Source organism: Oncorhynchus mykiss, chromosome 20 (assembly GCF_057628025.1).
Source record: "Oncorhynchus mykiss isolate SJ-2025 chromosome 20, ASM5762802v1, whole genome shotgun sequence".
Classification (NCBI taxonomy): Eukaryota; Metazoa; Chordata; class Actinopteri; order Salmoniformes; family Salmonidae; genus Oncorhynchus; species Oncorhynchus mykiss.
This window is the reverse complement of record NC_143041.1, coordinates 30313013-30457191: the sequence shown is the minus strand read 5'-3', so window position 1 is coordinate 30457191 and position 144179 is coordinate 30313013. Positions and strand designations below refer to the sequence as shown.

Here is a 144179-nt window from a genome sequence, read left to right as displayed (position 1 = left end):
CACTACTCAATTTATTTAATGAGTTAGGCAGTTACTTTTTGCAGTGCGGAGCCCCGCAGATAATCATTGGCTTTTGGCTCTCAGCCTCGGCCAATGGGAGGGCTCACTCCCACCTGTTTCCAGAGGCCCTGCCCTGGATGGGCTTCTCTACTCCAGCTTCCAGCTGTCTGACAGTGAGCGAGGCGGATGGGATGGCAGGAGGGAACGTTATCTGGTCATGTGAGAAGCATGTCTTATGAAAAGAAAGATCTGGGGTGTGGGGTCTGTTTTGCTCCTCCTGGAGTTCGTCCCAAATGTCCCAACCCATTGGGCTTTGGTCAAAAGTAGTGCACTATATAGGGAATAGGGTGCCATTTGGGACGCACCCCCTAGATTCTCCGTGTGGGATTCAAGCACCCTCTGGGACGGAAGGATTTCCTTAAGCTTGCGTGGCTGAATGGAGGATTGAGAGAGGGAGAGAGGGGGAGAGAGAGAGAGAGAGCGAGAGAGAGATAGAATCTGAACCCAGGCGTTAGCTGTGTTTGTTTTATTTTGTCACATCATTATTCTGGGGATGGGGGGGGCTTGACTTTAATTTGATGTGCAGTGATGAGTTGCCCCTGTCTGTTCTCACACACACACATTCAGCTGTCTATTCTCTGCCTATGGGGCTCCGGCGGTCGTTTCCCTTCAAAACCAAACAACCGTTTTCCTCTGGATGGACATGTACTCCTCTGGAAGATGGTTTGCCCTCTAAGTTGCCTCTTACCTCCCATCCAGTAGCTGTGTACAATGGCAGTGACAGAACTGGGCAGTTTGCCCCATATCTCCTACACTCTTAGAAAAAAGGGTTCCAAAAGGATTCTTCGGTTGTCCCATAGGAGAACCCTTTTTGGTTCCATGGTTAACCTTTTTTGGATTCCAGGTTGATCCCTTTTGGAAAGGGTTCTACGTGGAACCCAAAAGCTTCTACCTGGAACCAAAAGGGTTTTTCCCAAGACCCAAAAAGGGTTCTCCAAAAGATTATCCTATGGAGACAGCTGAAGAACCCTAAATTGCACCTTTTTTTCTGATAGTGTACTGGCCAGATTGGGCTTGTGTCCCAAATGGCACCATATTCCTTATTCGCCCTATTGCTCTGGTCAAAAGTAATGGACCATGTAGGGAATAGGTTGCAATTTAGGACATAGCCTGAATGTAGCTCACACTTTTTTATGTCCCCACCTCTTGTTAAATGAAGTGATTTTGACCATTAGATTCTGAATGCTTGACAAGAGGTAATGTGTTATTTCACAAGTCTTGTAAGAATAATGCATGGTGATAAATCCAAAGCCTCACTGATCTTACGAGACAGGCTGTAAATTAGTTATGAATTATGTCCACTGTTTTTATCCCTGTGGCACTCCTCATTTGGCCAGACAACCACACCCGCCCAGAGAGAAAGTTCTGGGATGAAGCCACTAAGTTTCTTAAAACTGGACTTGTAGATGAGTCTAAGTAGGATTGTGAAAAGACAGAGTTATCAGAGGTTAATGAAATATGCATGTCAAACACGCATGTCACGCACGTGCACACACAAACACAAACAAACAAACACAAACTAACACACACACACACACACACACACACACACACACACACACACACACACACACACACACACACACACACACACACACACACACACACACACACACACACACACACACACACACACACTCTTGTAGATACACTCCTGCCAAATGAAGCACATGAAGCCAAATCAGAGGAATCAGAGAAAATAAATATTTTCATAATTTGTGAACACGTTCCCCTTTCAGCAGAGGGAAATGGTAGAATAACATAAATTGAGTCTGACTGTGGTTTGGTCAATAGACCCAAAGTCAACAGGATTAGGGACTGAGAAAGCAGAGAGATGAATAATCTAATTGTACAGAATCATTGGCCACTGCATAGGGGGAGCATTCATTTATCTTAATCACACTTCTTCCACTTGGGAAATGCAGGAGGCATGTCAGATAGAGTAGGTAGAGTAGGTATCTTTCTGATCTTACTCTTGTCTCTTTCAACCGTTGTACAAGCCTGGCACACAAGGCTAGGATTACGCAAACAGAAAAAGCATTTTCAAAATTGTTTAGGATACAGTTATTTTTTTCTCTTATCATGAAACAATCTTCTAAACTATGCCAAATACCAGCAGTGGTAGAAATCTCCCTTATACTGTAGGTTATTCCATGTTCACATTCAGTTGCCCCAACAATGGAGGACTGATGATAGGCTACTGTACCAGAGGTGGGGACAACATTTGTTTTGGCTGTCACTGCGGAATCCCTAACGTTGTGCCTGCATGGGATATTTAAGACCAGTGTGTACTGTTTACTTTCATGTCTGGGTGGGACACCGGGCCATCTGTGGTCAACCAGGGGTGGGACCTCTAATTGTACTTACCAGGACTTAGAGGACTGGACAGGCCAAGAACAATAACCAGGGTGGTTTGGCCTCATCAGACACCAGTCACACTTTGATGCTTGGTGTTGGGTTTGAGGTATCGGGGTATAAACGTCTTGGAGGAGGAAAAAGACAATATCATTCCCAGACATACGTACAGACAGACAACCCAAAATAATTTGTCTGTAGTTCCCCCACTTTACATGTTCCTTCACTAATCTCCTATTCTGCAGAAAGAGGAACAAATGTATTTGAACGCTATTCACTCAGAAAGGAATGTTTCTCACAGAGAAATAGAGCAGCACATGTAATTCCTAACAATGTTGGACTTGTTAGCCTAGCTGAGACAAAGGTCAAATGGGCTAAAGAAAAGTTTTGGCAGCAGATAGAGCTGATGATCGACCACAGCGCTGTGCTCGGGGCCAGAGGACGTGATAATGGGTGGCTTGACGTTCTCCTCCATCAAATAAACCATTTAAATAATTCCTCTCCACAGACAGAGTTTCGTACCAACACCAAAGACTTCTTCTGAGTTGTACAAATTGCACTGTCTGCATCACAGAAAAGCCAAAGAATGCTGGTGGAATAACTCTGATTGTAATTTAATTAAATGTACCACAGATTTAAATCTGAAAAGTAAAATTATTTGCCATTATAAAAAACATATGTTGTCTCAAAACATGCTGCTGCTGGGGTTTAGTGTTTCTGTACATTTTCTCCGAGCAAATTGGGGTTCCTGCTCAAAGATAAAATAATGAGAGACTGTGGAACTGGGGGGACTGAACACAAGTCATGTGGTCAGGTTTCACATTTTATTTGTCACATATGCCGAATACAACAGGTGTAGTAGACCTTACAGTGAAATGCTTACTTAACCAACAATGCCGTTTTAAGAAAAATACGTGTTAAGAAAGAAAAAAAATTGAAAAATAACACATCATTCACTGTATTACAATTCCAGTGGGTCAGATGTTTACATACACTAAGTTGACTGTGCCTTTAAAAAGCTTGGAAAATTCCAGAAAAGGATGTCATGACTTTAGAAGCTGCTGATAGGCTAATTGACATCATTTGAGTCAATTGGAGGTGTACCTGTGGATGTATTTCAAGGCCTACCTTCAAACTCAGGTCCTCTTTGCTTGACATCATGGGAAAATCAAAAGAAATCAGCCAAGAACTCAATTCAACTAAAAAAAAAAAAAATTTGTAGACCTCCACAAGTCTGATACATCCTTTGAAGCAATTTACAAACACCTGAAGGTACCACGTTCATCTGTACAAACAATAGTATGCAAGTATAAACACCATGGGACCACGCAGCCGTCATACCGCTCAGGAAGGAGAAGCGTTCTGTCTCCTAGAGATTAACGTATTTTGGTGCGAAAAGTGCAAATCAATCCCAGAACAACAGCAAAGGACCTTGTGAAGATGCTGAAGGAAACAGGTACAAAAGTATCTATATCCACAGTAAAACGAGTCCTATATCGACATAACCTGAAAGGCCGCTCAGCAAGGAAGAAGCCACTGCTCCAAAACCGCCATAAAAAAGCCAGACTACGGTTTGCAACTGCACATGGGGACAAAGATCGTACTTTTTGGAGAAATGTCCTCTGAATTGATGAAACAAAATAGAACTGTTTGGCCATAATGACCATCGTTATGTTTGGAGGAAAAAGGGGGAGGCTTGGCAGCATCATGTTGTGGGGGTGCTTTGCTGCAGGAGGGCCTGGTGCACTTCACAAAATAGATGGCATCATGAGGGAGGAAAATGATGTGCTTATATTTGTATATTTGTTGTTACTAGGATTAAATGTCAGGAATTGAAAAACTGAGTTTAAATGTATTTGGTTAAGGTGTTTGTAAACTTCCGACTTCAACTGTACAGGTAGAGGTAAAGTGACTGTGCATGTATAAAAAACAGAGAGTAGCAGCAGTGTAAAAATGGGGGTGGGGTGTCAATGCAAATAGTCCAGGTAGCCATTTGATTAGCTGGTCAGGAGTCTTATTGCTTGGGGGTAGAAGCTGTTAAGAAGTCTTTTGGACCTAGAATTGGCGCTCTGGTACCGCTTGCTGTACGGTAGCAGAGAGAACTGTCTATGACTAGGGTGGCTGTGGTCTTTGGCTATTTTATGGGCCTTCCTCTGGCACCACCTGGTATAGAGGTCCTGGGTGGCAGGAAGCTTGGCCCCTGTGATGTACTAAGCCATACGCACTACCCTCTGTAGTGCCTTACGGTTGGAGTTCGAGCAGTTGCCATACCAGGCGGTGATGCAACCAGATGCTCTCTATGAGGACAAATGCCAAATATCTTCAGTCTCCTAAGAGGGAATAGGCGTTGTTGTGCCCTCTTCATGACTGTCTCGGTGTGTTTGAACCAAGATATTTTGTTGGAGATGTGGACACCAAGGAACTTGAAATTCAAACCTGCTCCACTACAGCCCCATCGATGAGAATGGGGAGATGCTCGGCCCTCCTTTTCCTGTAGTCTATTATCTTATCCTTTGTCTTGATCACGTTGAGGGAGACGTTGTTATCCTGGCACCACACTGCCAGGTCTCTGACCTCCTCCCTATAGGCTGTCTCCTTTTTGTCGGTGATCACTGTAGTGTCCTCGGAAAACTTAATGATGGTGTTGGAGTCGTGCTCGGCCATACAGTCATGGGTGACAGGGAGTACAGGAAGGGACTGAGCACGCACCCCTGAGGGGTTGAGGATCAGCGTGGTAGATGTGTTGTTACCTACCCTTTCCAGCTGGGGGCGGCCAATCAGGAAGTCTAGCATACAGTTGCAGAGGGAGGAGTTTATTCCCAGGATCCTTAGCTTATTGATGAGCTTTGAGAGCAATTTGGTTTTGAATGCTGAGCTGTAGTCAATGAATAGCATTCTCACATAAACCCAGCAAAAAAATAAACATCATCTCACTGTCAACTGTGTTTCTTTTCAGCAAACTTAACATGTGTAATTTTTTTTATGAACATTACATGATTCAACAACTGAGACATAAACTGAACAAGTTCCACAGACATGTGACTTACAGAAATGGAATAATGTGTCCCTGAACAAAGAGGGGTCAAAATCAAAAGTAACAGTGAGTATCTGGTGTGGCCACCAGCTGCATTAAGTACTGCAGTGCATCTCCTCCTCATGGACTGCACCATATTTGCCAGTTCTTGCTGTGAAATGTTAACCCACTCTTCTACTAAGGCACCTGCGAGTTCCTGGACATTTCTGGGGGGAATGGCCCTAGCCCTCACCCAACAGGTCCCAGATGTGCTCAATGGGATTGAGATCCTGGCTCTTTGCTGGCCATGGCAGAACACTGTTTTGCAGGAAATCACGAACAGAACGAGCAGTATGGCTGGTCATGCTGGAGGATGAGCTTGCAAGAAGGGTAACACATGAGGGAGGAGGATGTCTTCCCTGTAACGCACAGCATTGAGATTGCCTGCAATGACAACAAGATCAGTCCGATGATGCTGTGACAGGCCTCGGTGTAACGCTCATTCCTTCGACGATAAACGTGAATCCGACCATCATCCCTGGTGAGACAAAACCGTGACTCGTCAGTGACGAGCACCTTTTGCCATTCCTGTCTTGTCCAGCGACGGTGGGCTTGTGCCAATAGGCGACGTTGTTGCCAGTGATGTCTGGAGGACCTGCCTACAACCTTCAGTGTATCCTTACAAGCCTTCAGTCCAGCCTCTCTCAGCCTATTGCGGACAGTCTGAGCACTGATGGAGAGATTGTGCCTTCCTGGTGTAACTTGGGCAGTTGTTGTTGCCATCCTTTACCTGTCAGTAGAAATGCCTCTTTAGTGTCCTAGGTTTTCATAACTGTGACCTTAATTGCCTACCTGTTTGTGTCGTAACGACCTTTCCACAGGTGCAAGTTCATTAATTGTTTATAGTTCATTGAACAGACATGGGAAACAGTGTTTAAACCCTTCACAATGAAGATCTGTGCAGTTATTTGGATTTTTATGAATTATGATTGAAAGACAGGGTCCTGAAAAAGGGACATTTCTTTTGTTGCTGAGTTTAGGTGTTACTTTTGTCCAGGTGGGAAAGGGCAGTGTGGAGTGCAATGGAGATTGCTTCATCTGTTGATCTGTTAGGGCGATATGCAAACTGTTGAAGTGAGCCATGACCAGTCTTTCAAAGCACTTCATGGCTACAGACATGAGTGTTACGGTTTGCTTGTCATTTAGGCAGGTTATATTGGTGTTTTTGGGCACAGGGCCTATGGTGGTCTGCTTGAAACATGTTGGTATTACAGACTCGACCAGGGACAGGTTGAAAACCTCAGTGAAGACACTTGCCAGTTGGTCAGTGCATCGTCGGAGTGCACGTCCTGGTAATCAGTCTGGCCCTGCGGCCGTGTGGTTGTACATTTGTGTGTTTGTGTGTGTGTAAACATAGGACGGTGTTTGTGTTTTGGTTCTGTGCGTGTGCCTTTGTGTGTGCGTATGTACTGTATGTATGGAATTCCCTAACAGGGACAATCGTATTAGGGGACCTTGTCATAATAGAACAAAAGCCAGACAATAACAGTAATGGGCATGTAATGGAATGGTAGGAGAAGCTCCATGGTGCCTGGGTCGTCCTGCACCTCTACCCATCCCTCCCCATCCCAGGGGTTCATAACAAGAGACAGAGCTAAACTCCCATCCGTCCTCACAGTTCAGGGGGTAAACTACTAGTGAAATCAGACACTGGGGTGCTGTGAGGCGCTGTGAGTTTCAGTCAGTCAAAACCTTTTGAATGGCTAGTGCTGAGGGTGGTGGGGTTAAATTCTTGCAGATCTTTTCCGTCTGTCAAAGCCGTTGGGGTGGTGGTGTGTTAGGAGGGTAGTGAGGGTTAAATTCTAGACAATCTTCAGTAGGAATGGCCTTTGATTGCCCCTCGTCCCCGACTCTGCCGTCGATGTATAGGGTGCTGTTGAGTTGTAACCCGACCCTGCCGTTGTATTGGAGTGATGCAGCAGGGGCTGATAGCTCATCTCATCGGCTGGGATCCAGTGTAACATGTAGCTCCTGGGTTCAAAAAATACTCCAAATCTTTGAGCGTTTGATCTAACCTTCCTGAAGTGCCAGGTGGGCAGGGCACTATTGCGACTTTTCTTTTGGCCATTAAAGCCTGGCAAGCTCAAACAAGCACATATGATGTATTTTGAAGGATGTTAAATAGTATTTGAACCCTGGTCTCTAAAAGACAGGGGCAGGTGTGTGAAATATCCCGGCGTTAGGGGACGGATGAGACCCCCAGAGATGACAGCCTCTTGGCCTGTCCTAAGGACTGATTACGGGCCTGGCTGGCAGTCCATGCTGCCTGCTGCGTGCTATCCCATACCCCTCCTCCAACCCCTATAACCATCCTCCAACCCCCCTCCAATCCACTTTCTTTCATGTGTGGAACTGGAGACAGGTTCAACCTGCACGTACACTGGCAATTTCATTTCTCAGATTTATCAAGCTTTTTTTTTACAGGGGGATGCAGAAAATAAAACAACTTGACTGGAGAGAGCTATGGGCAACTGGCTGTTAAAAGGCTGAGAGAGGACAGGGTTAGGCTGGGATGAGTGTCAAGTCAGGGGTGGCCAAAGGGGATTGTAGTGGAGGGTTTTGGGGCTTGGGTGGAAGGGATGGTGGGGAATGGAGGTCCTTAAGTCTCAGATTCAGACACAAGTGCCATCATTGTCATCACCTTGTTGTGATTTCATTTCATCTCTCGGCGCCACTATAGCAGGCAGTATCTGGCGATTGGGTTACAGGGGGGCCTGCCTCATTTTTTTTTCTCATGGGAATCCACTGACGACCTAGGGAGGCCCATTCTCAACCACCAGGCAGGGATGAGTAGTCTGGGTATTTATGAGCAGGGGTGAGTGGTTATTCATATGAATCTATATAATATTGTGTTTTCCGGGCTCACATCTGTGAATAGCATCAGAGGCTCTCAAAACAAATTGATAGGGTTGTTAAAATCATGTCTTAATATAATATTATGTTTATGTGTTTGATATAGGTTCTGCATGGGTCACGCTGGCTCCTTCTGGCTGATGAGCTAAGGCTATAATCAAGTAAAGATACAGTAAGCCATATACTGTCAGCCATTTGCACTGTTGCTGCTTTTATATTTAGCATTATCTAACGAGAAAACAACACAACCCTACTGAAGCTTTAGCAAGATTAGTTATTTTCTCTTTTCTCGTAGCCATCCGATGAAGTTATTCTCCGGTCAGCATTTCTAGATGACTGGCAGGCTGCCTGTCTGTGATGTGATAAGTCTGATCAGTTTAATGACAGTTCTCTCAGCATTAACATGTCTAGTCAGGGGTTTATGATGGAGCTCTAAGTAGACCAGAGAGCTATTAGACCTAAGGATGAAATGTTGTCAGGTTAACAGGGTCTACGTCTCCAATGACACTCTATTCCCTATGTGGTGCACTACTTTTGAGTAAAAGTAGTGCACTATCAAGGGAATTGGGTGGAATTTGGGACATGGTGTACAACTGGAAGACGTGGCTAATTTCACAACGGGAGATGAGGGAAGGCTGTCTCGTTAATCACAAGAAAGGTGGAAGAAACCAGAAACCCCCAGCCGCCAAGATTAGATATACCCATCAACCTTTTTATTGTATACCATCAATGTTATGGACAAATGTGCGCTGACATTCTGCTTCAAACAGACTTCAACTCTCTTGGTGTAACACAACACCTCTGGCTGGTAGATTCAGTAAGTCCTCCAGTCGTTTTCCTGTTGACTCTGAGAGCCGAGAAGGAGACATGAGATTGTGTTTGATCCAAGTATTGCTTCATTTTAAAGGTTGAGAGTTATGTGATGTGCCGGCAAGCTCACGATGTGTAATCCTGGGGTTTTGGTTGAAAACCCCCCACATATCCATGTCCATCACACAGAAAGTATGGCTTCCTCCAGATGTTTTTACAGGTATGGGATAGTACATTATCAGTAGGGCTGTAACGATACCAGCATTGCAATATTGTTAATGTTTTAGATGGAATGGACCAGAACTAATGCCACAGAGGGCCCGCTACTATGCCGTTACCACACCGACCCAAGACAGCTGCCAGCGTACCCTAGCCAACAAGTTGCGTCTGACAACGTCGAACCCACTAAGGTCAGGAGCACCGGTGGGAAAGTGACATCACAGCCCATGTCTCCCAGCATGCTTTGCCACTATGGTGCCCTTAACCCTGCGACCTGGCCTGATGGCGGTGGGGGAGATCAAAGGGACCATGTGACACCAGCTACTGTCGTCAGACACGGCTCCTGACATTTTGTGCCCTTTCAGACACAGCCGTCATGGGGAGACTGCAGACACAGGGCAGCTTGGGCAGAGGAAAGTCATAATAACAGCTCTGTATTGAAGTGGTGTTCTCTGGCGGCTGTGGGTCTATAAAGAGTCTGATTCTGGGCCCCAAAGCGTGACACGCATTTGAAATCATTGGTTCATCTCATTAAAGGAAGAGTTATAAACAACATGATTAATATAAAGATTAATATGTTTTGCTGACATATGTGGTAGGACTCCTCAATGAATGAGAATGAAAGACATTGAGAGTGGAACAACTAAGCAAAATGAACAAAGCAATGACATCTGTACACACTGTAGTCCACTATCCTATGTATTAATCTCTCCCCATCTCTAAGTTTGACTGAACTTTTAAAACGGACACATTTTTGGTGGATGAGATGAGATTTGTTTTCCAAGTCCATACAATACAAAGAGCTTTGAGCATCTGACAAAAAGTGCTATATAAACGCTATGTAAAACCAATAAATGATTATCATTAAAAGACCCCTACATGGGGTGTGTATGTGTCTAGCCCTCTATATGTGACTCCACTGTGTGGCTGTCTGTCAGTGAGAGATATATTCATCTACTGACTCCCTCCCTGCAGGCTTCAGAGGGGTGTAAAAGTGTCCCGTCACGCTACAGGTGGAGGATGCAGCGTGAAATGGCACCATTGTCATCTAGCAGAGCCATCTGTTTCACTCGAACACCCGTACACACACACACACACACACACACACACACACACACACACACACACACACACACACACACACACACACACACACACACACACACACACACACACTCCTGTGCCACTTGTTGTTGTATTCTCTGTCGCATGCAAGAACAATAGGCCATCACCTCACTATGAACCCAGAGGGTGTGAAGCACTGATTTAAACTCCCATTATCGTCACAATGCCAACGGAATGGAGGAACTATGTCTAAAGTAAAGTTGTTTTGTTGGCTGTGAGCACAGATGGGTTCCTTTCAGTGTTTTGGTCAATTTAATGTTTCTGACTTGAGGCCCTGTTTCTGCATCTTAATTATGTCTGTTGGATAACTTTGAAGGTGTTAAGTGTGTTCTAGCATGAGCTATCTGAAGTTAAACTGTTTTGTTGGCTGCAAGCACAGATGGGTTCCTTTAGTGTTTGGTTACTTAAAATGATGCTCCAGAGCTTTTGTATAATTTAAGCCAGTAGTTTTGAAAGTTGTGCTCATGAGCCAAAACGGGTTCCCGAAAATTGCATACAATTGTGTACTACGTCATCCATTTCGGAATACATACACTTTTGTTGCAATACGTATGAAGTTACAAATTCCAATTCATACAGTATGTTACGAATTTGTAAGTGCTTAAGATCCCAGACTGCATCTTTATTGTATTGGACTGACTCTGATCCTGTTTTTTTTTATGTCTGTTGGATAAAGTTAACCAGTTTCAAGTTTTAATGTCACATGCACAAGTACAGTGAAATGCCTTTCTTGCAAACTCAAAACCCAACAATGCAGTAACCAATAGCAATGTATTACTAGAAACAAGAATAGGAAATACACAATAAAGTAAGAAAGTAAGTAAGCTTACTATATAGAGGAAATATTTAAAAACTCAAATCCAATCCCATTTTTACATAAGCAGGGATACTGGACTGATGGACATAGATATGTATAGGGGTAAGGGGACTAGGCAACAGGATATAAGATAAACAGAATAGCAGCAGCTTGCATGTGAGTGGGTGTGTGGGTGTGTAGAGTCAGTATAAATGTATGTGCATATTATGTGTGAGTGAGCAAATGATGGTGTGAGTGTTTGTGTGTGTGTGTTGGAGTGACAGTGTGTGTGAGTGTGTAGGTCCCTGTGAGTGTGTAGGGCCCTGTGAGTGTGGAGAGCCCTGTGAGTGTGCATGGAGACAGTGCAAATAGTGAAATAAAAGGTCAATAAAGATACAAGGTAAACTTGGTTCGTGTAGCTATTTTGTTGCCTATTTATCAGTCGAATTTCTTGGGGATAGAAGCTGTTAAAGAGCCTGTTGGTGTCAGATTTGATGCACTGGTACCACTTGCCGTGTGGCAACAGAGAAAATAGTCTATGGCTTGGGTGGTTGGTGTCTCTGATGATTTTCCGGGCCTTCTTTTCACACTGCCTGGTATATAGGTCCTGGATGGCAGGGAGCTCGGCTCCAGTAATGTACTGGGATGTACTGGGCACAACCTTCTGTAGCGCCATGCGATTGAGGGCGGTGCTATTGCCATACCAAGCAGTGATGCAGCCAGTCAATATGCTCTCAATGGTACAGCTGTAGAATCAATCAATCAATCAACCTTTTCAGGATTTGAGGGCCCTGTGTTAAAATGACAGAGACAACATCAGAAAGTGAGATCAGGCTAAATATCTCAATTTGCCTCATAACATGTAAGCTGTGCTTACCCAGGAAGCCCAATTCTGATATTTTTTTTAATCACCAATTGGTCTATTGACCAATCATATCAAATATTGGGCAAAATATTAGAATAGGGTTGCCTGCATAAACACAGTCTTCAAGAGGTTCCTTAGTCAAGTGACATAATGCGACATGTAAGTAACACAGTGCCATGTTTTAAGTGATGCCATGCAATGTTTGATGCCACAGTTTCGAATTGTGACTCACTCACATGTCAATTTAACATAGTTTTAGCAAGGCTGTAATTCTGGATACAACTGTTTAACCAGAATCTGTTTGGTAACCCAAGCTGATAATTATATGATTCTGTTTACATCAAGTGTTCAAGTGAGAGTTCCTGTCTGCAATTTCAGCCACTTACAAGACATCCAGAGGCTAGCGTGATTACTCTTTCCTTCCTGCAAATTGCATTAGGCCTACAATTTGTAAATTGGACATCAACACTCTATAGTCAAATTTTGTTCCCTTTTTGAATGAAAACCTCTTTGTTCTGTCTCACAAGAATGGCCCACCAACACATCAAAACAAATTCTATTGGTCACATACACATGTTTAGCAGATGTTATTGGGGGTGTAGGGAAATGCTTGTGCTTCCAGCTCCGACAGTGCAGTAATATCTAACAAGTAATATCTAACAGTTTCACAATATTTCCCTAAAATACACGTAAATATAAGTAAGAAATGGATTAAGAATATACAGTGCCTTGCGAAAGTATTCGGCCCCCTTGAACTTTGCGACCTTTTGCCACATTTCAGGCTTCAAACATAAAGATATAAAACTGTATTTTTTTGTGAAGAATCAACAAGTGGGACACAATCATGAAGTGGAACGACATTTATTGGATATTTCAAACTTTTTTAACAAATCAAAAACTGAAAAATTGGGCGTGCAAAGTTATTCAGCCCCCTTAAGTTAATACTTTGTAGCGCCACCTTTTGCTGCGATTACAGCTGTAAGTCGCTTGGGGTATGTCTCTATCAGTTTTGCACATCGAGAGACTGACATTTTTTCCCATTCCTCCTTGCAAAACAGCTTGAGCTCAGTGAGGTTGGATGGAGAGCATTTGTGAACAGCAGTTTTCAGTTCTTTCCACAGATTCTCCATTGGATTCAGGTCTGGACTTTGACTTGGCCATTCTAACACCTGGATATGTTTATTTTTGAACCATTCCATTGTAGATTTTGCTTTATGTTTTGGATCATTGTCTTGTTGGAAGACAAATCTCCGTCCCAGTCTCAGGTCTTTTGCAGACTCCATCAGGTTTTCTTCCAGAATGGTCCTGTATTTGGCTCCATCCATCTTCCCATCAATTTTAACTATCTTCCCTGTCCCTGCTGAAGAAAAGCAGGCCCAAACCATGATGCTGCCACCACCATGTTTGACAGTGGGGATGGTGTGTTCAGGGTGATGAGCTGTGTTGCTTTTACGCCAAAGATAACGTTTTGCATTGTTGCCAAGAAGTTCAATTTTGGTTTCATCTGACCAGAGCACCTTCTTCCACATGTTTGGTGTGTCTCCCAGGTGGCGTGTGGCAAACTTTAAACGACACTTTTTATGGATATCTTTAAGAAATGGCTTTCTTCTTGCCACTCTTCCATAAAGGCCAGATTTGTGAAATATACGACTGATTGTTGTCCTATGGACAGAGTCTCCCACCTCAGCTGTAGATCTCTGCAGTTCATCCAGAGTGATCATGGGCCTCTTGGCTGCATCTCTGATCAGTCTTCTCCTTGTATGAGCTGAAAGTTTAGAGGGACGGCCAGGTCTTGGTAGATTTGCAGTGGTCTGATACTCCTTCCATTTCAATATTATCGCTTGCACAGTGCTCCTTGGGATGTTTAAAGCTTGGGAAATCTTTTTGTATCCAAATCTGGCTTTAAACTTCTTCACAACAGTATCTCGGACCTGCCTGGTGTGTTCCTTGTTCTTCATGATGCTCTCTGCGCTTTTAACGGACCTCTGAGACTATCACAGTGCAGGTGCATTTATACGGAAACTTGATTACACACAGGTGGATTGTATTTATCATCATTAGTCATTTAGGTCAACATTGGATCATTCAGAGATCCTCACTGAACTTCTGGAGAGAGTTTGCTGCACTGAAAGTAAAGGGGCTGAATAATTTTGCACGCCCAATTTTTCCGTATTTGTTTTGTTAAAAAAGTTAGAAATATCCAATAAATGTCGTTCCACTTCATGATTGTGTCCCACTTGTTGTTGATTCTTCACAAAAAAATACAGTTTTATATCTTTATGTTTGAAGCCTGAAATGTGGCAAAAGGTCGCAAAGTTCAAGGGGGCCGAATACTTTCGCAAGGCACTGTATATACATATGTCAGAGCAGCATTGGACTAAGATACGGTGGCTTAGTATAGAGTACAGTATGTACATATGAGATGGGTGATGCAATATTTACAAACCATTAAGTGACTAAGATACTGTAGAATAGTATAGAGTACAGTTTACACATATGAGATGAGTAATGCAAGATACAGAGACATTATTAAAGTGGCTAGTGTTTCATTCTCTTAAAGTGGCCAGTGATTTCTAATCTAGACTCAGGACCCTGTCTTTCAAAGAAAATTTGTAAAAATCCAAATAATTTCACAGATTTCATTGTTTAAACAGTTTCCCATGTGTCACGTTCTGACCTTAGTTCTTTTGTCTATGTCATAGTCTATTGTCTATGTTCGTTTTTCTATGTTGTGTTTTGCATTTGGCCTGGTATGGTTCTCAATCAGAGGCAGGTGTCGTTAGTTGTCTCTGATTGAGAATAATACTTATGTAGCCTTTTCCCACCTGTGTTTCGTGGGTGATTGTTTTCTGTTGAGTGTTTGTATCTGCACCAGACAGAACTGTTTCGGTTTCGTTCGTTCACTTTGTTGTTTTTGTTCAGTGTTCATTTACTTTATTAAAAATATGGACACTTACCACGCTGCGCATTGGTCTTCACCTTCTTCCACGACCAACAGCCGTTACAGAATCACCCACCACTCAAGGACCAAGCAGCGTGGTAACCAGGAGCAGCAGCGCTATAAGGACTCATGGACATGGGAGGAGATTCTGGACGGAGAAGGACCCTGGGCACAGGCTGGGGAATATCGCCGCCCCAAGGCAGAACTGGAGCCAGCGAAAGCTGAGCGGCGGTGGTATGAGGAGGCAGCACGGCAGCGCGGGACCTATAGCGCTGGGACGAGAGGCAGCCCCAAAAATGTATTGGGGGGAGGCACACGGGGAGTGTGGCGAAGTCAGGTAGGAGACCTGAGCCAACTCCCCGTGCTTACCGTGGAGAGAGGTGGACCGGGCAGGTACCATGTTATGCCATGAGGCGCACGGTGTCCCCGGTGCGCAGGCATAGCCCGGTGCGTTACATCGCATCACCTCGTATCGGCCTGGCTAGAGTGGGCATTGAGCCAGGTGCCATGAAGCCGGCTCAGCGCATCTGGTCTCCAGTGTGTCTCCTCGGGCCGGTGTACATGGCACCAGCCCTACACATGGTGTCCCTGGTTCGCCAGCACAGCCCAGTGCGGTCTATTCCACCTCGCCGCATTGGCCTGGCTACGGGGTGTATCCAGCGAGGTAGGTTTGGGCAGGCTCGGTGCTCGAGACCTCCAGTGCGCCTCCACGGTCCAGTCTATCCGGTGCCTCCTCCACGCACCAGGCCTCCGGTGGCAGCCCCCCGCACCAGGCTGTCTCTCCGTCTCCTCCCGACAGATGCTCCCGTCTGTCCTGAGCTGCCGGAGTCGCCCGTCTGTCCTGAGCTGCCGGAGTCGCCCGTCTGTCCTGAGCTGCCGGAGTCGCCCGTCTGTCCTGAGCTGCCGGAGTCGCCCGTCTGTCCTGAGCTGCCGGAGTCGCCCGTCTGTCCTGAGCTGCCGGAGTCGCCCGTCTGTCCTGAGCTGCCGGAGTCGCCCGTCTGTCCTGAGCTGCCGGAGTCGCCCGGCTGTCCTGTGCTGCCGGAATCTCCCGTCAATTCGGGACCCGTTACTTGGGTCCCCAGTCCGAGGTCGGCGGCAAGGGTCGCCGCTCGAAAGGCGCCACGGAGGCGGGTTAAGAGGCGGAGAAAGACTATGGTGGAGTGGGGTCCACGTCCACCGCGGACAGACACCCACCCAGTCCCTCCCCTATAGGTTCAGGTTTTGCGACCGGAGTCCGCACCGTTGGGGGGGGGGGGGGGGATACTGTCACGTTCTGACCTTAGTTCTTTTGTTATGTCTTTGTTTTAGGTTGGTCAGGGCGTGAGTTGGGGTGGATTGTCTATGCTAATTTTTCTATGTTGTGTTTTGCATTTGGCCTGGTATGGTTCTCAATCAGAGGCAGGTGTCGTTAGTTGTCTCTGATTGAGAATCATACTTAGGTAGCCTTTTCCCACCTGTGTTTCGTGGGTGATTGTTTTCTGTTGAGTGTTTGTATCTGCACCAGACAGAACTGTTTCGGTTTCGTTCGTTCACTTTTTTGTTTTTGTTCAGTGTTCATTTACTTTATTAAAAAGATGGACACTTACCACGCTGCACATTGGTCTTCACCTTCTTCCACCACCATTGGCCATTACACCATGCTAGTTCAATGAACCATGAACAATTCATGAACATGCACCTGTGGAACGGTCGTTAAGACACTAACAGCTTACAGACGGTAGGCAATTAAGGTCACAGTTATGAAAACCTAGGACACTAAAGAGGCCTTTCTACTGACTCTGAAAAACACCAAAAGAAAGATGACCAGGGTCCCTGCTCATCTGCGTGAATGTGCCTTAGGCATGCTGCAAGGAGACATGAGGACTGCAGATGTGACCAGGGCAATAAATTGCAATGTCCGTACTGTGAGACGCTTAAGACAGCACTCCAGGGAGATAGTACGGCCATCTGATCGTCCACTCAGTGGCAGACCACGTGTAACACCTGCACAGGATTGGTACATCCGGACATCACACCTGCTGGGCAGGTACAGGATGGCAACAACAACTGCCCGAGTTACACCAGGAATGCACAATCCCTCCATCAGTGCTCAGACTGTCCGCAATAGGCTGAGAGAGGCTGGACTGAAGGCTTGTAGGCCTGTTGTAAGGCAGGTCCTCACCAGACATCACCGGCAACAACGTCACCTATGGGCACAAACCCACCGTTGCTGGACCATTCAGGACTGGCAAATAGTGCTCTTCACTGACGAGTCGCGGATTTGTCTCACCAAGGGTGATGATCGGATTCATGTTTGTCGTTGAAGGAATGAACATTACACCGAGGCCTGTACTCTGGAGTGGGATCGATTTGGAGGTGGAGGGTCTGTCATGGTCTTGGGCGGTGTGTCACAGCATCATCGGGCTGAGTTTGTTGTCATTGCAGGCAATCTCAACACTGTGCGTTACAAGGAAGACATCCTCCTCCCTCATGTGGTACCCTTCCTGCAGGCTCATCCTGACATGACCATCCAGCATGACAATGTCACCAGCCATACTGCTTGTTCTGTGTGTGATTTCCTGCAAGACAGGAATGTCAGTGTTCTGCCATGGACAGCGAAGAGCCTGGATCTCAATCCCATTGAGCACGTCTGGGACCTGTTGGATCGGAGGGTGAGGGCTTGGGCCATTCCCCCCAGAAATGTCCGGGAACTTGCAGGTGCCTTGGTGGAAGACTGGGGTAACAGCAAGAATTGGCCAATATGGTGCAGTCCATGAGGAGGAGATGCACTGCAGTACTTAATGCAGCTGATGGCCACGCCATATACTGACTGTTACTTTTGATTTTGACCCCCCTTTGTTCAGGGACACATTATTCCATTTCTGTTAGTCACATGTCTGTGGGACTTGTTCAGTTTATGTCTCAGTTGTTGAATCCTGTAATGTTCATACAAATATTTACACATGTTAAATTTGCTGTTGACAGTGAGAGGACGTTTATTTTTTTGCTGAGTTTATGTCTATAGGCAGCAGCCTCTGATGTGCTGGAGATGGCTGTTTAACAGTCATTGATGTAGTATGGAATACAATACAGTATATACAGTACATATGAAATGGGTGATGCAATATGTTAACGCAATTTAAAGTGACTAAGATACCGTAGAATAGTGTGGAGTGTGGTTTATACATATAAGATGAGTAATGCTAGATACAGAACATTAGTGTCTAGTGATACATTTCTAAAAGTGGCCAGTGATTCCTAATCTATGTGTATAGGCAGCTGCCCCTGATGTGCTAGTGATGACTGTTTAGCAGTCTGATGGCCTTGAGATGGAAGCTGTTTTTCAGTCTCTCATTCCCAGCTTTGATGCACCTGTACTGACCTCGCCTTCTGGATGATAAGCTGGGTGAACAGGCAGTGGTTCGGGTGGTCGATGTCCTTGATTATCTTTTTGGCCTTCCTATGGCATTGGGTGCGGGAGGTGTCCAGGAGGGCGGGAGGTTTGCCCCGAGCCAATGCCCAACAAAGACCGGAGAGCTTTGTGGTTGTGGGCAGTGCAGTTGCCGTACCAGGTGGTGATACAGCCCGACAGGATGCTCTTAATTGAGCATCTGAAAAAGTTTGTTATGGTTTTAGGTGTTAAGCCAAATTTCTTTAGCCTCCTGAGGTTGAAGAGGTTCTGTTGCGCCTTATTCACCACACTGATTGTGTTGGTGGACCATTTCAGTTTGTCAGTTATGTGTACGCCAAGGAACTTGAAGTTTTCCACCTTCTCCACTGCGGTCCCATCGATGTTGATAGGGGGTTGCTCCCTCCTGTTTCCTGAAGTCCACAATCATCTCCTTTGTTTTGTTGACATTGAGTGAGAGGTTATTTTCCTGGCACCACACTCCCAGAGTCTCATCGTTGTTGGTAATCAAGCCTACTATTGTTGTGTTGTCTGCAAACTTGATGATTGAGTTGGAGGCGTGCTTGGCCATGCAGTCATGGGTGAACAGGGAGTGGGACGCCAGTTTTGAGGATCAGCGAAGAGGAGGTGTTGTCTCCTACCTTCACCACCTGGGGCGACCTTTCAGGAAGTCAAGGAACCAGTTGCACAGGGTGGGGTTCAGTGTCCTTTGACAGCTCTTTGGTCTTGGCCATAGTGGAGTTTGGAGTGTGACTGTTTGAGGTTGTGGACAGGTGTCTTTTATACTGATAACAAGTTGAAACAGGTGCCATTAATACAGGTAACGAGTGGAGGACAGAGGAGCCTCTTAAAAAAGAAGTTACAGGTCAGTGAGAGCCAGAAATCTTGCTTGTTTGTAGGTGACCAAATACGTATTTTCCACCATAATTTGCAAATAAATTGATTTGATTTGATTTTCTGGATTTTTTTTCTCATTTTGTCTGTCATAGTTGAAGTGTACCTATGATGAAAATTACAGGCCTCTCTCATCTTTTTAAGTGGGAGAACTTGCACAATTGGTGACTGACTAAATACCTTTTTGCCCCACTGTACGTCTTGTGTCTGAGCCGTTGAACTGGGGCTCAACTTTGTCCCTATACCGACGTTTAGCCACCTTGATTGCTTTGCGGAGTGAATAACTACACTGTTTCTGTTCTTCCATATTCCCTGTCTTCTTGCCCTGGTTAAATGTGTGGTTCGCACTTTCAGTTTTGCGCGAATGCGTATTATTTTCTGAAGCTACTCTGAACATATCCCAGTCTGCGTGAATAGTCCTCACCACGGGTACTTCTTGTTTGAGTGTCTGGCTCTAGAAGGGGAGGAGCAAGATGGATTTATGGTCCGATTTGCCAAATGGAGGGCCTCGTATGTATTCTGGAAGGTAGTATAGCAATGGTCAAGGGTTTTAGCAGCGCGAGTACAACAATCAATATGTTGATAGAATTTCAGGAGCCTTTTCCTCAAATTTGCTTTGTTAAAATCCCCAGCTACAGTAAATGCAGCCTCAGGATATTTGGTTTCCAGTTTGCATAAAGTCCAGTGAAGCTCCTTGAGGGCCGTCGTGGTATCCGCTTGGGGGGAAATATAGACCGCTGTGGCTGTTATTGACGAGAATTCTCTCGGGAGATAGTGTGGTCGGCATTTAACTGTGAGATATTCTAGGTCAGGTGAACAGAAGGATTGAGTTCCTGTATGTTATCACAGTTACACCATAAGTCGTTAATCATAAAACATACACCTCCACCCTTCTGCTTCCCGGAGAGATGTTTGTTGCTGTCGGCCAATGTACTGAGAACCCAACTGGCTTTACAGAGTCAGACAGAGAGAGAGAGAGAGAGACATGTTTCCGTGAAGCAGAGTATGTTTTCCATCTCTGTGTCATGATAATCAATAAAATGTAGTTCTGTAGTTCTTACAATACAGTGTGTCTAAACTTCTCTTTAGTTCTTAGCAACATGACTAAACTGTCCCTCCCACCTCTTACATATTTTAAATACTTTAATCCTAGCCTCTGAAGTAGACTCTAAACATATCCCTTAAGTATGTGACTCTTGGGGTAGAAACATCCACAGAGCCCTTAGAAGCCTGTAGATGAAACAACCTTCGACAAGAGCAGCATATGTTAGTGGTGAGGAGGAAAAGAAAAACGACAAAAATCAAGGGAAGGAGAAGTTGTTCTTCAGGAGGAGAGGAGAGCAGGTGGCTGCTGTGAGTTCAAAGACTGTCAGGATGAGGCTGTTTTTCTCCCGCTCTCTTTTTCTTCCCTCCATCCTGCTAGGCTTCCTCGGTTCTGTTCTGTCTGTCTGTCTGCCTGCTCTGCTTCAGAGTGGCGTTATTATCAGTAAAGTGCTTTTAAATCCTTCTAGTGCTCAACACCAGGATGTCTTCTGCATGCTAATCCCCAGGATACTGATCCGTCACTCCTCCCTCGCTCTCTCATGCCTGGCGTGCCTACGACAGCTGGGAAAGCAGTCTCTGCCCAACGATCCCCGCACCGCACACAATGGGGATCTCTCAGACAGGGTAGGCCATTGAGGCCAGGGACCAGACAGAACAGTGACTGGTCTGTACAGTGGTTTTACAGTAGGGTTGTCTGTGTGCTTGAGAAGAATAACATGAACTCTGAAGAGGGTCTAGGGAGACTCTGGGGGAATCAAGGCAGGACAGGAGGGGTATACAAGGATGTCCAGACCATCATTATTATCAAAAAAGAGAGCCTCAGATATCAAGAAACATATGGGTGATGTCACCTCAGTCGATTTGTCAAAACCATCTTTTCAGGTTATCCCCACCACTTCAGCCCGGTAACACCACTATACCTTCCCCTAGTACTTTTCAGTCAGTGATTTGAATGTCTTCCATTGAGAAGCCTACAGCCATGAAACTTAAGAAGATGACTTTGAAGTGAAAGTTATCATCTACTCAGGACTCCGTAGGACTAAGAGAGAGAGAGAGAGAGAGAGAGAGAGAGAGAGAGAGAGAGAGAGAGAGAGAGAGAGAGAGAGAGAGAGAGAGAGAGAGAGAGAGAGAGAGAGAGAGAGAGAGAGAGAGAGAGAGAGAGAGAGAGAGAGAGAGAGAGAGAGAGAGAGAGAGAGAGAGAGAGAGAGAGAGAGAGAGAGAGAGAGAGAGAGAGAGATATTCAGTGTATTAGCTGATGAATATTCCATTTAAATAATCACAAGCTAAAGCTGTGTGATTTGTAATTAAAAGTTTGACTTCCCTCCCTTCCACGCTTCTGCTCTTTCTCTTCTCTTCTCCTCTCTCTCATTTTTTCAGTATTAGTTTAGCGGTCTGTTGCTTATCAGGGGCTCTCTCTAGTCTGTAAACTCAGTGTTTGAGTTTGTTTTGAAAGCTTTGCTTGTTCATGAAACCTGGCATCCGCTCTTCAACATCAATCATCAACCAAAACAGAGACACAAACAACACTACCAAGAATGTGACCGAGCACAAGGACAAACAGATATGCAGTTCTAACTCTTTAACTTCATAAAGTCAAACCAAACAGCCCTGCGTACACAACACAACATGATCCTGTTTGAGTGAAAAGATAATGCCATAATGAATCTGACAGATAGGGGGCAGTGTCCTCAAAGGCACTATCTTACAGCAGCCAAAACTTGGCTTTGATAGAACAGAACTTCAGATGGCTACAACATTCCTTGAAGCACAAGAAGAGCATTTTATCCCATGCCATTAACACAACAGTGTGGTTAGGTGGCAACTTAAAGAGAGTATCAGCAACTTTAAAACACACATGGTAAAGGTTGGAAATGGAAAAGACTGCTCCACTGCTTTACTAGACACAATGAAATGGATCATGTTTTTCTCATCACATTCAAAGGAATCTTTAGTAAAATGCACATTAAGATTCAGTGTAAATTACTTAATATGGTCCTATGGTCCTAATTAGGGTGAACATCACATGTAGAAATTGGTTTATATGAGTGTAAGGTTTTGGGCTTTTTCTTCCCTGCAGCAGTATGCTGAGAAGAATATCAGTGAAAAGTGCCAGATGAAATTCTGATATATCAAGACTCACAACAAAGCCTTACCTACACAACAGAAATGAGTGGTGGGAGGATTTCCTTATAGAGTACAGTGCTTTGGACACATGGAATATGATATCAATGAGACTGTTGAATATGAAGGTATAGGCAGAGAAATTATCTCCTATACCATTGACATCACATATGCTGTTCATATGCTTGGTTAATTCTACTTCTTTGAAGATAGACTATGACTGGCTTACACTCTTCAGTCCAGCAACAGCTTAACCTCAATTTACAACCTGTGCCTCCTCTCTCTACCCCAGACAAATCAGAGCAGTGCTCCATCCTTCTCATCCGTGTTTGTCCTGTGTCTAAGTAAACAGACTTTGTTGTCTACTGTACGCCTGTCTCGCTTCTCCTACAGTAGTCAGTCTCTGTGCCGAAGGAACAGAAATAGCTCTTAATAATGAAAGATTGATGTGGAGTAAGCTTGTCATTACATGCTGCAGTAGACAATTAGGTGCCTCCTCCGCAACACGATGCTGCACTCACTTCCTGCCTCCTCTCCTTCCCTCACTATCTTTCTTTCTTTCTCTCTTTCTCTTTTCTCTCTATCTCTCTCTCTCTCCTCTTCGTCCCTTTCCTCTGGCTTTCTATCCTCTCTCACCCAATGTCTTTTAGTTTTTTTGCTGTCCTCTGTCTCTCTCTTTCTGTGTGACACGTTACCAGCCTCTCAAGGTCTCAAACACTCCAAGTCACTGAAGTCACTCGTCACTACTTATAGAACACACGCTGGCTTTGAGTTCAGCTTGGACATGTTTACCTTCTTCTAGATTTGACAAGCCCCTCCACTGTTATCTCCAACACTGTGTCTGTCGTCTGTAGCCTACCTCAGGTGTTCCTCTTACCCCCCCAACCACAGCCCTTCATCAGTCCCTCATCCCATCATCCCCACTACCTGCTGCTACTCTGGTGAACACACACACACACACACACACACACACACACACACACACACACACACACACACACACACACACACACACACACACACACACACAGTCTTGTACCCCTAACCTTGTTGGGACACACAATTCAGTCCCATTCAAAATCCTATTTCTCTAGATTACAGCTCACAGATTACTGCACCTGTACATAGCCCACCTATAATTTAGCCCAAACAACTACCTCTTTCCCTACTGTATTTATTTTATTTATTTATTTATTTTGCTCCTTTGCACCCCATTATTTTTATTTCTACTTTGCACATTCTTCCACTGCAAATCTACCATTCCAGTGTTTTACTTGCTATATTGTATTTACTTTGCCACCATGGCCTTTTTTTTTCCTTTACCTCCCTTATCTCACCTCACTTGCTCACATCATATATAGACTTGTTTATACTGTATTATTGACTGTATGTTTGTTTTACTCCATGTGTAACTCTGTGTCATTGTATGTGTCGAACTGCTTTGCTTTATCTTGGCCAGTCGCAATTGTAAATGAGAACTTGTTTTCAACTTGCCTACCTGGTTAAATAAAGGTGAAATAAATAAATAAAAATAATACCTAACCCTATCCCTTACTCTTACCCCAACCCTAACCTTAGCCCTAACCCTAAACCTAACCTTAACCCAAAACCTTAAACCTAACCCTAGCTGCTAACCATAACCCTAAAACTAACCCTAGCTCCTAACACTAATTCTAATTCTAACCTTAACCCTAAACCCCCTAGAAATAGTATTTGATCTTGTGGGGACCAACATAATGTCCCCAGTTGGTCATTTTTTTTAAACTTCTGGTCAACACAAGAATAGTAACACACACACACACACACACACACACACACACACACACACACACACACACACACACACACATACACATACACATACACATACACATACACATACACACACACACACACACACACACACACACACACACACACTGTTTCTATTCCCCCTGCTATCAACTTACATACTATAATCATCTTGGATCTGACTTGCCTGCCTGGATAGCCCATTGCGGCATCTGGTGCCTCTCTGTGTGTGTGTGTGTGTGTGTGTGTGTGTGTGTGTGTGTGTATTCATTCCTCCTCTAATAGACTAACAGGCCAGGGACTCTCTCATAATTCCCATAATAAGCCTGATAATTGTGTGTATGTTGAAGGGGGAGGAGAGTTATGTTAACAGGTATGATATGCAGAAATATAGCTACCATGAGGAATACCAGGATATAACTTAGGGGAACTTGTTTCTATCAGGTGCTCTGAGGCAATGCTCATCTTCAGTTTCATTCCAGTGTAACAATATATTTGATCTACATAATAAAACTGCTTTAGGACATTCAGATAAAGATAAGCGTGGATCATTTGGATCACAATAAAAGGAATAGCTAGTGATGTTAAACTATTTTCCGCATATAATCCAAATATAATTCTCTTGTTTTAGATCCACATCCGTGGTGCAGTATGGTGCTAAAGAACAATACGAGATGATATACATAATATTGTTTTTGATGCCAAGTTAAAGATCCTACTAAGGCTTGGGGCTCTATTCAATCTGCAAAGCTGGAGCATTAAAGATTCCGTGATAGAAATGTAAATGTAATTTCTGTTTGAGCCAACATATGTAGCGTTTACCATGAATGCATGCGGATTGAATAGATCCCTTGATGTTTATAATGTTGAGGGGGAGCTAGGTTACATAAGGAGTTGTTTCCCTAAGCTCACCACAGTGTCATTGTAGTGTGGCACTGCAACACTGAGAGAATTGCCCTGCTGTCACAGGAATTGGTGCTCATTTTCATACATTCAAGTTTGGTTTGCAAATTAAAGGCAATCAGAGACATTAAATTATTTAGCTACTGAGACTAGCTATCCTCACTGAGGAGAATAAACCAAAACTAAATGACGCTGATTGAAGATGTGATTGACAGACTTATGACTCTGTTCAATGTCATACAGACATGCACAAACCTCCCGGACCACAATGCAACACTGGAGAGGAAAACCTCTCCTCCTTTGTCAGGGACTGTATACAAACACCACCCAACTAAAATTAAATATTGCCTGTGGAACAGGAGATTTTACATACGCTGGACCACAGCAAACGATTCCCTCACTCTCCACTTTATGTTTCAGATTTGTTATGGAAATGATGTTGCAGTCAGAGTGAGGGAGGGAGGAAAGGAGGAAGGGAGGGAAGGGAGGATGGAAATGAGAATTAAACAGAGCAGGGTGTGTTAGGGAGGAATGGTGTTACCTAATTAACCAACCAACCACCCCTGTACAGTATTGTTATTATTGAGCAGCCTCTCTCTCTCTCTCTCTCTCTCTCTCTCTCTCTCTAGCTCTCTCTCCCTCCCTCTCGCTCTCTAGCTCTCTCTCCCTCCCTCTCTCTCTCTCTCTCTCTCTCTCTCTCGCTCCCTCGCTCCCTCGCTCCCTCGCTCCCTCGCTCCCTCTAGCTCTCTCTCTCTCTCTCTAGCTCCCTCTCTCTCTCGCTCTCTCTCTCTCTCTCTCTAGCTCTCTCTCTCTCTCTCTAGCTCCCTCTCTCTCTCTCTCTCTCTCTAGCTCTCTCTCTCTCTAGCTCTCTCTCTAGCTCTCTCTCTCAATCCTTCTCTCTCTCTCGCTCTCTCTCTCTCTCTCTCTCTCTCTCTCTCTCTCTCTCTCTCTCTCTCTCTCTCTCTCTCTCTCTCTCTCTCTCTCTCCACACCCAGTCTCATTCATTGTGTGTATGCAAACAAGTTAATCAGAAGCCTGGGCTGTGGCTGCCCGGGACCTGTGCTGGGGCTTCACAGCCATCAATCATCACATTAGGAATCTGGGGAAAAACCAAGAAAACACACGCACAGGATCACACCCAAGTCTGAGTCCCTACATAGTGCAGTACTTCCACAGGGCTCTGGTCAAAGGTAGTGTACTATGTAGGGGATAGTGTGTAATTTGGGACTCATCCTGAGTCTACTGTACTGCACGCTCCCTGCTGAACTCAGCAGCACCACAGAGCTGGTGCTACACTAACATTACAGCAGCCAGCCAGGGCCCAGACTAGACCCGAAAACCATCTGACATATGACAAAGATATCTACATATATTTCAGGAAATGTGTGTATCCCTAGAAATAATCAGAATTCATGTAAAAGCGTAGCAAATATATACCTAACTTTTTCCATGTGGTTTCTTCCTTCACAGATTCTAAGAAGTGATGACCTCTTCAGAATTATTTTGTCAAATGATACATTTTGTGTCTGGTTTCCTAGAAACCAGGGTGGCTCAACTTACCCCACTACCCCCTACTGTATGTGAGAGTGGTTGAGACAGCATCCACAGGCTGCAGTAGTACAGTGTAATGTATTTGGGCACTACTGTAGTATACTGGAGGATTTACTCTATACACCCATATTGTTTTCCTTTCGTATCTACAGGTCTGATGCGTTATCTAGAAAAGTGGTGTGGTTGATTTGTCCTGCTGATCATAGTCTCTTTACTTTGGTCTCCATAACTAATCTGTTTGGTCTTTGCCTTTCTCCATTGCATGTCTCAACTCCTAGTCTGTTGTCTGTTGGTGTGGAATGGCATCCCGAGGTAGGCTTTCTCTATTGGTTCCTGGATAGCTAAGGTTGGCTGTCGTTTCTGTGGAGTGTTTGGGCAGCGCTCTGTGTGCTAGTGGGAAAACACTCTCTCTCCTAGCATCCAGTGGTTCTTGCAGGGAACGTACCTGGAGTACCTCCAGAGCCATCAGGCGTTCATGGCCTTCCTTTTTTAGTGCTCATATATCCATTGTTTTACAGCGCAGTAAAGTGGAACGGCTCCAAGGTATTATAGGGAGTAGGGACTGGAAAAGGTCTGCCATGAGATCTCTTTTATTTATTGTAGAAGAAACAGTGGGGGATCGTTTTCAACTGACCCTGAACCTGTGAAACGATCCTAGTTCTGAATATGACTAAATGAGATTTGGGCTTTACCGTAAATTGTTCAATGTTGGCATCCGACTGATTTACCATGGGCATTTGCCCTATCAGCGAAATGTCAAGCAGTTCTTTGTCCAGACAAAACCCTGTTTGACCTCATGTTTAGTCTTCTAAGGGGGTCATTAAGGGCTTCTCCAGCAACGTAATGAAAACGTTGTGACAACAGTAAAGGATGAAGAGACAGCTGAATGAACCTCTATGATAGACATTCCAGGGCCACCAGGGAGTAAGGGGATTTAGAGAGAGAAAATGATGGTTATCATCCCAACATCCCTGAGACATTGATATTAGCCTTGAGAGCAGAGGGTGGATTTAATGATAACACCTAGCACTCAGCTAGGCTAAACCCAGCTTTAAGGAAACCCTATCATAAAACCCTCAGGGTGTTGGCTGTGCCACTGAAGTCATGCAGATTCATATAATGATAATACAATATGCCATTTAACAGACCTTTATTCAAAGCAACTTACAGTCATGCACACATACTGTATGGTGCCTTCAGAAAGGATTCACACCCCTATACTTTTTCCACATTTTGGTTTTCCACAAAGTGGGGGTCAAATGGATTTGATTGTAACGTTTTTTTGACAATGATCTACACAAAATACTGTAATGTCAAAGTGGAAGAAAAATTCAAATGTTTGTAAAAAAAAATATATACAGTATGCACAAAATAAAACACTAATATATATATTGATTTAATAAGTATTCAACCCCCTGAGTCAATACTTGTTAGAATCACCTTTGGCAGTGATAACAGCTGTGAGTCTTTCTGGGTGAGTCTCTAAGAGCTGTCCACACCTGGATTGTACAATATTTACACATTATTATTTAAAAAAGCTCTGTCAAGTAGATGTTTGATCATTGCTAGATAGTCATTTTCAAGTCTTGCCATAGGTTATCAAGCCAAAACTGTAACTAGGCCACTCAGGAACATTCAATGTCGTCTTGGACAGCAACTCCAGTGTATATGTGTTTTAGGTTATTGTCCTGCTGAAAGGTGATTTTGTCTCCGTGTCTGTTGAAAAGCAGACTCAACCAGGTGTTCCTCTAGGATACTGCTTGTGCTTACCTCTATTCTATTTATTTTTATCCTAAAAACTCCCTAGTCCTTGCTGATGACAAACATACACATGACATGATGCAGCCCCCCCCCCCCCCCCTTTGACTGCATTTATCATCATTCTGTGGCTTGTTGTTTTTCAACCATATGGTCGCTGGCAAGATGAGGAGTAATGAAGAGTAATTTGCTTTGTCTCAGCTCCTCAGTCCTGTGAATAGACTCTTTCCGCAACCAACACACACACGCATGCACATTCACAAACACATGCACATGCACATACACAACCAACCCCCCCCAAGCCCCAAAACACTTCCACATGCTGTAGGAACCTATGGCCTGGGTTAATTCCCCCTCCCAGCCCAGAGCTTGGACTGAGGCCTGCTCTAACCCCTCTGCTTAAGAGCTGCACCACCCTGGATGTTTCAGCACCACCACAGGTATGTTGGCGGGCCAGTCTACCCCTACCCATTATATACTTAGACCAGCTCTACTGAACATGGCAGTGGAGGCTGCTGAGGAGAGGATGGCTCATAATAATGGCCGGAATGGAGCAAACGGAATGGCATAAATACATGGAAACCACGTGATTGATGTGTTTGATACCATTTCACCAATTCAGCTCCAGCCATTACCATGAGCCCGTCCTCCGCAATTAAGGTTTACCAACCTCCTGTGGAACATGGGCTGCGTCTCAACTAGCACACTATTCCCTATATAGTTGTTGCTTTGAACAGAAGGATGTCCTTTGGGTGGTGGACCATTCTTGATACACACGGGAAACTCTTGAGCATAAAAAAACCCAGCATTGCAATTATTGACACACAAACCGGTGTGCCTGGTACCTACTACAATACCCGGTTCAAAGGCATTTATAAATCTTTTGTCTTGCCCATTCACCCTCTGAATGGCAATACCGACACAATCCATGTCTCAATTGTCTCAACACTTAAAAATCCTTCTTTAACCTGTCTCCTCCCCTTCATCTACACAGATTTAATTGGATTTAACAGGTGACATCAATAACGGATCATAGCTTTCACCTGGATTCACCTGGTCAGTATATGTCATGGAAAGAGCAGGTGTTCTTAATGTTTCATGCACTTAGTGTGTATAGTTTTTGCTCAGAAAACTTGGGGGACAAGTAAAATCATTCCCCGGCCGAATTTGGCCCATGGGCCGCTTATTGGGGAACCCTGCTGTATACCATGTGTATACTGTACGTACAACTAATACAACTTGCTGCTGCTCAGGTACCTGCTCCTCTATATGGACACTTTAATCAACTCTACATTGTTACATTATCATTCATTTGTTACATTGTTACTAAAATCTAGTTACATAATGCCTCAGTGTTCCCATTCCCACGCTGAATGTCAGTGCTTCATATTTCTCTTAAGCCAGTATGGAACCTATCATCACTTGAAGCCCAACCACAATACCCGGACAGACCAGAAACTGACAGGATGAGAGGTGGGACGTGAAGTGACAGGAATGAGGCGTAATCGCTGGGCTAGCTCCCATAGCAACCAAACAGAGCTAACTGAGTGAGTACCTATAGTCTACTCTCCACAGGCAGACCAGAGAGGGAAACATTATACACAGCACACAGACTCCTCCATACCACTGCTACCAACCACAAAACAAGGCATTAAATACTGTCTCCCAACTGTGCAACACATGAATCATCACATCATGACATCGCTCAGCGCCCAGAGCGAGATTCTCATTCTACCCTCACTCCCTCCCTCCTGTAGATGAGCCAGTCTGCTTTACCAAAAGCAGCCAGGGAGCCTGGAGGAGAGACAGGACTATTATCTCTCTCACAGCAGAAGCCCGGCAGCAGCAGCATCTACAAGCTACAGCACCAGAGATATGAGTCTTAAACAGGCTGCTTTTGGGACCCTGATTATTATGCACACTGTTGATTTTGTCATTGCCTAGCCATGCAGTCTCCTGTATGTTCACCCATGAATGCAATGATGCAATTATTTCACTGTAGACCATTTGTGATTTTTCTTTTTTTTTGTGTCCCTCTAAGGTTGTCGTAGTAGTCAAGGTCTTTGGGGTGCATATTGTAATGGAATTCTTGAAGAAAGATTCCTTTCTCAATGGGACTTACCTAGATAAATAAAGGATACATAAATAGAGAAAAGTGTAGTGAACAGACAGACCTGGACAATATAGCTGCAGCATTGCTATTCAGTGATCACATCTTCTCAAGGCCCCCTTCCTTCTCTCACTTCTGTTTCTGCTCCCAGGCTGTATCCCATCATGTGATACAGCCTGGACAACAGGAGGAGAAGGAGAGGAGGAGGACACAGCCTGGACAACAGGAGGAGAAGGAGAGGAGGAGGACACAGCCTGGACAACAGGAGGAGAAGGAGAGGAGGAGGACACAGCCTGGACAACAGGAGGAGAAGGAGAGGAGGAGGACACAGCCTGGACAACAGGAGGAGAAGGAGAGGAGGAGGACACAACCTGGACAACAGGAGGAGAAGGAGAGGAGGAGGACACAGCCTGGACAACAGGAGGAGAAGGAGAGGAGGAGGACACAGCCTGGACAACAGGAGGAGAAGGAGAGGAGGAGGACACAGCCTGGACAACAGGAGGAGAATTAGAGGAGGAGGACACAGCCTGGACAACAGGAGGAGAAGGAGAGGAGGAGGACACAGCCTGGACAACAGGAGGAGAAGGAGAGGAGGAGGACACAGCCTGGACAACAGGAGGAGAAGGAGGAGGAGGACACAGCCTGGACAACAGGAGGAGAAGGAGAGGAAGAGGACACAGCCTGGACAACAGGAGGAGAAGGAGAGGAGGACACAGCCTGGACAACAGGAGGAGAAGGAGAGGAGGACACAGCCTGGACAACGGGAGGAGAAGGACGAGGACACAACCTGGACAACGGGAGGAGAAGGAGGAGGACACAACCTGGACAACAGGAGGAGAAGGAGAGGAGGATGACACAGCCTGGACAACAGGAGGAGAAGGAGAGGAGGAGGACACAACCTGGACAACAGGAGGAGGAGGAGAGGAGGATGACACAACCTGGACAACAGGAGGAGAAGGAGAGGAGGAGGACACAACCTGGACAACTGGAGGAGAAGGAGAGGAGGAGGACACAACCTGGACAACAGGAGGAGAAGGATAGGAGGAGGACACAACCTGGACAACAGGAGGAGAAGGAGAGGAGGAGGACACAACCTGGACAACAGGAGGAGAAGGAGAGGAGGAGGACAAGCCTGGACAACAGGAGGAGAAGGAGGAGGAGAAGAGCCATGGGAGGGGAGTAGGAGGAGAAGAACCAGGGAAGTGGAAGGAGGAGAGCCAGGGAAGGGGGGGGGGGGGCAGGGTAGGGGGGGGAGGATAGCCAGGGTAGTGGGAGGAGGAGAGCCAGGGTAGGGGGAGGTGGAGAGCCAGGGTAGGGGGAGGAGGAGAGCCAGGGAAGAGGGAGGAGGAGAGCCAGGGTAGGGGCTGTAAAAGAACCAGGGTAAGGGCTATAAAAGAGCCAGGGTAGGGGCTGTAAAAGAGCCAGGGTATGGGCTGTTAAAGACTTGATAATTTCTCTACGGGAAACACTCAAACAGAACTGGAAATCTCTTTACCGCGCAAGACGCTCCAAAGAATTGTAAAGTAAACGAAACATAAGGATTTGGCCTTTTCTCTTTGCAGAAGAATCAATAGATTTTGCAGTGTTCTTGACAAAGCATACTGGACCGTGCTCAGGTTAATGGTCCAGAAAGCTCCCATCTGTCTGTGAAAGAGATTCCAGCATGTCCTCTCTCTGCTGTGTGTGTGTGTGTGTGTGTGTGTGTGTGTGCGCATGTGCGTGGGTGTGTGTGACACATGAAACTGGGTACACACACACAAAAATGTGATGACTTTTGTTAAGAGTCAGCTGGAAAACAAGTGCAGGTCAAACACACGGCTGTTAAAACCCCCTGGAGTCCATTGACGTACCGGTGCGTATGTAACATTTTTAAAAATCCCCATCAAAATCAGTCAGTTTAAGCCAGAGATATCTGTTTTTCGCATGGGCTGCGTCTCAGGCCTATCACATCTGTGGTGGAAGCTGGCCGAGCTACAGCGGTGTTTGTCAGACCGACCATGAGACATCCCGAAAATAGTTATTCTCACAAAAACGAATACGACCACTCCACAACTGCTCTACAACTCCCACAAGCCCCATGGGATTCGTCTGAAGTCGGATCCACCAATGTGTCGACTTCTGTCTGTAGCGTCCGAACCGTTTTGGCTACAAACTAATATGACCCCACTACAGAAAGGGGGGGGGGGTTCTCCATTTTGTTCTACGGCCCCCACAAGTGTCACAGGACTCGTCTGAAGGTAACCCGGTACCTGTTTAAGACATGAATGGAAGTATGAAAGTAGTTTTGTGCCGCCCAAAAACGGGGTTGAATATGTATAAAACAATAACCAAATCATTCCTGAGCTTCTTATATCTCCTAGATAAAGGACAGACTTCAATACCTTATTCCTTATGATGCATTTTATGATACAAGTGATATCTTTTTTTTGTTGTTGCATTGGATCCATCTCAATCCACCGCATCTGCCGATGTTGCACTTTCACACCTGCGGTGACAGGTGACAGAGCTAGAGCGGTGTTTGTCCGACCATGAGACACCTGCGGTGACAGGTGACAGAGCTAGAGCGGTGTTTGTCTGACCATGAGACATCTGCGGTGACAGGTGACAGAGCTAGAGCGGTGTTTGTCAGACCATGAGACATCTGCGGTGACAGGTGACAGAGCTAGAGCGGTGTTTGTCCGACCATGAGACATCTGCGGTGACAGGTGACAGAGCTAGAGCGGTGTTTGTCTGACCATGAGACACCTGCGGTGACAGGTGACAGAGCTAGAGCGGTGTTTGTCCGACCATGAGACACCTGCGGTGACAGGTGACAGAGCTAGAGCGGTGTTTGTCCGACCATGAGACATCTGCGGTGACAGGTGACAGAGCTAGAGCGGTGTTTGTCCGACCATGAGACATCTGCGGTGACAGGTGACAGAGCTAGAGCGTTGTTTGTTCGACCATGAGACATCTGCAGTGACAGGTGACAGAGATAGAGCAGTGTTTGTCCGACCATGAGACATCTGCGGTGACAGGTGACAGAGCTAGAGCGGTGTTTGTCCGACCATGAGACATCTGCGGTGACAGGTGACAGAGCTAGAGCGTTGTTTGTCCGACCATGAGACACCTGCGGTGACAGGTGACAGAGCTAGAGCGGTGTATGTCAGACCATGAGACACCTGCGGTGACAGGTGACAGAGCTAGAGCGTTGTTTGTCAGACCATGAGACATCTGCGGTGACAGGTGACAGAGCTGGAGCGGTGTTTGTCAGACCATGAGACATCTGCGGTGACAGGTGACAGAGCTGGAGCGGTGTATGTCAGACCATGCGACATCTGCGGTGACAGATGACAGAGCTGGAGCAGTGTATGTCAGACCCTGAGACATCTGCGGTGAAAGGTGACAGAGCTAGAGCGGTGTATGTCAGACCATGAGACATCTGCGGTGACAGGTGACAGAGCTGGAGCGGTGTTTGTCAGACCATGAGACATCTGCGGTGACAGATGACAGAGCTGGAGCGGTGTATGTCAGACCATGAGACATCTGCGGTGACAGATGACAGAGCTGGAGCGGTGTATGTCAGACCATGAGACATCTGCGGTGAAAGGTGACAGAGCTAGAGCGGTGTATGTCAGACCATGAGACATCTGCGGTGAAAGGTGACAGAGCTAGAGCGGTGTTTGTCCGACCATGAGACACCTGCGGTGACAGGTGACAGAGCTAGAGCGGTGTATGTCAGACCATGAGACACCTGCGGTGACAGGTGACAGAGCTAGAGCGGTGTTTGTCCGACCATGAGACATCTGCGGTGACAGGTGACAGAGCTAGAGCGTTGTTTGTCCGACCATGAGACACCTGCGGTGACAGGTGACAGAGCTAGAGCGGTGTTTGTCAGACCATGAGACACCTGCGGTGACAGGTGACAGAGCTAGAGCGTTGTTTGTCAGACCATGAGACATCTGCGGTGACAGGTGACAGAGCTGGAGCGGTGTTTGTCAGACCATGAGACATCTGCGGTGACAGATGACAGAGCTGGAGCGGTGTATGTCAGACCATGAGACATCTGCGGTGACAGATGACAGAGCTGGAGCGGTGTATGTCAGACCATGAGACATCTGCGGTGAAAGGTGACAGAGCTAGAGCGGTGTATGTCAGACCATGAGACATCTGCGGTGACAGGTGACAGAGCTGGAGCGGTGTTTGTCAGACCATGAGACATCTGCGGTGACAGATGACAGAGCTGGAGCGGTGTATGTCAGACCATGAGACATCTGCGGTGACAGATGACAGAGCTGGAGCGGTGTATGTCAGACCATGAGACATCTGCGGTGACAGGTGACAGAGCTAGAGCGTTGTTTGTCAGACCATGAGACATCTGCGGTGACAGGTGACAGAGCTAGAGCGGTGTTTGTCCGACCATGAGACACCTGCGGTGACAGGTGACAGAGCTAGAGCGGTGTTTGTCCGACCATGAGATATCTGCGGTGACAGGTGACAGAGCTAGAGCGTTGTTTGTCCGACCATGAGACATCTGCGGTGACAGGTGACAGAGATAGAGCGGTGTTTGTCCGACCATGAGACATCTGCGGTGACAGGTGACAGAGCTAGAGCGGTGTTTGTCCGACCATGAGACACCTGCGGTGACAGGTGACAGAGCTAGAGCGGTGTATGTCAGACCATGAGACACCTGCGGTGACAGGTGACAGAGCTAGAGCGTTGTTTTACAGACCATGAGACATCTGCGGTGACAGGTGACAGAGCTGGAGCGGTGTTTGTCAGACTATGAGACATCTGCAGTGACAGATGACAGAGCTGGAGCGGTGTATGTCAGACCATGAGACATCTGCGGTGAAAGGTGACAGAGCTAGAGCGGTGTATGTCAGACCATGAGACATCTGCGGTGACAGGTGACAGAGCTGGAGCGGTGTTTGTCAGACCATGAGACATCTGCGGTGACAGATGACAGAGCTGGAGCGGTGTATGTCAGACCATGAGACATCTGCGGTGACAGATGACAGAGCTGGAGCGGTGTATGTCAGACCATGAGACATCTGCGGTGACAGGTGACAGAGCTAGAGCGTTGTTTGTCAGACCATGAGACATCTGCGGTGACAGGTGACAGAGCTAGAGCGTTGTTTGTCCGACCATGAGACACCTGCGGTGACAGGTGACAGAGCTAGAGCGGTGTTTGTCCGACCATGAGACACCTGCGGTGACAGGTGACAGAGCTAGAGCGGTGTATGTCAGACCATGAGACACCTGCGGTGACAGGTGACAGAGCTAGAGCGTTGTTTGTCCGACCATGAGACACCTGCGGTGACAGGTGACAGAGCTAGAGCGGTGTTTGTCCGACCATGAGACACCTGCGGTGACAGGTGACAGAGCTAGAGCGGTGTATGTCAGACCATGAGACACCTGCGGTGACAGGTGACAGAGCTAGAGCGTTGTTTTACAGACCATGAGACATCTGCGGTGACAGGTGACAGAGCTGGAGCGGTGTTTGTCAGACCATGAGACATCTGCGGTGACAGATGACAGAGCTGGAGCGGTGTATGTCAGACCATGAGACATCTGCGGTGAAAGGTGACAGAGCTAGAGCGGTGTATGTCAGACCATCAGACATCTGCGGTGACAGGTGACAGAGCTAGAGCGTTGTTTGTCAGACCATGAGACATCTGCGGTGACAGGTGACAGAGCTAGAGCGGTGTATGTCAGACCATGAGACATCTGCGGTGACAGGTGACAGAGCTAGAGCGTTGTTTGTCAGACCTTGAGACATCTGCGGTGAGAGGTGACAGAGCTAGAGCGGTGTATGTCAGACTATGAGACATCCCGAAAATGTGTCTTCCACATCCTAGTGGTTTGGCCTACAGAAAAATGTTACGTCAATCTGTCCCTGTCCTAACTATCCACGTATCTATTTGTTCCAGCCACAACACATGTGTTTCCTTTGGCACCTGCTCTTCCGATCCCCTTTCACCATTGCTTTATACAACTTAATGAAAACTCAACACTCGCAGGATACAACATCCATAGGGCCCCTTGTAAATATATGGCATTCGTGAATGTATTGACAAGCTATTTTTTGACGCTGTGAGCAGGACCAGGGGATTTGTGTAGTGATTTTGAACGTTATTTAACATTCCCTGGCTGTGTTCCAAATGGCATCCTATATAGTGTGCTACTTTTGACCAGAGCCACGGTCAAAGTACATAGTGCACTATAAAGAGAAAAGGGTGCAATTTGGGATGCAGACCCTGTCCCTCACAGTGTGTGATGTAAGGACTGTGCTACAGCCCAGTCACGGGATAGACAGGCAAGGTCTGTTTACACAAGATGCAAGATGACCAGACCTGTCAATCACAGAGCAGAAAACCCTCAGACCCCAAGATCACACACTCTGTAAACTCCTCTGCCAAAACACCATCCACAGATGACTACCAGCTCTGTAAGGTGCTACAGGTGGTTAAATTTCACATCACAGAACATCCCTCCTACCTCTCCTCACCCTAGTCCTTCTCCCTTCCCTTTATTAGGGGTTCCATTGAAAGATTTCACTCTGGCATGTTTTGAAACACAACTCCAAGTTAAGATGGAATATCCTTCAGTGACCAAGCTAATATAGACTATCCACCTCTCTCCCCCTCCTCCCCCCCCCTCTCCCCCTCTTTCCCTCTCTCCCTTTCTCTCTCCCCATCCTCTGCTGTCCCCACCGAAGCCCCATCCCTGGCTTTTTAATAGATGGCCTCTCCCTGACATGGGGCCGCCGGCAACGCCGGCAGAGACAAACTGTTTTACCAGGATCGCGGCCATTTATCTGAAAGACTTCCATTTATTCATGAGCCAGAGGCTTGGAACAGTCTGCCATCGATGAAAGAGACGAGAGGGAGGGAGAGAGAGAGGGGAAAGTGGGAAAGACATTGTGGTCGCTCACCAACACAAAGAAAACCATGTTCCCATTTACCGCATGTAGGTTTTGATGGGACCTGACTGTTTGAGCTCTAATGTAAATATCAGAGGCAGGGGGAGATAGGAAACAAATGGCTTTCCATGGGATCTTGACTTACAGAAAAGGTTGCAAAATGTTGTTAACTTTCCCAATATTCACAGATGTTCACGATATCTTAGTTGGAAGATTCCTGGAATCAGGAGAGAATAAGCAGGAAATCAAGAATCCTTCAGCCAGGATTTCTGGAAAATCTGAGAAATTTGGAACCCAACTTCCAGAGCATTGTACAGTAGCTGTCTTTCCTCTTAATTACATTTGAAAGGATGGAGGCTAATCAAAGTGTCTGAGCCAAGGCAAAATGCCTAAGGGACAGGATAGCACAGATTGTCTCGGATATTGACATCTCTTTGAATCCAATGAAACCATCAGAGATATGCTTAAGAGGAGATGCTTTTGGATCACCTGCAAGAGGCTGTTGTTCCGCTGTTCCATTCGAGGCCCCAGGCGTCCCATCAGCCCCTTCACTTCCTCCCCGGCCTCTGTGATGTCATCAGCCACTAAGCCTGCCTGGTTTATTTGGACAGACCTTTCCAAACAGGAATGACAACGAATGAATCAGCAAACAGCATAACATGATGCAGATGTGGTGGGTCAATGGTCGACGGTCACAGGCAGGTTTGATGGTCAATTAATTAAGAACCGGTAATAACCTGGTTCCTCTGACCCAGTGGGAGGGGAAGACACTGTCTGCATCCCAAATGGGATCCCTATATAGCGAATAGGGATCCCTATCTAGGGAATAGGTGTGCCATTTGGGACGAAGACACTGTAATGGAATCGACTCCTCTGCTGCTTGCTTGAGTCTCCACTGTCCACCACAACTTCTTTGCTTCTCATTTAAAAAAAGATCACTCAACAGACATTGGACTTCTGGAGAGGTTGGAGGCTCTAACCGCTAGGCTACCTGCCGCCCACAATGAGTTCAGCGTCATAGCCACTACAGCCAACTGAGTCATCGAAGGGCCGCTATCACCACGATGCATGCGACATGCTCACCCACTCCATTTAACATTTGTTCAGCTTTCTCTTCATAAAAGTCTTGGAACAAATTAGAACAAATACACGTTTTTTCGATTCTAATTTCATCTTGTCGATCAAAACGTGTATCGTGTCAACTGGAAAACAGCATAATCTTCCATGAAAATACATTATGAAACTCACAGATGATGAAAGCAGCAGGCCGCCCACACAGCACAGCCGATCAGTGTGTGCACCTCAGTGTGTAGTGTCCGTGTCATGAGGCTGGTTTCCTGGTCTCTATCCCCGGCAGGACTAATAGGATCTGTCTTAATCCATCCTCCGTGTTCAGCCCTGCTTGGCCCTGCTCACTCTCACACACACACCGACAACCACACATGCTCACACACAAACACGCACACTCCTCCACCCCACACACACACGCTCGATCGCCTGCCACCACCGCAGCTCTGATGACCCTCCACATGCTCCTCATTTCCCATGTCCAACACGTAGTCCACAACTCCACGCACAGGGGATTGGGGTTGTTTTTCCAGTCACACCCCCTACTCACCTTTCTCTAACCCACGAACCTCCACCTGGCTTCCCCCTACCTCCTGCATGTTCCCTTGTCCCTCCACCCTCCACCCTCCACTCCAGGCTTGGGCAGAACCCTGTCCTGGATCACAGAGGTAATGCAGCATCATGTTTTGATTAAAATGTTCCCTTGTGTGTTTTGGCTTGAAGCAGTGCTGCCATTACATTAATGTGTGTGTGTGTGTGTGTGTGTGTGTGCAGCGTACAAATGGTTGGTATCTCAGTGCCAAGGCTCTGCCCCACCCCTGCTCTGTAGCTTGCCCACCTGACTGACTGTGTGTCTATCCAACTATGGGTCCGTGCTCTGGTAGTCATATTGCAGAAGCAACAATTCCCAGGAGACCTGCTGTGTTTTTGTCTTATCACACTTTCACACGAGCCCACCTCTGCTCCCTTAGACAATTTGGAAATGGTGCTTTGTTCTAAGTCTGTGAAAATGGAGGAGGACGGGAACGAGGCCTCAGAGACCTAGAGAGCATCAGTGTGTTAACACAGCAAAGCTGTGGAGACTGCCCTGTGCCAAGGTGGCACCATCTGTGTGTGTGCCTGTGTGCGTGCATGCATGTCTGTGTACCAGCATGCGCTTGTGTGTGTTTCCGTGTGTGTGTGTGTGTGTGTGTGTGTGTGTGTGTGTGTGTGTGTGTGTGGATGGATAAAGTGAATGAGTGGTTGAACATCAGCACTTCTTCCTCAGGTCGTCTCTCCTAACCTACATGTCACCGACCCTGCTAATGTATGCCTGATTGACCTCTCACCTCTGTGCATCACTGGACTTGTTGTTTACGGTGTTTACGGTGGTTGTGAAGGAATACTTAAATAAGTTAAATCAATATGGTTGATTTATTTATGGTGGAATTGACAGTCGATCCATTAGAGGTGAGAGAGAGAGAGAGAGAGAGAGAGAGGGAGGGAAAAGGAGAGAGGTAGAGAGGAGGGGAAAAATAGAGAGGTAGAGCGAGAGGGAGAGAAGAAAGACAACTCCATGCTGCAGCTCATCAGTTCCATAAGATAGCAATATATTCCCATAATGCGTGTCACAGAGTCATCAAAGAGAGACTAATAATTCTGACATTTGAGACATTGGAAAAGGAGCGTATGTTTCCACAGCTGGCCTCAAGCTTTGAGTGAAGTGTAGTGAACTAGATCCAGGCCCGAGGATCATTCTGACACTCAACAGGCCATTCCTGGACAACACCAATCACAACAATCACCCATCACAATCAACCTCAGAGAGACTTAACCAATCAGCAATGACCATAAGGACTAATATCATATGCCACATGGAAATGTATTTAGTTGTGTCCACAACGTGCTGAATTGGGAAATGTCCAAATCACCCTATCCTTCACTTCACTCAACATCTGTACATGTAGGTCCTCAACATAAAATCACATCAAACATGTTCAGGAATTATAAAGAGAAACATATTATAGCTAAGCATGAAGCTTTCTTCAACTATAGGACTGGTTTTCTTGTCTATATACTTGACTGACCCTTCCAGGGTACCTAAGGAAGGTTTTGAACTGGTACTGGGTTGGAATAGCTCCACGCACTAATAATATAAGCCATTTAGCAGACGCTTTTAACCAAAGCAACTTGCAGTCTTGCGTGCATCATTTTTATGAATGGGTGGCCACGGAATCGAATCCACGACCCTGGCAATTTAAGCACCATAATCTACCAACTGAACCATACAGGACCAATCAATAGTGAGGAAACAACAATCAGTAGAGGAAGGGAATCAAATCTGTAAGTGGCTTAGGCATCAGGGGTCAGTGTCGACAAATTAGACTGTTGATGGGTCAGAGGGAAAGGTCGTGACCTACAGGAAGAAGGATCAGGGTCCGATTTCTGCAGACACAGAGACACAGGCTCCACGCACATGCTTCAGCCACAGTCAGGAACTTTCTTAGACTTCGTCCTCTTCATCTTCATCAATCCCATTATCATCTGGATAATGTGCAGCGGGCCAAAATAGATTTAGTGGAGGCCCACCTTTTGCCTATTCAATTCACTCTGAGCTCCTAGTCCACCGTCCACAGATAGAGGACTGAGGCATTTAAACTATGTAGGGCCTAGCTAGCCAGTCTATTGATAGGCTGACAGATAGAGGACCAATGCATTTCCACCCTCCATTATTGATCGGGAGGATGGATGTGTTAATCCCTTCACCCTGGTGAGAGATTCCCGTCTTTTGAGACACGAAACCCAAACCTACACTCTTAGCTTAAGTTGAGGAAGAAAAAAAACGACAGAATATACTCAAGCAGCATTGAGTCTGACAAAGCCTCTCATTCACCCCCACGTCTCCAGAACAGCACTTTGATCAACTAGTGCTTAGATTTCACATTAATGTCTGGATACCTTTCAGAGAGCATGCTAAGCACATGGTTCTTTTGGGATTTAGGCTGCTTTGATGTCTGTTTTCAGAGCTCTTCACTGGGGTTTATGTCCAACACGTTAGATGGACGAATGGTGAGTTATGCAGTGCCACACAAGATGTTTCATTGACATTACATAAAATCAATGCAATAGTGTGGGCTGAAACATATGGTAAGATACAGCAAAAATCCCAAACTCCAACTATTGTGAAACAAGTCTTCCATTGAAATGAATTTAAGTCAATCAGCAATTCACATGTACTTTTGAGCTACATTACCTGCATGTTCTGCACTAAACTGTACCTCAAACAACGATTTTGGTCTGGATGAGTGAAGCACATTGTCAATGTCAAACATATTGCATTTGACTATACTACACCCACCGTGCTGGCCATGTTTAAAGCCCAGACTAGACTACCTAACATGACAACACTTTAAAGAAGTAGACAGATGTTAATTAGTCAGAGCCTGTTTGAAGACTTCATGCACTTCATTAACTCTCCTCTTCCATCTGTCTTTCAAATGTTCCCTCTGTTTTTCCAGGGGCATCTGTTGCTTAGCACTCACAGCACACGCATGTGTTTCCAAGGACTGATCTAGTGTGTTTTTCAAAGAAGCAAAGCTGGTGCAGTTTACATGTCTGATGAGATGGAAAGTAAATAAATGGGAGAACAAAGGGGCCCTGATGATAAACAATCACCAGCCATCTTCTAACCTCGTCCCATTTGTGTGCCTTATTTTTCACTGCCTGCATGGCTAGACGCCTTAGTTTGTTTATGAACACGTTTCCAAATCCTCTAAGTCCCATGATGTTGTGAGTGAAATGAACTGTTGAGTAATTCCATAAAAAAAACATACACTGGTAGAATGAGTGTGTGTGTGCTCTCGTGTGTGTATTGGTTCTGAGACATTGTGTGTGTGTGTGTGTGTGTGTGTGTGTGTGTGTGTGTGTGTGTGTGTGTGTGTGTGTGTGTGCGTGCGTGCGTGTGCACTCTCGTATGAGTGTGTGTGTTCTGAGACGTTGCTCCATCTCATTTAAAACTTCTGCACTGGGACCTGTTTTTTTTTTTTTCAGACTCGTCCCACAACCCACCCTACCTTGTGGTGTTGTGGTAAACACTTATAGTCAGGCAAGTGGATACTCCCACTCTGTCTTTGGGCACGATTCAATCCACATCGTGAAAGTTCAGCTTTACAGCGTGATGTACATTTAAAGGCAGTGTTCCCGCTTTAGCGGAGACTGCATTCACGGTAAACGATGGCATGTGTATGTAATCTGAAATTACCTTAACATTTATTTTGCGGAATCTGTAACACTTCAGCTTTACAGATTTAATAGAGCCCTTTCTTTCTTTCTTTCTTTCTTTCTTTCTTTCTTTCTTTCTTTCTTTCTTTCTTTCTTTCTTTCTTTCTTTCTTTCTTTCTTTCTTTCTTTCTCTTTCTCTCTTTCTCTCTTTCTGTGAGATCTGTGTAATCTGAGGGAAATATGTGTCTCTATGGTCATATTTTTTGTCAGGATGTTAGGAAGTGCAGCTCAGTTGTGGACAGTGTGAACATAGCCTGTCTTCTCTTGAGAGCCAGGTCTGTCTTCGGCGACCTTTCTTTTATCTTTAAAAAAATATATGTTTTTTTTGCAGTGGATCAGCTTTAATATTGCAGATAGATTGTTGCTTCCATCAATGTAATTGTCTGCATCATTTCCAATCTCCCATATATTTTTGGGGTAAATATACAGTGGGGAGAACAAGTATTTGATACACTGCCGATTTTGCAGGTTTTCCTACTTACAAAGCATGTAGAGGTCTGTCATTTTTATCATAGGTACACTTCAACTGTGAGACACAAAATCCAGAAAATCACATTGTATGATTTTTAAGTAATTCATTTGCATTTTATTGCATGACATATGTATTTGATCACCTACCAACCAGTAAGAATTCCGGCTCTCACAGACCTGTTAGTTTTTCTTTAAGAAGCCCTCCTGTTCTCTCCACTCATTACCTGTATTAACTGCACCTGTTTGAACTCGTTACCTGTATAAAAGAAACCTGTCCACACACTCAATCAAACATACTCCAACCTCTCAACAATGGCCAATTTTGTTTTCTTATGATTTCGTTTGGTCTAATTGTGTTGCTGTCCTGGGGCTCTGTGGGGTCTGTTTGTGTTTGTGAACAGAGCCCCGGGACAAGCTTGCTTAGGGGGACTCTTCTTCAGGTTAATCGCTCTATAGGTGATGGCTTTGTTATGGAAGGCTTGTGAATCGTTTCCTTTTAGGTGGTTGTAGAATTTTACAGCTCTTTTCTGGATTTTGATCATTAGAGGGCATCGGCCTAATTCTGCTCTGCATGCATTATTTGATGTTTTACATTGTACACAGAGGATATTTTTTCAGAATTCTGCATGCAGTCTCAATTTGGGCGCCAGGTAGCCTGGTGGCTACAAGATCGAATCCCTGAGCTGACAAGGTAAAAATTCTGCCCCTGAACAGTTAACCCACTGTTCCTAGGTCACCATTGAAAATAAGAATTTGTTCTTAACTGACTTGCCAAGTTAAATAAAGGTTAAAAAAAAAACAAAAAAAAAAAAAAGGGGGTTTGTCCCATTTTGGGAATTCTTGGTTGGTGAGCGGACCCCATACCTCACATCCATAAAGGACAATGGGTTCTATAACTGATTCAAGTATTTTTAGCCAGATCCTAATTGGTTATGTTCCTAATTCCTAATTATGTTCCTTTTGATGGCATAGAAGGCCCTTGTCTCTCAGATCGTTCACAGCTTTGTGGAAGTTACATGTGGCCCTGATATTTAGGCCGACGTACGTATAGTTTTTTGTGTACTCTAGGGCAACGGTGTCTAGATGGAATTTGTATTTGTGGTCCTGGCGACTGGACCTTTTTTGGAACACCATCATTTTTGTCTTACTGTGATTTACTGTCAGGGCCCAGATCTGACAGAATATGTGTAAATGTCTAGGTGCTGCTGTAGGCCCTCCTTGGCTGGTGACAGAAGCACCAGATCATCAGCAAACAGTAGACATTTGACTTCAAATTCTAGTAGGGTGAGGCCTGGTGCTGCAGACTGTTCTAGTGCCCTCACCAATTTGTTGATATATATGTTGAAGAGGGTGGGGCTTAAGCTGCATCCCTGTCTTACCCCACTGCCCTGTGGAAAGAAATGTGTGTTTTCTGCCAATTTTAAATGCACACTTGTTGTTTGTGTTCATGGATTGTAAAATGTTGTATGTTTTTCCCCCAACACCACTTTCCACCAATTTGTATAGCAGACCCTCGTGCCAATTTGAGTCAAAGGCTTTTTTGAAATCAACAAACAATGAGAAGACTTTGCCTTTGTTTTGGTTTGTTTGTTTGTCAATTAGGGTGTGCAGGGTGAATACGTGGTCTGTCGTACGGTAATTTGGTAAAAAGCCAATTTGACATTTGCTCAGTACATTGTTTTCACTGAGGAAATTAACTAGTCTGCTGTTAATGATAATGCAGACAATTTTCCCAAGGTTTCTGTTGACGCATATCCCACGTTAGTTATTGTGGTCAAATTTGTCTCCACTTTTGTGGATTGGGGTGATCAGTCCATGGTTCCAAATATTGGGAAAGATGCCAGAACTAAGGATGATGTTAAAGAGTTTAAGCAGAGCCTTTTGAAATGTGTCTGTATATTTTATCATTTCATTGAGGATACCATCAACACCACAGACATTTTTTGGTTGGAGGGTTTGTATTTTGTCATGTAGTTCATTCAATATAATTGGAGAATTCAGTGGGATCTGGTAGTCTTTAACAGTTGATTCTAAGATTTGTATTTGATAATCTATATTTTTTCTGCTGTTTGTTCTTTGTTATTGGGCCAAAAAGATTGGCGAAGTGGTTTACCCATACATCTCCGTTTTGGATAGATAACTCTTTGTGTTGTTTGTTTAGTGTTTTCCAATTTTCTCTCTCTCACTCTCTGTTTTTCTCTCACTCTCTCTGTTTCTCTTTCTCTCTTTCTGTGTGTCTTTCTCTCTCTCTCTTTGTCTTTCTCCCAACATGTCGACACACCACACGCTGATGATTGACTGTGATTTGCATGCATGCTTATTTGCAAGGGAAAGTGACCGCAAATCTTGTAACCAGATGCAACCTTTAATACACCTCAGGCCTCCCATGTTGCATTTCTCTCCACAGACATGTCAGTTTGACGTGCCTCAGAGCGCTAAATGATTTACTCTTTCATGCCGTCTCATTCTCTCCCTTTGTTTTGACCAGGCTATTCTTTTCCCTGAAACTGCCGATACGCATCAGTACAATCCCATGCTTCTTATTTCCTACTGTTGACATATTTCGGCCAAAATACATTTCTGGGTAGAGGGAATCCCTCCAGTGCTGTAGTGATGCTGTCAAACGAGTGAGTACACACACACACACACACACACACATCATTATCTCCCGCTGTACACACACATCATTATCTCCCGCTGTACACACACACACACACAGACTGAAACGGCTGATACTTTCCAGAGCCCTATACAGATTGACATAAAGCAACCTTCACACGGGAGCTCCTCTACCCTTCTCCATGAATCAAAGAGCGGACTGGGGAAAGGTTAAAAGCTCCTGAGTCCCGCAGACACATTTTTCAGGGGTGCGGCATAATAGGATCAGGGTTTCCATAACTCTGGTGAAGAGCCAATCCTCCCTCGTTTCTGCCCGTTTAGCCTTCAAAGAGAAAGTTGGTGTGTCTGTAAAAGGCTTGGTCAGGGGGTTAAGAGGAAAAGTGATTTTTTTTTCCCGTCGCAAACTCAATTTCCTTAGTGCGCTGGAGAGGCCACACTTTAAAACCCAGGCCATGAAGCTCTTTTAATTTGTCCTATATTATCCCTACTGAACCTCTCACTCTGGTTTAGGGAGCGTGAGACCAGATTGAAGGTTCTTGAAGACCCAATAGAGGGAATGGAATCTGTGTCAAGTATAACCCTCCCTGTCTGTCCTACAGTCGACCCCCTTCAACAATTCCATGTCATGTTCTGTCTCATGTTCCTATGCTTTGTTATCTTTATGTATGTTGTTCAGTTGACATTTAAGAGCAAGGGAACTAAGTCAGGCCAAATTTCTTTAACCTTGCCACGCAATTTTCAATCATCTTCTGCAAATATTATTTAATGATTGACTGAATTTATCCATACAACATGTAAAACAAATGTATATATCCATAAACATTATTGGTGTGTATTACAGATGGTCAAGTCCCCTACTAAGTACTGTAAAGTCCTAAAGCAAAGAGTGTGGCCCCTCATCTTTCAGCCAGGTGTTTGTGGAAGTCCAAAAGAAGTCCACACAGGGCCCCATACTCTGCTCTGCATAACAACACTCAAGGCTCCTGAATCCATGGAGCAGACATATCCCCAGCTAGCTACTTACCTATCCCCAGCCAGCTTCTGTGTGAGAATGACACAGGGTTAACCTAGACCTAAACCTTAGTCAAAACCTCTGGGAGAGCCCCATTTGTTTCCTTCTGGTTTAGGGACGCCCATCGCGCAAGTCTGTTTTGGCCTCGGCTCTGCAGCATCATCCGTCATTGTAGAAAGGGGCCTGGTAATAGGGAGTATGTGAGCTGTACAGTGGTTCACTGTGGGGGAGCGAGAGCGATGCAGCAGGCAGCCAGGTTAGCCAGACTTCCGCTGTTGAAAGAGACCTCAGCATGTTGTTGGTTATGACAAGTTGTCCGTGTAAAATGGGCCAGATAGAGTGACTATATTCAATCAGATCAAGCATTAACTGGTGATAGCAGACACCCGCATAGCGGATGTTTTGGCGGTGTTGGAGGTGGAACTGCTGTGTAGCAGTCAAATCGGTGAGCAGCTGCTCTTGCGATCATTGTCAAGAAGATATACCCGCCCCACTTGCATTAGAAGTTCAGAAGGAGAAAGTGTAGGTTATATACACATAATTACTCTCAACTTGAAAAATCATGAAATAATGTGGGTTTCTATCATCATAATGGAGGTGTAGATTACATCTCACATTCCACTGTTTTAACTTGTAAACAAGGCTGCATGGGATTTCTCTTAAATGAAACTCCGTGCAACCAATGGTATGTCCGCTTTAGGTATAATACCAGGAGCCGCTTGTGGATTTGACAGCTCTAACACAGTTCCACCTCTACCACCGCCAAAACAACCAACTAAGACACCTCCAAAACAACCGCTAGGCGGATGTCGGCTGAAGCGGATGTGATTGAATAGAGCCCTAAGTCAACTCAGACGATGAGAGAGAACCAGAGGGTCATTGTCTGTGGGGAATTCCAAAAGGAACTACAACTCTTATTCCTTCATGTTGGCCCGATCATGGCTTATATGGCCCAGGTTCTAGATTTCTTACACGCTACACATTTCATCACCGATTTAGCATGAGGTAGTTGGTAAATACTATCTCTGTCTACCAGGTCATTGTATGACCCATTCTGCAACATGATCAGTTATCATAGTACCTGACAGGCTGAATGTCTATACTGTAAGTCCCGTGACAGGGACATCCATCTCTCGCTCATCCATCTCTCCCTCATCATCACTAGAGCGAGAAAGGCCTCCATCCATTGCCCGCTAATTAAAAGAGCTCCATTGTCATGTGGACAAGCCGCTGCTCTCCTCTATGTGGCAGCTCAGATCAGATGACTATGATGACAGGCGAGGGTGGAGTGGAGCCATAGAACCAGGGGGCTCTGTGACTAGGGGCAGGGGGGAGGAGGGTGAACTCGGGGGATGAGGGAGGAGGAGGGGGGGGGGGGTGTGTCTACACTCACCACCTGTTCTCTGACACCAGAAACCCTTATGATCCACCTGGATCACTTACGTGGACTCACCTGCACCCGCCCCTCCTGACTACAAAGCTGATGTCCTGAACAGCCATTGTACAGTGTCTTGAAAAACATAAACGGGAAGGAATGCGATAAATCCATTGGATTCACATATGGTATAGAATAGCAACTTAATACAACTTTACTGATTACTATGTCAGTCATTTTCAGAAAAAACTTGTCATCACTGGCCACATACTCAGAGCTAAAGAAACACACTCCTTTGGAAAGAAATAACAAACTGCCATACCTGTTGTATTTATGAGTCTGAGGCCTGAGTTTAGAACAGTCACAGCTAATGCATGCTTCTCACAATGACCCCCTCGGGACCCTCATTTGTCATAACGATAAGTCATAACTTACCATAGAACAGCGGAGTGAGGGAACGAAAGAATGAAAGAGTGGAGAACCTGCCCAGTACAACATGTAGTGGGTGATCTGAAAGTGACGTTGGATAAACAAACATGGTGCCATACAGTACTGGGTGGGTGTGTGCATACGTGTGTGTGTGTTTTTCTGTGTGTGTGTGTATGTGTGTGTGTGTGTGTGTGTACGTGCATGTGTGTACAAGACGTTGGATAACCACACAGAGAGCTGCACGTTGTGGCTGTATCTGGTTGCCTGACATGCTCAGTGTTAAACCCCACCACGTTGACAGGGTGAGAGAGAAACACGCACACACACACACACACACACACACACACACACACACACACACCACCGCTACATAAAGCACAAAGATAGTAGTCATGGCTAGCTTTAAACACACCTGCTTTCTCCCCATTTGTCTCAGTTCAGATTTCTCATGCTTTTCCATACAGCCATCAATCCATATGTCTTTTGATCTATGCATTCATCATTCCGTATGTATGTACAGTAAACTTATGTAATGTTGTCTCCATCTGGAGCCATTTTTATATGTATTTCTGTTTATCAAATAAATTGATTCATTTCATTTATGTTCCAACTCCAGCATTGTCCGGTGTACATGTGGCGAGTCATGCCCACCTTGAAGTAAACACCTCATCATATTCTCATTAATGCTTCTCTGTCCAGACTTGTCTCAAACTAGACGTAACATAGTAAATGTAAATCCGAGACTCACAAATTAGTATGATATGCTATGTTTGTAATGGTTGCATGAGACAGATGGTTACTTAAGGCAAAAACAAAAGTAGGGTGGTTGGTCGGCCGTATATCACGAACGTCTAGCTAGTTTGAATCTCATCACGGACAACTTTAGCATTTTAGCTAATTAGCAACTTTCAACTACTTACTACTTTTTAGCTACCTTGCAAAGACTTAGGACGTTAACCCTTCCCATAACCCTAACCTTAAAAGTTGCATCTCTAGGGGCGCTATTTCATTTTTGGATAAAAAACGTTCCCGTTTTAAGCGCAATATTTTGTCACGAAAAGATGCTCGACTATGCATATGCTTGACAGTTTTGGAAAGAAAACACTCTGAAGTTTCAGAATCTGCAAAGATTTTGTCTGTAAGTGCCCCAGAACTCATTCTACTGGCGAAACCAAGATGATACGTCAAACAGGAAATGAGCAGAATTTCTGAAGCTCTGTTTTCTAATGTCTCCTTATATGGCTGTGAATGCGACAGGAATAAGCTTAGACCTTCTGCCGTTTCCCCAAGATGTCGGCAGCATTGTGACGTATTTGTAGGCATATCATTGGAGGATTGGCCATAAGAGACTACATTTTCCAGGGGTCCGCCCGGTGTCCTTTGTCTAAATTTGTGCGTAATCTTCAGGTGCGGGCATTTTCTCCTGGGATTCAGGAGAGAAAGCACACTTCCACGAACGATATATCATCGAAGAGATATGTGAAAAACACCTTGAGGATTGATTCTAAACAACGTTTGCCATGTTTTCAGTCGATATTATGGAGTTAATTTGGAAAAAAGTTCGCGTTTTGAGGACTGAATTTTCGTTTTTTTTTGGTAGCCAAATGTGATGTACAAAACGGAGCTATTTCTAATACACAAAGAATCTTTTTGGAAAAACTGAGCATCTGCTATCTAACTGAGAGTCTCCTCATTGAAAACATCTGAAGTTCTTCAAAGGTAAATGATTTTATTTGAAGGCTTTTATGTTTTTGTTGAAATGTTGCGTGCTGGATGCTAACGCTAATGCTAACGCTAAATGCTAACGCTAAATGCTACGCTAGCTAGCTACTTTTACACAAATTATTGTTTTCCTATGGTTGAGAAGCATATTTTGAAAATCTGAGATGACAGTGTTGTTTACAAAAGGCTAAGCTTGAGAGATGGCATATTTATTTCATTTCATTTGCGATTTTCATGAATAGTTAACGTTGTGTTATGCTAATGAGCTTGCTGATAGATTTACACAATCCTGGATACAGGGGTTTTTTCATAGCTAAACGTGACGCAGAAAACGGAGCGATTTGTCCTAAACAAATAATCTTTCAGGAAAAACTGAACATTTGCTATCTGAGAGTCTCCTCATTGAAAACATCTGAAGTTCTTCAAAGGTAAATGATTTTATTTGAATGCTTTTCTGTTTTTTTGTGTAAATGTTGCCAGCTGAATGCTAATGCTAAATGCTACGCTAAATGCTACGTTAGCCATCAATACTGTTACACAAATGCTTGTTTTGCAATGGTTGAGAAGCATATTTTGAAAATCTGAGATGACAGTGTTGTTAACAAAAGGCTAAGCTTGAGAGCTAGCATATTTATTTAATTTCATTTGCGATTTTCATGAATAGTTAACGTTGCGTTATGGTAATGAGCTTGAGTCTGTATTCACGATCCCGGATCCGGGATGGGGAGATCAGAAAGGTTAACCCTTTAACCTAACTCCTACACTTAACCCTAACCTTAACCCTAACCCTAACCTCTAGCCTAGCCACCTAGCCACCTAGCTAGAATTGTCATGTTTGGAAAGTTTTGCAAATTTGTAACATATGATATGAATTGTAATTCGTAACATATTATACGAAATGGGTAATGGACATCCACAAATTAATATATACCATATACCGTAACATCTCATACTAAATGAAGTTCTCCAATTTAAGTACAGAATAATACTACTGCTCTGAGACCAGGTTACTCCGACCCACCTGCCCCCACTTCTAAACTAACACATTACCCCGACCCACCTGCCCCCACTTCTAAACTAAGACATTACCCCGACTCACCTGCCCCCACTTCTAAACTAACACATTACCCCGACCCTCCTGCCCCCACTTCTAAACTAACACATTACCCGACCCTCCTGCCCCCAAGGCCTCTACAGCCAGCTCAGGTAATGAATAATTACTCATAGAGGTCCTGACTTTTCTTCTGGCTTGTTTGCATGTCGCCCCATTGTGCAGCACTTTGGCTCTCTAATGGCATTAAATATTGAGAACTTCCTTTGCCTCTGTGAACATTCTGTGTGTTTGGAGTCTAGCTGTGTACAGAGTGGGAATGTGGGTGTGTAAGGCTGCAATAGACTGTGGCGTCATGGAGTCAATATAACTGTCTTGCACAAACTCTTTTGCGCAAACACCTGGTTGTATGTGTAAATGTGGGTTGACAGGTGAATAAACTGCAGGTGTGCGTTTGTCTGTTGCTGTTTGTGTGCGTGGGTGGGTAAGTCAGGGTGTATGTGTACATGTGAGGACAGTGTGAGTGAATGTTTGTGTTTGGATGAGAGAAGGGCTGGATACAAGACACAGTGGTTTGTTGAATTGGTGTGTGTGTAGGTTAAGGGCAGTTGGCTGTAACAATGTCTGTGTGTCTGTGTACCTCAGAACGCGGGGGACAAGGTCTGTAATGGGGGTGTGTGGGGGGGGGGGATGTTAGGGGGGGTAAACAGCAGTCTCCTCATTTATTCATAAGGCAAATAGAAACTGCTCACTGAATAGGAAAAAGTGTTGATTATTAATTTACAGCTATTTGTTTCAGACCACCAAGACTTCCTTTTGGAGCAAAAATTATAACTATAGTTATCTCCTCTATGTCGATCTCTATCACCTCGTCGTTTTCTGTTGTTATATTTTCAATATATCAGGCAAGACCAGTGTACATTCAAATAACATACAATCTCAGTCTATGGTTGTCCCGAGCTATGGTATTGTTATGTAATTTCACTCTAATAGAAATACACATAGGAAAATGACCTAAGCAATGAAATAAAATGACATTCAACCATTTTAAAATCTGTCTAGTCAAAGATAATTAATGAGAAAAGGAAAATGCACTCCCTTACAGTGCTGTCACCAGGACTAGTGGGATGTCATGTCAGTCAGGGCCACAGAGGCTCCGGGGAGAGAGTGGTATGGCGAGGCAGGGCCTGACAGAGCCTTCAGCTGGCAGAGTAGGGCCCCTCTGCCCCCCAGGCTTCTCTGGCCTACTTGTTTCGACTACTGTTGCCTTGGTTTTCATCCCAGGGAAGGAAAATGTGAGTTTAACATAAACACGCCTTTTATCAGGTGTCAGGAACGATAAAGCGTCTTCTGAAGAAGAGCTTTTCTTGCTTAGGAAGGATGCGTGAAAATTACTGCAAAAGTTGAAACGCATATGTTTGGAAATTGTCCTTCTCCCCAGAAGATGTTAATTGGCCAGTTTATTGGTGTGCTGTCTTTTTTTTAGGCCTACACAGGCACAGAAGTGGCAGATGAAAGTAAGAACAGAAACCTTTTTCCCCACATTGCATGCAAACCATTTGTGAAATGTTCTTTTGATCACATCCAAACAATTGGTCATTTCATGAGAACCACTAATGCATCTTTAAATGCTAAACCAACAGTTATTTTGGCAGGGAAAGAGAGACATTTCTTATGTCTTTCACACCAGGCCACTATTCTTATTCTTCTCTTCTGTCACAATAGGGAAAATATGCTTGTGGTGGTGTCTGCTGCTCTGAGCCCGGTTTCCCAGAAGCATTTTAAGGCTAAGTTCGTCGTTGGAACTTCGTAGGAGCATAGTTAAATATCCGAGCTGTTTCACAAAACCATCATTATTAAAGTTGCATTCTTAATCTAATGCCTACCTCAGACCACTCGTAGAGTGCCAAGTGCATTGTTAGATGCTTTTTAAATGCCCTCCTGTGTCACTTCATACAGAAAAGATGTCCGCTGAACATAGAATCATATCGTTTATCCATCTTTAACTTCAGAACAAAGTTGACTACAAATACAAAGTTTCCCAATAAATGACTGGGAGTTTAAATATACAGTGTGGGACTCTCTTCTTTATTTTTTATGGCTTACAGTTTATTCGCCTTTAGTCAGCACCTCACCTTTACAAACTTTTACAGATACACAATTGAGAGCATCCTGTCAGCCTGGTATGGCAACTGCACCGCCCGCAACCTTTGGGCTCTCCAAAGGGTGGTGTGGTCTGCCCAACGCATCATCCGGGGCAAACTACCTGCCCGCCAGAACACCTACAACACCCGATGTCACAGGAAGGCCAAAAATATTATCAAGGACAACAACCACCCAAGCCACTTCCTGTTCACCCCGCTATCATCCAGAAGGCGAGGTCAGTGCAGGTGCATCAAAGCTGGGTCTGTGAGACTGAAAAACAGCTTCTATCTCAAGGCCATCAGACTGTTAAATAACCATCACTAGCACATTAGAAGCTGTTGCCCTGAATACACAGACTTGAAATCCCTGGCTACTTTAATAATTGGAACACTAGTCACTTTAATAATGTTTACATATTTTGCACTCACCTCATATGTATATACTGTGTTCTAGACTATTCTACTGTATCTTAGTCTATGCCGCTCTGACATTACTCTTCTCATATGTATATACTGTGTTCTATACTATTCTACTGTATCTTAGTCTATGCTGCTCTGACATTACTCATCTTATATGTATATACTGTGTTCTATACTATTCTACAGTATCTTAGTCTATGCTGCTCTGACATTACTCATCTCATATGTATATACTGTGTTCTATACTATTCTACTGTATCTTAGTCTATGCCGCTTTGACATTACTCATCTCATATGTATATACTGTGTTAAATACTATTCTACTGTATCTTAGTCTATGCTGCTCTGACATTACTCATCTCATATGTATATACTGTGTTCTATACTATTCTACAGTATCTTAGTCTATGCCGCTCTGACATTACTCATCTCATATGTATAAACTGTGTTCTATACTATTCTACAGTATCTTAGTCTATGCCGCTCTGACATTACTCATCTCATATGTATATACTGTGTTCTATACTATTCTACTGTATCTTAGTCTATGCTGCTCTGACATTACTCATCTCATATGTATATACTGTGTTCTATACTATTCTACAGTATCTTAGTCTATGCTGCTCTGACATTACTCATCTCGTATGTATATACTGTGTTCTATACTATTCTACTGTATCTTAGTCTATGCTGCTCTGACATTACTCATCTCATATGTATATACTGTGTTCTATACTATTCTACTGTATCTTAGTCTATGCTGCTCTGACATTACTCATCTCATATGTATATACTGTGTTCGATACTATTCTACTGTATCTTAGTCTATGCTGCTCTGACATTACTCATCTCGTATGTATATACTGTGTTGTATACTATTCTACTGTATCTTAGTCTATGCCACTCTGACATTACTCATCCAAATATTTATATATTCTTAATTCCATTCCTTTACTTTAGATTGTGTGTATTGTTAGATATTACTTGTTAGATATTACTGCACGGTTGGAGCTAGAAACACAAGCATTTTGCTACACCCGCAATAACATCTGCTAAACACGTGTATGTGACAAATAACATTTGATTTGATTTGATTTTCTACACAAAATAATTTTCTATGGGTGTGCAGCAGCTCATGCTTTTTATTACAAATGCAAAGCTGCCAATGTCTTTGCAATTGATACAAACTATTGACATATAAAAAGAGGATTCAAATGAAAACCAGGATGAAGGAATTCAAATGTAAACAGTAGGCTATAGGCATATTTATTCAATCTTATTGAAATACATTTCCTGTTCAGTCATTTGAGATCTATGTTGCTACTTGTAGGCTACTCTCTGTAATTTCTCTCAATACATTTCATGATGTGTAGCCAAACATGTGTGCCAAATCCGTGATTTAGTGCATTTTAATTGGGTAAGCATTAAAATAAGTCCCCTCAATATTTGCAGCTGTAGGTGGTTATATCTCTCTTGGAGATGATCCGTCGTCAGTATTGCGAAATAACTATAATGTTAAGGTCAGATTTGAATGGAGAAAGCTGATCCGAGAGCAGCGCTCCCTTTCTTTCGATCCTATCAGTATCGAAAAATTCTCCAACGACACAGTTAGCGACCATTCTCTGTGCGTGGAAAAATGCATCGTCAAAACACTCGTAAGCCTAAGTTCTATCGCTATCGGGAAACTGGGCCCTGGTCCTTCAGACAGAGGCTTAGTCCCAAATGGCGCCATATTCCCTTTAGAGTGCACTACTTTTGACCAGGACCCATAAAAAGTAGTGACCTATAAAGGGACTATGGTGCTATATGGGACACAGAAACACCAAAGAGAACAGAACAGAGAAAACAGAACAGAACCCTGTAGGTACTGTAGGACCCTCAGTCCCTTGCTGTTTTTATTAATGCTGGGTCTGGAGCATGCCTCACACAGATATTTGCTCAGACTATTAAAAGGATTTAGGGGCTCTTTCCTGACATCCAGAGAAAACAGAGGGCTGATCTCCTCCATGTCCTCTGTGGGGCAGGACCAAGCTGTGTGGCGGTGACTATTGCACTGTGTGTGCGTGTCTGCGTGTGCGTACATATCCCTGTGTGTGTGCCTCTCCCATTCAGACCACCACGACAGTCTCTCCTCCATCCTTCAAAGGGCTGTTCTCTGATCCGCCTGTCTCATCAGTTTATGTGTGGTGGCGTGGCGTGGCATATCTGATGCCCCCGGCACGTATTTCAATGGAGCGCCACACGCAGGAACCCATTTTTCTGGGGAGGCTGGACTGTTTCTGCTCTGTTGTATGGAGAAACAGACTCTGTGCGTGCGGATAGTGGAGCGTTTGGGTGATCAGAGAGGCTGAGAGGGGCGGGTGTCTTACTCCGAGTTCTGGGGGCTCTGGGGATAGAGGGAGGGTTAATTGTGCACAGGTGACTCTGTGCAGGTACTTCAACACACCAGCTGCTGCCCTGGCATGCACAGACACAGACAGATGGTGGGGAGAAGAGAGATGGTGTGTGTGCTTGGAGTGTGGGGTGTGTATGTTAGAGAAAGAGAAAAAGAGAAAGACAGAGGGATAGTGAGAAGGTCAGAGTGAGAAGGAGAGAAGGATAATAAAACAGAAATGCTTTTCTTTTTCAACAGCATCTCTCTTTCTGTCTGTTTTTCAATAAACCACATGCGGTCAAACAGTGGTCTTTATTTCTCTCTGTTCGTGCTGCTATTGATGTTGAGCTGAATATTCTCTGACCTGGTCTGTCTCTGTCAGTCTGTATAGATGTTAGATGTACACAGTGCACTGATTTTGACCAGGGCCCATAGATCTTTGGTCAAGAGTAGTGCACTATGTAATAGGGTGCTATTTGTTCCACAGAAGATGTTACGCTTTCATTTCCTCCTTCGTTACCCTCTCACTCCTTTCAGAGAGAGACAGGAACATGGATATGTGCCCCAAATGGCACCCTATTCTCTATATAGTGCACTACGTTGACATATGGATCTGGTCAAAAGTAATGCACTATGTAGGCAATAGGGTGCTATTTGGGATGCAATTCAGTTTATTTCCCTGATAAACTTCTCTGAAGAGGCTCGCTGATCCAGTAAGAGAGGAATAACAAACAACATCCAGAACGTTAATGATCTAAATTAGGGTTCCCCAACTGATGGCACATGGGCCAAATTTGGCCTGTGGATGGTTTTATTTGTCCCCCCAATTAGGAACATTTTCATTGGTGGACATGACAAATGGTAAAAACACCAGGAAATCATATCCAAGTGATTTTAATTTTGGAAATCTGTCCCAGGCATTCCCAGTTATGATAGAGAGATGTGATAGTATGCAAATGTAAGCAAGGTTTGAAATGATAATGTTTTAGTCAAACATCATATCGGGTTGAGCTTTTTGTAGTCAATTTACAGTCTACAAATGATTTGTAATTATGTTCCGGCCCCCCGATCATCTGCTCGAAAAATAACCTGTGCCTTTAGGTCTTTTAGACTTTCAGGTCTTCTTCAATGACGATCAACACGGTTTAACTTCCCAACTTTAGTCATACGCTTTGATGTCGAGAGAATTGCTCACATCTGCTAAATGGTTCCCACAGGGTCAGACAGTGATATGCTTTCATTATATATTCATCTAAATCAGAAGTGACTTGAAGGTGTAACTACTAAGGGGTTATTAACAACTGTAACATCTAGTGGCGCAGGAGAAGAGGTAGAAGTAATGCTGTGATGCTGAGATTCCTTATGCATATGAAAACAAATGCATTTGGAGACAAAATTGAAGAGAAATGGTAGCAGAGAGAGAAAGAGAGAGAGAGAGTGAGAGAGGGAAAGCAGGAGAAAGTGAGAAAGAGAGAGAGAAAGAGGGAAAGAAAGAGAGAGGGAAAGAGAGAGAGACGTGTTGATGGAATTTATAGCTTTAAAGGAATGATTAGAAAACTCCACTCAGAAACCATATAATTCTAGGAGGGGCTAGGTGGTTGTGGCCTAGGAGGGGCTAGATAGTTGTGGCCTAGGAGGGGCCTCGGATAGGACACTTTGTGGCCTATTGGACATTAAATAGTGAATTTTTTTGTTGTTGTAATAAATAGGCATAGAAGTTGAAGATATACTAGCAGAACACATGAAAATACTATTTGTTAACCAAGCCCATATGTCCAAGATTTTATGCCGTACAGGTGAATTACAGGAGAAGGTGATTCACTCAATCCAGTCCCTGAGGAGAATAGATGCGAAGCAGCCCCGTTGAGAGGGGCCATACCAAGTACTCCTGGTGACAGCCTTCGCGGTGAGGATAGCTGAAAAAGCTACCTGGTTTCATATCACAAATTGCAAGAGGGTAAGACACATGACACTGTCGAACAATCACAGAGTTAGGAGAAGAACCGATGGAAATAGGGTTCGGGGGTTACCTCTCTAATGAAGATTCCCTGACCCCGCCCCATCCTCCCTGTGTGCGTTCATAGAAGTGAAAGTATGGGCTGGCCTCTAGCTAAGGATATGTTCTCCGGGAAAGGGTGGGGCTTTACAGGAGTGGTGATTGGTCTGAGCTGTCTTATTGTGGGAGCAATATTCCTAAATACACCATGACCCATCCTGAGAATGCAGAAGGTGGTAACTTGACCCATAGTTTAGATGATGAGGAGTTTGTATTAACCAAGCATAAGAGATCACTTGATCTGGATAAACAGGAAGTGAGAGTGGAAATTGGGAAGGATGTCACAGTGGAGGTCTATGTAGACCAAATGGGGTCTCTGACTCCTTGGCAGTCTAGGACTATGAGCCATTATGGAAGATATCTGTGCGGGTCCCTGTGTAGTTCATGGAAGCAGGTCATAGCCCACACAGAGAGAGAGGGCTATATGAATCCGCTTCCAAAGTATGGAAGGAGGTGGTAAATAGTGAAGGTGAGGGTTTTTGACTGCAATTCGGAGCGAGAGAAGTATTGCATAAAGGTACGAATTACCGTTAAAAACCGCAAAGAAGGAGGATCTATGTTGGGTTTGATTGGGTTTTGGTGGACACCATAGTACCCATTCCGGGTAGAAGAAGTTAGGGCAGGTGATAGCTCTATAGTCAGCCAGAATACAAGCAGAGCCCCTGACAAAACAGATCCAGAGCCAAGGGCCGGTGCGGATAGTGCAGATGAAAGATTTTAAGGAAGTGATTGAGGTGGAAACTGGTTATGGGGATTCTAACCTATGGTTAGAATGGATTCAGTATTCAGCCAGATCAGTAGCGAAAGAAGAATGTTATGCCTGCGCCACAGCAAAGCCTCAGTTGACAACCATTCCCTTTCCATTTGATGGAATTGATACACCCAGGGGAATGGCCTGTATGGTAAAGTTGTTCATGAAGGCAGGGAAGCCAGACAATGACAGTTGCATTGATCTGCATTATCTGTATCCCCATGTTCCCATTACATCCAGATTTCCCCCTTTCACAGATACAGGAGGACATTATTATTGTATGATTCGATACATCACACATGGATGGGACGTAGGGGAAGTAAGAACATGCAATAGGACAGAGAACGTTACAACCGACAAGACAATGAGGGACCTGACTGGGTGGTTGAGGTCCGAGGACTTTAGTAAGATAAAAAGGCCTAGAGCGGATGTCTGGTGGTTTGTGGAGGTGTGAGGCTGTGGCCTAACCTGCCTACCAATTGGACCGGTAGTTGTGCACTAGTGCCGTTAGGCATGCCCTTCACCCTTATCCAACACAAAGACCTAGAGCCAGGTAGAAGAGAGAGAAGGAGTGCTCCGTCAGGATCTTTTGACAATAGAGTTTACATTGATAGCATTGGAATTCCAAGGGGGGTACCTGATGAGTTCAAAGCTAGGAATCAGATATGGGCTGGCTTGGAATCAGATATGGGCTGGCTTGGAATCAGATATGGGCTGGCTTGGAATCAGATATGGGCTGGCTTGGAATCAGGCATCTTCTGGTGGTCAACTCGCAATATAAATGTAGATTGAATCAATGATATCTACTATAACCAACAGCGTTTCATCAACTATACTAGAGACGCGATAAAAGGTTTAGCAGAATAGAATAGCATTGGATGTGTTACTGGCAGAAAAGGGTGGGGTGTGTGTGATATTCGGAGCCGAATGTTGTTCTTTCATCCCCGATAACGCAGCTCCAGACGGATCAGTGACCAAGGCCAGTATGATGTTTAACTACATTAGCTCACGAATTGGCAGAGAACTCTGGGGGGATGATGCTCTAACAAATTGATTTGATAGTGTGTTTGGGAAATGGAAGATCAAATCAAATCAAATTGTATTTGTCACATACACATGGTTAGCAGATGTTAATGCGAGTGTAGCGAAATGCTTGTGCTTCTAGTTCCGACAATGCAGTAATAACCAACAAGTAATCTAACTAACAATTCCAAAACTACTGTCTTATACACAGTGTAAGGGGATAAAGAATATGTACATAAGGATATATGAATGAGTGATGGTACAGACAGCATAGGCAGGATACAGTAGATGGTATCGAGTACAGTATATACATGAGGTGAGTATGTAAACAAAGTGGCATAGTTAAAGTGGCTAGTGATACATGTATTACATAAGGATGCAGTCGATGATATAGAGTACAGTATATACGTATGCATATGAGATGAATAATGTAGGGTAAGTAACATTATATAAGGTAGCATTGTTTAAAGTGGCTAGTGATATATTTACATCATTTCCCATCAATTCCCATTATTAAAGTGGCTGAAGTTGAGTGTCAGTGTGTTGGCAGCAGCCACTCAATGTTAGTGGTGGCTGTTTAACATTCTGATGGCCTTGAGATAGAAGCTGTTTTTCAGTCTCTCGGTCCCAGCTTTGATGCACCTGTACTGACCTCGCCTTCTGGATGATAGCGGGGTGAACAGGCAGTGGCTCGGGTGGTTGATGTCCTTGATGATCTTTATGGCCGTCCTGTAACATCGGGTGGTGTAGGTGTCCTGGAGGGCAGGTAGTTTGCCCCCGGTGATGCGTTGTGCAGACCTCACTACCCTCTGGAGAGCCTTACGGTTGTGGGCGGAGCAGTTGCCATACCAGGCGGTGATACAGCCCGCCAGGATGCTCTCGATTGTGCATCTGTAGAAGTTTGTGAGTGCTTTTGGTGACAAACCGAATTTCTTCAGACTCCTGAGGTTGAAGAGGTGCTGCTGCGCCTTCTTCACGATGCTGTCTGTGTGAGTGGACCAATTCAGTTTGTCTGTGATGTGTATGCCGAGGAACTTAAAACTTGCTACCCTCTCCACTACTGTTCCATCGATGTGGATAGGGGGGTGTTCCCTCTGCTGTTTCCTGAAGTCCACAATCATCTCCTTAGTTTTGTTGACGTTGAGTGTGAGGTTATTTTCTTGACACCACACTCCGTGATGACAAATATGGGCCTCCAGGCCTAGAAGATGGTTCTTTCTTTTAACTACGAGGAGCCCATGTTGGATGAGACTGTTTTTGAGGGTTAAGACCGTATTTTTATGAAGATTGTAATAAAAATCCTAACAGGAAGTGCTATGATTGGATATAGCCTATAACAGTCATGGATGGATATCGAATGTACATACATGTATTGGTTTGAATTGTTCTTGGATACCATTTATGTTTCCATATAGTATATGAGGTATCAGTGTGTATTATTTCATCATTAAGGGTGGATGTGTTGATGGAATATATAGCTTCAAAGGAATGATTAGAATACTCCACTCAGAAACCATATAATTGTAGATATTGACTAGAATCATAAAGTTATAATTAATGATGCGTGTACTTTTAGTTAGTCAAACAATCTGTCTATTATAGTGTCTTGAGCACAGACTGTCTGAGCAATATTCGGTGCTGACCTGACTCAAGATTTGGGAGAGAACGGGACTCGGCTGGGTAGTGAGACAGTATGTGCGTTGGATACCTTGTCTTTTGTGTGGAAGTATGTGTGTGCGTATGTTTGTGTGAATGTGTGTGCATATGTTTGTGTGAATGTGTGTGCATATGTTTGTGTGAATGTGTGGGCGTATGTTTGTGTGAAGGTGTGCGTGAGAAGCCAGTATAAAATTTATTGTTTTGTACAACAGGCTAGCGCGCTCTTGTAGATACACTTTCTGACTGGGCCTCCATCTGATTCATTTCAACCAGTTTCTTACAAATTCTGGGTTTCGGGCTGAGTAATTAATTCAATTGGGTTTATGAACATTGAGAACATAATTCTCGTGACAGAAAGAGAGAATGGCCTAGTTTCAATCCGCATCGCAGAAGATCCGCGCTATAGTGTAATTTAAAGATAATGTTCCCGCGTTCGCGGAGACTGCATTCACGGTAAACACTGAATATGTCGGCTCAATCGGGAATTACCTTTATATTTCAAAGGATCTTCTGCGATAATGACTGAATCAACCCCAAGGTCTAAATTCTAGAGGAACTCAAATAAGTGAGGGTACCAAGCGATATAGAGTGGCTAGTGTCTCTCTTGAGAGAAGACAAAACCTTCCTTCCCTGGAGCGTCATCTGTGGTTGCCAGTGCACCCTCTTAACCCACACACATTAGCAACCAGTTCACACTCAGCGTTTCAGAGCCAGGGGACATGAGGAGTGCAGTCACCACACCCTTAAGGCTGTGCTCTACAAGCCCTTTGGACTAGGTCCTCAGTCCTCACCCCGCAAGGGACGCCGCAGTCCAAAAATAAGGCTTTTAGATAGAAAGCATCTTTTAGCATACTTGAACCCTCTTTTGACATTCTGTCCTGAAAGCTTGGTAGAGATAAGCAGAGACAACAAGAGAAAGTGTAATGGGGGAGATGGGAGAGGGGCTATTAGCTACTGTGTTTGTACGTACTGTACGGTGGGAGAGACAGGGAGAGATCAACAGCACTCCAATGTTCATATTATTTTTATTACATTTTGATTTAACCTTTATTTAACTACGCAAGTCAGTTAAGAACAAATTCGTATTTCCAATGACGGCCTATCAAAAGGCAAAAGGCCTCCTGTGGGGACAGGGGCTGGGATTAAAAATGCAAATGTAGGACAAAACTCACATCACGACAAGAAAGACACCACAACACTACATAAAGAGAGACCTGAGACAACAACACAGCATGGCAGCAACACAACATGACCACAACACGGTAGCAACACAACATGGCAGCAGCACAACATGGTAGCAGAACAAACATGGTACAAACATTTTTGGGCACAGACAACAACACAAAGGGCAAAAAGGTAGAGACAACAACACCTCATCCGAAGCAGCCACAAGTGTCAGTATGAGTGTCCATGATTGATCCTTTGAATGTAGAGATGGAGATAAAACTGTCCAGTTTGAGTGGTTTTTGCAGCTTGTTCCAGTCACTAGCTGCAGCGAACTGAAAAGAGGAACGACCCAGGGATGTGTGTGTTTTGGGGACTTTTAACAGAATGTAACTGGCAGAACAGAACATGACCTTTGTTTTGGAGGTGTTCAGATCAAGGTTAATGGCAGAGAAAGCTTGTTGGACACTAAGAAAGCTTTGTTGTAGAGCGTTTAACACAAAATCCGGGGAGGGGCCAGCTGAGTATAAGACTGTATCATCTGCATATAAATGAATGAGAGAGCTATTTGAGCTATGTTGTTGATGTAAATTGAGAAGAGTGTGGGACCTATGATCGAGCCTTGGGGTAATCCCTTGGTGATAGGCAGTGGCTGAGACAGCAGATTGACTGACTATATATATATATACTGCACTCTTTGAGAGAGGTAGTTAGCAAAATAGGCCAAAGACCCCTCAGAGACAACAATACTCCTTAGCCGGCCCACAAGAATGGAATGGTCTACCATATCAAAAGCTTTGGGCAAATCAATAAAAATAGCAGCACAACATTGCTTAGAATCAAGGGCAATGGTGACATCATTAGGACATTTAGGTTTAGGAAACCAGATTGCATACCAAAGAGAATACTATAGACATCAAGAAAGCCAGTCAGTTGATTATTAATTCACAGTTGATTATAACACTTGATAAACAGGGCAAGATATGAATTGGCTTACATCAGTTAGGATCAGCTTGATCACCCTCTTTAAATAAAGGACGCATCATTCTATGGTTGGGAGTCATAGGGCAAATAGTAGAAATCACAAGAAAAGAATAAAACAACTTGGGGCTAGCCATTGTTCAAAAAAGCACTTGTCCCAACAAGATAACTTGAGAGAGTAGCTCTCTATGAGTCCAGTAGGCTATAAAAGTGAGATAAAATAAATACATAGTTGGCCTAAAGTAGTTAGTTAAAGTGTTTCTGAATAAGCTCACGTAATAAGTTAACTAGCCTACACAAGTTAATTACCCAACATAAAATTCATATCAGTCAAAAGTCTGCGGTGTGTGTGTGTGTGTGTGTGTGCGTGTGGCTGGAGGCCAGCGTAAGCTATGGAGAGATGGGGGAGTGTGGCGGGGGTACCTGTACCAGACAGGGGGAGACAGGCCAGGGCAGACAGGGAACAGCCCGCCGGGTGGGATCCAAGCAGCAGTGCAGCAGGCAACGGGAGTAGGTGTCACACCCACTTGGGCTGAGCTTTTACTTCGGGAGGCTGAGTAGGAGAGTAGGTGTTCAACCTTACCAGACAGGTGCGTGGTAGAGCAGATAAAAACATCTGAAGCGAAAATCTAGGTGCAAAACCGTGGTAAAGTTGGCGTGAGTTTTGATATTTGCCAGACATTCGGGCCTTCTAACATCACTAGCTCACGAATGATTCCCTGAGATGTGGATATTCTACACAACATAGTAGGGGGGTTCCCAGTCATTACAATTACCTCAACTACCTCGTAACGCACCACATACACCACTCATTATTGTTTCGCCTCACACAAGTCAACAAAGTCAGGTTTTTCAAAAAATCTGTTAAGCCTCATTTATGCCCTCTGTATGTATGTACACTGTGCAGGAACTCAATTGGCTTCACAAAATGGCAATCCTGCATGCCTACTTGTGTCAAGTTTATAACTGAATGGCTAATCACATACTGTATTTAGCTATGAATCTATGCAGGATCGTCATTTTGGGTAGCTAGTTGTTGTTCTTGTGCTGCGTACTGTGTAAATGAGGCTTTACTCCACATCACTTTGAAGCTACAGTACATTACTTTAACACTGCAACCTCATAGGAATAAATCTGCATGCACTTTAGTCCATTGAATACCTGTTTTAAAGCATAAGAACAGGCAGAATGGTGATGATAAAAAGGATCAGGATTTCAGAAATGTCACTCACCAGATGTTTATATAACTGTTATCTTTTATTAAAAGTGTGCTTAATCAATCCAACATGAATTCAAATTAAATAGACAAAACCATAACAGTATGTATGTATGATAAAGACGGATGGCAGATTGCATAAAAGGTTTATGTTTCCCACTGAACTCCTATAGAAAACACTGACCATGATTAAGTGTCCCTTTGAGGCACATCTGCTTTGAGAGAGGAGAGGATCTTTTGGAAGCTTACAATACAACCAGGCAGATATAAATCAGAAACACAACTTCACCATTGTGCTATAGCTCTTCTTAACACAGAGAGAGAGACCGCCATCCACGGATGCCTCCGAGGCAAGGAAGGCAGACTGACATCAACTGTATTCAGTTCACAAGGAGGCATGTCGAAGAGGAAATTTGAGGAATCATTTGGATAGGCCCACTGGAGGTCTCGTTATAACATTAGTTGAGGAGTTGCTGTTGATGATACAACAGCTGACTGATTATCCATCCAAATGGCACCCTAATCCCTATGGGCCCAGGTCAAAAGTAGTGCACTGTGTAGGGAATAGGGTGCCATTGGACACATCCAGTAAGTGCTATCTTTGCTCTGTCTCTCGCGCTACACTGTAATTCAATTAACTCCATTAAATGAATGTGGGGAAACTACCCTCGGAATAACAAACCCTCACAGGATTGGAATTGCAAGCTCAGCGGGAAAGGGTGTAGTAACCGCATCAATGTAATGTAAAGAATATACAAATTAAAATGAATAACTTGATAAAGCAAAAAATATGTTGTACAGTATAAAACAAATGTAACTCTCTAGAGGCATATACAACATAATATGAAATAATATTATCAGTGAAGAAAGTTATTCAAAATATGTATATTATATACTGCATGTGTACATCATCTTAAATAAATAACATGTATTTATTTTTTTCAATATTTTCTAGAAAAAATGCAAAGCGGCTAGGTTTGCTTTAAAGTATGGCATAGAACCACTCAGACAAGACTGTATATCGAACGTCTCTCTGTGCCATTTCAAAAAACATTTCAGTAACACGACTGCATATTTGTCTTTTGCAGCACTGGAAGGTTCCAAACAGAAAACACTTCACTCTGATAGTGCTGGTAAAACCTTGTAGAGATGTAGAGACAGTACCTACAGTATCTTTCTGTATTGGAACCACCACATGTTCTATGAGGGACAATCCAGCTCTATGCATTTTATTCAACCAGCATCTTGTAGGCTGCTGATACTTGTTTTGAGGCAGTTCAGATAGAGGAATACGTAACAGGGTGAAACATATTGAATATCTGGCTTACCAGTAAGAGCAGATTAGGCTACTTCTCTCTCATTGACAAATATTGCTTCTAGGCTTAGTATTGTGGATGTCGCACAGTAATTTGGTAGTGTCAATAGTCCTCAGTGTTCTCCACTGAGCATCCAGTACTTGAGGCCCAGTCAATCGTCCCAACCAAATATCTGTCCAGTCATCTGGTAGAACTTCATGTTGAAAGGTCTGTAGAAGTCCCGTAGCCTCTGCACCACCTCTGGGTGGATGTTGGGGTGGGTCCGCCCTTTGGTTTTGCCCAGGCAGTGGGGCTTGCTGCTGCCCTCAGCCTTCTTGAGGCAGGGGAAGCCCTTGGTCTGGTTGAAGTAGAAGTGTTTGTCAGTGATGATCCTCTTGAGTCCCAGGAAGTCCTGCACCCGGCCCAGCTCTCCGGCAGGGTCGCTTATCAGACGCTCTCCGCTCACAAACAGGATCTGACCCATGGGGAAGTACTGCAGCCAGTTATCCAGGTGCTTGGCATAGATGCCGATCTGGATGGCGCTCCAGGATGTGTCGATGAGCCCCGTAGTCCTGTTTTTGAAGGTCAGGCTCTCAAAGGTGGGAATGTCGGGCTTCTTGGACAGCGTCTGCGTGTAGTCAGAGATGGCCCTGGTGACGGGGTCCCGCACCACCACAATAAGCTTGGTGTCCCGGGACATGGCGGAGATCCGGGCCGGGGCCTCTCTGGTCACAAAGTAGCTGGGGGTCTTCTCCATGGTGATCTGGCCCTCCAGGGTCTTGGGCATCAGCTCCCTGAGGAGAGGAGTGGAGAAGAAACGGATAGGATAAGAAGCAAATTAATGACTACATATAAACTTTGACAATGATAACACAGCTCAAAACACACCAAATGTGAGACTGAGAAAATACAAAACACATGTAACACTTTATTCCTTAGCAGGCGGCTATAGTATGTTGGCAAGCTTTACGACTAGCTAGAGAAGCAAGGGTGGAATGTACAGCATCACATCAGCACCTACGCTCAACCACTTCTCTGAGAGTATTGGCAGTTGTGTAGAGCGAGGGAACGGATGTCTCTCCAAGTGTTTCCCAATGCAGCCAAAGGGCTACGGAAACCCAGAGATCTTCAGAGAAAATACAAATATTTTGTAATGATAGAGTAACTATCTTTGATCGCAAATGTCAGTGTTGTGAATTGCTAAACAGGCCGTTCATAAAATCCAAGCTTTATCATCTTCCTTAAATAATTCAGCGCATGCCTAGTTAAATAGAGGTTAAATCAAATAAAACATTTTAGCAGTAGGCTATCTCGACACAGAGCGCACCCCGAGTATAGCGTTGTCAAATCATACAAACATTGTAACGTCAGTCAAACTAAAGTCAAATGACCAAAGTTGCCAAGCTTGCTAGACGACCTCCTTCAACGAATGACAGAATATCTCCTATATTTGGCAAAATCGAGTTGATGATCTATACAGATAGCAGATCAGCTCATGAAAAACGAGGATATGAAGAGAGGAAATAGTTTAAGGTATCTTAAACTATACCAACTGTTTAAAAAAAAAAAATCCATATCTACTGTACTATCATCCCGTTTGTTGACCACACATTCTGTACCGAAGCTCTCATATGGGCAGCAAACTGGCCTTAGAGACATCGCAGAGAATCGGGGGACACGTTATACCGGTATTTTGACATACATAGGCGAGAGACGTGCGTTGATAATGCATTGCAAACTATGGATTACAGAATAAAGTTAGGAATTTTCAAGCGAGACAGGAGTCAGGATTTTGGATTTCAGTGGGAATGGGACTGGATATAGCAATAGCTCTAGGAAAGGAAAGTTGAATTTTCCCTCATGCCTCTCTGAGTTGTTAACACTTAACAGATTGAATGTCTGTGACAGAGATGCCTATGTAGTGAATTGTGCGTAGGCCTATCAAATGTGTGACTGTCTGAAGAGTCAAAATGACTGCTCAAAGAGGCACACACGTTTATAGTCTATACTCTAGGTTTCCCTGCAGGGTTTATTAATTGCATTTGGGTCGTGTGTGCAGTCCTTGAGTGTCAATTACACGAGTGCTTTGACTTAATGGTGACTTTGTGTGAAGTAAATATGCTAGGCTAAATGCTTCTATGCAAACAACCTGCTAGGATAATGTTATAACATTTTGGCTAATCTGCTGCCGTGCATGTTATGTATTTTGTGGAATTGCATTAGTGTGACATTGGTGGAAAACATTTGAAGGGCCTAATTTCCCAGGTTCTGTCATTTCATTTGACAGTCCCGGGATCCGGTTACCCATGTTAATCCCAATAAAGCGTACTGTATCGCTAGTAAAAAAACAACAACAACATATTAAACCTATGCTAACAACATTTCCTCAGCGGGAAAAAACTATTCTTCTTTTGTGAAAAGCAGCAGTGGAACAATATGCTTATAAAGCTAACCTGAATCAGAGAATGGAACGACATCTAATAGAGTATTTTAGAACCACGATTTGATTCATTGCTGTCTGGATATATCCACATGTTGTTATTCATTAGATATTGAGAAATTACAAGTGTTAGAATTGGAACGCATAACATTGTGATAATTGTTATGTTTTTGTTTCAATATCACATTTATTGGACACTTCATTTGGAAAAGAGAAGTCTTATGTGCGGCAGAGTAGCCTAGTGGTTTGAGCGTTGGACTAGTAACTGAAAGGTTGCAAGTTCAAATCCCCGAGCTGACAAGGTACAAATCTGTTGTTCTGCCCCTGAACAGGCAGTTAACCCACTGTTCCTAGGTGGTCATTGAAAATAAGAATTTGTTCTTAATTAACTGACTTGCCTAGTTAAATAAAGGTATAGCAGAAACATAGTAATCAAAGCAGTCAGAAAGGCACATGTTCCTAAATGTGTTGGACTATAGGGGTGTGTCCAAATGGCACCCTATTCCATCATTTGGAATACATTTTCGGAAATTAAATCCCTGTGATAAAAAAATATCCATAAATTTCACCTCAAATATTTATAGCAAAAAAGTTCAACTGGGCAGGCAGCTCAGCCATAATATTTGGTTTAACGTTTTCTTTGGCAAAAATGTCATCTGTGCGGGCGCGTTTTTCACTGAGAACTGACACACACACAAACACACTGAGGCGAGAAACAGGCTAATCTTTTCGGTCATGACACCCCACCTTTCCTGCCTCTCCCCCTCTCCCCGATGCCCTGAGTTCCTTCAGGACAGTGACCTGAACCAAAGCAGATAAAAGCAGCCCATGAATCATTAACGTCTCCTTCTCCCCGACATTTACAGCCTCTGCAGAATACAGCTTTAAAATTCACCAAAGTACAGAATGCACACTTCAATTATTTATCCTAGCTCTCTCTATCTCTCTGCTGGTGCAATTCTGCTTAAAGCCCAGTGTATGTGTGTGTGTGTGTGTGTGCTGACAAAGTCGCCTACCCGCGCTGCTCCCATGGCAGACGCAGTTTACTGGCCGTGACAGAACTACTGAGCTGTATGAGGGGAGGGAGGAGGGCTGAGCCTCTCTCAGGTCCCCTGGCAGGTCAGAATGGGGAGGAGGGGAGTAGGAGAGGAGGAGAGGGAGAATGAGAGGAGAGGAGGACAGAATGAGGGTTAGGCTACTCATCTTTTCAATCTCAGGCTCTTTATAAAGCGAGAAATAGCAGCAAATAGGCCTCAGCTACCACCATGTTGAACAAAATAAAAAATACACAGCTGTCCACCGCCAACAAACTTGTCCTTTTCCTAATGAGATGGGCACCACCGTCTGCCTCACGTATACGCAGGTAAACAATCATGCTCCGTTTAACCTCCATGCAGCTAAACGAGACAAGAGGCATCTGAGGTGCAACTAGAGATATGTGTTTCTCAGAGGGAGAGGGCTTCTGAGAGACGCCAACTGTCAGACTGTGTACTGGATGAATTTACTACGCAATTATGCTTCTCTCCAAGATTTTCTTCTTGCACTTATACTGGAAAAGTAGATATACAGTACTAGTCCAAATTTTGGACACACCTACTCATTCAAGAGTTTTTCTTTATTTGTACTATTTTCTACATTGTAGAATAATAGTAAAGACATATAAACTATGAAATAACACATATGAAATCATGTAGTAACCAAAAAAGTGTTAAACAAATCAAAATATGTTGAGATTCTTCAAAGTAGCCACCCTTTGATAACAGGCACAGAGGTGCAGTTAATTGCCGATTTCTGAGGCTGGTAACTCTAATGAACTCTAATAACTCTGGGTCTTCCTTTCCTGTTGCGGTCCTCATGAGAGCCAGTTTCATCATAGCGCTTGATGGTTTTTGTGACTGCACTTGAAGAAACTTTCAAAGTTCTTGAAATTTTCCGGAATGACTGACCTTCATGTCATAAAGTAATGATGGACTGTCATTTCTTTTTGCTTATTTGAGCTGTTTTTGCCATAATATGTACTTGGTCTTTTACCAAATAGGTCTATTTCTGCATACCACCTCTACCTTGCCATAACACAACTGAATGTCTCAAATGCATTGAAAAGGAAAGAAATTCCACAAATTAACTTTTAACAAGGCACACCTGTTAATAGAAATGCATTCCAGGTGACTACCTCATGAAGCTGGTTGAGAGAATGCCAAGAGTGTGCTGTCATCAAGGCAAAGGGTGGCTATTTTGAAGAATCTCAAATATCAAATATATTTGATTTGTTTCTACATGATTTCATATGTGTTATTTCATAGTTGTTATGTCTTTACTATTATCCTACAATGTAGAAAATAGTAAAAATAAAGAAAAACTCTGGAATGAGTAGTTGTGTTCAAACGTTTGACTGGTACTGTAGATGTAAATATCCAGTCTGAAAACAGAGGATTTGGTTTCACACAAAACATTACCACCTTCAATTTGGGCAATGTCTTCTGGGTTCCACCTAAATGTGTTTAAAATTTTCTGCCAAGATCTATACAGATGTAGGAACTTAATTTGAGCTAGTTTGCTAAAGCAGGAAAATAATCCTGCAGCAAAAGGAAAAGTGAATTATTATGTGGATTATAATTAATGGACATTTTTGTAGTTCAAATTCAAAATCTATTCTGACATTTTAAAGCTACAATATGTCACTTTTTGGATGACCTGACCAAATTCACAGAGAAATGTGTATTATAGATCTGTCATTCTCATTGAAAACAAGTCTAAGAAGTGGTAGATCAGTTCTATGTGCACTATTTCTTTGCTTCACATTCTTAAGTTTTGTTTTTGTGTTCTTAACTTTTGTTTTTGTACACCAGCTTCAAACAGCTGAAAATACAATATTTTTTTATGGAAAATATATTTCACAACGGTTTATATGGTGCAATGATTCTTCACATGATACTTGCTTGTTTTGTCACATAAACTGAAATTAGGAAAACTATTAGAATTTTAGCAACCAGGAACTGGTGTAAAGATTTCTGCATAGTGCATCTTTAAAGTGGAAATCAATGGTTTATGGTGCCTCTTCTGCCTTTCTAGGCCCAGCACAGAAGTACAGGAGTGCAGATGCATCCAGGGAAAAGAGCCTGAGCATCCTGAGTGACTCTAACCTGGCAGCCTCATGTCACAAGGTCAGGGCTACCATGGTGACAGACAGAGAGACAGGAAGTGGGTTGATAAGGCAAGAAGTAAGCCAACACGAGAAGGAAGTGGTTGATGGGGGTAGGGGGCTACAAGGCTCTCCTGTGTTCTGACATTCACACTGCACCCCCAACATTGACTGACACCTGACCCCAGTCCTCTCAGTGTCAATGTGAGGCAGCACACCTACAGCTGTATCAGGGGGGATAAGGGGGAAAGGAGGAGGGGCTAAACTGCAGGGAACAAGCTTTCTTTCCATTCACATTATCTCTGGTCCATCTCCTTTACAGGCAGGGCTATCACCCTGGTTTATGGTCTGCTCCCCTCGGAGGTGCAGAGTACAGGAATGAGACTGTGGTTCATTGAGGTTATCCACCAGCTCCTCAACTGAAGCATCAGATATAGGTGTTTGTCCATAATGGCACCCTGAGCCCAAATAGCCCTGGTCAACAGTAGTGCACAGTGTAATATAAAGGGAATAAAAGGGAATTTGGAATGCAACCTTTGTGGTGATTACAGTAAGAATAGTATAGGTCCCCTAACAAATATAGTCATGTGAACAGACACCTATTAGCCATAACCATGTTCCTCTTCTTCTACAAAGCAGAACTTTCCAGATGTTCGGCTTCCATGAATATTTCAGAGTAAGGAGGATTTATATTTTAAATAGACTCTGCAATTCTAAAGAAATAAAGACATCTCTAAATGTATTCCCAAGGAGTGCAGACTGAGGATTGAGTGGGGAGAGAGTTTGAAGTTGAACCCAGATAGATCCATTCACAGGTCTGGGAGGACAATAAATCAAATCAAATCAAATTGTATTGGTCATAGGCAAGATGCAGTAGATGGTATAGACTACAGTATATACATATGAGGTGAGTAATGTAGGATATGTAGACATTATTAAAGTGGCGTTTTTTTAAATGACTAGTGATACCTTTATTAAATCAATTTATTACATTTATTAAAGTGGCCAGAGATTTGAGTCTGTATGTTGGCAGCAGCCACTCTGTGTTAGTGATGGCTGTCTAATAGTCTAAGTAGTTTGCCCCCGGTGATGCGTTGTGCAGACCGCACTACCTACTGGAGAGCCTTGCGGTTGTGGGCGGAGCAGTTGCCGTACCAGGTGGTGAAACAGCAGAACAGGATGCTCTCGATTGTGCACCTGTAAAAGTTAGGAGACAAGCCAAATTGCTTCAGCCTCCTGAGGTTGAAGAGGCTCTGTCTGTGTGGGTGGACCATTTCAGTTTGTCCGTGATGTGTATGCCGAGGAACTTAAAACTTTCCACCTTCTCCACTACTGTCCCGTCGATGTGGATGGGGGGGGATGCTCCCTCTGCTGTTTCCTGAAGTCCACGATCATCTCTTTTGTTTTGTTGACGATGAGTGAGAGGTTAATTTACAAACACCACACTCCAAGGGCCCTCACCTCCTTCCTGTAGGCCGTCTCGTCGTGGTTGGTAATCAAGCCATGCAGTCATGGCCCAGGAGTGTGAAGGTGAACGGAAAGGCACTGGAGCAACAAACCGCCCTTGCTGGCTCTGCCTGGCCAGTTCCCCTCTGTCCACTGGGATTCTCTGCCTCAAACCTTATTACAGGATCTGAGTCACTGGCTTACTGGTGCTCTTCCATGCCGTCCCTAAGAGGGGTGCGTCACTTGAGTGGGTTGAATCACTGACGTGATTTTCCTGTCTGCGTTGGCGCCCCCCCTTGGGTTCGTGCCATGGGGAGATCTTCATGGGAAATACTCGGCCTTGTCTCAGGATGGTAAGTTGGTGGTTGAAGATATCCCTCTAGTGGTGTGGGGGCTGTACTTTGGCAAAGAGGGTGGGGTTATATCCTGACTATTTGTCCCTGTCCGGAGGTATCGTCGGACGGGGCCACAGTGTCTCCCGACCCCTCCGGTATTTAAAATGCAATAGTTTGTGGTGTTGTTGTGGTGCTAGGGTCAGTCTGTTATATTTCTCTGAGTATTTCTCCTGTCTTATCTGGTGTCCTGTGTGAATTTAAGTATACTCGCTCTAATTATCTCTCTCTCGCTCTCTTTTCTCTTTCTTTCTCTCTTTCTCTCTCTCTTGGAGGACCTGAGACCTAGCACCATGCCTCAGGACTACCTGTCCTGATGACTCCTTGCTGTCCCCAGTCCACCTGGTCGTGCTGCTGCTCCAGTTGTTTTTTTTTTTTTGAATTTTACCCCTTTTTTTCTCCCCAATTTCGTGGTATCCAATTGTTGTAGTAGCTACTATCTTGTCTCATTGCTACAACTCCCGTACGGGCTCGGGAGAGACGAAGGTTGAAAGTCATGCGTCCTCCGATACACAACCCAACCAGCCATACTGCTTCTTAACACAGCGCGCATCCAACCCGGAAGCCAGCTGCACCAATGTGTAGGAGGCTACACCGTGCACCTGGCAACCTTGGCTAGCGCGCACTGCGCCCGGCCCGCCACAGGAGTCGCTGGTGCGCGATGAGACAAGGAGATCCCTACCGACCAATCCCTCCCTAACCCGGACGACGCTAGGCCAATTGTGCGTCGCCTCACGGACTTCCCGGTCGCGGCCGGTTACGACAGAGCCTGGGCGCGAACCCAGGAACTCTGATGGCACAGCTGGCGCTGCAGTACAGCACCCTTAACCACTGCGCCACCCGGGAGGCCCTGCTGCTCCAGTTTCAACTGTTCTGCCTGCGGCTATGGAATCCTGACCTGTTCACCGGACGTGCTACCTTGTCCCAGACCTGCTGTTTTCAACTCTCTAGAGACAGCAGGAGCGGTAGAGATACTCTGAATGATCGGCTATGAAAAGCCAACTGACATTTACTCCTGAGGTGCTGACCTGTTGCACCCTCTACAACCAAATCAAATCAAATGTATTTATATAGCCCTTCGTACATCAGCTGATATCTCAAAGTGCTGTACAGAAACCCAGCCTAATACCCCAAACAGCAAGCAAGGAGTTTTTCCTAGCCACAGTGCTTCTACACCTGCATTGCTTGCTATTTGGGGTTTTAGGCTGGGTTTCTGTACAGCACTTTGTGACATCAGCAGATGTAAGAAGGGCTTTTTAAATACTTTTGATTGAACAGGGAGTACAAGAGAGGGCTGAGAACGCACCCTTGTGGGGCCCCAGTGTTGAGGATCAGCGGGGTGGAGATGTTGTTTCCTACCCTCACCACTTGGGGGCGGCCTGTCAGAAAGTCCAGGACCCAGTTGCACAGGGTGCGGTCGAGACCCAGGGTCTGAGGACGCGGCTAGGGATGCCATCTGGGCCGGCAGCCTTGCGAGGGTTAACACGTTTAAATGTTTTACTCATGTTGGCCACGGTAAAGGAGAGACCAGGGAAGAGAGCAGAGAGCGGCTCTGATTTATGTGGACTATACAAGAGTATTTATTTCCATTCCAACAGGAACCGCATGCAGTTCTTTCTAATGAAACTTTATTGTCAGCTTAGGTGATGTAACGAACGAGGCACCTTCCAAGTGCCTGAGATTTACTGTGCTTCCACAGCGCTGCTTTGATGTCTTCTTCGCGCTGCTAGAATAGGACTACTCACACACACTGATGCATGACATACAGGCAGCAGGTTTCAGCTCGTGAAACAACGTGACTACAGAGCAGAACTGAATAAAGATATACATTATGTAAGCCTAACCTTTTTTACTTTGATGCTAAAACTAACATAGATATAGCGGAAAGTGGAAAGCAAATTGACGATTTATGGTGTCGCCCCAAAATCCGAAAAGTTAAATGACAAAGGTTGAGGGGTAAATTTATGAGAGTGCAAACAAATAACCAACATTGTTTTCATGGAGAAGGTACAGTATGTACAACAGAACATGGTATATAAACTGTACTCTGAGAGAATACACTCATGTGGTTCTACTAACTAGGCAATGTAGCCTGCCAACACTCATTGGGGGGACCATTCCCTGTTATATCAGTCAATGAGTCCTTTGTAAGGTTGTCTATAAAAAGAGTACTTTGGCACAAGGAGTCTGATGCATCACGGCTTTCGTTTCCCCAATCCAATGTAACAAAACAACAAAACTAGCAAGTGAGCAAATTCCTCTGCTTTATCCCATATGAATCAGAAAGGTGCTGGGGAATGAAAGGGTCTGGGGTTGGACTGGGACTAATATTTGGCCCAAATTAATGTGTGTCTGGGGACCTGTGAAGAAGGGGATCCCTCATTTACTTCTACAGATGTAGGATCTTACTTTGATTATTCTTTTGTTGCTGAGATTTACAAAATTCATTGAAAACCTGCTCTAACACACAGTTATATTTACAGTATTACAGTTTCACGTAGCCTCATTTTGACCAGCTAATAGCCTAACCACCAATATTATGGACTTTATTTAACCTTTATTTAACTAGGCAAGTCAGTTAAGAACAAATTATTTTTTACAATGACAGCATACCCCGGATGACGCTGGGCCAACTGTTCGCAGCCCTATGGCCGAATGAGATTCAGCCTGGATTCAAACCAGGAACAGTAGTGACGCCTCTTGCACTGAGATGCAGTGCCTTAGACTCCTGCGCCACTAGGAAGCCCTAAATGTTCAAAACCTGTAGGATTATTTTGCTGCGACAATACAGGTCAAATTAAGATCCTATATCTGTACATGTATGTCAATGGAGGTATAATGGCCAAAAGGCTAGTGGAGTGGGCATCCAGGTCCACTTCTCCCCATGTAGAAGCCTTTGATTAATTATTCCCTTCCAGTGTGGAGGGAGGCTGACAGCCAGCCAAGCATGCTGTACATCCACTCATCCACTCCCAGAGTGTTTCCCACCCGGCCGCCGTGGCTGGTGTTGTGACCAGATAATCATCTGGTAATTGGCTGAATATTTCTGCTGTCTGCAGGGAGGGAAGAGGAGGGGAAGCGCTTGGCTCTATGTCCGCAGCTCTGCTCAGCAGCCATTTTCCAGGTCACTGGTCTCGAGCTGAGGTCAGGAGGGGGATGGAGCTGGGGAGGGGGGGGGGGGGGGCAGTGATTTAGAGAATTGACTGCTGTGTGTGTTGGTATGTCTGCCTGCTCCTGTTCGCTGGGCCTGCTACTTTACAGCTCTGTCAACCCCTCTGGTAACAATGTAGCACCTCAACCGGCCCTGGGGCCAGCAAACGCCCCAGGCACTGGGACTGGGCTGGGCTGTGCTGGCATAGGAGATGTGAGAGGGGAGTTAAAGTAGTAGGCTATGGTTTGAGATGGAGAAACAACTGTTTAACTCTATGTACTCCACTGAAACATCAGGGATTCCAACTGTAATCTCTAACGAGTGACAAAATAAAAGGACAGGTAAGCTAGCTATATAATAGAATTACTCCCTGTTTCATTCCATCCCATGGTTATTTTTATATACTGTAGCTGCACTTCGTGGCAGTGGTTGGTGTAGAAAGTAAACTATGGTACTGGGTAACGGTTGTCACCAACAGCTCCGGTAGTGAGAGATCCAGCCATTTATCATGGTGGTTGGGGTCGGGGGATTACAGGCGTGAGACTAACCCCAAATCCTGCTCTCCGTTTGGGCTTAGTGTCCCTCCTCCTGCCCCTGTCAGCTCCAGAGCTCCATGCCCCTGGGATCTGTCTGTTCACCTGCTCTTTATTCCCCTAGCGTATTTATAATCTCCCCTGTCCATTCCCCTCCTCTACTACTAACCCTCCTGTGATCTATATCTCAAAATCCCCCTGACTGGGTTACAAAGTCCACCCTATTCACTATATGGGCCCACAGGATTCTGGTCAAAAGTAGTGCACTATATAGGGAATAGGACACAAACCTTAGCTTCCCCTCCCTCCCGGGGTGCACATTGCCATGCAGTGTAGCTGTCCAAGCCACATAGCTATTACTGATGTCCCCTCTGCCCTTTGGTAAACAACTTGAGGAAATCGTACGTCATTAAAGACGAATTAATTATCTCATTAGATTGCATTAGAGAGATATATTCTGCAGGCAGATCTGCTTCAAGTTGTGACACCTTGATTGTGGGTGGCTCAGTTCTACCAGATCCGGTCCTTATATTGCTCATTTGAAACCAAATGTATTTTTTCAAGTGACTGACAGGCACTTTGAGGAAAACCAAATAATGTGTCCAAAGCGTTCCACAGGAATGCTGGCCGATGTTGACTCCAATGCTTCCCACATTTGTGTCAAGTTGGCTGGATGTCCTTTGGGTGGTGGACCATTCTTGATACACGAGGGAAACTATTGAGCGTGAAAAACCCAGCAGCATTGTGGTTCTTGACACAAAACGGTGCGCCTGCCAGCTGCTACCATACCCCATTCAAAGGCACTTAAATCTTTTGTCTTGCCCATTCATCAGGTTGGCATATTTATTACATTTTGGCCTTACCCAGAACTCCTTTAAAACTCCATAATGTTTCATCAGTAGGTGCACTGCCAAAATACCATAGTAAATTGACAAATCCCCCCATTTCTTTTTTCATATACATGTTTATATTTTGCAATATTCATAAATTGTTTAAAACAATGGTATTGAAATCAAAATACTACTAATATTACAGAGCAAGCTTTAAAGCTTAACATGACCCAATGTGTTGCTTTGTAGCACCTAGTCTTAAAGTCTTAAAGGAGGCCCGGGTAAGATCAAAATGTCATAAATATGCCAACTTTGATTATTTCTCAATTATGCTTTTAGATGTAAATGTCAACTATATGTCAAAAATCCTTCCTCCAAAGGACCATTCAATGGATTCAGTTTAGTAAAAATATTTTGTTGTTTGTTTCGTATGGAATCACTCACATGGGAATTGTGGGGGGGTTGGAGTGATGCATGGGAATTTTAAGAGGTCGGAAGTCATTTTGGAGAGTGACACAATTACTAGATAAGAGACTCATCTCTTCCTGGGAAAAAAGGGAGGACAGGACCTCCGTTAGTCTTTCCTCTGAGAAAACGACAACAAGGTTTTGATAAAAACTATGTGGGGTCATGAAGGGATACCAGCAAGACTAGTGGGATAAAATATCAACATATTGGACAGCAATAACTGCTGAGATAACTGGTAAAGGGAAACAAATTGGTACAGATGTAGGATCTTAATTTGATCACTCTTTTGTTGCTGAGACTTTCCCTGCACCACAGGAAATGCAGATGAGCTTCATGATTTAGATAAATTCACTGAAAACCCACACTAACACACGGTTATGTTAAAACTATTGCACTAACCAGCGATCAAGCGACATTATGGACTAAATGTTAAAATCCTATTTTGCTGTGATGATAGAGATCAAATGACCTGTAAGATGTAGGAAGAAACAGTCTGAGCACAGTCAAGGCAACGTCCTTCACTTCAAAGATACAGCTGAACAAGCTTGGTTGTAGAACATACTTTTTTTTTTTTAACTGTTGTTAATCCCTTTGGGCTGGCTGTCTGACTACCAAATGAGCAAAAAAGAAACAGCTCCGTTTGCTCAGTTTGTCACCAAATTTAGAGGCATAACATAAACACACACACACTCCAAGGCTCGAAGTACCTTCTGGTGTCTATTCCCTCAATGATGTAAACTACTGCAGTAATCTAATAAAAAGCCAAGTGAAGCATAGGTTGCAAAACTGACATAATATATTTTTATATATTTAACTAGGCAAGTCAGTTAAGAACAAATTCTTATTTACAATGACGGCCTAAAGTGGGTTAACTGCCTTGTTCGGTGGAAAAACAACAATCTTACATTGTCAGCTCTGGGATTCGATCCAGCAACCTTTTGGTTACCGGCCCAACACTCTTACCACTAGGCTACCTGCCGCCCCTATTCAGACCACACCAGAGCAGAGAAAAGCACCATTGGAAAATCACCATTGTCAAATGGATTTCTGATTTTCTGCACTAAACCTTCTTGGGTTGGGTTTTGTCTGGCTACCACCTGAAATAGAAGCAAGGAAAAATAAAACAGAATGTCCCACCCTAACTGAAAATATTAGAAAAGTCATAAACTGTGGAGGGATATGGAAGAAAATAGAACCCTATCTGTCCTTGAGCGGGGTGTTGGAATAATACCATGCATTGAAACAAAAACAGCCAACACTTAGTCATTTTTTTCTCAATTAATGTGCAAATACATTTCCCCACTAGGCGCTCTTGGTGCTGGTGAGAGCTGAGTGCTTTTTTCTCCCCTTTTCCTTCCATATCAACTACCACCATGCGGTTTAGTAAATATTTTATAGTTAGCTTTGCAGTATGTTCTTCTAAATTCATCAACAGTGTTTTAAGCAGACCACTTTTCCTGGTGCTGAGTGTAAGTCCCCAGTTCATTGCGTAAGGGTGAAAATAAGGCTTATCTTTGCAGAAACCTGCTAGTGAATTGTTCCTCACTTTAACTGTTATAGGATGAGAGACAGACTGAGGTGGGGAGAAATAGAACCTACATTATACACTAGAGCCATCCCATTAAAAAACTGTTAGACATTGAACAACGGAAGAGAGGAGAGTCTACATCCCAAATTGCACCTTATTCTCTTTCTAGTGCACTTTTTTTTGGACCAGGGCTCTTGGTAGGGCTTTTGATAGGTCTCTGGTCAAAAGTTGTGCATTACATAGCGAATAGGGTGCCATTTAGGACGCACACAGAATAGGGGATAGAAGAGTCCCCCCAAGTTTAGTTCCTGTGGAGTTTGTTGAGAGTTTCAAGTTCCTTGGTGTCCACATCACCAACGAACTATCATGGTCCAAACACACCAAGACAGTTGTGAAGAGGGCACGACAACACCTTTTCCACATAAAAATATTTAGCATGGATCCCCAGATCCTCAAAAAGTTCTAAAGCTGCACCATCGAGAGCATCCTGGCCGGTTGCATCACCGCCTGGTTTGGCAACTGCTCGGCATCTGACCATAAGGCGCACAAGAGGGTAGTGCGTACGGCCCAGTACATCACTGTGGTACATAGACTTAGGTTGGAGTCATTAAAAGTCGTTTTTCAACCACTCCACAAATTTCTTGTTAACAAACTATAGTTTTGGCAAGTCGGTTAGGACACCTACTTTGTGCATGACAAGTAATTTTTCCAACAATTGTTTATAGACAGATTATTTCACTTATAATTCACTGTATCACAATTCCAGTGGGTCAGAAGTTTACATACACTAAGTTGCCTGTGCCTTTTAACAGCTTGGAAAATTCCAGAAAACGATGTTATGGCTTTAGAAGCTTCTGATAGGCTAATTGACATCATTTGAATCAATTGGAGGTGTACCTGTTTATATATTTCAAGGCCTACCTTCAAACTCAGTGCCTCTTTGCTTGACATCATGGGAAAAGCAAAAGAAATCAGCCAAGACCTCAGAAAAAAATGGTAGACCTCCACAAGTCTGGTTCGTCCTTGGGAGCAATTTCCAAATTCCAGAAGGTAAACGTGCATCTGTACAAACAATAGTACGCAAGTATAAACACCACGGGACCAAGCAGCCGTCATACCGCTCAGGAAGGAGACGTGTTTTGTCTCCTAGAGATGAACGTACTTTGGTACGAAAAAGTGCAAATCAATCCCAGAACAACAGCAAAGGACATTGTGAAGATGCTGTAGGAAACAGGTTCAAACGTATCTATTTCCACAGTAAAACAAGTCCTATAACGACATAACCTGAAATGCCGCTCAGCAAGGAAGAAGCCACTGCTTCAAAACCGCCATAAAAAATCCAGACTACGGTTTGCAACTGCACATGGGGACAAAGATTGTACTTTTTGGAGAAATGTCCTCTGATCTGATGAAACAAAAATAGAACTGTTTCGCCATAATGACCATCGTTATGTTTGGAGGAAAAAGGGGGAGGCTTGCAAGCCGAAGAACACCTTCACAACCGTGAAGCACAGGGGTGGCAGCATCATGTTTTGGGGGTGCTTTGCTGCAGGACGGACTGGTGCACTTCACAAAATAGATGGCTTCATGAGCGAGGAAAAGTATGTGGATATATTGAAGCAACATCTCAAGACATCAGTCAGGAAGTTACAGCTTGGTCGCAAATGGGTCTTCCAAATGGACAATGACCCCAGCATACTTCCAAAGTTGTGGCAAAATGGCTTAAGGACAACAAAGTCAAGGTATTGGAGTGGCCATCACAAAGCCTTGCCCTTAATCCTATAGAAAATGTGTGGGCACAACTAAAAAAGCATGTGCGAGCAAGGAGGCCCACAAACCTGACTCAGTTATAGCAGCTCTAAGGACGAAGGGGCCAAAATTTACCCAACTTATTGCAGGAAGCTTGTGGAAGACTACCCGAAACATTTGACCAAAGTTAAACTATTTTAAAGGCTATCCTACCAAATGCTAATTGAGTTTATGTAAACCTCTGACCCACTGGGAATGTGATGAAATAAATAAAATCTGAAATAAATAATTCTCTACAATTATTATGACATTTCACATTATTAAAATAAAGTGGTGATCCTAACTGACCTAAGACAGTGAATTTTTACTAGGATTAACTGTCAGGAATTGTGACAAACTGAGTTTAAATGTATTTGGCAACTGTATATAATAGGCGGTGCCAGAGGAAAGCCCAAAACACTGTCAAAGACTCCAGTCACCCAAGTCATAGACTGTTTTCTCTGCTACCGCATGGCAACCAGTACCGGATCGCCAAGTCTAGGACCAAAGGGCTCCTTAACAGCTTCTACCCCCAAGCCATAAGACTGCTGAAAAACTATTCAAACGGCCACCGGACTATTTACATTGAAACATTTGTTTTGTACACTGCTGCTACTCGCTGTTTATTATCTATGCATAGTCACTTCACCCCTATCTACATGTACAAATTACCTCAACTAACCTGTACCCCCGCACACTGACCCTGTATATAGCCTCGTTATTGTTATTCTTATTGTGTTACTTGTTATTATTTTTTTACTTTATTTTATTTGGTAAATATATTCTTAACTCTTCTTGAACTGCACTGTTGGTTAAGGACTTGTAAGTAAGCATTTCACGGTAAGGTCTACACTTGCTGTATTTGGCGCATGTGACAAATAAAGTTTGATTTGATTTGTTTCCATTTGACTGGAGTTTAGCATCCACTGTAGAGAGAGAGTAAACTTGCCTAATGCACTGTCCAAGTCAACCGAGGTCTCACACTGATCATTCTCTCTCCTCTCTCTCTCCTCTCTCTCATGGGGAAGCTGAACTAGGCTACAGTACATGAACTGAAAGAGCATTCAACTGAGTTCAGTGTGACTGAGGACTGACAAGTTCAATCCAGGTTTCATTCCTTTCAACTGTGACCCCACAACACCCTGAAAAACAAGCGGAACAAACAGGGATTGATTTAATGGATGAGTATAATATCTGGGTCTGTAGTGTATGTTTTTAGCAGGTTCTAAGACATGGGATGGACACACGCACGCACGCACGCACGCACGCACGCACACACGCACGCACGCACCCCCACACACACACAACTTTTTAATAGTGCTCTGACCCACTTGTTCAGAGTTGTGGGGAGTTTAAGATGGTTGAGTGGAGGGAGGCAGCGGTACAGAGCTATGGGGATCAACTTCAGTAACAGCACTACTCTTCTGTCTGTTTCTTTCCGCCAAGTCAGTTTTTAGGGTCTCAGCGGCTTGAGAAAGATAAGACACCTAAAATGGAGGCTTAATGGCCAAGCTCATTTTCAAGGTATTGTATTTCCCCAGCGTCAGCTTCTAGGTGCTTCTTGTGCATGCGCTCAATTAAAATATAAGACGTCACTCTATGCATAGTCAGGTCTAAAATTACTGGCACCCTTGATAAAGATGAGCAAAAAATGATGTATAAAATAAATATTACAAATACTGAGCTATATGTTATGGTAAAAAATAATCATATATTTTATACTAATTGTCACGCCCTGGCCTTAGTTATCTTTGTTTTCTTTATTATTTTGGTTAGGCCAGGTGACACGGGTGATTTATGTGTTTTGTCTTGTCTAGGGGTTTTTGTAGATTTATGTCTATGGTTGCCTGGATTGGTTCTCAATCAGAGGCAGCTGTCTATCGTTGTCTCTGATTGGGAACCATATTTAGGCAGCCATATTCTTTGGGTATTTTGTGGGTGATTGTTTCCTGTCTTTGTGTTTTGTGCACCAGTTAGGACTGTAACTGTTTTCACATTTTGTAGTTTGTTCATGTTTGAGTTTTCTTATTAAAGAACCATGAACTATAACCACGCTGTGTTTTGGTCCGCCTCTCCTTCCCAGGAAGAAATCGGTGACACTAATACATATGCTCGGAGAATATATATATATTTAACAAGGAATAAAAAATACTCTGAACAGTATCTGGAAACAGATACAGAACAGTATCTCCCCCAATGACATTTTAGAAAACGTCTCAGTGTTGTTATCCTCGCAAGGGGAGGGTGCTGGAGTATTGATAACAGGGGTGCCAATAATTTTGACCCTATCTCTTTTATTTATTTTAATGTATTTATTGTTGCGCAAAATACATTTTCCTAAGCAATTGTATTAATATTAAACAATTGTTGTAAAAAAATACGTGGCATGCATTCATTATAGTTCAGTATTTGTGTGATTTATTTTTGTCTTTTTTAGTCATCTTTATCAAGGATGCAATTAATTTTGGACCTGATAGCAAATCCACTTGGATCCTGATTCTTTCTTGAGCCTCTGGAATAGTAGCTGACATTCTATGTGGAAACCTCACAGAGATTGAGTCCCTCAAATTGAGCCTGTTTCACAGAGGGAGAGTTTTAATTTTACGTGATTTTCAAATAAAGTTGTGTCAAACGCATGGGAGCATAATTAAGTGGGAATTTGTTCAGAGCCAAAATGAAGGCTTAGTAGAAAGCTGTTCCTCTATAATTACCCGTGACAAAAGGACACCGCTTCTGTCTCTTGGACCATTACCATGGTGATTTCCACCCCACTCAAATATTCAATCTAAACATTCCATTCCAGTCTTTGGTGAATGTATCTAACCGCCACTATAAGCTATCAGTGAAATATATCCTTTTTAAGCCAATTTTTTGCTCGCACAGATCGTCCATCCCAACCTCCATCCGTATGTTGCTGATGTTGACACTTGTGAGAGAGAGAGAGGAAGAAAAAGAAGCAGCGAAGCGTCGGGGAAGCCCCACAAAAAGCTTGTGATTTATAAATATTAGAGCTAACTGAAAGTCTGATAGGAGATTATGCCTCTGTGAGTCAAGCTCTGTTTTCTCTAAAACCTCCCTAAGTGCATTTCTAGAATACAGCTGTAAATACAGCCGTAAAATGATGGGCTGGCAAAAAGACAATCCAATCCTCCTCGTTCGTTTACAATGTGATGCACTCTGGCACTTTTACATCCACAGTAGATCTTTATATTGAGGAAATACAAGTCGTGTCCCTGTATGTATGCTGCTGTTTACTTTGCTGTTGCTGGACGTTGTGTTGAATGTTGTTGGGGGTAAGACTGTCCAATCATCTCTCATAGCTTCCTGTCTGACTGTGGCGGGGTTCAGTGTTATGTTTTCAGAACGACATGCATCAGTGCGGTTCAGTATGATGTGTTTCAGTGTGGTTCAGTGTTATGTGTTTAGTGTGTTTCAGTGTGTTTTCAGCCTTTCAGCCTCTTTGATCATCTATGTTTTAGGAGGTTCACTGAATACATGACTGGGGCGTAAGAGAATATAAAGGCTTGTTTGGAAGTTGAATCTCAGCCAATTCTGCTCCTTTTAATGGTTCAGTAGAGGGGTTTCTACCCTGGCCACTGCTCTGTGGTTCCTCTCTCCCAACCCCTTCCTCTATGATCTAATAGGTATTCCAGCGTATAGAGGCCCTATTAAATAAGGCCTTGTAAAATCCGAGATGATCGTTTCACTGCAGTTAGCAGCGCCAGGAAACGTGAGTGGACTCTAGAAGATGTCACACACAAAGAGCATTAGACGCTAGTTAAGTCTCTGGGATGTTCTTCATCTCAAGCACTACGGCTGTGTTGACCAGGTAAACCAACTCAAGCAGGATTTTATTAGCCTGGGTACCAGACCTGTTTGTGCTGACATTCCACTCCTTGCCACTCCTTAGAGTGGAATGTCAGAACAAACATGTCTGGTACCGGTGTCTAGTCAATGTGCCATTACTGTTTATAAGGGGATGGGGAGAGTGCACAGGGTTTGATAGCGACCACATTAGGCTAACATAATGGTTGGTTAATAATGTTTTGAATAAATAATGTAATGTAGTGCAGATGTGAATGCCATACACATATAGTATGAATTTAGATATGAGGTATGAGGTAGTTGAGGTAATTGAGGTAATATTTACATGCAGGTAAGGGTAAAAGTGACTAAGCTATCAGGATAGATACTAAACAGAGTAGCAGCAGTCTGTGTGTGAAGAGTGTGAAAGTGTGTCTATGTGTGTGTGTGTGTGTGTGTGTAGCTCCAGGTTATAAATTAGACAGGGCTTCAGACTGCACTTTATCTGTTAGTCACATATGGTAGAAAGCTCAATACATTGACTCCATCCATCATTTGAATCCTCCTTTTCTCTGCCACAAGCGTGGTTTGGGCTACAGGCAAATCTGCTCATAATAATCAAGTAGTTGAACAATAAGTGTTAGCTATAAATAGTAAACACACACACAAACCCACACACCACTACTGTAGTTAGCTATTTATGTTATATAAAAAATATATTTTTACTCCACAATTTGTGTAGTATCCAATTGGTAGTTACAGTCTTGTCTCATCGCTGTAACTCCCGTACGGACTCAGGAGAGATAAAGGTCAAGAGCCATGCATCCTCCGAAACACGACCCAACCAAGCCGCACTGCTTCTTGACACAATGCCTTAACCCGGAAGCCAGCCGCACCAATGTGTTGGAGGAAACACTGTACACCTGACAACCATGTCAACGTGCATGTGCCCAGGAGTCGCTAGAGCGCGATGGGACAAGGACACCGCAGCCGGCCAAACCCTCCCCTAAGTCAGACCATGCTGGGCCAATTTTGCGCTGCACACTAGGTCTCCTGGTCGCAGCTGGCTGCAACAGAGCCTGGTCCAGGATCTCTAGTGGCACAGCTAGCATCTGCGATGCAGTGCCTTCGACCACTGCACCACCTGGGAGGCCCGTAGTTAGCTACTTGACAAGAGGAAAGCCCCAGGGGTCCTGGCACCCAGAGATCTGATTGCAAAAGCCTGGGATTCACTAAAATAGCTTGGGTCTTGTAAAAGGAACCATTGTTCTCTTCAAAAGTTAGGAGATGAGTCCAGAATTAGTCAGGTAGCATCCCAGCCTGGAGAGGTTGAGTAAAGGAGCTGCCAAGACTCTACTGGTAAAGTAGTAGGTTACAGTTAACGGTCTATGCGTCCCAAATGGCACCCTATTCTCTATATAGTGCACTTCTTTAAAATACGTGCACCAGATAATATATACCAGGTCAGGGATCATAAACTAGATTCAGCCGAGTCCCGATTTTCTCTTGAGTGGATGGTCAGGGGGCCAGAACATAATTACAAATTATTTTGTTGACTGCAAATTGACCTCAAGAAGCCCAAACAGATATAATATTTGACAAAAGCAGAATAATTTCAAACCTTGTATATAGGTCTACTTTGGAACAGATTTTCAAAACTGAAATCACTTGGAGCTGATGTGCTGGTGTTTTTACAGTCTTTTATGTCCAACAATAACCCTCTACCGCGCACACAATTACATAAAAAATGTTTTTCCATCCTATTTTTGGGAAGATTTATGCTTTCTGATCATGTATTAATAATATAAAGATATTTATTTTTACTCCCCACACCCATCTTTTTTTTTGTGGCCTCAGGGCAACACTGTTCCATTAGGGTATTGAAACACCAAGGAAAATCTGATATTTTCAGTACAATTATTCAGTGAAATATAGTAGAAACAAGCACTCTTTTCATAAGAAGATATTTCACTGTCTCTCGAACCTGATTCTGGGGTCCGTTCTTCCTCACTGTCACTGTCCTCAAGCTCACTGACCTCACTATCAGAGTGTATGATCCTAACTGCTCGATTAGGCTACTTTCTCTGATAGAATGTCCATATGTCCATTGCCTGTGAATGTCAGTGGATATGTTGGCAGAAACATTAACTAAGGCCATCATTTTACATATATGTATATGTCTTTCATTGAGCACAATATTGCCCTGAAAAGTAGCCTAACTGCACAATGTTGCCTGAGGCAACAAAAAGAAAACTACATTTTTGAATATAAATAAAAACAAAATATGCTCAAAACTTATCAAGTATGCTTCTTTAAAGGTTCCTACAAGTAAATCAATTTTTCTGTCAAGTTGTAAATAAAATACATCTCACACTATGAGTTCAAGTCGCTCCACTTCCTGAAAGAACTTCTGCACCTCATTGGATTGTCATCAAGTCATCACATATTGTCACATGTAGGAATAAATTTAGATTTTTTTTGCTCAGAAAACTTTATCTTTTCTTTCAGGTTTTCTGAATGATAACACGATAGTGTAAATCTACTCTGTGTATCATATGTCACAGAGCAGAGAGCATGCATGTTTCAATCCCACAGCAATCACAATGCAACAATAGATTCTAGATTTGAAGATAATATGATATTGATAAGTATATGTATCTAGCTCAACGGAAAAACTGTTGAGATAACATATTGCACATCAGCCCATAGCCCATCTGTTCGAGTTAGTGTTTATTGAGAGGGGGGGGGGGGGGGGGGGCTTAGGGATGAGAGTCAAGCATCAGGCACTGCACAGGAGTAAGAGGTGTTAAACTGATTACACTGTCTTCATGATTTCTCTGTTCTCTGTCTGTTCTTTCTCTCTCTTGCTCTCCCTTTCTCCTTCCCTTTCCCTCTCCATCTCTCTATCTCTCTCTCTTCTTCCCCTCCCTCCTGCTGTTTCCCTCATCCCCTCTCTTTCCCTCATCCCCTCTCTCTCTGCCCCCCCCCCCCTTCCCCCCTCTCACTCTTGCTCCCACTTCCCACTCTCTGAGCCCTGAGAATACAAAGAGGAACTGGCAGCATCACATCACACTCCTCATCTGTGTGCCAAAACACAGCAGGCACCGCGAGCCCTTACCATACCTCACCCTCATCTGTCTCTCCCTCCATCCTCCCACTCCACACCCTCTATCCCCCCACTCCTCACCCTCCATCCCCCACTCCTCACCCTCCACCCCCTCATATTCCATCCCCCTCTATCCCTCCACCCTCCCCTCCATCCTGCCATCACTCCTTCTAGAAGATGCTCTGGAGAGGGGTTCAGATTAGCATGTCTAAAACCGGCTTCTTATCGCTTCTCTCGACATAAACTCATTACACACACGACAGGCTTGTATCCTCTCTCTAGGTTTTCACCAAGCCACCGATAGAGAGAGAGAGAGATACAGAGAGAGAGAGACAGGGAGAGAGAGACAGAGAGAGAGAGATGGGGTAATAAGAACGACTTACTAAAATGATTTATTCTGAGATGTAAATGTAGCTAGCATTGTATGGTGGGTTGCCAGTGGTGGGGGAGACGAGAAGGGTTAACGACATGGTCGGATGCACGATTTCCATTCTGAGCCCCCTGCATTATCCATTAAGTAAATAGCCCGGGGAAAATGGAACTTAAAGCACCTCGTTTCTTTCTGTCGAGGCAGTGGGAGCTAACAGCGCCGGCGCTGTGCATAACGAACAGGTGATTATGAAGTAAGAGAGCGGGGGACCTTGCTTGCTATCAGCACAAGTTGCACACAATCTAATGCTAACAGTAAGTCATGTCAATAGAGGCAGAAGACAGGGAGGAGATGAGGGAGATGTTGGGTGTTGAAAGGAGCGGAGAGAGATGAGGTGCAGAACAAGTCTACTCTAGAATGTGGGTAAAATGTCTCAAATGGCTAAAGCAGGGCCGGGCAGTGGTTGACTGGGCTCCAGCCCAACAGACAGACTCAATAGACCCTGGTAAGAACCTGGAAGCCCCAGCGCCCTGTCGGCATGCTAAACTGACCATGCATGCATCCCAAATGGCACCCTATTCCCTATGTAGGGCCATGGGGCTCTAGTCAAAAGTATGCACAATGGGCCCTGGTCAAAGTTAGTGCACTATATAGGAAATAGGGTGCCACTTGGGGCGTAGCCAATGTAACAGGAACAACCCCACCGCCTCCCCAGACCAAACCTAGACTGTAGGTAACCTCAACTGAGAGTAGGGTTTGAAACTAAGAGTGTAAAATAATATGGAGTGTAAGTAACAGCATGTGTAAATCGTCTGAGAAGCTGTTGACAATATGTGCTGATGTTTCAGCCTGTCAACCCGCTGTGAGATGGATATGGAAATAGAAGTGAATTATAGGGTAAAGCTTCATTGTTGTGTTCAGGGTTTAGGGACATAATGGGCATCGTGTAGAGCTGAGGTTTTTCTCTCTGCAAACAACAGATAGACAGGATTGTGAGTTTCTCTGCAGACCTGCCACATAAAGAAGAACCCCCTGTAAAATAGCCACAAAAAAACTAACCAAAAAACGTACACTTTAGCTCTCATACCCTGCACCAGAATCTAAAGGGTTAACTCGCAGCACAAATGAAATACAAATTGACAGGGTTCTAAACATGACCTACTAGGCGATAGATGAACAGTTATCTGCATGAGGGATGTTTCCCTTCATTCCTATACCAGCAGTCCTGCTCTCTATTTCAGTACGGCGTTATAGGAGCAGCTAACCCCTGCAGCTGTCTGCCTGTGTTATCTGTCCAGTAACTAATGTCCTAATTCTCCCCAGGCTGTCTGATTACCAACCCAGCCCACACACACCCTGATCTCTGGTGAGCAGGTGATTGTACGTGCACGTACACACACACACAAACAAACACTCGCGCACGCACACACACACGCACACACACACACACACACACGCACACGCACACACACACACACACACACACACACACACACGCAAACACACACACACACACACACACACGCACACACACACTGCTCCCTATATGTTGCCAGGGGGATGCTTAATGAGGCGTTCAAGAAGGAGGGGACAGCGTCTTGATGATTCATATTATCAATCAGGGTGTTAGTTTTCCATTTTTCACATCGATGTAATCATCCTAAAATACATTAACATTGAGGAGAGTCATAATGTGTGAATATTTTCAGTGTTATTGAGTCAAACTCTGCCAGCCTTGAATGACTGATGCGTCTTCCATACCAAAAAGTATACTCCCATGCCATGAATAAATATGCAGCATCAAAACTGCTATTAGAAAAGAAAATGTATGTGGATGAGCTGGGTGGTACAAGATCATTCGAGGAAAATGAGGTTACCAAGTAGAGCTCGGGAAAACAGGAACAGAATGCATATTCCCATTAACAGTGTTCATATTCGTGACAAATGAATTGAACGTATGACAAGCCGCTTTCAGTCCCATTTAGATACACATTAGTGTTCCATCCTTTAAATAGTAAACACTAAACATGCAGAATGCATACACTATTGGAACAAGTGCTTCTGGGTAGTACCTTGCATGGTAGGCTTTATCTGTGGTGTGGACCTCTCTGATTCAGAGGGGTTGGGTTAACTGCGGAAGACACATTTCAGTTGAAGGCATTCAGTTGTACAACTGACTGGCTCTAACTGGACAAATAACGTCCAGGCCGGTGGTAAGTCTTTGGGATTGTGTGCATGTGTACATGAGTGTTTATGTTTGTGCTGCTAACTAGCTGTGCATGTGTTTGTACAGTATGTGCCCTACTGTGTGTATGCACACCCACGTGTGTACTGTATGTGTGCCTTTGTGCATGTGTGACTCAATGCATCTTTTAAAGGTCACTTCTGCTATAATGTCCATTGAGGTAATCACCAGGGAGAGATAGAAATGAACAAGGGCCCTACAACATGAGCAGGAGTACCACAAAAGGTTTGTGGGCTAGGGAAAGCCTGGTGGGTTTGAGCCCAGCAGACCTCTGTTAAAGTAGAAGCCAGTTGGATAGCAGAAAGAGAAAATAAATTGAACACCATAAACAGGGCAGTGAAAGGAACTGGTGCTGGCTAAGTGGAAAATAATATGATGCAATGAATGGTATGTCAGAAACATCCACTGGCCAGTGAAGCAGTGTGTGTGAGTAGGGGGTGAAGGAGTGGCAGGTATCATGCTTTGGGGACTACTACTGCACCTGAAACACTAGTCTGACCATTTGGCTAAGATGAGTCCTCTCTCTCTCTCTCTCTCTCTGCGCTCTCTCTCTCTGCGCTCTCTCTCTCTCTGCGCTCTCTCTCTCTCTGCGCTCTCTCTCTCTCTGCGCTCTCTCTGCGTTCTCTCTCTCTCTCTCTCTCTCTCGCTCTCTCTCTCTGTGCTCTCTCTCTGTCTCTCTCTCTCTCTCTCTCTCTCTCTGCTCTCTCTCTGCGCTCCACATATTAAGGATTTTACACCAATTTGGTCCTAATGGACTTTCCTCCCCCAAAAAGTTCTGGTTGTGATTGAAATGTTGAATTCTTATATTGTGATAATAACAGGCAAACAAATCAATGGTTGGGGTGGATCCTTACAACCTAATCAATACTGAGCTTCTCAAGACGGACCGTCCGTAATGAGATAATGTGAATAATGGTGAATGTTCTAAATCTAAATAAACCATTGATTGATTAATCAAAGCTCAATTACAACTCAATAAGGTGTGAGACGATACAAACACAATATCAAGGACTGACCAACCATGATATCACAATTATAGTTTAACCATATTTTGAGGCTATACTATATTTGTTTACATTTACATAGTTTACAAACATTGGAGTAAAACATTAATTTATTGGTCCAAAAATGGATGTAGCAATTAAGGATTCTAGCTTTACGGAGGTCCAATGAGAGGCACATTTTTTTTCACAGAAAAATGCACAATTACATTTCCCAAGACCCTCACTGCTGATAAGCAATAAAAAAATAATCTCTCTCTCCAACCACTGTAATATAAATGTAATAACCAGCTATGAAAAAATCTGCTTCATGACTAAAGATAACAATGCAAACTCAACAATTTGATTAAAAATATTCAATTTATTATTGCAAAATAATTGGATTTAGACTTTTTTTTTTTACTGTAAGCAATTCTACAGTTACCAAGGAAGTGAGAATAATATATTTGACCTCGGCCAAGTGATTTCCTGGCTTTTATTCAGTTACTCACTACTCACTCACTTCTAATTTCCCTTAGTTTCCAATATGAAACAACACATTGGACTTTCAAACAGAGTAACTATATATGCTGTTTGACACATGGGAAGTGTTTGTAAGACTCTTTTCCCATTTCTCTCCTCCTTCATTATAATTCCACAGAAAGGGGTACATTCCATTTACTGTCAGAGAGAAATACTTATCTAAGAGATAAATAGACAGACAAATAATGAGATTCCTTCCCTCCTTACGTTCTTCCCTCTGTGATAGGGAGTTGGTTATTAATGACCCTAGGACAAGGCCTTGCTGAAAAACCACATGAATTTCACATCAACACGTGAAGTGTTCCAAAAACACGTCTTCATGTGATCTCATATGATCTCATGTGAAGTTAATGTAAAGCAACATGTGATATCATGAAACTACACATGTGAAAAAGTGATCACATGCGAAGTGAAAAAACAAAAACGTGAAATTTCATGTGAAATCATGCGATTTTCCGTATATGAAATCATGTGTTTTTTCTGTAAAGGAATGCAAGGAACAGTGCAGAATGGTGTGTGTGTGTCGACGTGAGGAACGACCAAGGCCCTCAACGTGTGGGAACAACATGGGAACAGCAGTGGGGAGCCCTGAACTGTCATTTGCGTTAATAAAACTTCTCTAAATTGTTTGTGTAATGAAATTAACATCATCAGAGCCGGGGGGGACATCAATTAAACAGATAAGCAAATTAAAATAAATCACTTCTGATGGTGGCCCGCCGGCCGGTTGCCGTCCAGTAAACAACAGGGAGGAAACAGGAAGCAGGAAGCCATTTTGCTGAGCGATTAGAGGGGTCATAAATCGTCATGACCCAACCAGCAGCAATAAATACTATAGTTTGTCTATAGTCTGTCCTCTCTTCAGGCCTCAGGACAAAGGGAGGACTGCTATCACTACTTCCTCATCTGAGATGAACAGGGGGGCCGTACTGTGTTGGTCACGTATCCCTAAAACTTACTAGGACTTGACTAGGCCATGACCCATGAGGGCATGGCACAATTAATGAGTTTACAGTACACAACATAATTATGAGGTAAAGGTAAAGGTCTATGGATGGATGTAAATGTGTGAGTATACAGATTGATGTCCTGTCCCCACTGTTTTCTTAAGGTTTGTCCAAGTAGAGACCAAGAGGACGCCATTTTGTGATGGTGGCATGTAGTATGTGAAGTTTCCCTAAGGTATAGATCAATGATCAGTTTTCCCTCCCCCAATCCTAACCTTAACCATTAGAAGGGACAATTTTAAACTGACCCAAGATCAGTGTCTAGGACAACTTCACCCTACACTGTATTTGTTTCCTGGGTGGGGAATTCTGAACTGTGTAGGAGGGAGTGGTGGACATAATCACAGCATCTAGTGAATGGGTCGCGTTCCACAGCTGAGGCGAGGCGACGCAACAACCAAAGGTTGCCTGCCACGTTATCAACTGTGTCATCGATTGACAGATTGCTATAAGATATGATGTGGCTAGCTGATACTTAAACAACTATCCAGGCGCTGTAAGATCTGTCAGGCATCAGCAATGTCTAAGCTCTGGAACATGGGCAATAATGCAGCTCACCTAAGTGGCTGAAGTAATAATGGATGGTGGTGTGTTTGGGGAGGTGGTGGTGGGTGGAATTGTGGCGGGAGTGTGACACCCTGTCCATAGAAAGCTGTTTATTCTTTGTGTTGGTTGGGGCGTGATAGTGACTAGGGTGGGTCTTTCTACGGTGGCCTGATATGGTTCCTAATCAGAGGCAGCTGTTTGTCGTTGTCTCTGATTGGGGATCATATTTAGGTAGCCATTCTCCCATTTTGCTTTGTGGGATCTTGTCTACAGATAGTTGCCTGTGTGCACACAAGATAGCGGCATGTTTCGTTTGTGCTTTTGTTGTTTTGTTCGGTGTTCATATTATATTATTAAAAGGAAAATGTACGCCTACCACGCCGCACCTTGGTCCATTCCTTACGACGACCGTGACAGGGAGCCACTACAGATCAGAATTAGAGTTGATAGGCGGAAATGTGTGAGATGAGAGAATGAATGGGACACAAGAGGGCACATTTGGAGATTTTACTACAAACGTGATTTATCTGTCATTCTCAAGGTGTCCAGTGTCAAGAGGATGCATAAAAACCAGCTCATAAAAACGCCCTCTCTTCCTGTCTCTAGGGGTCAGCACCTTAGAATCATTGTTTTACAATCAAAATAATATAATCAATATCAGCAGGGATATTCAAAGGATTTTCAGGTGGTTTAAAGCATTTGATGTCAAGACACAAGGGGTCAGGAAACGATGGAGGTCGAACACAAAAGAATAACAAAAGAAAATGTATTTCATGAGTTTGCATGTGTTCTCCATGTGTTGGCATGTATTCTCCATGACAACCAACATATTATGGACCACACCATTAAGCCATGTTAGCACTAGTCAGTGCTTTATTAACTGGCAGCTAGTTTCAAAGGGACAACTAGCCTACACTTAATTCCACATAATGATCATGCTCACTTGAACTATAGAATGACAATCTGTACAGAGATAACATTCCCCATATTCATTATTTTTTCCCTAAAGTTTTTTTCTCTTCATTTCTCTGCAGTATCACAGCCAATCCAAGTATTGCGGTCTGATCCCAGCTTCATTCATTAGCATGCAAATCCTCATCTTTAGGAGAAAGCAGAGATGGAGAGAAGCTATAGCCCAATCACACTGGAGAAAGAACCTCTTTTGTTCTGAAACTTTGGAACATTGAAGATGTTCCTTCTCTCTATCACCGTCCAGGTACAGCTACATGCTCTTGTGACAGCAGCAATCTCCCCATGCCTCAGCCTAATGTACAGTCAGGGCTAGTTACATTAGCAATTACAGTGTTCAGGTTAAGATTAATTGAATTACTGGGTGGCTTCCCCCATGCTTCACTGTGGGTGTATCAATCACTTCCTCGGAGCCAGATAGACCCTGAATCACCACACACACACACACACACGCACACGCACACGCACACACACACACACACACCCTCTATCCTCCGATCCTCCCTACTTCTTTATGCAAAATGGCCGGGCCGAGCTGCTGCACTCCATCTATCAATAAACTGGTACGGAGGTGGTACACTCATTTTCAAACACTTTCCATCTCTTTCATCAAGCAGCAGTGTGACACTGGTGGCAGTCAGTAAAGAGCAGCCATATTTATTTACTGTATCTTGCAGAGAAATAAATAATACAAAGACTTAAGCAGAAACAGAGCTGTTCTGATTAAAATCTTGGTTGTGTGAGTGAACGAATGTATGAGATATTAATAGTAATATTAATAGTAAACATATCCCTATATGCAAACCTCTCACTGACATACAGAGCCTTTAGAAAGTATTGATACCCCTTGACTTAGTCCACATTTTGTTGTGTTACCGCCTGAATGCAACATGAATGAAATAGGTATTTCTCTATCACCCATCTACATGCATTACAGTGGTGAAAACAGAATGTATGAATGTATGCCCACGAGATCAGAATGGTTCATAAGAGGCTACACACAATACCCCACATTGACAGTGAAAACATGTTTATAGAAATGTTTGCAAATGTATTGAAAATTAAATACAGAATATCTCATTTACATACACACCCCTGAATAAATACATGTTAGAATCACCTTTGGCAGTGATTACAGCTGTGTCTTTCTGGTTAAGTCTCAGAGCTTTGTACACCTGGATTGTACAATATTTTCCCATTATTCTTTTCAAAATTCTTCAAGCTCTGTCAAATTGGTTGTTCATCATTGTTAAGTAAATGTTGTTAAGTAAATGTTTACTCCTGAACTTATTTAAGCTTGCCATAAGAAGGTGGCTGAATACTTATGGACTCAAGACTTTTCAGCTTTTCATTTTTTTCATTATTTTGTAAAAATATAGAAAAACATAATTCCACTTTGATATTATGGGGTATTGTGTGTGGGCCAGTGACCAAAAATCTAAATTGAATCCATTTTAAATTCAGGCTGTAACACAAGAAGATGTGGAAAAAGTCAAGGGGTATGACTGCTTTCTGAAGGCAGCGTATCTCATTTTACCCTACAGTATAGTATTAGAGAGGTGCGGGGGGCTAACTTAATCGACATCCACGTCATTGGCGCCCGGGAAACAGTAAGTTAACTGCCTTTCTCAGGGGCATTATTACAAAGCACTCAATAGGGCAGGGTCCCCAACTCGCGGCCCGCGGGCTGCATTTGGTTTTATTTCTAAGCAAATGTCATTGTTGGACATAAAAGACAGTAAAAACACCAGGAAATTGGCTCCAAGTGATTTTAATTCTGGAAATATATTCCCAAGTATTCCCACGCATAATAGAGAGACGTGTGATCGTATACAAATGTAAGCTAGGTTTGAAATGTTATATCTGTGTGGGCTTCTTGCTGTCAATTTGCAGTCTACAAACTATGTTCCGGCCCCCGACCATCCGCTCAAGAAACAATCAGCCCGCGGCTGAATCTAGTTGATGAGCCCTACCATAGGGCACTTAATACGACTGACTGTCTCTTCTACCAAGCAGACATATTTTCTTTCAGTCCCGTACAGTAATACAATACGTATTGTGTAAAACACGTTTGAACAGCTGGGTTCCTGCTTGAGAGAAACTCAGGTACCTCTTTTAGAAACCACACATGTAATGATTCTATGATGCTTCTGTTCTATGAAATGTCTTTCAGGACAGATTAAACTCCACTTCGTCTTTCTCTCCTCGTTCTCTTGCTACATTATTAGCCCATGACTGCATCCCAAATGGCACCCCTGGGATGCAGCCCGTATTAGACAATCTGCAGGGTTTCTGGCCAAGCAACTATAGCCCTGCCAAACCCTAATCTCCTGCATGTTCTGTTTCTTTCACAAAAGTCCTCTCTACCGTTCTTTACTTGGCTTCTGCACATTAGACGGTTGTAAATGAGACATCAATCAGTAAAACAGGCAGGATCAGAAGGTTCGCAACTGATTTGATGGTAGTCCAGGGTGAGCTGAATTTCAGTCACAATGAAAACAGGTTTATTGTCTCCCCAAGATGACTGATACAGCTAAGTACAGCAAGGCGAACCGGTTTGAGTGTGTCAAGAACTGATTTTTCACGCTCAACCATTTCCTGTGTGTATCAAGAAAGGTCCACCACCCAAAGGACATCGAGGAAACTTGACACAACTGTGGGAAGCATTGGAATCACCATGGGCCAGCATCCCTGTGGAATGCCCTGACAAATTGAAGCTGTTCTGAGGGCAAAAGGGAGGATATCAATATACTCAATATTAGGAAGGTGTTCCTAATGTTTTGTACCCTCAGTGTATATACCTACAGTGCAGGTTCTGTGACAAGACTTACTCTACAAGAGTCTTCCTTTAAGGTTTATCTCTATTGTGCTCACACATTAGGTAGAGGTTGTGCGGTGTCTGTCTGTCTGAGGTATAGAGTGTGTTCATCTTCTCTCCATGCTCTGGCAGAGTCTGGTCTGCAGACAGGAGCAGGGGAGATCTAGACTCTGCCAGAGAGCCTGTTTGGCTCTTCACGTGCCCCTCTGGAGCAGGAGGGAAAAGGGAAGGTTGGTTTGGAAACATTCTATCGCAACATGGACGGCTGCAGATAACACACACATGGCAAGTATGTCAGCATTCAGGCTGCCGATCGAGCAGGGAGGCTGAGGGGAGAGAGGTGTGGAGCAGGGAGGCTGAGGGGAGAGAGGTAGAGAGCAGGGAGGCACCAAGAAGAGAGTGTGTTGTTTTCATGTTTAAACAGATGAATAAGTAAAGTGGAGAGGAAGAGAGCAACAAGACTTCACTGCAGAGGTGGTTAAGGAACTGTGGACTTGTAACCTTTTGAGGAGTCATTATTTAACCGACTAAACTGCTGTTAATTTTGACAGGCACTCCAAAAACTGTGCCAAAAAGCTGGACATATTGGATGTGTGGCAAAGTCATTTCAGAGAAATGTATTACGGTCAAAATGGAAAACAGAACACTCAAGAGTTGAGGGCTTCCTTCTTTTTATTAGTTCCCAGGCTTTCCAAAGATCTGGGTTCTCCCCCCCCCCCCCCCCCCCCCCACTCTCCCCATCCTCTTTTTTTCTCTTTTGTGGAAAACACGGCGGACGGCTCCCTGTCCTGTGATAAAGCTGTTGCCTGTGTGATGGGAGAGAGAGATCCATCATGCTAAGGCAGAGGCTTTATTCCATCATTCCGCACCATTGAGGGCTGTAACATGCATGTACTCTGCATCACGCATCATTTAACCGGCCTTCTCTCTGCCCAAATAACACGGTTTTGGCTCACCTCAATCTGCAACAATATTGTGGCTTTCATGCTAAAGCTCTAAAGAAATGATCCATCTGCATACATTTTTTCAGTACTTTCGTGATTTGTTTAGTGGAGAGACCGTAGAGACCGTGCCAGTAGCCTAAAACCTGAACGCAACGGTTCTCACTACCAAATGATAGGTTTAAGATTTCACTTTGTTTGTGAAAGAATAACACTTTACTCCCATCCCCCTTGGGCTTCCAGAAAAAACTGAAACACAAAGTAGAAGGGAGGGGGGCATAAATGGCAGTCAGTGAAATGACTGACATGGGTCCTTTTCATTCAGACTCATATAAAGTGGATACACTAACTTATAAGAGAAGTGCCTTAAGGAGCCGAAGGAAAGCTCTATAATGTTAGAAAACATTACATGACAAGTTTCCACAGAGGGAGCTCAAGGAGAATAAACAACATTGAGTTTCACAAACAGTCGCTGAAAACCGGTAAATCACTATCGTTCGTTTTAGGAATTACACCTATTGCCTTACAATGGAGCAGACTTATGGGCAAAGGCTTGAGAGGTCTAATGTTGGGATATTTTGCACATTTGGCCTTAAGACATGATCAAAATTGCTTCAGTAAATTGCTTCAGTAAATTGCTTCAGCTCTATAACGTTTCAAACCATAGGGGAGAATTGCAGGCCTTGTGCATTTGTAGGCCTAAACCAAATGGTTTTGTAATCTGAATCCTTGAGCGGATACTGCTTAGTACTGTTACTAATACCCCATAAAACAAGAACAACAGCTGTTTAACGGAAGTGTTCTTAAGATAATAAAGGGACAAACAGGTTGCGGCCTGACTAGTGTGGACGCAAACCTCCAGAGCAAATAAACAACAAGCAGAATGCTTCAAGTGTAACTCCATACCCAACAATACCATCTGCTGTCTGCTGTAGTGAACTCTGAACTCTTTTGGGTGGTACATTCTGTGTGAAGCCCTCTAGGTGGCCCTCGATGACCTAACCCTAACCATGATCAATTACCTTTCTTTCTACAGGCTCTCAGTAAAGCTCAGCTCACCAGACCTGGGTTCAAATACTATTTGATATCATTTTAAATACTTTATCTGTGCTTGATTGAGCTTACCTAGCTTAATGAACCAATTGAATAGTCCCAAAACAGCAAAACTACCCATCTGGCACTTCAGGCAGGCTCAAGCAAAATATCAAATATCAGGTCTGCAGCTCACCATGGTCCCTGGTCGGTGAGGCTTCGGCCACTTGTACCAAAGTTACCAACTAGACCTCCACAGGAATGAACGACAGACCGACGGACAGACGCAGGCCAACAGACAACAAACAGGTTGTTATTTTGGGTGCCTTGGTCAGTCAGGTGAAAACATCAGGTGTGAGCGTCTGGGGAATTCAGGAGGTGTCTGAGGATCACCCTGCACCTGCTGCCTGACCCCATCCTCCCATCAGGGGGAAGATTCCCTGCATGCCAGGGGGCAGCTGCTGACAGCCAGTACCGTGGCCCAACCGACCGCACCTCCTCCCTCCCCAAACTACACTGCCCTCCCCAACCTTCCCCACCTCACCCTCCCCAACCTACCCCACTACCCTGTATGGGGACCTCCTAGGGTCAGCTGCTGGGGTGTGTAAGGGTGATGGTGGGGATCAAGTGCAAGTGTGTGTGTGTGTGTGTGTGTGTGTCAAGGGTGAAATTAAATCCATTCATCAAAAAACGATTTAGTAAACTGAAACATAATAATTAATAAACACATTTTTCTTAAACAACAACTATACTAAAACTACTATTTTTGACTCCAAAACTAAATTAAATAAATACAATACAAACCATTATGAATTATGTTTAAGTTTGAGTTTTTTGAGGGGCAGAAATCTAATGAGGTTTCAAGCTTTTATTTCTGATGGAGCTTCAAGCTTCTGAATCTGGCAGGTCACATTGAGATGTACTTTAAAATGTAACCTTTCACCGCACTTGGCTAAATCAGGCTCACACAGAGTGATTCTTAAAGAAATCTACTTTGAAACACAAGTATACACCTCACACACATGGTTATGGACTTCAAAAAAAAGAAGATAGAGGAAATGTATTACATAAATTACAAAACTATGAAATAACACAAATGGAATCATGTAGTAACCAAAAAAGTGTTAAACAAATCAAAATATATTTTATATTTGAGATTCTTCAGAGTAGCCACCCTTTGCCTTGAAGACAGATTTTCACACTCTTGGCATTCTCTCAACCAGCTTCATGAGGTAGTCACCTGGAATGCATTTCAATTAACAGGTGTGCCTTGTTAAAAGTTAATTTGTGGAATTTCTTTCCTTATTAATGTGTTTGAGCCAATCAGTTGTTTTGTGACAAGGTAGGGGTGTTATACAGAAGATATCCCTACTTGGTAAAAGACCAAGTCCATATTATGGCAAGAATAGCTCAAATGAGCAAAGACAAATGACAATCCATCATTATTTTCAGACATGAAGGTCAGTCAATCCAGAAAATTTTAAGAACTTTGAAGTCTCTCTTTGTGAGACGTAGAGTAGGTAAACGGATGATCTTCAAATGTGTGGTTCCCACCATGAAGCATGGAAGAGGAGGTGTGATGGTGTGGGGGTGCTTTGCTGGTGACACTGTCAGTGATTTATTTAGAATTCAGGACACATTTAACCAGCATGGCTACCACAGCATTCTGCAGCGATACACCATCCCATCTGGTTTGTGCTTAGTGGGACTATAATTTGTTTTTCAACAGGACAAGGACCCAAAACACACCTCCAGGCTGTGTAAGGGCTATTTGACCATGAAGGATGATGGAGTGCTGCATCAGATGACCTGGCCTCCACAATCACCCGACCTCAACCCAATTGAGATGGTTTGGGATGAGTTGGACCACAGAGTGAAGGAAAAGCAGTGCTCAGCATATGTGGGAACTCCTTCAAGACTGTTGGAAAAGCATTCCTCAATATTAATAACATTCCACCCATGAAGCCACGAGGTAGGAAAGGGCTACAGGTAGACTCAGCGAGATGACATTGCCCCGAGCAGCACCGCAGATATTGGGTGCGTTTGAATGGTAAAGACTTCAGACTAACTCTCATGTACCTAACCCAATAACACACACACAAACTGAAATCCTAATTATAATATTATGTGTGTACACAATGTACAACCAATTAGTGAGAGAGAGACTGAAATATATCATTTACATAAGTATTCACAACCCATGAGTCAATACTTTGTAAGATCATTTGTGGCTGCGATTACAGCTGTGAGTCTTTCTGGGTAAGCCTCTAAGAGTATTCCACACCTGGAATGTGTAACATTTGCCCATTATTATTTTCATTTTTTTGTCAAATTGGTTTTTGACAATTGCTAGACAACCATTTTCAGGTCTTGCCATATATTTTCAAGTAGATGTAAGTCCAAACTGTAACTAGGCCACTCAGGAACATCCACTATCTTCTTGGTAAGCAACTCCAGTGTAGATTTGGCCTTGTGTTTTAGGTTATTGTCCGACTGAAAGGTGAATTAATCTCCCAGTGTCTGTTGGAAAGCAGACTGAACCAAGTTTTCTTCGAGGATTTTACCTTAGCTCAATTCTATATATTTTTTTATACTGAAAAACAGCAGTCCGATTACAAGCATACGCCTAACTATGCAGCCACCACTACGCTTGAAATACAGAGAGTGGTACTCAGTAATGTGTTGTATTGATTTGCCCCAAACAAAACACTTTGTATTCAAGACAAAAAAGTTCATTGCTTTTCCTCATTTATTTGCAATATTACTTTAGTGCATTTTTGCAAACAGGATGCATGTTTTGGAATATTTTTTATTGGCCTCATGGTGAAATCCCTGAATGGTTTTCTTCCTCTCCAGCAACTGAGTTAGGAAGGACACCGGTATTTTTGTAGTGAAGGTGCATTGATACACCATCCAAAATGTAATAAATATCGTGACGGTGCTCAAAGGGAGATTCGATGTCTGTTTTATTTTTATTTTATTCTACCAATATGTGACCTTCCTTGCGATGCATTGGAAAACCTCCCTGGTCTTTGTGGTTGAGTCTGTGTTTGAAATTCCCTGCTCAGCTTACAGATAATTGTATGTGTGTGGTACAGAGATGAGGTAGTCATTCAAAAATCATGTTAAAACACTGTAACTTATTATGTAACTTGTTAATTCAGCAAGTATATACTCCTGAACTTATTTAGGCTTGCCATATCAAAGGGTTTGAATACTTATTAACATTACAGCTTTTAATTTTTCATGAATTATTAAAAAAGTCAGAAACATAATTCTACTTTGACATTACAAAATGTGAAACAAGTCCAGGGGCGTGAATACTTTCTGAAGGCAGATTATCTGCACAGGTGCGCTTCACGCTGCTACAACGTGGTAACTGCGGGACTGAAACAGTGGAAATGTTGAGCCTCGCGCTTCAGCGCTCCTGGTTGACCCAGAAATTGACCCACTATCTACGTATTTAAACCTAACCTAACCTATAACCTGATCCATCACCTTATGCATTACTGACCCACAGTGACAAGAAGTGACATTCGAAAAACACAACAACTATACAACTAATAAATGGCTCCTAGCCTCCCACACATTAGGCTACTTTCTGTCTCTAACACTAAAACTGAAACTAAATAATATCAAAACGAAATAGAAATGTTTTTATAAAACTGAAACTGAATAAAACTAGTAAAGTAGATGTGAAAACTAACTGAAACTAAAAATAATTTCAAAAGAAAATCTTAGTCTAATAGAAATAAAAACACAAAACTATAATAACCTTGGTGTGTGTTGTTTGTGTATGGTGATGGTGGGTTACATTCCTCCAGTGGAAGGTGAGGGGCCCCTTGTGTTACAAGTACAATTATAATCCATGATAATCACTTTCACAACCCTGAGGCAGTCAGGGTCTCATGCTCAGGAGCTCTCTCTCTCTCTCTCTTGCTCTCTCTTGCTCTCTCAGGGGATCGGGTTACCACCCTGTCCAGCACTGTTCTGGGTGCTTCAATGCAGCTTTGTGTTTTCAGTAGTGCACCTTCAAGGAAAATCTGATAAATCAATTGGGCTCAGAGAAGCGAGTGTATTAAATGTACATCAAACACCTTGGTACCAGAGAGTTAGTGTACTGTACGTATGAGAGAGAAATAAAGAGACAGACCCACTGGGCACAGACGTCATTTCAATCAACGTCTATTCCACGTTGGTTCAATGTAATTTAATTGAAATGAAGTGGAAACAACGTTGATTCAACCAGTGTGTGCAGTGGATTTTTTTGCCCATTTTAACTCATTCGCTCCGTTTAAAACTCTGAGAGGAAGAACATGTCATAGCTGGACTCCTGGCCAAGCCAGATCAAAGCAATGTTGACTGCCAGTGGTACACTGGGGGGATGCATACAGCGTGGACGCATGCACGCACGCACACACACACACACACACACACAAAGTCTCTTTGTTTGGTAGGGTTCTGCTTTCATATGACAACCAGCAGCACACACCACGATGAAGGCTAACTAATGAACGTATGACATATGAATAGTTGCAAAGTCATCTACTGTAAATGCATTGCTTCTGTGTGCCTGTATAGACTTTGCTATAATGGAAAACTACAGAAATTCCTCACACTACTCAAGGCGTCCACAGTAATATAGCTAACTGCTGGGATGTTTCTCCTCCCTACCAATAAGCTGCCAGCCTTTCCTTTCCACGTGTCCTCCAGACCTCTTCACAGGGCCAATGACGAGTGACATGTCTGAGAGCAACAAACAAGGCAGCCCTCTCAACTCTGCCACCCACTTAATTGACACCTAACCCTGCCAAAATATGAACAACTTGGAAGTGAAGCTCACGGAAAATGCTGGGAATTTAAACCACTTTTCACCAACAGTTCTGACGACTGAGTAAATGTATTTTCTTTGTGCAACTTTTCAGACATGGAGCAGCATCAGCGAAGCTATTTGGCTGGACGACTAGACTCATGTAGGAAATAATGATAATCACAAAGGAGTTTGAAAAATGAATGTTTATGGTATTCATATATGGGACAGGATCCAAAATATTATTCCAAATGTTTACATCTGGATCTTGTAATGTATGCCTGGCATTTGGAGTACAGTAAAAACATACTTTGATAGTGTCTTTCCCTACATCCACATCTGACGGCCTCACACCACAGGCCACTACAGAGACAGGGCTAGCCAGAGGAACAGAGAGCAGCACTACAGAAAATCCTCAAAGAACCGTTCTCTATGGGTCAATGCTTTTATTATCAGAAAACTTTTAGTACCATTACTTCATTTCCTGTCAAATACAGCCAGTTCAATAAACAGGTAAATGCCCTAATTTTACACAAAATTATATTTTTTGGAGCTCAGCTTTTTCATTCATAATTCACTCCCTTGTGTCTTGTTTTTGGTACAACATACTTTTCATGCAAACAACTGAATACAAAATAATCACATCTATTTTTCTTGTAAGACTTGGCTTAACAAGACAATAACATGGGTTTCTGGAAATATACTATGTATAGGATGGATGATGTGTTGGCAGGCAGGGACCTCAGACTGCTAGTCTGGTACAGGTCACATGTGTTTTTATGAAGGGCAATTAACTCATTAGATGGTTTGGTCTGGCCTAATCCAGCCAGTCTGGTGATGTCAGACAGCGCACCCCCTCGGACCCCTGCAGACCCCGCTCAACCCCCACTCACCCCTCAAAATCCCCTGGCCTTGACAGGTGAAGGCTGGGTTAGAGGGTAGAAGGCTGAGCTAGAGGGTAACCCTAGTAGGTCCCAGACATAACGCTAAACTACCATCAACATGGACCTTTCATTACATCAGAGTGTTGTCGGTGACCTTGTTCACTTGGAGTACATCACATTTCCACAACAATAGCTTGTCGGGTCAAGCATTATTGTCTCGGTACAAGGTAGAGAGATGGGTAGTGAAATGTAACACTGAGCCGCTGGTTTCCTATTTAATGGCTAACAATGTAGACCTAGAACTACTTCCTGTTTAATGGCTAACAATGTAGACCTCCTGTACAACTACTTACATTGTACACAGAGAGGCAGATACACACACACACATGTAAATGCATAAAACCTACATTTTACCCAACGTACTACAAGACTAAAAGATAATGGTTTGTTGTACAAATTGCATTAGTACAACTTTGGTGTGGATCAGATTTCACTTTGTCAGGGGAAGGGAGATACACTGGGTATGCTGAATTCGAAACACTCCAAAAACTTGGTGAAAGTTATTTACAACTGTCCAGTGGCGACCCGTTAATCAGGGCAGGTGTAGATATTCCATAAAAAATGTACCGTTTCCAGCTACAATAGTCATTTACAACATTAATAATGTCTACACTGTATTTCTGATCAATTTGATGTTTTTTTAATGGACCAAAAAATTGCTTTTCTTTCAAAAACGATGACATTTTTAAGTGACCCCAAACTTTTGAACGGTAGTTTACATATCATTGAGTTAAACAATAAAGCCGCATACAAACATGGTCTCTTTATTGTTTTCTTGAGTAAGGCAGCTCCAAAATGCAGGTGTTTCAGCCTAGCTCAGTGCTTTCTGTGGTGGTGGGGTGAGCCAGCCAAACATAGGAGCATTGCGTCGTGATTGGCTCAGTGTTCTGTCACTCATGGGGACACTACATCATCCCAAAGTTTATATCCTTAGTAAGGGTAGACATCCAAAATTTCAGCCCTTTGGGTCCTGCCATAGAGTTATATTACATGTGACCTTCCAAGAAGGCTCAAGGTCATTGACCACAGATAAAATGACGTCAAATCATGTCATATGTACAGTACCTTTGATTGGACTGATCATGTCAACATCTTATTATCAAAGTCTTTATTTATCCTACGGTTCTGACTTGGTGTACAGGGGAAAATACTGTAAGAGCAGCCCATGTTCTGCATTCTGTCGCTGCATATTTCAAAAGTGCTGAACACATATATGGACTACTTCCGTCGTCGCTCGCTCATTAAAGTAATAAATAATAATAAGAAATTACGTAATGCCTCTTATCCGCTCCTCGTTCCCTTTATGCCATAGTTTGATCATCTCAATTGTCACATTTGTTTAATCATATCAGCTTTGTTTTTTAAAAAGGCAGTAAACGAGGCTGAATTAATTGTTTCACTGCCAGACAAGGCTCCGCTGATAGCCAGGTGTAGCAGTGGTAAGGATTCACTCCATTGTGATGGAAAGAAAGCTCTGCTGTTGGGACAGCTTTATGTAGGCCCTAACAGTTTGTGGGCACTGCTTATTGCCGTTATACTGCAATTAATATATTGTTTAGTGTTGTGTAGTGTCTTTTTGAGATTGCCCCACCAAGATTTACATACTAAAATCGCCACTGCAACTGTTGGATATATTACATAGAAAATAATATTAAAAATATTATGCAAATAATGACGATTATTCTTGGTATCTTCTACAAAAACAGTGATAACTTTCCGTAGGGACTTGGGGGCAACAATATGTCTGTCTATGTTTCCACTGGGAAAGCAGGAAAACACGGACGGATGTTGTTGATGCCACGTCACATTAGGACTTAGAAGTGTTAAACTATGTCCCCCACACACACATTCCCATAGACACACACAAACACCCCGGAAACACACACACGTATGTACATACGTACGCTCGCCCGCACACACACACACACACACATTCCCACAGGGACAGACAGACAGGCCATAGTGATTCATGTTCAGTCCACATATCGGCCATTACTCTAAACAAAGACTCTAAGTCCCATGAGACGGATGCCTCTGCTCTCTCTGCCTTTAACTATTCACAGACACACACACACACACACACACACACACACACACACACACACACACACACACACACACACACACACACACACACACACACACACACACACTAATGAAAAGAATCACGAAATTCCAGGAAATTGGATGCAGTGATTAGCTATAGAAACCATGGCCTTGTTTCCCTCTACCACCGAGACCGCCTTTCTAGAACCAAAACCGTTTTCTAGAATTGTGAAACAATACACAAAAATGACAAGTAGCATGAATGAATAGCGCCAGACCGTTCTCTTGTTTGTTTTCTTAATGCTTAGCCATTTGCACAAATCCATCACATTGTCATGTGTGTTTTATAATCTGCAGATTTTTTTGCCATTCCATGCAGCAGTACAAAAGACCAAAAAAGAGAATGAAAAAAAATGTCCAGAGCTTGACAGCTGAAACCCAGATTTAGAGGGTTTTGACGTCAAGTGAATGAACTCCGAGTGCACTGCAGTTCAGAAACACCATTTCGCTTCCATTAGCGTTTGACACTTCTTGAATAGAGGGAAAAAGAAACTTCACATACTTCAATCAAACTAAGGCCTAGATTCAATCAGATCAAGCATTTACTGACGACAGCAAACAGCCGCATAGCGGTTCTGGAGGTTGAACTGCGTTGGAGCCGTCAAATTGGTGAGCAGCTGCTCTTGCGATCATTGTCATGAAGCCACACCCACCCTACTCGCATTAGAAGCTCAGAAGGAGAAAGCGTAGGCTATAAAGAAATGACGGTCAACTTGAAAAATCATTCAACTAAATAATGAGGGTTCCTATCATCATAATGGAGGTGTAGATTACATCTGTTTTAACTTGTAAACAAGGCTGCATGGGATTTCTCTTAAATGAAACTCCGTGCAACCAATGGTAATGTCCGCTTTAGGTATAATACCAGGAGCCGCTTGTGGATTTGACAGCGCTAACACAGTTCCACCTCTACCACCGCCAAAACAACCAACTAAGACACCTCCGAAACAACCGCTAGGCGATGTCGGCTGATTGAATCAAGCCCTATGTCTAAATGAGAGGGCTACTTCCTATCAAAAGCATACACACACACACAGAGGTTATTAACGGTTCAGCAACAGCATTCCACTTCCGTTTGCGTGTTTGACACTTCTTGAGTAAAATAACAAAGTTTCACACACTTCAATCACGTTCAAGTCTAAATGACTGTGTTAAAGTGTCCACACACAAAGACTATTAATAAAGGGAGTCTCTCTCAGACTTCCTGGAACAGAGTTGACAGGAGTGGACCTCTACACAGCAGATGCACTCCTTCAGACTGACTAGTCAGTCAAGTTGTTGTAACCCTTCTTGATTTCTTCTGCTCCGGCCATTTTAATTCAAGGGCCCATTCCCCATTTTAATGGAAGGCATTAAGTGTAACAGGCCCTGAGGTTGAGTTTGTTCGGCTAGTCCTTGGAGCTCATGGACTAAATTCCATGTAGAAGAATCTTGGCAACTCCTCAGGATAGATGGAACCCTCATGGATATACACTCCCACAATGGATGAATAGGTAAACAGAAGGGTGTGAAAGAGTGATGGCCAAAAGAGAGAGTGTTCACGCTCACAGAGGCACAAAGAAGGAGGTGTCTGTGTGTGGGGAGAGGGTATGAGAGCTAGGGTATGAGAGGGGGCCGAGGCTGGATGGGGGCTTTGGGGGAGTTAGAAGGAGGGGGCCCGGGTGAGAGGAGAAGTTTCTCCAAGCTTTTAGAGTGAACTGCATAGTGTTAACTCAATCAAACGGTGAATCAAACCTCCTGAGACACTCAGGTAACCCTTCGTTATAACCCTAATCCTTCTTAAAAACAGAGCTGCAGTGTCGGCAATGCCCCATTACACACAGACCCACTGAGAGGGAGAGACATGAACCCCCGAAGAGAGAACACACACACGCATGGCGTACGCACAACCACACACACACAAACACATGGGCACGCATACAACCACACACAGACATGGACGCACGCACAACCACACACACGCACATGGGCGTGTGCACAACCACACACACACACAAACGTATGCACACACAACAACGTGAACCTACTGATCACAAATTCATATGCTTCAACATAAAGAGAGAGAAAAGTGGGATAAAATATGGTAACTCCCAAAGAAGAGAGGGGATTGAGGGGGAGAGAGTGTATGTCTGTATTTATGTGTATTTAGAGTTTGTTGAGAATATTTATTTTAGGTCAGACATTGACCCTACTCCCGATGCATTTAAAGTGCTTTGCTTGGCGGTACTTTGCTTGTTATCTAAATCTGGGCCTTTTCCCTATAATACTGATTTGTATCTCCCCATTCAACTATTGGTGATGTTGAATAGGCCTATGAAGAACAATTCGATTTTTTTTATATATGTTTTATATTTGATAATTATTCATTACAAGATAGCAATTACGTTTATTTTTTACATAAAAAGTATTTACTTTATTTTAAATGCAATGGAAAGTGTCATAAATGACGATAAGACACTAATATATTTCTTTAGGATTTTGGGGAGATACATTTTATAAGGTGATATTGCGGTCTGCCATGAAACCTAGAGAGAAGCCGATTTGCCAAGATACATTATGAGTAAATAAAATATGAACTTATTGATAAGGTCATTGAGAAGGTTGGCTACTTAATCATGTAAACTATCGTTACAAATGAATCCCACTCATTGGTCTTGGAAAAGACAATAGCCTATATAATTGGGTAGGAAAAACATGTCGTTAGTCTAATTAATAGGTCATAATTACGCAGTGTTAATTGTAGGCTAAAGAAATAAATAAAAAATATCTTAAATGCGTATTTTCTTAATATCAAAAATACTCTAAATATCCAATTAATCTGTAGTGAATTATAGGATATATGTAGGTGTTATGAGAGCTCTCCCACAACTTTGACACTGGTTAAACAGTTGAATAAAGTAGCCTATAGGGCACCAAGTTGTCCATGATTTACATGTAAATATCTTTGTTTATATCCTGTATATTGTAATGAAAAAAGGACCATATACTGTAATTAAAGCCCATTCAAAGACAAAAATGCAACAAAGTAATAGAAAATAAGTGTGCTATAAAACTTGGTCCGTTGAACAAGTGTTGCCAGTGAGAGGCACTGGCGGTGCACAACTTTAAAAACAACACAAAAGCACAACTTTTAAAACTTGTCACCAAACAATATTTCACTCTGCACTGATGAATTTGGGAAAGTAGAGGCATAGGTTTATCATAATCTAATAATAATACTACTAACAATAAACCCACTGCTAATAAAAAATAACAATAATAATAATTTAATGTATATTTAATGTATTTATTTAAACATTCACCTGTACCACTCCAGCCCATTCTCGTAGTTGCGGTCGAAGAAGTGCGGTTCGGCTCCCACAGCTCGGATGTCTGGATGCACGCGGAGGAACTCGAGCAGCGCGCGCGTCCCTCCTTTCTTTACACCGATGATCATCGCCTGGGGAAGCTTCTTGGTCCCGTCTCCAAGCGGACTGAGTTTACCTGTACTCCCCGTCTTCACCATAAACCGAGGTGCTAATCTCTTCGAATAAACTATATCACCCAAAGAAGGCTGCATATAATGCGACAGTTCTCGGTTCTTTTCGTTATCACTGTCCACCTGATGTCCCGGTTCGTACAAAACCTGTCCGGTATCAGCATCGTTGAACCGGGAGTACTCGGAGGCGCGTTTAGCGTTGTCGGCGCTCTCGTAGCTCAAGCCCGGCATGGACCCTGTGGTCCATTTCTGTAACAGTCTTTTCCTCCTCAGCGACCTCAAGTCGTGTAGTTCCGAGGCGAAGAAGCCCACGACTTGGCTGGATGCTTTCACCGGCGTGGGCATGCTGCTGCAGCGGTCCGTGAGGCAGTGGAGGAGGTACAGGGAGGTGAGGAGAGAACACAGCATGACCACAAATTTCTTGAAAATGCCTCGGGACAGGGGGTCCGAATAGACTCGGCTAAAAGCCATAACTGTCCTTGGGTCTCCGGTTCAGAAGCCACAGCCATGCTAGGCAGACATTGTCGGGTCTTGCCATTAAGAAATAGAGGGGACAGCTCGTAGGCTACCGGAGCTTGCTCCGCATCCACCAGTGGATTAGACCTTGCACGCGGCTCACTCAAAAATAACCCTCACATGTGTCCCAGCGCTCGAGCTGTTAAAGTCCTTATAATAAATAATATTGTAAGTCTACTTCAACGTCAGAAAACAGTTGAATACGCAGTGCAATTCTAAATGTCAATGGATGGCTCTCTCGCATTAAACCAATAATGTATTGCCAAAACAGCATTGTCAGTACTCTAGCCACGATGAGAATACAACATGTAGACTGTTTGTTGTTTAAAATGACGTTGCATAAATTCAGCACCTTTATTTCATTTTAAACACGTGGCAGTTGTATCAAACTTCTGTATGACTCCAGAGAGGAAGATGGGCATGTCTTAATCAAATTAGAGTGTGTAAACGTTTTGCAAAGGTATGTGAGAGGCATGTCAGGATCCAATGAAATGGCAGTAGGGAGGGAACTTTGTCCCAAACCTGCCTTGCCTGTTGATGGCTGTCACACACACACACACACACACACACACACACACACACACACACACACACACACACACACACACACACACACACACCTGTTTGATTAACTCATTGTTCAAATGTTTCTTAGTAGGATTATATATGTAGTTTACCCTTATTCTGAAGCTAAAATGCTTTTTCACTGAGTCAACCTCAGAGCCATCACTCTCCTTAGATATTCCATTTCCCAACAGTCACACGTAAAGTCAACCCTCTCTCTGCCTCAGGCCACCTAAGAAGATGGCCTCCATTGTAAACATTCTTTCTCTCTGTTTTATAACACAGAGCGGAACAGCAGAAAGTAAAATAATGATAACGGGCACATTATTTCTTTACAAGTGAACAAGAACAGAACCAAATGTTTCACATCTGCTGTCATCCTTTCTGTGTATTAGCATGAGAATGTCAGGGCAGTGCTTCAATGCTGCACAGCTCACTGGTTGAGAAAGAGGACAGAGACCACAGAGGCTTTTATCACATGGCCGTATTGCTACTGCCAGATGTCCCCGTGTTCGGGACACAATACAGGGGGCACCCCACATTTAACAAATCACACCCAATGCCTTTCTACCTCCCTAAAAGACTAGAGGTGATAGGAGGGTTCTCTCCAGCCCTCTGAGCTGCCCAGCAGACCCCCAAGGGTCAAATATTTCACATCGATGGAGGAATGCAACGAGAAAGAGAGTAGAAAGATATGGGTCTCTTAGCTGCATGTCTTACCCAATACAGTTGTTCCTTCCTTAGTCAGGAGTTGAGTCAAGAGTTAGACACACATATTTTGTAGTGATTCATCAGAACAAGCAATCTAGTAGCTTTTCTGAAGTATTAGCGACTTAGTCTATGTGATCCGGGGTGTGTCTGTGTAACAGCCATTTGGAGAATGTTAAATGTTTGTGCAAGGAGTGCAGGGATACACATTTTCTTCAAACACAAAAAACAGCATTTAGAGTTTAATTATACACCCAGACTTTGGTGCTTTAGCAAAAATGTGCAAACAGTCTAGAAGGCATGTAAAAACGAAATCCCACTTTCATCTTCGCCATTTATCCAAATGACTGTACTATGGTTACATCGACGCAGCCTTGTTGGAATCTTGGATGCAGAGTTTAAAGGTAATGCAAAACACAAAGCCGTTTATTACCCTCAGAACAGAATTACACTTTACTTTGCATACTGAATCAATTCTAAGGGCACGGTGAGGCATAGTTAACAATGTCCACAGAGAAGACAAATACCAAAATCATAGAATAATCTGTCCTTGATTGTTGTTGTAAAGTTATATTGAAATATTTTTTCTAGCGCTGTAGATTTGGACAATGTTCCACTCAAATGTACTACGTATTAACAATGAAACCTTGGTTGCTCCAACATTTCCTGGTTCGAATGATTGAATTGGTCAAGTAGTCTGGGTACATAAGGAGACTAGGGGTGTGTCCAAAATGGTACCCTATAGTGCACTACTTTTGGACAAGGGACCATAGGGCTCATGGTCAAAGGTGGTGCACTTAATGGGCCTTGGTCAACAGTAGTGCACTATATAGTGAATAGGGTGCCATTTCAGATGCAGACTGGGCGTCTCAGTACTGCACTTCATTGTCAGACAGCTTTATGCTCTGAGGTTTAGGAACTGTTATTGCTGCAGTTTTCTGGACTTGGAAATTCAAGGCTGTAAAACAGAAATACTAATTTCATCAAAATGCTGGGACTCCCGGGTGAGATTCGGACGTGGTCAGAAGAAGTTTCCCACTATTAGAGGTTATGTTGTGAACTTGTGATACAATATTATTGACACATAGCATCATTTAGTCTGAGGCCAACACAGTACACACATTGTTATATGAATATACTACCATTAAAAACTTTTACAAATGGACAAAGTTGAATTCTGATTTATAATATGTTCCCTGGGGTGAATTATGATTAACATAAAAAACTTTCCCCGCAAGCTCCTTTTTTTCCCTCTCTGGCTGAAACAGAGCAACTCTTTAAAAAACAGAGCAAGCCCTAAAAACGTCACATTTTTATGTGAATTGAAGTGGCATCAGCCACTTAAGAGCTCAATTAAGAGAGTAAGTAAGAGCTAAATAAAAGACAGAGTTAAATGCCACCCAGTGTGCAATGATGTCATACCCTCCTCAGCACCCAGTAAGGAACTACTTTAGATCCTCTGAGTGGTGGTTAAAGCAGACGTGAGTTAAAATACGAGTTGAAATCCAGAGCGATTTACAGTAGTGAGTGCATACAGCTTGTTTTGTACTGGTCCCCCATGGGAATCGAATACACACCTCCGGCATTGCAAGCACCTTGCTCTACCAACTAAGCCACACGGGACATCACAAGCACTGTCAAGCCCAGCTAAAGTATTCAAAATGATTTCAAATAGTACTGGAACCCAGGTCTGGATTAAAATAATATGCTTCAGGGAATAATGAAATCCATCATTCCTGAGACACAACATATTTATGACGTGATATACTACCTGTGTGTCCTCTTGGGCAGGCCTGAGGTGTTGCATAGCTGAATATTGTAGGATTAATTCAATGCTTTTTCTGTAGAGACAGGGAGAAAACGTATTTGGTTGTATATACACAGCTGTGGGCCAGTCATTGAGGTGGTGTTTTTAATATCATCATCCTGGCCTGTAGAGGAGGAAGGGTTCCTATTAAGTAACCACAGAAACACAAATAAATCCAACTCTTAATCAGATGAATGCTCAAGTGAAGTTGGTTGTTCTGCCGTGGATTTCTCTAATGTCTAAACAAACATTTGTATCCGTGAACATTTGAACAATACATCAAAAACAATATTATTAATCTGTAAGTGAGTTATCTTGAAAGTTTGTTAATGTTTGCTGTGTGTGTGTGTGTGGGCGGTCGGCACTAGGCAAGGGAGTATACAGAGGCTACTTGATCAGGAACATTCATTTTTAGATTGGAAGGATATGATGGAGTTCCGTGTCACTACGGCTGTGTTTGTATAACGGGATCCACCCCTTTTTTTTTTAAATCACCTAAAAGGACATACCCAAATCTAACTGCCTGTAGCTCAGGCCCCGAAGAAAGGGTATGTATATTCTTAATACCATTTGAAAGGAGACACTTTGAAGTTTGTGGATATGTGAAAGGAATGTATGAGAATATAACACATCAGATCTGGTAAAAGATAATACAAAGAAAATAACAACCGTTGTTTTGTATTTTTTTGTACCATCATCTTTGAAATGCAAGAGAAAGTCCATAATGTATTATTCCAGCCCAGGTGCAATTTAGATTTTGGCCACTAGATGGCAGCAGTGTATGTGCAAAGTGTTAGACTGATCCAATGAACCATTGCATTTCTGTTCAAAATGTTGTGTCAAGGCTACCCAAATGTGCCTAATTGGTTTATTAATACATTTTCAAGTTCAAAATGATGCACTCTCCTCAAACAATAGCATGGTATTCTTTCACTGTAATAGCTACTGTAAATTGGACAGTGCAGTTAGATTAACAAGAATTTAAGCTTTCTGCCAATATTAGATATGTCTATGTCCTGAGAAGTTTTCTTGTTACTTACAACCTCATGCTAATCGCATTAGCCTACGTTAGTTCAACCGTCCGGTGGGACACCGATCTGTAGAGAGCCTTAATTAAGAGGTTTTAAACAAGCAGCCCATTTCTGATATTTCACTAATTGGTCTTTTGACCAATCAGTTTAGCTCTAAGAAAGATCTGATGTAGAAAGATCTGATGTGGTAAGATCTGATGTGATTGGTAAAAAGACCAATAGTGGTAAAACACATCAGAATTGGGCTGTCTGTGTAAACACAGCCAACTTCCCATGGATACTAAAGGTCCATAGTTCATCAATATTAAGGAGACATTGATAAAGATCTAGAATGTGTAATTTACATGTGTTTGCATGACCTGTATCACAGTGTCACGAATGCCATGAGGAATCAAAATAAATATTTAATGAAGCAAAGTACCCAGCAAACTTTGTCAGATGAATAAGGTTAATTCATTATTCCCAGTGTTCTGATTGGATAATATCTGGAGAATATCTAACTCACTCTTGCTTTTACAAAAACACGCTTTTTCAAATCTAACATTCAAATCTCAGTGTGTCTGGAGTGTGTGCGTGTGTGTCACATTCCTTCCTCTAAGAGGCAGCAGGATGCAGCGAGAGAGAGAGAAAGAGAGAGAGAGAGAGAGAGAAAGAGAGGAGGGTGCGGCTTAGGTAGTCTTTGCAGCACGGAGGGCCTCCATATTTCCAGGAAGCAGGACACGGTTGAAAGACAGGCTGATTTGAGGTGCAGAAGGTTAACAACACATATGGTATATTATATATCAAAACAGGACAACAATCGTCAAAACCAATCTCCAAATGCACGTCCAAACGTCACTGTGACTTTGACTTTACTGTCTCTCTCTGCAAAGTGCGAAACATAAAGACATGAACTTAAAACGTTCTACGTGGGAGTTCCTAGAATATCACTGAAGCTGAATTACAATATTCTAAACAACTAGCCAATACTTAGAATAACAACCTATTACTTAGCCTAATAGCATTGCCCCCAAAACATTCATGATCGAAATGCACAAACCAGGGTGACCCGCCTACGTTTGGCCCCTTGTCAAAAGTAATGTACTATATAGGGAATAGGGTGCCATTTGGGATACATATTAGGTCGAGATAGAGATACAGAGATGATGTAGAGATACAGAGATGACTCTTGTATCATTAGATAGATTGCACTCCTACTTAAACAAATACATCAATAAAAAATGTCCACTCTAAGACTGCTAAATAGCTAATCAAATGCATGGTACTCCCTTTATATTGCCATGTTATTCTTTACTCGTCATTGTTATACGTTCACTGCATATTTATTCCTCGTGTCACTATTTCTTTATATATATATGGTTTTAATCATGAGCTCTCTCATTGTTGAAAAAGGACCCGTAAGTAAGCTTTTCACTGTTAGTCCACACCTGTTGTTTACGAAGCATATGACAAATAACATTTGATTTGATTTTGACCCCACTACTTTATCTGGTAGAGAGAGCCAGAACAGAACATGGCGACACTGGAGGTGATGAGGTGTGGTGGTGGTGAGTGATATCAGATGGATCCTGACGCCTAAATGGCGCTCATTTGATGGCGCTCTCTGATGATGCGTCACATGCTACAGTACTTCATTATAGTGAAGCTGGACAGCGCTCGTGGTTCATTAGAAAGCAATATGTGGAGGTGTGATTGGCCATTTCCTGCAGATAAGTATCTCCTCATACATTTAAAGAAGACAGCCGGGCTAGACTGGGGTAATAATGTTGGGGTAATAATGTTGGGGTAATAATGTTGGTGTAATAATGTTGGGGTAATAATCTAGTTGCTGCCAAACTGAATGTGAATTAAGAATGTTTTTAACAGAGACAGGATTTCTGTGGGATTTCAAGGGCTAGGGACTGACTGAAAACTAGCATATTTTCACGCTGTTTTGTCTCATAGGTAATGAATGAAGCCCAAAAAGGACCCATTTAGGCAGTAGTTTGTTGAATCAGGTGTTTGTCTTCCTAAATGAAATGACTGCATAGCGTCACTGTGGCTCAGGAGTAGTGTTGAATATCGCTGGTCCGGTGGGTAACATAGAGCTACACTATTCATGCTGGGTGAAGATCGTGATGTATGTAAGGTCATTTATGAAATATCATACAATATGTATGGCCGTTGTATTAGTGTTAAGACAGCTGTGTTTCCCAACCAGAACAAAAGTCTAACCCACCATGGACGACATCTTGTGATTAAGCCCCATTACAATAACATTACATTTTGAGAAACATCTTTTCTCTCTTCACTGTTTTCCTATGACCTGCAACAGTGGCCTGAGGTGTTCAGGTGAAGTGTAGCTTTCACTGGTAGGCCTAAACCGAGGTGATAGACCAGTCAATCCCAACCTCTCTGTTGATGACGGACACCTGAGAGTCCAGACAGGCGCCAAGACAAACACACTTCGCAGTCTGTGTGATTATTGTGCCACAGTAAGAATAATTCCCTGTGAAAGCAAAGACGGGAGACTGAGGGAGAAGGGCCGGCTGCTGTCAAGCTGAAGGACTTGAACGTGTCAGGTATGATATATGGGTAGAGGAGAGACCGGGGTCTGGTGCTGCTTTTTCTTTGCAGGCTCACCCACCATCCCCATCCTCCCCCTCTTTCCTCCTTAATGAACAATGTGAGCAGCGTGTTGCCTGGGATAGAGATCTGTTGCTGGACATGGAGGATATTGCCTTACCTCTGGTGAGTGGTCCATTCTGAATCAAATCAATCAAAATCTCAATTTCCATTATAAGAAAAAGGAAAGAAACAGTTATTGCTCTATAAGTGAGAGTATAGGATCAGAAGTCAGTCAGAGGTGTATGGGAAGAGTTTACTTCCCTATACTGTTGCTTTCTTGTATGTCTCTCCAACTTCTGTTAGTCAGAACTGTGTAGAAAGTCTATGAAAATACATTATACTCACTTATTTTTTTCTACCAGACCTTTTTCCTTTTCCTATCTCTCTGTCTCACACTCTGGAGTCGCCTGTGAAATGCAGTAGCTCCTCAGTCAGTCATTCATTCAAGGAGGGCAGGTCTCCAGTTTGAGGGAGAACCTGGAACGCTGGAACAGAAACCCCACTCTGCGAAAACACCTGAGCTCTCTCTGTCTCTGTGGACACACTGAGGTCATGAGAACAGGGTTGATTGGCAGTGTGTGTGTCTGAGTGTGTCTGGGGTGACGTCTGGTGGGATAGCGTTACAACTGGTGTCGTCAGGCTTAAGTCAATTGCTGACTGCTGTAGAGTTCCCTTGTTGCATCCATTCCATATATCACAAGGGAATTTGCCTCCAAGTCCTGTCTAATTCAAATTTGTAAAATTGTTTTGGTTTAAAGGACCTTAAACGGATAGACACATCTAATGAAATAACGTGAGGTGTTTCTAAATATTTTCAAACAGCATGGTTGTATAACTGAAAAAACCTATAACTCCATTACTTAATTACATTAGTGAATGATGTGGCTGTTGATATGTTAGAAGCTGATGTGAAAGAAATTATGTTCCCGGAGGTCATTTTTCATCATCGTCAATTGGGCAATAAACTCACTATCTCTTACTGGCTGATAAGGTTCCCCTCACCATCTTTCATGTTTAAGTGTGAAGCCCGCAAACCCCTTGCCTCTTGAATCCCACTCACAATATTTACACCCCGGAGGATCCGGCCTGGTCATTCGGAAACTATGTAATGAAGACTATTTGTTAAGGTCATCATCTGTGGTCTGGACATAAGCTTAGCCTTCATTTATTTACGTACTGCTAGAGACACCAGAAGTCGAATTCAATCTCTGCCTTCAATGAATGACTTGTTAATATCATACGGAGCGTGAAAGATACCTTGTTAGCCACAGTGCATAATCAAAGGGCAGTGACAGACTATTCCAGCTATATGTCTGTGAGGTTGAATGGGGCTGCAACGGGTAGAATATCTGTAGTCTTGTTGATTGTCTCTGTGGCCAAGATACTGTCCAAGATGTCCCACTCCAACCAGGCTTTGAACAATGAACACATTATCACCCGTCAAAGACAAATCCCTAAGCAAATACTTACATTGTATGCTAGAAGGAAGTGTGTAAATTCATTTTTATAGCATCCACTCTACTGTACGTGTACATCTTACAGGTATATAAATCTCCTCTGTAATTGCCGCTCAGACACCAATAGGGGTAATTTCGACAAGCGCAACTGTCTCAAGCAGTAATCCTGACTATATAACAAGTGGTTTGAGTTATACTGTAGACTAGATACTGTACCTCCAGTAGGCTGGGATAAGAAAGAGGCATAATTTACCCTGCCAGCCTCAACTTGCGTGTCATTACAGGAGATGAAAGCCACTTGACACTGCATTGTCATTTACAGTACATTCCCCAGTACAGTGCTGATGGGTCTCCTAGTGACTCATAGGCCACAAGGGGAAACTGTTTGGTAAACGCATAAACATTTAGACAGGGCTGTCTCCATTGAAATGTGGTGGTTGGCAGATTGATTTCTAATAATGTGTTCTTATTGTTTTTAATGTAATTTCACATTCTGATCATACTGCATTAGTTTTGGTGCTTTATGTTTGTGTGCTGAATGTAAGATAAATGCTGTGGGTGTGTATTTGATTGTTTTAATTTAATGTTAATCCCTTATTGGCTTTGAATTGATCATAAAGGAACAGTTTCTTGAAGTTCAAGAATGCAAAAAAAAGTATTAATGGCCGGCATCCAAACCACTAATAAATGAATCCATAAAAAACAATCTTTCAATCCAACAGCGAGGCCATTTGAATGGTTTCATTTGAGTGGTAAGACTACTGCTTCTCTTTGTGTCTGTATTCATTTTTTCCGCTGAGAAGTAATCACAATACAAAGTAAATAATGACAGTCTTACTTGACACTTAAAAACTCAACATTCTGCCCACCTTCTAAACTCCATGTAATTCTGCCCACCTTCTAAACTCCATGTAATTCTGCCCACCTTCTAAACTCCATGGAATTCTAACCACCTTCTAAACTCCATGTAATTCTGCCCACCTTCTAAACTCCATGGAATTCTGCCCACCTTCTAAACTCCATGGAATTCTGCCCACCTTCTAAACTCCATGGAATTCTGCCTACCTTCTAAACTCCATGGAATTCTGCCCACCTTCTAAACTCCATGTAATTCTGCCCACCTTCTAAACTCCATGGAATTCTGCCCACCTTCTAAACTCCATGGAATTCTGCCCACCTTCTAAACTCCATGGAATTCTGCCTACCTTCTAAACTCCATGGAATTCTGCCCACCTTCTAAACTCCATGTAATTCTGCCCACCTTCTAAACTCCATGTAATTCTGCCCACCTTCTAAACTCCATGTAATTCTGCCCACCTTCTAAACTCCATGGAATTCTGCCCACCTTCTAAACTCCATGGAATTCTGCCCACCTTCTAAACTCCATGGAATTCTAACCACCTTCTAAACTCCATGGAATTCTGCCCACTTTCTAAACTCCATGGAATTCTGCCCACCTTCTAAACTCCATGGAATTCTAACCACCTTCTAAACTCCATGGAATTCTAACCACCTTCTAAACTCCATGGAATTCTAACCACCTTCTAAACTCCATGGAATTCTAACCACCTTCTAAACTCCATGGAATTCTAACCACCTTCTAAACTCCATGGAATTCTAACCACCTTCTAAACCTTGGAATTCTGCCCACCTAAACTCCATGGAATTCTGCCCACCTTCCTTCTGTTCAGGAGACCTTGCAGAGAGTCAGATGGACATCGTAGAGGGTCGGGGTGTGACTGCTAAACATATTAACGGATGGTATTCCCTGTGCCTGCAGAGCATGAAGTGAGGACACCAGGACATGGAAACACACACACACACACTGTACACACACACAGACACACACACTGCATTACTCAGGCCCTAGTCCACTAGACAGATGTGCCTCCTGACTATAGAAACAGCCTCCACATCTGGACTAGCAGTTAGGTGTGTAGAGGTTTCCCAGGACCCCTCTATGCCCCAACCCTGTTGTCCCCTCCACCTCCGTACACACACACACACACACACACACACACACACACACACACACACACACACACACACACACACACACACACACACATACCCCCATGCATGCACATACACAAGCACATACACACAACACCACACTCATGTGTGCCTGCCCTGCTTTTTCCATTCTCTGCCCGACATGGCAAACGTTATACATTCCACACACACACCTCACCATAAAGCTCCTCACTGAAAAATATATCCCTTCTCTCTCTGATGAGCTGCCAGGAGTAGAGGCAAATGGGAATACAACATGGAATCATAACCCACCACCTCATATCAGTGCTACCTCCCACGAGACAAGAGGGTGATACAATGTGAGTCTGGCCAAGGTGGTATAACTCTAACTCCCTTCTACATGTAATGAGAATGAGGAATGCAGATGTCCTCTGACGTGATACAGGGTTCCTCTCTCTTGGAGAGTGCTAATTACTGGAATTATTTAGTTTTGAGTCCCATATGGCACCCTATTCCGTATATACTGTAGTGTACTAATTTTGTACCAAGACAGTTCCTTCTCTTAATTGGCTTCTCTCTTTGGAGATAACCACCTTGCTACATCAGTTCATGTGCAGGAGTAACCATACTCCTTACAGTCTACAGATGTGGCCCACAAATCTTTTTTTCTGCAGTTGTTAATTGCTACCCAGGAACCCAGGAGGAAGAGAGATTGCATCCCAAATGGCACCGTATCACATATATAGTGCACTACCTTTGACCAAGACCCCATAGGGCTCTGGTCAAAAGTAGTGCACTATAAAGGGAATAGGGTGCCATTTGGGATGCACTTCTCTATTTTACATAGAGACCGAAAAGCTATCATTTAATGAGAAAAAAATGTCACTTTCCCTGAGCTGAACCCTATTGGTTCTGTCTGTGACTGTGTTAGTTGAACATTCCCCCCCACCACCCACCATCAACCCAGCACCCTGTCAATGCCACCTCGTTTTGATGTTCAGATAGGTCCTTGCACCTCGGCCGCCGCAATATGACACAACTAATGTAGACCAGGTCTTTAATGACACCCAGGAATATATTACCCAGCCAGGACATAATAATAATGGAGAAGCATCAATCAAAGAGGACCTGTGCATACATTGTGTAATAAACCTTATCTCCTCCTGACACAGGCAGTCTGTGACTGCCTCAGCCTGCCATGGAAAGGGAGAAGGAGAAGGAGTTCGGCTGAATTCCAAAGGGCACCTTATTCCCTATGTAGTGCACTACTTTTGACCAGAGCCCTAGGAGCCCTATGGGTCCTGGTCAAAAGTAGTGAGTAGGGTGCCATTTGGGACAGTGGCTCTGTGTGCTGTGGAGGCTCTGCTGCCTGCCTGCCATTGCAGCCCCAGTTAGCAGTGTATAAATATGCTGTTTAAGAGTCAATGACATTTTAATAAGGTAAAGCTGACAGCTAGCTCAGACTAGGGCTCTCACAAACACCCAGGTTTCAGAAAGACCTTGGCTTCGAAAAACAGGCTAGGAATAATACATGTGTGTAGAATGGTGGATTTAAGAACAATGATATTGTTTCTCTTTGAATATCTATGCCCCCTCCAGTGTTCACACACTCAAACATACACATACCCTCCAAACTGTCAGCCATAGACTGTTTACCCCCCCCTAACCCCTCCTAAATATTTTCCAAACAGGCGTTAACTGGGTTCAGCTGCGAAGCTGTTCTGGCTCTCATCTCCACTTTCCATATTATTTAGAAAGAGGCCTTCTTGTTGCATGTTTCTTTTCTTGTTCTGCTGACTGTTCTCACCAGCCACCAGCCACCTCTCAAAGTCCTCATTGTGCTCTTGAATGGCAGGGTGATGTCATTGGCTCCGGAACACCTGGGAAATCCTTGAGCTTATGATGTCAGAGTCTGTTTGGACAAGGCTTTTCATAGACTGTCTCCCAAATGGCACTCCATTCCCTATATACTGCACTACTTTTAACCAGAGGTCTATTCCCTATATACTGCACTATTTTTGACCAGAGCCCAATGGACCATATGTACTACACAGGGAATAGGGTGCCATTTGGGACACACCTGGCTGCTTGGCGGGGAGCCTGCGTCAGACAGACTGGTAGAGGACCTGTTTGTTAGCTGTGATTAATGGTGGCACCAGCTGGGCATAGCCTACTGTATGGGTACTAGTGTTAGATTACGTCCCAAATGTCACCCTATTCCCTACATAGTGCACTACTTTTGACCAAAGCTCATAGGGCTTTGGTCAAAAGTAGTGCACTACATAGGGTGCCATTTGGGATGCAGTTTTAGGTTAGAGAGCCAGAGACAGCAATGTTTAAAAGTACTGAAGTTGTTATCCACCCAATGGTTGAGTTAATGGAGCCCTATGTCACTACAGTAGCTGCCACTTTATGGTGTTGTAGACGTTCATCATCTGTATTCCGTGTTGGTTAACTCAATCAGTAACACACCAGTTATTATGACTCTACAATACAATTCAAGTGATCATTAGATTCCACTGTGGACCCCTGTAAATCATCCACCCATGTCTGTGTTTCCATTCCATGATGTCAATCAAATGTAATGGCTACTGTCACTGGGTTGGAGGCAGCCAGACAAGGATTAAGTCTTATTTTTTTTATTTAACTAGTCAAGCCAGTTAAGAACAAATTCTTATTTTCAATGACAGCCTAGGAACAACTGCCTTGTTCAGGAGCAGAACAATAGATCTTTACCTTGTCAGCTCGGGGATTCGATCTTGCAACCTTCCGGTCACAAGTTCAACGCTCTGGTGGTGCTGGAAAAACATCAGATCCATACACACACAAACCCAACCCAGACCATTCAACTTGCAATGCCAGACAGAACAGCAATACCTCACCAACAACACTGACAGTCAGTTATCTCTATTTGAGCTCTCCAGAGCCATTGAATCAACCAGGATTTGAATGATTATTAGTAGTATGTTTGTCTGGGTCCCCTGTACCTTCGGAAAGAATGTAGTCCCCACGTCACAGACTGAGCATCAGAGGAAATAGAAATCATTTCTGATAGACTAGTCTCCGTTTTACTCATTGTATGAGTCCCAAATGGCATCCTATTGGGCTCTGGTCATTAATAGTGCACTATATAGGGAATAGGGTGCCATTTGGGACAACGTATAAGATTTAGGACAGCCTTAGCACAAGCAGCTCATGATCCTGGCATATTCAGAAATAAAGAGGAGTAAAGATCCCCCTGACTTGAACCTGTGGCTCACTGTCTCTCTGCTGTCTCTCTGCTCTGCTGCATTCTCTACATTAGAGAGATTAGCCTGTTGGCCTGTTGGTGTCATGGGTAGTGTTTCAAATGGCACCCTATTCCCCATAGGTCTCTGGTCAAAAGGAGTGCACTGTATGGGGAATAGGGGTGCCATTTGGGTCACAGACATGTTCACTTGGCTGTATAGTATTATGTCCTGACTTCATAGTGACGGAGATAAGCTTGGACTCAGACTTGACTGAATGTCGACTGGAGAGATGTTATGTGAGCCATTGTTTTTGAAACAAAGTCCTTCAGCATGGCATTTCACAGCGCCATGGTGTCAGACAGCTTTGGCTAATACAAACATTACACAGCTGTAGTGTCATAACTAAAGTACTGTAAGCTCACCTGCCTATACAAAAATAGAAAATCATTGGTTAGACGTACACTTGAAATCGCCCATGATGCTGCTCCTCCTTCGTGTCTGTAACAGTAACAGAAACTCTTCCTGATTTGTAAATGTGTAGTTGCCATATCTCATTGGTAGGTGACAGTCAGTCCCCTGATAAGCCTTGACTAGACAGGATGAATCCCTGCCTAACGCTTCAGACAGACACCACACCCAAGCCAGGCACCCAGTCCACACATCCCCATACACAGCTGTCACCTTTCCTGTAATGAATGTACTGTTCTGTCTCTGGGTGTGTCAGCAGCTATAATATAACACATTCAGGAGGTGACCCTCATGGCATAGAGGCCTTTGATCCACGAAGAGAGTACAGTCCTATCTTTAGAAGATTCAGTTTAGACAATTAGCACCATCTTTTTACAGGGATGTTGTGTGTTACTGTGAATAGCTGTGACTACCGGCCTATAACAGTAGTAGCATTAGACCAAAAAGGAAAACAAAACACACTTCCTGTCATACTTGGCAACATATCGTACACATAATCTCAACGTGTAAGTCTTTAATAAGTATTGCAATATAAGGTCAATCAAAACAAATCTGTGACGAAACTTCTGCAGAAGACGAGACATGATATGAAATGTCTAATGAGAGGTAATTTTACCAACAATATTGGTAGACAGCAACGGTTGCATGGATACACACTGCTCCATCACTGTTGCTGATGGGTTGTGACCCATAACCTGGTTAAACCAGACTGAATGCTGTACTCTGTGGTGAACATAACATTCAGTGTGGTTTAACCAGGCTACATGACCCAGGCAGCTTCACATTAAACGCACGTGACTGCCCGACTGCTGCTATAGGCAAACCAAACCCAGCTCATTAAAGGGGACTGGGATAACAGGGACTAATGGAGGAGGGTGTGGTGTCAGATGTGCAACCCTGAATGACCCCAGTGCATTGTGGAGTAAACTCTGTCATTCTGAAGCCCTCAATGTCCATTAAAAGGCTTTTAAGTGTGGCTGTGTTCCGTAAATGCATGTGTATGTGAGCTAATGACAATGTATACACTGTATTTATGTGTGTGCTGTAAGGGCACCACAGTGATTTAGGAGAAGTTTCCATTGTGATCTCTGTCCAAATCTTTTATTGCTTTTGTGAACCACTTTCAACACTTATCGAGCCCTATTGAAAACAGGGATATAGTACAACAGCACACAGCCGGTCCAGCTCAAAGTGTAGTGATATGGCTGCCCTCTACACATGTCAGCTCTCCCTAAACAAACGTGAAAGCTTTCCATGAAGACTGCTGCTTCGTGTCACGTACAGCTCCCACTCATCACTGCCTATCGGCCTACGGTCTTCTGTTGGGTTCTCTACTCTCCTCTTCTCCTCTCCTCTCCTTCTCCTCTTCTCTCCTTCTCCTCTTCCCCTCTTCTCCTCTCCTTTCTCTGCCATACTGGAACCAAGGTAAGCTGGTCCACTCCTCCCATCTGTTAAAAGTAAGGACTCCAATATTAGTCAAGGGAACATCACAAATGGCCTCCTGTTCCCTATATATTGCACTACACTATATTGCACTTTTGACCAAAGCCCTGGTCAGTAGTAGTGCACCATGAAGGGGATAAGGTGCCATTTGGGACTCAAACAAAATCTTTGATCAATACGCAGCATATTACATGCCAGCTTTGTGGGTTCAGAGCCAGCTAATCCCTGACATCCTAAATGAGTACCTGCTTTGTTAACCTTTGATCTGCGGCGTTAGGACACGCACCGGCCCAATTACACCCCTATGTTTATGAGAGGGCAAGGGCAACAACGTGCTCATTGAGACACAGAGGGATTTGGGCTTATTTATTACAATGCAAGGGTTGTTTCGGGAGACTGTCAGCACAGCTGAAACATAAGGGGTTGAGGGACAAATGGGGTTGTGTTAATTAATGTATAAAAGCATGTATAGGGTTGATGGGCCTTAAAAACACACCACCACCACTACCATCACCACTACCATCACCACTACCATCACCACCACCATCACCACTACCATCACCACCACCATCACCACTACCATCACCACTACCATCACCACTACCATCACCACTACCATCACCACTACCATCACCACTACCATCACCACCACCATCACCACTACCATCACCACCACCATCACCACTACCATCACCACCACCATCACCACCACCATCACCACTACCATCACCACTACCATCACCACCACCATCACCACTACCATCACCACTACCACCACCACTACCATCACCACTACCATCACCACTACCATCACCACCACCATCACCACTACCATCACCACTACCATCACCACCACCATCAGCACTACTGAGATTTCAGATACAATGTTTGTGGTTTTGGTTTCTGGCAATAGGCAACCGTATGGCCCCTGAAATGAGATGCCCTAGGATAGTACTTTGAGTACATAACAGCGCTTTTGATTGGAGTAAATTCAGATTTATGTAACAGATGGCTGTTAGTGGTCTGCTCTGCACTATGATTTGGCTTTGTCTTGCGCCTCTTCCCGAGGAGTGGCTAAGTTTCCACCCTGACAGCTAGGCTGCTATGGTACTAGGACACCCAGGGGTACATTGAGCTGTAATGGGCAGAGAAGTGATGAACTCTCCCCTCCCTGACAGACAGCCAGCCAGCCCCAGTGTTGGGGTAGTGGATGTGGGGGAGGGGTAGAGGGTGGTTGGCATGGGGATAAATGTTCACTAGGGGCTCAGTCAGTCAGTTGGAAGGACAAGGCTGTAATAGGAAACCTCTCCAACCCACTGTTAAAAAATGTCAAACCCCCATTTATAACCAGCCACATTTGCGGGGAGATTAAGAAAGGCACAGAAGACCCAAAGCACCAATTTCGTTTCTAAAACTCAATCCACCAGCAGAGGGATTTGCATAGCTAATTAGAGACAGTGCCACTCCGTCTCTCTCCTCCTCTCATCGTCCTCCTCCGTCTCTTCCTTTTCTGATGGAGCTCGGCTTTGTAGTGACAGCAAAGATAGGTTGAGACTTGCACAAAGACCTTCTGAACTTGTTTTTATCTGGCTAAATAAAGCACCATGTTTCCAATGTAAAGTAGTACTGTAACCGGTCTTCCTCTGTCAATGTCAACTTATATGTTCCTGGTGTTATGTTATTGTATATGCAAATACATTTGTGCTGGCCTACATTTGTAGCAGTGCATGTTCGTTTTCTGTTGTCATGGATTGCTTGTTTGTGTTGTGTCGTAGAGACGTTTTAAATGTCACATTGTGTGGGTTGGAGCAGTGGGATTTGACAATGATGAGGACTGCCAAATGGCACCCTTATTGCCTATTAAGTGCACTAATTGTAACCAGGGCCAAAAAGTAGTGCACTATACAGGGAATGGGGTGTCATTTGGGACATGACTAAGGTCCTTCTGTCTTCTGGCCAACTACACATACTGCCTGATTAACTGTCTTCTGAGATGAGCCTTATGAAGAAATACTGTATGAAAGTCTTTAACTGTTCCTCTACCTCCCACTCACTCACTCACTCACTCACTCACTCACTCACTCACTCACTCACTCACTCACTCACACACTCTGTCTCTCTCTGTCTCTCTATGTCTATCTCTCTGTCTCTGTCTCTCTCTGTCTCTGTCTCTCTCTCTCTCTCTGTCTCTCTCTGTCTCTGTCTCTCTCTCTCTCTCTGTCTCTCTGTCTATCTCTCTGTCTCTCTCTCTGTCTCTCTCTCTCTCTCTGTCTCTGTCTCTGTCTCTCTCTCTCTGTCTCTCTCTGTCTCTGTCTCTCTCTCTCTCTGTCTCTCTCTGTCTCTCTCTCTGTCTCTCTGTCTCTCTCTGTCTCTCTCTCTGTCTCTCTCTGCCTCTCTCTCTCTGTCTCTGTCTCTCTCTCACTCACACACTCTGTCTCTCTCTGTTTCTCTCTCTCTCTCTCTCTGTCTCTGTCTCTCTGTCTCTGTGTCTCTCTCTCACTCACACACTCTGTCTCTCTCTCTCTCTCTCAATTCAATTCAATTCAATTCAATGGCTTTATTGGCATGGGAAGCATGTGTTAACATTGCCAAAGCAAGTGAGGTAGATAATATATAAAGTGAGTATATAAAGTGAAATAAACAATACAAATTAACAGTAAACATTACACATACAGAAGTTTCAAAACAAGAGAGACATTACAAATGTCATATTATATATATATACACTGTTTTAACAATGTACAAATGGTAAAGGACACAAGATAAAATAAATAAGCATAAATATGGGTTGTATTTACAATGGTGTGTGTTCTTCACTGGTTGCCCTTTTCTCGTGGCAACAGGTCACAAATCTTGCTGCTGTGATGGCACACTGTGGAATTTCACCCAGTAGATATGGGAGTTTATCAAAATTGGATTTGTTTTCGAATTCTTTGTGGATCTGTGTAATCTGAGGGAAATATGTCTCTCTAATATGGTCATACATTGGGCAGGAGGTTAGGAAGTGCAGCTCAGTTTCCACCTCATTTTGTGGGCAGTGAGCACATAGCCTGTCTTCTCTTGAGAGCCATGTCTGCCTACGGCGGCCTTTCTCAATAGCAAGGCTATGCTCACTGAGTCTGTACATAGTCAAAGCTTTCCTTAATTTTGGGTCAGTCACAGTGGTCAGGTATTCTGCCGCTGTGTACTCTCTGTGTAGGGCCAAATAGCATTCTAGTTTGCTCAGTTTTTTTGTTAATTCTTTCCAATGTGTCAAGTAATTATCTTTTTGTTTTCTCATGATTTGGTTGGGTCTAATTGTGCTGCTGTCCTGGGGCTCTGTAGGGTGTGTTTGTGTTTGTGAACAGAGCCCCAGGACCAGCTTGCTTAGGGGACTCTTCTCCAGGTTCATCTCTCTGTAGGTGATGGCTTTGTTGTGGAAGGTTTGGGAATTGCTTCCTTTTAAGTGGTTATAGAATTTAACGGCTCTTTTCTGGATTTTGATAATTAGTGGGTATCGGCCTAATTCTGCTCTGCGTGCATTATTTGGTGTTCTACATTGTACACTGAGGATATTTTTGCAGAATTCTGCGTGCAGAGTCTCAATTTGGTGTTTGTCCCATTTTGTGAAGTCTTGGTTGGTGAGCGGACCCCAGACCTCACAACCATAAAGGGGAATGGGCTCTATGACTGATTCAAGTATTTTTAGCCAAATCCTAATTGGTATGTTGAAATTTATGTTCCTTTTGATGGCATAGAATGCCCTTCTTGCCTTGTCTCTCAGATCGTTCACAGCTTTGTGGAAGTTAGCTGTGGCGCTGATGTTTAGGCCAAGGTACAGTATGTATAGTTTTTTTGTGTGCTCTAGGGCAACAGTGTCTAGATGGAATTTGTATTTGTGGTCCTGGTGACTGGACCTTTTTTGGAACACCATTATTTTGGTCTTACTGAGATTTACTGTTAGGGCCCAGGTCTGACAGAATCTGTGCATAAGATCTAGGTGCTGCTGTAGGCCCTCCTTGGTTGGTGACAGAAGCACCAGATCTCAGCAAACAGTAGACATTTGACTTCGGATTCTAGTAGGGTGAGGCCGGGTGCTGAAGACATTTCTAGTGCCCGCGCCAATTCGTTGATATATATGTTGAAGAGGGTGGGGCTTAAGCTGCATCCCTGTCTCACCCCACGACCCTGTGGGAAGAAATGTGTGTTTTTTGCCAATTTTAACCGCACACTTGTTGTTTGTGTACATAGATTTTATAATGTCGTATGTTTTACCCCCAACACCACTTTCCATCAGTTTGTATAGCAGACCCTCATGCCAAATTGAGTCGAATGCTTTTTTGAAATCAACAAAGCATGAGAAGACTTTGCCTTTGTTTTGGTTTGTTTGGTTGTCCATTAGGGTGTGCAGGGTGAATACATGGTCTGTTGTACGGTAATTTGGTAAAAAGCCAATTTGACATTTGCTCAGTACATTGTTTTCATTGAGGAAATGTACGAGTCTGCTGTTAATGATAATGCAGAGCATTGTCCCAAGGTTACTGTTGACGCATATTCCACGGTAGTTATTGGGGTCAAATTTGTCTCCACTTTTGTGGATTGGGCTGATCAGTCCTTGGTTCCAAATATTGGGGAAGATGCCAGAGCTAAGTATGATGTTAAAGAGTTTTAGTATAGCCAATTGGAATTTGTTGTCTGTATATTTGATCATTTCATTCATCAACACCACAGGCCTTTTTGGGTTGGAGGGTTTTTATTTTGTCCTGTAACTCATTCAATGTAATTGGAGAATCCAGTGGGTTCTGGTAGTCTTTAATAGTTGATTCTAAGATCTGTATTTGATCATGTATATTTTTTTGCTCTTTATTCTTTGTTATAGAGCCAAAAAGATTGGAGAAGTGGTTTACCCATACATCTCCATTTTGGATAGATAATTCTTCGTGTTGTTGTTTGTTTAGTGTTTTCCAATTTTCCCTGAGGTGGTTAGAGTCTATGGATTCTTCAATTACATTGAGCTGATTTTTCCGTAGTGTATTTCTGTATTGTTTTAGTGATTCACCATAGTGAAGGTGTAGACTCAGGTTTTCCGGGTCTCTATGTTTTTGGTTGGACAGGTTTCTCCATTTCTTTCTTAGATTTTTGCATTCTTCATCAAACCATTTGTCATTATTGTTAATTTTCTTTGGTTTTCTATTTGAGATTTTTAGATTTAATAGGGAAGCTGAGAGGTCAAATATACTGTTAAGATTTTCTACTGCCAAGTTTACACCTTCACTATTACAGTGGAATGTTTTACCCAGGAAATTGTCTAAAAGGGATTGAATTTGTTGTTGCCTAATTGTTTTTTGGTAGGTTTCCAAACTGCATTCCTTCCATCTATAGGATTTCTTAATGTTACTCAGTTCCTTTGGCTTTGATGCCTCATGATTGAGTGTTGCTCTGTTTAAGTAGACTGTGATTTTGCTGTGGTCTGATAGGGGTGTCAGTGGGCTGACTGTGAACGCTCTGAGAGACTCTGGGTTGAGGTCAGTGATAAAGTAGTCTACAGTACTACTGCCAAGAGATGAGCTATAGGTGCACCTACCATAGGAGTCCCCTTCGAAGCCTACCATTGACTATGTACATACCCAGCGTGCGACAGAGCTGCAGGAGTTGTGACCCGTTTTTGTTGGTTGTGTTGTCATAGTTGTGCCTAGGGGGGTATATGTGGGAGGGAATGCTGTCACCTCCAAGCAGGTGTTTGTCCCCCTGTGTGCTGAGGGTGTCAGGTTCTTGTCCGGTTCTGGCATTTAGGTCGCCACAGACTAGTACATGTCCCTGGGCCTGGAAATGATTGATTTCCCCCTCCAGGATGGAGAAGCTGTCTTCATTAAAGTATGGGGCTTCTAGTGGGGGGATATAGGTAGCACACAGGAGGACATTTTTCTCTGTTAGGATAATTTCCTCTTGAATTTCTAGCCAAATGTGGAATGTTCCTGTTTTGATTAATTTAATGGAGTGAGTTAGGTCTGCTCTATATCAAATTAGCATACCCCCTGAGTCCCTTCCCTGTTTCACACCTGTCTCTCTCTCTGTCTCTTTCTGTCTCTGTGTGTGAGAGAGAGAGAGAGAGAGAGAGAGAGAGAGAGAGAGAGAGAGAGAGAGAGAGAGAGAGAGAGAGAGAGAGAGAGAGAGAGAGAGAGAGAGAGAGAGAGAGAGAGAGAGAGAGAGAGAGAGAGAGAGAGAGAGAGAGAGAGAGAGAGAGAGAGAGAGAGAGAGAGAGAGAGAGAGAGAGAGACAGACAGACAGACAGACAGACAGACAGACAGACAGACAGACAGACAGACAGACAGACAGACAGACAGACAGACAGACAGACAGACAGACAGACAGACAGACAGACAGACAGACAGACAGACAGACAGACAGACAGACAGACAGACAGACAGACAGACAGACAGACAGACAGACAGACAGACAGACAGACAGACAGACAGACAGACAGACAGACAGACAGACAGACAGACAGACAGACAGACAGACAGACAGACAGACAGACAGACAGACAGACAGACAGACAGACAGACAGACAGACAGACAGACAGACAGACAGACAGACAGACAGACAGACAGACAGACAGACAGACAGACAGACAGACAGACAGACAGACAGACAGACAGACAGACAGACAGACAGACAGACAGACAGACAGACAGACAGACAGACAGACAGACAGACAGACAGACAGACAGACAGACAGACAGACAGACAGACAGACAGACAGACAGACAGACAGACAGACAGACAGACAGACAGACAGACAGACAGACAGACAGACAGACAGACAGACAGACAGACAGACAGACAGACAGACAGACAGACAGACAGACAGACAGACAGACAGACAGACAGACAGACAGACAGACAGACAGACAGACAGACAGACAGACAGACAGACAGACAGACAGACAGACAGACAGACAGACAGACAGACAGACAGACAGACAGACAGACAGACAGACAGACAGACAGACAGACAGACAGACAGACAGACAGACAGACAGACAGACAGCCACATCCACCAATTGCAAGAGTAAGAAATCAAATGTATATCCCCCTATATATGGAGTTTTCTGCAGACTTCACCTCCTATTAGATTTAACTGCCATAGAGAATGATGTGAGGTCAGGGTCTCACAATAATAATAAAAATAATAATAATAATAGTAATAGAAACAAAAATAGTTTGAATGCATATGTACAGTAAATGATAAACAAGAAAAATGACATTTGGATAAAATGTGATTCTGGAGAATGGGATAATGTGGGTTCAGAAGTTCAGCCTAAGCATTACAAATAGAAAATGGTTCATACGGCTTCTAATATCAATGCCTATGAACAATATATTTCTTATGGAAATGATATACTGCACACTTATATAATGATTTAGTAACGATTCTTATGATTAGATTAAGATAAATATAATTATACTGATATATTTCACCATGTTAATTGTGTTAAAGAACGAGAAGTCATTTCGTGTTGTGGACATTACTCCTTGGATTGCACAGAACTTCCTGTGCCTGTAAACTTTCTCTGTAGCCTATTAAGTCCCTTAAACGACCCAGAATGAAACCAATGGCTGCATCTAAGAACTGTTATAGCTCCTTAGGCCAAGTTTGTAGTCTGTTCTGTCAATTCAATTCCATTTCAATTTAAGGGGCTTTATTGACATGGGAAACATATGTTTAAATTGTCAAGGCAAGTGAAATAGATAATAAACAAAAGTGAAATAAACAGTAAAAAATGAACAGTAAACATTACACTCGCAAAAGTTCCAAAAGAATAAAGACATTTCAAATGTCATATTATGTCTTTATACCGTGTTGTAATGATCAATAAACAGAAATATGGGTTGTATTTACAATGGTGTGTGTTCTTCACTGGTTGCCCTTTTCTTATGGTAACAGGTCACAAATCTTGCTGCAGTGATGGCACACTGTGGTATTTCACCCAATAGATATGGGGGTTTATCACAATTGGGATTGTTTTCAAATTCCTTGTGGATCTATGTAATCTGAGGGAAATATGTGTCTCTAATATGGTCATACATTTGTCAGGAGGTTAGGAAGTGAAGCTCAGTTTCCACCTCATTTTGTGGGCAGTGTGCACATAGCCTGTCTTCTCTTGAGAGCCAGGTCTGTCTTCGGGCGGCCTTTCTCAATAGCAAGGCTATGCTCAGGCTGTGCATAGTCAAAGATGTTCTTAAATTTGTGTCAGTCACAGTGATCAGGTTATCTGCCACTGTGTACTCTCTGTTTAGGGCCAAATAGCATTCTAGTTTGCTCTGTTTTTTTGTAAATTCTTTCCAATGTGTCAAGTAATTATCTTTTTGTATTCTCATGATTTGGTTGGGTCTAATTGTGTTGCTGTCCTGGGGCTCTGTGGGGTCTTTCTCCCGCTGTCTGTCTGTCTGTCTGTCTGTCTGTCTGTCTGTCTGGCTGGCTGTCTGGCTGGCTGGCTGGCTGTCTGTGTCTTCTATAGCCAACTCCAGTACTCTCTCTCTCTCTCTCTCGCTCTCCTCTCAGAATATCTGTGGTGCTGAGAGACTTTGCACTGTGTGTTTTCATAATCATGTGGAAATTAGCCCCTCGTCGCCGATAAAATCCACAAATCCCTTCGCCTTCCCTCCGTCTGTCCAGACAGTAAGAATGAGGATTGTTAAAAAACTCTTGGAAACCACTGCCTCACCGTGTGTCGTTTATTTTCATTGCCAGAGAGGAAAATATGCTGCCTTTATGCACTGTTTGTGTTTGTGTATGTTAAAGATCCTCAGTGTTTGGCTTGTAAAACCTAACTCTCTCTAGTCCATTATTTCCAGCAGGCCCAACATTCATTCTCTGCCTTGAGTTGTTTGTCCTTACTGTAGTTTAGTACAATGCTAGTGATCTAGTGTGACTGACCGGGCATAGAACCCCGGTGTCTTGCATGGCACAATACTGTGGTATAGCCCACTGATCCTAAGCCTAGGCTGGGGGCTCTAACTTAGGCCCTAGCTAGTTTTCAGGTCTCAGGCAAGGTCACTTATCATACAAGCGTGGTTCATCTCCAGTACACTAGGTTCTACACGGTGTGGCAAAAGTACAGTATTGGTTTCTGTGTGGGCCAGAGCCTCCTTCCTCATCCACTCCCTCTCCATCTGTCGTCTCAATCTCCCCATCCTCTCCATCTCCCTGTCGCTCACCCACTCTCTATTCACCCTTTCTCTTTCACCACTCCCTCGCTCTCCCTCTCCCACATCACATCAGAGCCATGCAGCAGCTCCCTCCAGGCAGGCGAGCAGATCCCCGATCCTGAGCCACGCTGAAATAAATCACAGGCTGTTTTAATCAGAGTGAAACAGAGCAGGCCTATAAACGATGGGCGAAACTTAGGTCAACTTCCCCTCCTTGCCCTCTTTTTCTCTCTCCCTCTATCCCTCTCTCCCTCCGTCTCTCTCTCTCTACCTATGAGTCTCGCTCTCTCTCTTGCTTTCCCTCCCTCGATTTGTCCCTCCCGCTCTCTAACTCTTTTCTTCTCTATCTGTCTTTATCTCTTTTTCCGTGTCCTTGACTGTGGGACGGACTCCTCCTGTAAACAAGCCAGGAATCACATTTTGGCATTCCTGAAACCACTCTGGATTTGATTTTACAACCCAATTAAAGCATGGCTGTAAATCATGGGTGCAGCGTTCCATTTGGTTTCTCTCTCTCTCTCCTCTCCTTTCTTCCTGTTTTCAGCGGGCACCTCGAGCAGAATTTAGTACTCCCCCGGGCCACAAACCAATATCTGAACAGGTCCCTTTAAAACCAATAAGGCAGAGAATGGGAGGTGCCTGACGAGGCTGTTTACGGGCCAGGGTAGACGCCACCCCGGGTGTCTCGTCTCCTCCCAGCTCGGTATGCCACATGCACACGCACATGCACACACTGTTGTGATAGCCTACCACAGACCCCCCCCCCTCAGTAGATCTACCTGCCAACAAAAAGTAGGCTTTTGATTCATAGGTAAAATCAATAGAGGAATACTCTGCCAGGCCAGCCTCACATTCATCTGAGGGGAGATGAATATGTCACGCAGAGTAGCAGAGGCGGCGACCGCCTGGCAACGGGAGGATTGTTTTTCATACCCATCGTACGTCCCAGACAGTAATTGCATAAGCTAATCAATCAAAAGGGATGGCAACGGTTTTCATTAACGGGACAACATGTTACTGGGGCCTGTCAGATGAGAGAGAAATGTATGTTAATGACTTATCAATAACTGGAGGCTGTATCTATGACGCACGGTAACGTAACAATGAATGACTGAATGGTTGACTCTCAAATGGCACCCTATTCCATATATCGTGCACTACTTTAGTCCGGGGCTCAAAGAGCTCTGGTCTAATATAGTGCACTATATAGGGAGTAAGGTGCCATTTGGGATGCACACAGGGACTGTCACTAAGCAGAGTTCCAGGCCTATTTTCCCTATAATTTTCCCTCTTTGAAATTAGAGCAAAGACTCCACTCATCTCTATAGGAAAGCCTGACACAATGAAGTGACTGGAAATTAGATTTTTTTTCTCCAAAGGCATTCAGTAGGCCGTCATTGTAAATAAGAATTTGTTCTTAACTGACTTGCCTAGTTAAATAAAGGTTAAATAAAAGAAATACATTAAATGTTTATTGTAACGTTTAGGCAGAAGTCGGAAATTAGTTGAAGGAAGTTGGAAAGCTTTTGAAGTGACAGTGGAAACAGACTTCTGACTCGAAAACTAAGCAGAGATGCAACAACTGTTACTAGACTGACAGTGAAATTTCTATTCTGTTTCTCCCTTTGTTGATGGGCAGCATAAACTGCAGTGGGTAGTTAAAGTTATAGCACACACACCAACACACAGTTTTATATACATACAGTATCTGGGATTCTTTTATTAAGTGATTAATGTGGCAGGCACCTTACAAAGACTGGATGACAAAGTTAATTTGGCCCCGGTAGACGTGTCAGAGAAATTATGTTCCAAATTGTTGCAGTGGCCTCACAAAGGCTCCATTATGCAGGACTACGTCGTTCATCCTCCGGGCTGCTAAACTGAAGGCTCCCAGCTCTCTCTCTCTCTCTCTCTCTCTCTCTCACACACCACACACACTGTATTTCAAGAATTCTTGTCGTAATGTTGGAGGCGTCACCGACTGAGGCATGAGACTAATCAACCTTCAACTCAACTCTGAATGCCAAACAACTGCCAGGGCACTTTGACAAATAAAGGACACAGCCTTAAAAACCTATGGGTGAATTTGTGCTGTATCCATGTTATTGCTTTGTTTTGGTTTGAAGAGCGAGAGTTACATGGATGAAATTAGAAATGGCAATTAGCAAAACATAGAATGAGGAGGTCTGTAATGCATCAGAATTTCCGCATCCCACATAGCAAATGAGCGAATCACTTAAAATATGAATAGATGTATTTTTTCCCTCATTTTCTAGGGGTTGCGTGTTAGATTGGAATGCCTTGCTTTAAAGTTTTTCAAACAGCCATTATGAAAAGCTTCTCCACCCATCCATCTCCATGGTAGGACTACCTATCCAGGTCAGAGGGCACAAGAAGATCAGAACACACACCGTACACACTCTGAGACAGACATCTCAACAATGTGCTGCTTTATCCTTTCTCCACCTCATCCATTGACTGATTCAGAAACCTAGTCCTACTCCTCTGAGTTAACATGGAGGGGCATTGTTGATAACCTGCCCATGTATTGCTGACTCTACAATTCTACTGTTTTCAGTGGGGTGTGAAACACCAGATTGGTTCTGTTTGTGACATGTTGTTTCAGCAATGTCCTCACCAGAATACAATGTTTCCGTAGAGCGGAGTTTGAGACGAGCAGCCTCATCTGTGCATATATGGAAAGCTTCCTGAATAGTGTTAGATACATACAGTAGTTTCACAATTGTTTCTAACACACTCTCTCATACATAACAAGGTCAGCACTCTTGGCCTGAGTTGTCATCATTATTTGGCAAGTCTTGATGACCTTTTCAGTGAGTGAGTAATTAAGGTGAGAAGGTCCGTCAGAATGCCACTGGCAGTATGTTTAGCCATTGGTTTGTATTGGTCACATCAGTTCTGCGTGCGCGCACACACACACGCACGCACGCACGCACGCACACACGCATACACGCACACACACACACACACACACACACACACACACACACACACATATCCTGCTGTTAACACAGATCAGTCTTCCTATAACTGCTCTTCGCCCCCCTGTCACACAGATGTCCTGTTATAATCATCCCCACTCAACAGTCCCGGTGGTTTAGAGAGGAACAGTAAAAACAGAGGGGGGGGGGGGGGGGGGGGGGGTGAGGGAGACAAAAAGACAGAGGAGAGAGAGGAGAGAGTGGGAGAAAGAAAAAAAAAGTGTGTGAGCGAGAGAGAGAGGAGAAAGGAGGAGAGGGATCCCAATAGAAACATGCCCTAAAATGAACAGTAATATACCAGAGAGTGGGTTGCTACATGGGCCCTTATTGGATACATATGGTGACCGTGAATTTGTCCTTAGGTCTCCCTGATGCCTTCCCCAGCTGGCTGTGTGGCTCTGCTCTGCCTCTCTACTGTACCTGCTGGGTGATGGGACGCTCGCTGCCGGCCCTGCGGCAAGATGATTGGTGTAATGGCAATGGTAACTCATTGCTCAGATGGGCGGCCTGGCCCGTGTTGTCATTATCTATGGGTATTATGGGTAATGAGTCAGTAGTGGTTACAAGGATACCTCCATCGGTGGCACTATAGATTCCCATGTAAGAGACCAGAGCTGGGTTCAAATACTCTTCCAAATCTTTCAAATGCTTTGAGGGTTTGGTCTTGCCTGTTTTCAGACTATATTATTGATCGATTAAGCCAGACAAGCTCAATCAATCACAAAATACAGAATTTCAGATGATTTTCGAATAGTATTTGAACCCAGGTCTGTAAGAGGGGTTGTCTGGTGAAACGTAATGGCCTCCTCTGGGGAAAGCAGCGTTAAACTGTGTGGTAGAAATACTGTACTGGATGGATGAGGTACAGCCCACAGAGGTAGACTCTGGGGCCTGGACGGGTTTGATGTGGTCTTTCCGGGGTTAAGGACCAGACAGGATATTTTCGTCATAATGTATGCCCACCTAAACCCTCATCGGCCACAGTATGCACACACACACACACACACACACACACACACACACACATTCCCTTGAACAGACAGACAATCTCTTTTACACTCAAATATAGTGGAAGTATGTTTGGAGAGCTTTTTGAGGCTACTCTCTCTGCAAACGACCCCTCTGTTTCACTATTGACTTTAATGTGGGTCCTTGTTTAACTTGTTACATGTTCTAGATAGGGCAAGAGGAGAAGTAAAGGCCCTGTGGCCCTGTGGGGGTTGTTGTGGGTAGGACAGTGAAAGGACTTCTGCTGGACTGTGTTTTACAGTATGGCTAGCATCTGCGTCAGAGACCAGTTCAGTGGCAGACCACATTTTCTCTCTCATCTCATGCCATGTGTTGGTTTATTTACTTGTCAATGAAGCTAATTTGAATGGGATTGGACAGCAATGTAACAGAAGGGTAACTACAGTATATTACTTCTATAGCACCTAAATTGGGTAATTAACACTAGAAAAAAAAAACTTTAAAGCCCTTAAGCCCTGTATTAACACATCACAAATCCGTCTTCTCTCTTTCTATTCTCTAATCCTTTGCTTAGTTTGTGTATGAGACGCCAGTTTAGAAGAACGAGACCAATGGTTAGTTCAACATGGGATTAAAGTAGGTGTGAGGTTGTGCGGCTCTGGATTTTAGAGTTTTACTTGATTGCATCCTCAGTGATTTAAATAGGGGATAATGGGTTTGACTTGTGTAAAAAAACTCTGAGGGGCTGAATGCAAGAATGTACTGTATATAACATTAAAGAGAGTATACTGTTGTCTGAGAGAAGCCAACAACACTATAACTCCTCACGTTGTATAATTTGAACTGAATCCTCACTAAGCAATACGTTATGATGACTCTGTAGTCAGTGGATATCTGATCATGGAAATATGTTTTAAATGTATACTGTATATTTGCAGTCTTTAATTTAAGTAGTAGAACTATTTTGACCTGTCAAAAGGAAGACACAATCCATGTCCTTTTTACGGCAAGATGAAAACATGCAATGTCTTGGATTCTGTTTTTCACTCCAGAAATAGTTCCATTCATTAATTCTTCAATTGTTTTAACAAACAGATGACATATCTCATGCCAGGAATCCCAGTTCATGCCTAGACTGTCATGGAAGACCCCCAACGAGGAATTAGGTCAACAATGGAAAAGATCTTAAACTCACCATCAAAAGCGTTTGCGGCCTGTAATTATTCTTTGGTCAAGCATTGTAGGACATTCTTTCTGTTTCAAGGTCTCACCGCAGAATACTGGCTGTCGCACGACACAGAGAGACACACGTCATTTTATGCTGCAGAAATTAGAAGAATGCATGGGAATAGAAAGAAAGGCTGACCTGAGTACTTTCCAAAAACAAAATGTGTTACAATGACAACAGAAAAACACATTGCCTGCCACAGTAAAGAGATGGGGACAGCATTGTAAATATTATGCTATCTGCTATGACATTCTTTCTAAATAGCCGCTATATGGTGTTATGAAAACAATGGGGTCATGTGGGATTATGTTCACTACTAATCCACAACATTATCCTTTACACTGACACTAGATAGTAATACTTGCACTAGTGAGGGGAATTCCACATCATAACCATCATTTATTTTTTGTTGCCAATAAATATTGCTGCCATCAAATGGTAGGAGAGGTGTATTTTATATACTCTCTTGTTCGCTGTTTGACTTTCTGAACACTTCCATAATTGCCAGACATTATTATGGCTAAGCAGACGAGCATGTACCCAGGGGGGTATTCAAATGATCCTCTATCTACCCCCTACCCGGCCACACTCCAGGGCTGGGCACCATGCCAACCCCCTGGGGTGCCAGAGAGGCATAGTGCACCTTGACCAGGACAGACGCACTTAACACCTCCCCCTAGTAGTAGAAACATCCCCAAACAAAAGAGAAAAAAGGAGACCTGACAACCTCTCCTCCATCTCTAACTACTTCTATCTCCCTGTCTCCTCCTCCGATCTCTCTTTCTCTGTTCTGCTTTTCAAACAGAACAAATTAGGATTCATGTTGCTTTAATTAATATACAGCCTCTAGATTAGAAAACGGGTGGTACAATTTTGTCCCTGAGCAGAGGTTTGGAGAGGTGTGTGTGTGTGTGTGTGTGTGTGTGTGTGTGTGTGTGTGTGTGTGTGTGTGTGTGTGTGTGTGTGTGTGTGTGTGTGTATATGCGTGTACAGTGATTGTGTGTCTAGACCGGAGCTGTGTGAGGCAGACAGGTGGTGCTGATGAAGGCTGTGTGATTCACTCTGGTCCTTATTTGCATACATATGACAACCATCTGTGCTAAAAGCCCCCTACGATGTCTCTATTAGGCTAAGCGCCACATGGCATCTCCCTCCCAGCCAGGGACATTACAGCAGCGTTGTAGCCACGTAGTAACTGCTACCGTAGCCTACCGGCAGCTTTACGTTATGAGCCAGCTGATGCCATCACCATCTAGTGAGAGGAGCTGGGCCAGGCTAGGGTTTGCTGTGATGGGCTGGGCTGGGCTTGGCTAGAGTGTGCTGTGCTAGGCTAGGGTGTGCTAGGCTCTGCTAGGCTAGGGTGTGCTGGGCTCTGCTAGGCTAGGGTGTGCCGGCCTGTGCTAGGCTAGGGTGTGCTGGGCTGGGCTAGGATAGGGTGTGCTGGGCTGGGCTAGGCTAGGGTGTGCTGGGCAGGGCTGTGCTAGGCTAGGGTGTGCTAGGCTAGGGCGTGCTGGGCTAGGGTGTGCTGAGCTAAGCTAGGCTGTGCTTAGCTAGGCTGTGCCTGGCTGTGCTAGGCTAGGGTGTGCTGAGCTGGGCTAGGCTAGGGTGTGCTGAACTAGGCTAGGCTGTGCTGGGCTGGGCTGTGCTACGCTAGGGTGTGCTGGGCTGGGCTGGGCTGGGCTGTGCTGGGCTGGGCTGTGCTAGGCTAGGGTGTGCTGGGCTGGGCTGGGCTGGGCTGTGCTAGGCTAGGGTGTGCTGGGCTGGGCTGTGCTACGCTAGGCTGTGCTGGGCTGGGTTGGGCTCCTCTTATAGTTGTGACAGGGCAACATGGGGCTCCATACCAGTTCCACTGATGTCATACACAGAAACAAAGGCTAATGCATGGTCAGGATTTACAGGGTGAAGGGATGATTT

The 144179-nt window shown here is 43.6% G+C and overlaps 1 protein-coding gene across 1 annotated transcript; it reads right to left on the bottom strand.

Annotated features, from left to right (window-relative positions):
- Positions 1-65378: 65378 nt before the first annotated feature.
- Positions 65379-115496, bottom strand: si:ch211-216b21.2 (heparan sulfate glucosamine 3-O-sulfotransferase 3A1). Its single transcript, XM_021576254.3, has 2 exons — positions 111893-115496; positions 65379-67445 (listed from the first exon to the last, which is right to left on the bottom strand). Exons 1-2 carry the CDS (start codon positions 112537-112539, stop codon positions 66824-66826), a joined length of 1269 nt encoding a protein of 422 aa, XP_021431929.3. The 5' UTR covers positions 112540-115496; the 3' UTR covers positions 65379-66823.
- Between the last annotated feature and the right edge of the window lie 28683 nt (positions 115497-144179).

Excerpts from the sequence above, each read along its gene's own strand:
- si:ch211-216b21.2 (XM_021576254.3), bottom strand. The coding sequence starts at position 112,539 with ATGGCTTTTAGCCGAGTCTATTCGGACCCCCTGTCCCGAGGCATTTTC. Across the intron at positions 67,446-111,892 it reads AATGGGCTGGAGTGGTACAG|GGAGCTGATGCCCAAGACCC; the intron begins GTGAATGTTTAA and ends TCCTCTCCTCAG.